Genomic DNA, 121,693 nt, shown 5'->3' with positions numbered 1-121,693 from the left:
TATATATATATATATATATATATATATATATATATATATCTATATATATATATATATATTATATATATATATATATATATATATATATATATATATATATATGTATATATATATATATATATATTTATATATATATATACATATATAATATATTTGTAAATACAATAAATATCTATGATAATTACCATCGAGAAATTCATTAACATTTCATTACTAAATATTTGCTCTGGTTTTTGACCTTTGTGGATAGTTAATAAACAATTATTTGAGCTTGAGGTCATTATTTGAGCTGACTCAGCTCAAATAATTGTTTTATTAACATTTTCATACTGGTAATCATTATCATCATCGTCATCATCATTATTTGAAAATTATTTTTTTTTTGTTGTCTCTTAAAAACCAACGACAATAGTTTCTATTAATATAAACATCATCATGCATCATCACCATCACCACTGTTTCCATTCCCGTGAACAATAATTCCATGGCTGTCGCCGAATCAGTGACAATGTCACAAATTTTTTTAAACATTAATAAGAGTTCCTTAAGAAAAAATTGTGAAATATCCAACTGCCCGCCCACTCATTTTTTTGTTGTCTCAGTTCTGTCATTTTAATAATTTACTTTAAATAACACGCGCTTGCTACTGTGAAGCGTTTTTTTTTTTTTTTTTTGCAACGGCTAATCGTTTTCTGAGCGCCCTATAATCTACTGTAACTATGTAGAGTGTAATTAATGGTAGTGGTTTGGAATAGTATGTAGGAGAAAGTGTTGTGGGTTTCGAACAATTTAAAGATTCGTAATATCAGACGAAATCAAGAGGATATTGGGAAGCTGGAAATGGTAAGGGATCGGGAAGTAAAGTAGAAAAATAAGACTTTGGGAACACTACATTTTGGTATTGGGAATTTAAATAAATATTGGGAGGTCGATGAAACTTAAATTCAAAATCGGAAAAAATATACATGTAAGGATCTAAATTAGAACTGAACCGATTTGAAGACATTTTCAGCGAAGTGGTTCCATATCTACATAGAAAAACAAGAAAGCAGAGGCTATAGTAGTGCGGGCCGACCATGCGATACCCTACAACACTACAATATGTTAGAAGCTTCCTTATGTCCAAATCCATTTTGAAAAGATTTCGCATTTGAATTATGTCACCGAACACTGTCGAGATATTACTCTTAGCATTTGACCAGGGACATTTGCCTAATATTTACGCACACCGTCGCGCTGCGTAGTTGTCCTGGTTCATTTACAGCAAAATATAATCCAATGGTCATCCATAATGCTAGTACTCTTTCCTGTCCTTAACTCTCTTATCAGGCAAACATTTCGTGTCGATTGGTTTCATTGTGTGATCAAGAGAAATTATCTTATACCCGAGCTTTATGTACATACAGACTTTCGCAAAAATTGGCTCGGATTTGTAAAACGAGTAAAAACTCGTTAATTCGTATTAGAACTGTAAAAAAGTACTAAATATGGTACGCTGTGTATTTGAGGAAGCGGTTATAGTGCTAGAAATTCTTAAATTTGGAATGAGGGTCACTGATGGAGGGGATGATAGATGTACCAAGCGTTTTGCGAAATTCGCACTATAGGTTTACGAAAAATATTAAAATGTACTACATTTGGTACATTTGTATCTATGAACGGTTAGAGCTATACACTTGAAATTTATATAAATTGAATTTATGTGTACTATATGGTACTAAATTTGGTACAATTTAATTTAGGAGATTCGATAGAGTTGGAGTCCTGCAATAAGATTATTATTACATTGTAGTATTGAGGAAAGTACGGCATTTTAAAAAATCGTATTTATTGTACTAAATGGTACCAAATTTGGTACAAACTAAATTTGGGGAGAACCAATAGGGTTGGAATCCTGAAAGTAGGAAATGAAATTGGGAAATATAGAAATTTTTAGAAATTCGTACTTATGTGTACTATACGGTACTAAATTTGGTACAACTTAAATTTTGGAAGAACTGGTTGAGCTGTAATCCTGAGACGTGAAAATAAGATTTCTATTGGATTGTAAAATGTGTGAGTAGTTATGGAAATTTGTACTATGTGTACCAAATGGTACCAAATTTGGTACAATTGGTATTGTGTTGAACAAACAGAGGTGGAATTCTGATATTTGGAAATACTATTTTTATTGGGATTATATATGAAGGCATTGATGTAGTTTGGGAAGTGGAGGTCCCTGTTGGTAATGGAAATGAAGTGGCTGTTTTGGAAATGTATTCTATATTTTACGAAAAGTAAAAAATTGTACTCAAATTGGATATTGATATCTCTGGTTGTAACTGGAATTCAGATATGTAGTTGGCTTTTCTAAATGTGTACTATAATTGTACGAAAAGTACTAAATTTGGCACTGGGTGAGGATTAGAGCTACAACCATGTGAATTTTATGATGGAGCGGGTTTGCGATTGAGTACTATAATTATACGAAAAGTATTAAATGGTACTAAATTTGGTACTAGGTGAAGGGAAAAATCTGGAAATCTCGCAGTTTGATATGAGGTATTGTTTATATCTGGAATTGAGAGAATGGTTGGTGTTATGGAAATGTCTATTATAATTGTACGAAAAGGCTAATTCTACGCTAAATAATACTAAATTTGGTACTGGGTGAAGGAATAGAGATAAAATCTCAAATTGATATTGAGTTCTCCGTTGGTATCTGGAATTGAGGTGGTTTCGGAAAAGTACTCAATGGTACTAAATTTGATATTGGATAAGGAATAGATATAAAATTCTGAATTGATATTAGATTATGATGGTATCTCTGTTTGAGATTTGGCGGTGGCTTCGGAAATGCGTCTTATATTTGTACAAAAAAGTACTAAATTGTACTGTTGGTACTGATTGAAGGAATGTAGATAACATCCTCCAATTATAATTGAGTACTCTAGTATCTGGAATGGGGATATAGGGTGGTCGTTATGGAAATGTGTACTACAATGTAGGAAAAGCACTTAATGTGGTACTTGGTAATGAAATATATAGAATCCTCAAATTTATATTAAGGCCTCTGTGAGTACCTGGAATGAGATATGGAGCTGGTTGGAAATTTGTTGTGTAATTGTACGAATTTGTGTTGTTGAGAATTGGTGTTGGTATGAAATCCTGAAATTGTATATTTAGATTAATGTAGGTATATGAGGTTGAGATATGGATATGGTTTTGGAAATGTGTACTATAATTGTTCAAAAAGTACTAAGTGGCACTAAATTTGGCATTGGGTGTGAAGGATAGAGATATAATCTCGAATTTTTATATTGAGGGTGTTTTGATGTCTAGGATTGAGATATGCAGGTAGTACTAAGTAGTACTAATTTACAATAGAGTGAATGGATAGAGCGTGCATCTTGAAATGTTATATTTATGTCACTCTTGGTTTTTAAGATTATATATGGTGGGGACCAATTTTATTATGAAAATATGTCGATGTTATTTTGGACAGAAAAATTGAATGTGGGTCCCCTGTCTATTATTAAATTTCTATTATTAAATTATTTTCCCTATTAGTTACATTATTATTAAAAAATTATGTCAACCCTGAAAAATTGTGCATTTTGAGAATTAAAACGTCACCGGAAAAAATTGAAAGGAACTAATATTTGATTCCGATATTTTTATTTTTAAATATTTATACTACCTCAGGTGGGAGGGTATTAAAAATTTGGATTTTTACTTGTTAAAGATACCACCGAGAATTTCAATATTTTTGTTCAATTCCATTGATATTTTTCATAATTTTATATAGATTTGTTGACTTATTTTTTTCTTAATCTATGGATTTTAGTTTTATTCAATTTCAGCTCAAAAATCAAAGCTGGAGCATATTTTTTGATCTGTTTAATTTTTAATTTAGCAAAATATGTTATTTATTTAATTTTTATTTTATATTTTGAAAACATAAAATTGAAAAGAAAAAGGATTTAAGTAAAAATTAATTAATACCAATTAATACCCACATTTGCGGTTAATATGACTTATAGTAGGGGCATCCAAAAATTAAAAAAAAAATATATATATATATTATTATTGCTCTCATTAAAAAATAGTGTGTACATATATAAATTATTGTGCTTTTGGCTCTTGAGATTCGACCTTTAATTTCAAATTTATGATATGTCTTGAAAATGAAAATATTTAACAAATAATAAGTTGCTAAACTGAAAAGAAAGAAAAAATATTGCTTAAATGTGCCAAAAACTTATAGAGAGACAAATAAAAACAAAGATAATTTAACTGAAAAATAGTCAAAAAAAAAAAAAAAAAAAAACACAGATAAATAAAATAAAAAATTGTATTTATCTACGTTATACAAAAACTTGAGAAAGAAAATCTAGAATTATTGGAAAAAATACACCATTTTTGATTAATATGACTCGATGTAGGGTGCATTCAAAAAAAAAAAAAAAATGTTTCATTTAAAAATGTTGTGTATTTTGCTCAAATGTGCCAAAAATATTATAAAATTAAAAATTATATAATATTGATCTCAAAAATAGTTTAAAATAAAAAATTTTTCTAGTTTTAAAAAATAGGGAAAGGAATCTTGAGGAACTATAACCATAAGTAGAAATAAATAAATAAAATTATTAAAAAATATATAATTGGTAAAAAAATATTTTCAATATAGTGTCATAATTAAATAAAAATAAAAAACTGAAAATGTCTATTTGTTTTTTTTCTAGTTTATAAAAAATATGGAAAGGAATTTGAGATCATTTGGAAAAAATAACCTTAAGATGAAAAAAATATATAAATTATTACAAAAATTATAATGGTAAAAACAAATTTCTTTTTAAAAATTGTGTCTTAATTAAATAAAATAAAAAACTGAAAATGTCTCTTTGTTTTTTACAGTTCTAAAAAGTGTCACGATATTGCCCCCCTTAAAATGGCAAACAAGTTCTTCTTTTTCTCATAAATTTAATCAAATTATTTATTTTTAGTTTCAAATAATATATAATTAATATTGTCATGGGTCTCTTTTATTAATTCTGTGACGTCAAAATATGTGTGTTGTGTGTCTATGGATGAATAAAAAAGATATTTTAAAAATTCATAAAAAATTATACACATACATTCATATACATACATATATGTGTAGTTTCTGCCTCAGAATCATGTGCTAAAATATTTCACCACTTGTGTAGTGAATTGCCAATAAAAATCCCCTTTAAGAAGTCTCTACTCAATGTGTGTGTGTGTGTGTGTGTACATGTGTGTCTGAGATTTTAGCACACATACATATGTATGTTGCTATTAATTAGATCTAGTTATCATATGATTTGTCAACTATTGGCAAAATATTTAGAAAAGAAAAATACAAATGTAGGTTGGGGATGATGACCTTTGAAATATAGGGAAATATTCAATACATTTTTATAGGGAAAAAGTCTAGGATTTCCATGCATGGATTTCCTATGGAAAATCTGGGTTAGGTGTACAAAATTATATTAGGCCTTTTAAAATTGTCCCCCACCTAAAAAAACGGTGCCCAGCATGTGTTCGACATTCCTCAGATGTTGTCTTGTCATTTGCCAAAGATAATTTCGATGACAATATAGAAAGTCCAACCATTCATCCATCTCTACTTCTGAGAAATATCAATGTGTGTATGTATGTTTTGTTTTTTATTTTGCATAATTGAAAATCTGTGTTTCGCATTGACAATTTCATTTCTTTTCAAATCATAAAAAAATATAATTGAAAAAAAAAATCACACTGCGACCAATTCCTATGTCAGAAACAGATAATTTACATTGCATCTGTCAGCGAATATGATTTACAGCGGCAAATGTTTAAATCATAAAAATTAATAAAGGAAAAAATAATATTTCAAATATTAAAAAAAAATATATATGAAGACAGGCGCAGGCAATGAAATCACATTAAGTATGAAAATTCAAAAACAATGTTGCAATTTCGGATTTTTTTAGAACCTTAGGGTAATTGAAATACTCATTAATAACAATAATTATATCGACAGTACTCTGGATTTTATATTGGACTGAAATTAAATTACAAACAGCGAAATAAATAAATTTGTTTTGGGGTTAATTTTGACAAGAGTTGCATAATCGAATTCTGCGACATTTAGAAAATTACATTGAAACAAAATTCATTTTTCAATAATTACAGGGAAAATCCAGCAGATTATGAAAGTAGAGAAGTAGGAATTCCTCCCTCTCTATCATTTTTGAAAATGTCCAAATTAAATTCCTTGGAATTTGCTGATTTTAGGTATATAGTGTATCAGCAATATTGAAGACAAAAACGCGAAGATTATTTGCGTTGAAAATTGAGGGTCATCAAAGTGGCCTTTTTGGTCCTTTTTTTGAAAATATGGTTAAAAACTCCCTTTAAAAGGGATCGTAGAAAGTCAAAATATTGTACACAACTATTTGTCATAAAATTCTACTATAGGTTCTAGAAAGTCAAAAGTTCAATTTTCTAAAGACCAGAAAAATAGCCTTTTTGTAATTTTATGCAAAAATCTCATTTTATAAGAATGACGTCACAGACAAAAATATTCTTCATAAAATTTTACTATAATTTTTTCAATAATCACCGGATAATACAGTACATTCTGAAAGTAGATCTAAAAATAGAAGACACATGTAACGGCTTTTTGAAAGTAACCTAGATATAGAGGGCAAGATTCCGCCCTCTTCCATATTTTTTTTTTTAAATTTTGGATTAAGATTTCTTGGAATCCGTTGATTTTAGGCATATAGTGTCTTCGGAAAAATTGCAGCTTGAGAAACGGGAATTACTTTCATAGATATTTTTACCAAAGGGGTTTTGTAAGAAAAAGTACTTAAATGTACTATTTTCGGTACCATTTCGGATCATGTGAACGGTTAGAGCTAAAACTTGAAATTTGGAATTGGAAATCAAGATAGAGGTGTGGGATCGATGTACGGAGGGGGTAAACAATACTAAATTTGGTACAATTTGAATTTGGACGAACATATGGAGCTCGAATTCTTAATTTTGAAATTAACATTATTGGCGGATTGTGGGATTGGTATATGAGTTTGTTTTCGAAATTTGTACTTATGTGCACGAAAAGTACTAAATGATACTAATTAGGTACAATTTAAATTTGGATGGACCGATAGAGTTGAAATCCTGTAATTTGGAAATAAGATTTCTATTACATTTGACGATTTGGGTACGTAGGTTGTTTGGAAATTCGTACTTATGTGTACTAAATTTGGTACAATTAAAATTTTTAGTAGAACCGATACAATTGGAATTATGAAATTTGGAAAAAAAGGATTACTATTAATTTTTAGGATTGTGGTATGTACAAAATTTTGGAAATTTGTGCTTATGTGTACTAAATGGTACTAAATTTGGTACAATTTAATTTTTGAAAGAATGGGTAGAAAATCTGAAATTTGAAAAAAAGAAATTTCTATTGGTTTGTATGATGTAGGTAATTGTGGAAACTTTTATGGAAATGTTTAACCCTCAAGCGAGTCACAAAAAGGGTTTTTGGCACTTTTTTTGAAATATGGCCAAAAACACCCTTAGAACCGGATCGGAGCAAGTCAAAATATTCTGCAAAATAATTTGTCATCAAATTTTATTTATATTTAAACTATAGGTCCTACAAGTATCACTTTTACCTAAGCGCCAGGAAATCGCATAAATTTAAAATACATATTTTAGGGTTAAAGCCATACTTTTTGTGAGTTTATGCAAAAATCTCCCACAAAGCATTATTTCAGAAGGATAACTTCAGAGATAAAAATATTCTTCTTCAAATTTTACAATAAGTCACCAAAGAAAAGAAAACTATATTTGCACTGCATATCAAAAATATTTGCATCAATGTTTCGAAAAAAAACCTTTATAATTTCTTCTTCTTTGAAAATAGGGTTAAAACTACCTTTAAACTGGATCGGAGCAAGTCAAAATATTCTACAAAATTATTTGTCACATAATTCTACCGGTCCTAGAAGGATTCAAAAGTCTAACTTTTACCTATGCCCAGAAAATCATATATAGTAAAAATACATTTTAGACTTGAAGCCCTAACTTATGGGAGTTTATGAAAGAATCTCCTACAAAACATCAATTTAGGAGGATGTCGTCAAAGAAAAAATTAATCTTTATCAAATTTTACTACAAGTCACCAAAGAAAAGAAATATATATTTACATTGCATGTCAAAAAATATTGGCCTCAATTTTTCGAAAAAAGATACTATTTCTCAATTTTTTCCTCCCTTGAAAATATGGCTAAAAACTCCCTTTAAAATGGATCGTAGCAAATCCTAACATTCTACAAAATTATTTGTCATTAAATTCTACTATAGGTTTTAGAAGGATTAAAAGTCTAAGTCTTATCTAAACGCCAGGAATTCATATCTACTAAAAACACATTTTAGGGTTAAAGTCGTACTTAGTGGAAATTTATACAAAAATCTCCAGCAAACCATCTTTTTTGGAGGATGATGTCAAAGAAAAAATTAATCGTCATCAAATTTTACTATATGACACCAATGAAAAAAATCTCTATTATCATTGCATATGAAAAAAAATATTGAATACATTTTCCAAAACAAAAAAAAATATATTTTTGATGATTTTTTTTGGACTTTTTCGATTTGACGCCTGAGAGTAAGATAAAATTTCGTTTTAGGCAGAAGGTATCAAAAGAAGAAATAATTTACAGAAAATTTCATTACAATTCTCGGAACAAACTATATATCTAACTGGAATAGTTTTCAAGAAAATTACATTCGAAATGTATATATTACAAGTGATAAGTATGTGTTTGCGTTTTTACTGTTAATATAACACGTTTCAAATAAGTTTCAGAATCTCCCTTAAAACTTTATTTTTGGGAAAAGTGTCAGAGGAAGAATTATTTTAGATCAAATTTCATTGTGGGTCTCTGAACAAAAGAATTATATATATTCAATATGTACCGTGAAAAAATATCATTAATTTTGTTTAAAAAAAACCCCTGTTTATTTTTAAACAAAATTGCATTTTTCCCAATTCGCTGCAAATGTTTCATAATTTCACTGTACAATAGAAGCCTGGGTTGTGGAAATTTCCTAGTGGATTTGACAGTAATCATTTTTAGATCAAAATTCCAAAATAATTACGGGTTTTGAGCCAAACGTTGTTAGGGCCATTATAAAGTCTTGACTCTATACAAAGGGGCCTCTATAGTTTGAAATGTATTTGCAACATTAGGATGGTTTTGAGGATGAGCTTTGAAATTTGATAGACATCTATAATCACTGGTATAAAAAAATCAGTCCCATCGGCCAATGTTTTGGAATAGCCCGTATGAAAGGATAACTCTGATTTCAAGAATTTTTACGTTTTCGCCATGATTTTTCATTTAATTCGCCAAATGTTTCGCTAATACGTTCTACACGTCAGTTTTACGTCTGGAGTTTTGTCCGACACATCTGACCGAAATGTGTCCGAATTTTGCCAATTCGGTCAGAATTTGAAACTATATGACTTTAAGTTAGAGTTCCTAAAACATTGTTTTGTATTTTTTTTAATTCGAAATCAATTTTTTTTAAATGAATCTTTACTCTATATTATGATCTCTTCTAAAATTTCGTCTTTTCTGATACATACTATGGCTTTCACGATCCTCCAATATGAAATCATATCCAATTCGAAGAATGTTTTTTTATGAAAAACCATGCGGAAACATTTGGTGTCAAAAGGGGTGTGAATAATCTGTATGGTCATTCTGAACATGGGAAATCATTTAGTATACATATCTACAGACATATGGACCTACCAAGAATCAATTCTTTGTAAAAGAGAACATTCAATTTCTTTCTTCTTCATTGTTCGGCAAAATACGTAATTACATATGTAAGATTTTAAATGTACATATGTATGTGTGTGTCTCAGCTTCTGTGCTTCTTTTGTTAATTTACGAACAATGAGTGCACTTCTACGGGGAAAACAATTGTGCTGACAACTTTATGTTTATATCGTAAAAATATTTATTTGGGTTGCAAATAAATATGCATTTAATTATTTAATAAATAAAAAATAATGCACGCAGATAAAAAACGTATGCACATGGCACATGTTGGAGGCAGTGCAATAAAGGGTATTATTTTGTTAATTCTTTAATGTGATTAATAATTCTGAATATATAGGTTAATAAGTATGACTGCCGAAAATTTCTTATCGTCTGACATACAAATACAACCGCAAGGGAATTTATTTTATAAATTTCGGGGTTATAATTTTGGAATCCATTTTTAAGATTTTATATGTAAATGCGCTACATGAATCCAAAGGAAAAATTATTAATCGGGAAATCGAAAAAAAATTAAAAAAATCTCAATTTATAACCTTTTAAAAAATTACAAATTTTAAGAAATTTTTTTTTCCACAATTAAACTACATTAACTTCCAATTCTTAAGAATCCACATCCATGCGAAATATTTCTACGAAATCCACGTAAAAACCTTTAAAACATCCACGTTGATAACTTCCAAGAAATTTTAAAAATTCACTTCAAATTTATTAAAACTCTAAAAAAAGAAAAGAGTTTAAAAAATCCCCGCCAAAAAATAATGCATACAAATTTAAAAAAAAAATATATAAGAAATTCACTTCAAAAAGAAATTCACGTCAACAAATGTATAGAAGTCCACATAAAAAAATTATAAAATTTCCAAAAAACAAAACTTCTTAAAAAATACAAAAACCAAGAAAAAATGTATAAAAATCCACGGCAAATAATTTATAAAAATCCATGTCAAAAATTTATAAATTCCCTAACAAAAATTCTTTTAGAAATCTTACAAAAATCAAATCGTATCAACAAATTACAAAATTTCCTAATAACAATTCTTAATAAATCAACGCCAAAAAAATTATAAGAATGCAGGACAAACAAATTAATAAAAAATTTACCTTAAAATTTTGTAAAAATCCACATAAAAATTAATAAAAATCTCTTACAAAAATTATTAAAGAATCAACGGCAAAATGTATAAAATCCAGAAACAAATAATTATAAAAAAAATAAAATAAATAACGCCAAAAATGTGTAAAAATCCACATAAAAAAATTATAAAAATTCCTATTAACAATTTTTGTAAACAAGGCCAAAAATAAAAAAGGACGTCATAAATAATTATAAAAATACAGGACAAAAAAATATAAAATTACCACAAAAAAATCAAAGTCAAAAATAATAATAATCCACTCCAAAATGTATATAAATCCAGGACAAAACATTTGTAAAAACTCACATCAAAAAATGTATAGAAGTCCACATAAAAATCCTTATAAAAATTTTTAAATAATCAACACCAAAAAATTCATAAGAATCCAGGACAAAAAAGGTTAACAATCAAAAAAAAAAAAAAAAAATCGATGTAATGTGTAAATATCTAAAAATTTACAACAAACATGTATAAAATTTCCTAACAACAATTTTAAAAAACTAACGGCGCAAAAAACACAAAAATTCGCGTAATTATTAAAATCGGGGGTAAAAAATTTTTAAGAATCTTCACGAAAAATGAATAAAATTTCTTAAAAAACCAAAGCCAAAAACTTATAAAATCCATACCAAAAATGTGTAAAAAATCCAAAAAAATAATAAATAATGACGCCAAGAATCCACATCAAAAATGTATAAAAATCCTTAAAAAAAAATCTTAAAAAATCAACGCCAAAAAATGTATAAAAATCCAGAACAAAAAAAAATTAAAAATCGGTGTCAAAAAACAAAAAAAAAAAAAAAAAATCATATCAAAAAATGTCTAAAAATCCATATCAAAAATATAAAACTTCTTAAAAATAATTTAAAAAAAACGCCGAAAAAATTACAAAATCCACGTCAAAAAAGAATTATAAAAATACTGGACAGAAAGTTAAAAAAATACGTCAAATAATTAAAAAAAAAATCCAAATCAAGAATTTATAAAATTTTCCAATAAAAATTTTTAAGAACACAACGTCAAAAAATAATAAAAATCCAAGTGAAAAATATTATTAAAAATCCACACCGAAATGTATAAAAATCCAGGACAAAACATTTATAAAAAATCGCGACATAAATTTATAAAAATCCAAATAAAAAAAATTTGAATTCTCTTACAAAAATTTATCATAAAAATTAAAAAAATTGAGAACAAAAAATATGTATAAAATTCACCTCACAAATTCGCAAAATGTTATAAAAATATACTTCGGAGAATTTTTAAAAATCCACGTAAATTGTTTAATCTGGATTTCTCAAAATCCAAGTATATTTCTAAAAAAAATCCAAAAAATGTTAAGAATTCACGTCAAATTTTATAAAAAATAATCCATGTCAACAAATTCTAAAAAAACCACTCTAGGAAATATTTAAAAAATTACAAAAAAAAAATATTAAAAAAAATATTTTATATTCCTCCTAAAAATTATTTAATTCAAAATTCTGAATATATGGAAAACATCGCCTAAAGTCATTGAATTAATAAAATGTCGGTTAATGTCTCGGCAAAAATTAAGGAAAATATCGTAAAATTTAATTTTACGATCTAAAAGGCGGTCAGTGTTCTCAGTTTATTGACATTATGTAGGTCAAATATGCATTTTAGCAACAACATCTTCTTATGGCATGTGTTTATTTTTTTGAGAAATTAAAAAATATATATATTCTTAAAAATAGCCAGCATTTAGCAAAAAATACTTTTGGCATTTAAAATATTTTTCTTTTCAATTTCAAAATTAAAAGAAATATACCTTGGCAGAAATTCGTATTTTTGAATTTTCAGATTTATTTTTTTTTTTCGAAATTTCACATATTATAAAAAAATATATATGGAATGAGAATTATTGTTATGCTATGCTCCGCATGACACTGTGTGTCGCCGTGTTAATAATCACGTAGCACTCAAAAATTTGTTTGATTGCAAAAAAAAAAAAAATATATAGAAAAAACGGGACAATTTAAGACGAAAGTCTTTCAGGCCTTTGGGGGTAAGGCATCGCAATTTGTGGTCTGTGTCATAGACACACGCACACACACATGTATACCTCTTCACTACCTCCACATTGTGTGGAGGCGGTTTTTTTAAAGCATTTTATGTTGTGTCTGAGTATTTTAGATTTGGTTCTTTCATATTTTTTAATTAATTTATGGTTTTATTTTTTTCGTAGTTTTTTTTTTGTTATTGTTTTGCCTTTTGTCTGTGTGTGTCACACACCCTACCTTTTCGATTTCAATGTAAACATGCGATCCTTGTCCTCGGTGACGGCCAGCGCCAGCTCACCCTCCAATATGGTGGGTATCATGTTGAAAAAGGAGTGGACGCGGGGCATTGACTGCGATCCTGGTGAATTTTTATTTAGCATCATTTTAATGGATTTGTGTGTGTGTGTTTGGTGGGGCGGGGTGTGTTTGTATTTGTAGATTATTACTAATTGTACTGGGATTTTTGGTTAAAATTTAAAAAAATATTATTTTTTAAATTTATTTATTAAAAAAAAATTCTTTGGATTTTGTTGCTTTATTTGGGGTATATTTTGTTGTTGTTGTTGTTTTGAGTTGTTGCTTTTTAAGCATCACATGTAAAAAATGACTTAGGAAAGTAGATTTGGTTTGCGTTTTGTTGTTGTTGTTTTTGTTAATTTATCACAGTTGGAGATTCTTTCAAAAAAAGAAACAAATTTTCAGTTTTTATTTGTCCGGGAGGGGGGCCAATAAAATTATCTTGGTTTTTATTTTTTATTTATTTTTTTTTTTGTTTATGTATAGAATAAATATTCAAATAAAAAGCCTCCTTATGCTTGTCCGGTGTAGTATTTATTTATTTAAGTTTAAAAAAATATTTTCTTTTTGAACACGTTTTTTTTTTTTTTCAATTTTTTGTTTTTTAAATTCACTGGGTTTTTTGATTTTATATTTTTCACTTAAAAGTCACATTTTGTGTTTTATTTTTCTTTAAATTGGTGGAAGATTGGATTTTTATTTTCAAACTACGTTTGTTTTTTTCAAATCTTTCTTCTTCTCTTGTCTTGGACCTGTTAAATAAAACTAAATTAATTTTTTGTTTTCAAAATTTGAAATTCCAAAAAGAGCTACTATCAATTAATGGCTGTTTTCTTCCATTGAAACAAAAAAAATATTCGAAATCAAGTTTTGTATTTAATTAACACCTCGAACTGGGCCTAGGGTATTTGAAATGACGTATTTTAATTAAATAAAACTAAACAAAGAATGACAAGACATTTTATGAGTTAGTGAGAATTGTTGGGAGTTTGGGAAAATACGCACTGCAAAAATACCCATAGATAAAACTGAGTCAAGATTTGAGTCAGTCGAAATTTGGCAAAAATGACATAATTTCAGATCCATCTCTAAGAAATAAATCATTCATTCTTCAAAAGGCAAATATGTATACTTATGAAGAATTTATTCTCTAAAAAGGTTTGTATTCCCGAAGAAGAAAATAGAAGAATAGAAAATAGCAAGTTTTCAGCCAAATTGATTGGAAAATATGAAATTAACTTAAATTAGGGTGTATCTTTAAATAATGACTATATCAAAACATAGACTCATATTGAGCCAATATTCAAAATTTCCGCCAAATCAGTTGGAAAATATCGCCAAGAAATAAGAAAAATCAGGAAATATTTTATATAATGGCTATACCAAAACCTAGTCCCATATTGCTATGCATGTAGTTTATTTTGAAACCTATGATAGAATTTGGAAATATTTTCTCATTTTTGTTCTGCAAAATTGAAACAAATTTATATCGATTTATTTTCTGTGGGGACATATAGTGCAATTTCATGACCAATATTTTTGTCTTTGAGTTCATCCTTCAAAATGATGTTTTGTGGGAGAATTTCCCATGAACTCACATGAGGTCGGGTTGTAACCCTAATTTTATATATTTTTTTAATTCCGTTCAAGTAAGATTTGAAATATTGCTTTATTGTAAAAAATATAGTAAAATTTTATGAATAATAATTTTGAAAAATATTTCAAACTGCTATGACGACGTTATTTTAAAAAAGCCCCTTTGGTGATTCTCTGTAGGTTTAAAATTTTTGATCAAAATAATTCTCGTATTGGCATCTGTAATTTTGACGAAGACACTAAATACCTCAAATGTAAGGGGTTTCAAGAAATTGTATTCTGAAATTTTCAAAAAAATAAATAAATAAATAAAAAATAAAAAGGGAGAGGAGGAATATGTCCCTCTATTTAGGTTATATTGCCATGTAAGCTCTCAATCTTCCACAAATAATCTAAAAGAGTCCCCGATTAGATTCAAATTTTGAATAGCTATAAATTTTTATTTAACTTAGATTCTATTCAATCCGCTCACTAAGATACCTCTGCTGAAAGGAGTCAACATTTTGGGAATTTTAAAACCCACAAAACACGCGGAGGAGAGAATTTTATTTCTTCCAAATTTTGGCTATATTTTTTTTACAACATTCAGATCGTGCTCGATGATGGGCTGTATAGACCCAAACCCTCTGGTACCACCCACTATGAAAGGTGCACATATTTTGAAAAAAAAAATTGAAACGTATCCGATTTGTTCAAAATTTTGGAGAACTTAATATTACCAGATAACTTACATCCCTTTCGAATATGGGCCATATAGATCGTTTCCTACCCACAAAGGATTTCAATTTTTAAATCTCTCTCGGACTCAACATTAGTATATTAAGGTTTGTCATTCCGTTTATAACACATCGGAATATACATTTTAGACCCAACAAATTATATATATTTTTGATCAGCACAAAATTCTATGTTGATTAAGGCATTTATCTGTGAAAATCAGCTACCGAACAATTTGAAGCAGGTTGATAAAATTTTACTCAGATGTGTGTTAGGCCTGTAGAATTTTTGATATTGAAAATCGGCTATATAGGTCTACGTTTTGGCATAGCCCCCATATAAATGTACAGACAGATATAAGGTTTTTAGTCTCAATTTTAAACTGAATTTTCTGTAAATTGGGAGCATGTAGAAAATATTCTTGCAGAGAACTGTACATATAGGTCCAAGTTTTGGTATAGACCCCATATAACTGTACCTCCAGATATTCGGCATTTAGATGATGTTAGCGACACTATCCATCGGAATTGTTTCAAATTTGGATTTTCATAATGGCTATGGCTACAGGCTATGATAGAAAATTGCTCCGGCATGTCCACGTCTTCGTATAGCCCCCATATAACTGTACCTCCCCTATATTCGGTATTTTTATGATTTTTGCGACATTATTTATCGGAATTGTTTCAAATTTAGAATTTAAGGTTCCTAATGAATACTACGGGTATGACAGAAAAATGCATTGGCAGGTTCTTCGTATAGCCCCCATATAACTGTACCTCGGCATTTTGTATATTGGGCATTTTGATAACTTTTGCGACATTATTTACCGGAATAGTTTCAAATATTGAATTTGAGGTCCCCTAATGGATACTACAGGCTATGGCAGAAAATTGCATATGCAGGTCTACCAATATAACGCCAACTCCCAATATTCGGAATTTTTATGATTTTAGTATTCCTTGAAAATCGTGGAGCGTATTCAAAGTTTGGCCAAATGTACTGGTTTTTCACATGCTTTACCACAAGAGGTCCAATTTTTAAAACACTTTTTCCAAAATAGCGGTCCACTTATTTTTGTACTTCTTCCCCAAGGATTCGAAAATATAAAAATTGAAATCTTAAAAAAATGTTAATCCTATTACTTTTATTTTACTCATATTCTGTTCAAAGCTGGCTGTTGGGTCCACTCCTCGAAGTGCAAGGTTTCATTGTTTCGAAAATTTTCCATTTTTTTAAGGAGGACATGGAAGACTCCAATTATGTTCAGATTTGGCATATTCTATTATTTTTACCATACTAAGGATGTGTTCGAAAATGGACCACATGGGTGAATTTTACAGCACGCAAAGAATATATTTTTATACCCTCCACCATTCTCATGATTTCAGCGACATTATTCACCGGAATTGTAAGAAATTTCGTATTGGGAGATCTTAATGGTTACTACAACCTATGAAAAAAATTTTCGTATGCAGGTCCATGTCTTCGTATAGCCCCTATATAATGGTACCTCCCGATATTCGGCATTTTTATGATTTTAGCGAAATTATTTACCCGAATTGTTTCAAATTTGGAATTGTAAGTTCGTAATAGGTTCTATAGTCTGTGACAGGTTAACTTCTTCGTATGGGTCCCAATATTCGATATTTTAATGATTTCAGCAGTATTTTTCAACGAATTTTATTTAAAAAATTGCACATTTCTTGGAAATGGTGGAGAGTATTTAAAATTCAGATTACATGGAAGACTCCAATTATGTTCAGATTTGGGATATTATATTCTTTTTACCCAAGAAATATATTTTTAAAAATCACAAATTTCATTTATTTTTTTTTATTAAATCAAACTATTCTTTCGATCCCCTTCTTTCTTTCTCCCGCGTTCTTAAAACGGAAATATTCAATTTGAGATTATAATAATTAAATCCGTTTTTTTTTCATATCCAATTAAAAATTGCTACGTCTTTTTGCACCTGAAGAGAAAACTAAAACGGATATGAAGAAAAAATACAACGTGATTTATTTGGACAAAAAAAAAAAAAAAACAGCTGTGAACTGGTTTAAGACAGGTTATAATTAGCTCTTTTTGGAATCACTAAAAATTTTGAAAATATTTTTTCGATTTTTTTTTAATTTTTATTGGTATTTTCACATTATAAACTTTTTAGCAACGCAATAAATTATGCTTTTTTTGGTAGGGTGGGGGTTAATGCGTTATAGATTTTTCTGCAACTATTTTTTTTTTCACTTGGGAATGTTTGAAAAAACATTGTTGACAGCATTTTGGTTGCATAAAATTCTAATTTTGAAATTTAATAATTTTTTTTCTTTTAAGGAGATTTGGAGTTTTACACGATTTTCATACTTTGTTTTCCTTATTTTTTCGGATTTATTTCACTGCATATCCCTTTGATATATTTTTCTCATGGCTTTGTTATTGCAATTTCCACATATTTCCAATTATACAACATTCATGAAAATGTAACGTAACAATTTTTACAAGAATCGACATTTTACATTTGGTTTCATAAATCAAACGCGCAAAAAAATATTTTTTTTTTATTTCACATATTTTTTTTTTTTTAATAATTCGCTTCTGTATTTTTTATTTGTATTTTTTGCTTTAAAGGCAGTTGTGTTTCTTTTCTTTATTTTTATCAAAAAAAAAATGTTTGTGGTCTTGGTTGGCCCCGTTTCTGGGCGTCTTATTTTGTGTTAGATGGTGTTTGCGCGTTTTTTACAAAATATACTAAAAAATGAAAATGATTTTCATTTCGAATCTCCCAGCAGTAGCAGGTACTAAAGAAAAATATTCTTTTTTTGAGTTTTATATTTTCTCCCCCCCCCCCAATCCGACACACACACACACACCCTTGCAAAGACTTCCCACAAGCAGACACAAACACACACACACACACACTTTGAGATATAAAAATCTTCATCATCACCATCATCATCATCCACAAAACTGTGGCTGCCAGCTTTATGATGTCTTTCATATACACAATCGTATATGCATGTACGTATGTCTGAATGTCTGTAGAGGCTGTTGGCTGGCTGGTTGGCTCTCACGTTCCCGCCGCTCAATAACCAAAGAATTTCATATTTTTGCAAAACAAAAAAAAAAAAAAAAAAAAAAAAAAAAACACACAACATGAACAAGAAGCAAAAAAAAAAATAATAATAATAAAAATACTATACACAGAAATCGCCAAGAAGAAGATGATGATGATGACGATGAGGATGATTATTAAAAAAAAAAAACACGACAAACGAGAGAAAACCCAAACATCATCAGAAATACCAACGAGCGCCAGGCCCATCCAATATTTGGAGCAAATCATCGCCAGCGTCGTCATCATCATCGTCGTCGTCGTAGTCGTGGTTGTTTCTGATTTTTATTAAAACATTCCCACATAAACGAGTTAATTTTCATCATGGATCTGATATGAAGAAAAGTTTTATTGTGATTTGTTGATGCTACACCCTACATTGGGTAAATGACCACCGACAAAAATAGGAATGCAATTTTTTTAAAATATTTCTTCAAAGACCAGAACACCAGCAGTGATATGGTAGAATCATATGTTTTAGGACAATCAATGTTTTTTTTTTGTATAAAATATAATAATTTAAGGACTGTCAATAAATGTTTTTTAATGGACTATATCAAATTATATTTCTTAAAAATGTGGATATATTTTAATTTTAATTTTTTTTAATTTTAGTTTTTTTAGGGACTATTAATCTGCATGGGTTTTATTTCCAAAAATCTTTCCACGAAAAAAAAATAAATAATTAAAATAAAAAATCAAGAGTAATCAATTAATGTTTTTATAAATTTTTGAGGGCCTTGATCAGTGAGAGTTTATTTTTTATGAAGTCTTCTTTTCAAAAATATTTTCATGGACTCGGTAAACCATGTGTTTTTAAAAATATTTTTCAAAGACCATCTATTTATGTTAATTTTTAAGAATTTTTTTTTAAGGATTTTCAATTAGTGCGATTTTTCTAAAGGATATTTTTTCACAGGACTATCAATTCACGTGGATTTTTTATATTTTTTAATGATTATGAACAAGCTTTATTTTTTTTTAAATTTTGGAAGACTATTATGAACAATATAATATGGATTTTTTAAAAATATTTAAAAGACCACCATTCAACGTGGGTTTTCAAAAATACAGTTTCAAACACCATTCGTTAATATGTATTTCTAGGACTACCCAAATGTGGACTTTTTAAAAATATTTCGCCAAGACTATCAATTAACGCGGATTTTTTTTTTTAATATTTTTCCAAGGACTATCAACCCACGTGTTTTTTTTTAAATAATTTTCAAATTCTATAGATCAATGTAAATTTGCAAAAAAAAATTTTTCAAGGAAATGTCTATAAACATTTTGTAAAAACTATTCTTTCAAGGACTATCGAAATGTTTTAAATTTATTCGATTTTAAAAATATTCGATTTAAATCTATGTGGGAAAACTGGGCAGGTCCTTCTAAAAGATTTCTTTAAAAATCCACTTTGGGATGAGCTGTTGGTCATTAAAAAATATTACTAAAATATGACCCTTGCATGATATGTTGGTCCTTTTTTTTATTCAAAAATGCTCGAACTATTTTTTAATTATTTAATTCTTAAAATAAACAAGATTAATTTTTTGGTCCTTTATTTCATTGTGACATTGAAAAGTACTTTTTTTTCTCAAAAAAATGTGTTAAAGAAAATGTTTCAAGGACTGTTAAGAATTTTCAAGGACTATCAATTCGAATGGATTTTTTAAGAATATTTTTTCAGGGGCCATAAATCAACGTCGATTTTTAAGAATAGCTTTGCAAGGACTGTTAACAAACAAGGGATTTTAAGGATTTTAGTTAAGGACTATAAACGATGTGAATTTGTTAAGAATATTTTTATAGAATATCAATCTACATAAATTTTCTAAAATTATATTTTTTAAGGTCCAGCAATTAAGTTTTTTTAGGAAAATTTGATAAGGACGTTTGAAGATAAAATTTTCAAAGGATTGATAGATTTTTTATGAATTTTTTCTATATGATTTTTTTAAATATATTTCTAAATTTAAATATTTTCTAAATGAAAGGTCCATTTAGATTTTTATGAACATTTTTTTAAGTATATTTTGTTGGTCCTTGATTAAAAAATTTTATAATTATCATAAATTTAAAAAAATCTACTATCCACGTTTGGAAAAATGCATAACTTTATATAAATTAAAGTTTGGATGACAAAAATTAAAATCCACTTTGGGATGAGTTGGTGGTCATTAAAAGATATTGTTGAAATTGTTGAAATACCAAGATCTTTTATTTCAAAAGAAAAAAAAAATTACGACAGATTTGTTGGTTCATTAATTCTTTAAAACAAAAATCCAAAAAAAAAAAAAAAAAAAATGTTGATCCTTTAATTCTTTAAAAAAATAAACGAATGACTTTTTGGTCCTTTAATTAGAGACAATAAACAAGATAGATTTGTTGGTCCTTTCATTCTTAAAAAAAATCACGATTGAGTTTTTGATCCTTTAATTCTTTAAAAAATATCCACGAATGATTTATTGGTCCTTTATTTCTTTAAAAAATTCACGATAAATATGTTGGTCCTTTATTTCATTAAAAAATCTACGATTAATTTGTTGATCCTTTAATTCTTTAAAAAAATCATGATTCATTTATTGGTCCTTTACATTTAAAAAAAAATTCACGATTAATTTGTTGGTCCTTTAATTCTTTAAAAAATCCACGAATGATTGTCGATCCTTTAATTCTTTAAAAAAATCCACTTTTTTTTTTAATTCTTTATTTGATTAAAAAAATCCACAATTGATTGCTAATCCTTTACTTCATTAAAAAATGACCTTTATTTCAATAAAAAATCCACGATTGATTGTCGATCCTTTATTTTATTAAAAATATAACTATTGATTGTTGATCCTTTATTTCATCATAAAATCCACAAATTATTTGTTTGCCCTTTATTCTAATTTTCAAAAAAAGTCCCCAATTGAATTTTGGCCCTTAAAATCATATGTCTTTAAAATTCATGCTCGGATTGGCTCTTGGTTCTTGAAAAAAAAAAATCTTTTAAAAAATTCACTTTATCTTCCTGAAAAAATTGATAAAAATCCACGTTTCTGGTATACTGATCCTTGAAAGAAAAATATATTTTCCAAAAAAAAAATTAACTTTTGGGCGGTCTACTGGTCCTTGGAAAAATATTCTCAAAATTAGATTAGTCGGTTGGTCCTTATAAATATATTCGTTTAAATATTGACATTTTCTATTGCTCCCTGAAAAAATATATTTTCCAAATCACTTTTGGACGATCTGCAGGTCCTTGGAAATATATTTTCAAAAATTCATGGTTGATTAATCGGTTGGTCCTTAGAAAGATGTTCACATTTGGATGCTCTGTTTGCTGTTCTTTGTTTAAATCCTGCCTGGCTCTTCTATTTCCCCCTCTTCTTTTTTCCTTTTTCGTTTTGCAATGTATAGAAAACTAATAAATTTTTATCAAGGATATTATAAGGATAATCATGTTCATATGTATTCATGTTGTTTGACTGCCTAATGACCATCATCATTATCATCGAAAAACAACAATAATGAAGTTTGTTTTATGCCTCTGTCCCATGGAATCAAAGTAGATTTCCCAAGCCATCAATGCCAGCCCCACATACACTGGATCCAACTGAACAATCCGGCGAACGTGCCATAGCTCAGGGTAGGTATTCAATGCTTTGAATATTTTTATGTGGCTATTAAAGAAGATTTGCTTTTTTGTTTTTGTTTATGATTTGATTTGCTCTTCCTCTCGCCACGTTACGTTCTATTAAATATTCTCAAAGATGTTTGAGTGTATTTCCTAGATTTGGATTTTGACTCACAGTGAGTGGGGAGGGTGAGAGAGTGTGTATGTGTGTGTGCGTGGGGGTCAGAACAGCAATTGAGTAAAAGAGTGGATGCTGCCGCCACTCATTTCTCATTTCCAAAGCAAAATGAAATTGAAATGAAAATGTTCACTTACCTACCATAATATTGAATTTAAAAGGAAAATATTGAAAATCATGTACTTTTTTGTTTACGGGAAATACTCTGTGCCAGTAAGTTAGGGGAGATGGGTCCATTAATCACATCATTTAAAAAAAGGCTTAGTCAAAGGGGTTTATTTTTAAGAAGAAAATTGTGATTTCCTTGAATTCAATGAATATGACATTTTTTCCTGGGAAAATATTATGCTTTCCACTTAAAAGGAAAATTTCCTTTTTTGTTTTTTCTTTCGCTTTCATAACAAGGCCACCATTATTGTGTCAGTTTTGACAAAGATGCGAAAAAGGGGGTGAATGTACGAGTATCGGTTTCAGTCGAAATATGACAGGTGAAACATGTTTGTAATATATATGTTAATTTATCCCCCAAAAACAAAAAAATCCTCTACTACGCATTGGCTATACACCAAAATGTGAGAAAAAAAGCAGACCTTAAAATTTGTTGTTTATTCAACCTAAAAATAAAAATAATATTTTCTTTTTCACAAAGGTAAAACAAATTCCGCATCCCAAAATTTCGCCTTGCCAATATTTTCCCAATTTATTTTTATTTTCTTTTTAATTTGACATTAATTTTGTGTCTATTATTGTTTGAATATTTTAAAATAAATAAATATAAAATTTAAAAAAAAAAAAAGAGAAAGAAACGAAAATGTTTATGTCTAAATATGAACTTGTCGCTGACATGAAAACAAAACAATAATAAACTTTTTCGAAAAAAATGAGCAACTAGAACGTCTGATTATAAAAACAATAATAGCAACAACAAACAAACATTACTTAATCATTTGTTTGTCAACAAATCATTTAAGAAAATGTTAAAACGCAACAGGCATTTTGGACAGTGGGACAAAAATTCGTGACTAAAAATTAAATGGATTTGGGGGACAAATAACCATGTGAAGGTTTTTTAAGGTGGATTAATTTAGTTAAAAAAAATTTTTAAGGGGTATGGTAAGGTATTTCTGTTAATATTTTTAAAAAATATAGACTTGATTTTTTTAAAACATTTAAGGTCATTTTTAAGCGTTATTAAAAATTAAAATTTGGTTGGCCTTAATAACATTTTTTTAAATAAAATTAACATTTTTCGGCCTGGGGGTCATTGAATAATTTAAAAATTTAGTATGGACCCTTGAAATTTGTTTAATAATTAAATTATATAATTAAATTTAATTATTAATTAAATTTTATTTGTAATTGTAATTAAATTGTCCTTAAAACATCACGGTGATTTTTAAATTTAATAAATAAATATTTGTAAGTATTATATAATTTATATATTTATTATTTTTAAATAATAAAATATATTAAAGTAAATATAAAACTTTAATATATTTTATTATTTAAAATTAAAAACGAATTAAAAACGTAAATTTCTTAAATATTTTTTAGGAACAATATGGATTTTATTACCAATGTGGTTTTTATTCTTAAGATATTTTTAAAGATTTTTTCAAAAATATTTTATTTATATCAACTTGGATTTTATAAAAAATATTTTAAATATCAACGTGGATTTAAAAAAAATATATTTTAAACGATTATATCAACGTGGATTAAAAAACATTTTTTTAAACGATTATATAAACGTGGATTAAAAAAAAATATTTTATTTATATCCACATGGATTTTATAAATAATTATTATTATTATTTTTTTTTTTTTAATATTTATAAGGATCATTTTAATGTGGATTTTTAAAAAAAATATGTTTAAAGATTATTTCAAAGTGGATTACTTAAGAAAAATAATTTTAATGGATTAATTCAATGTGGATTTTTAAAAAAATACTTTTTATCAATTATTAAATTATTAAACAATATTTTATATCGACGTGGATTACTAAAAAATATTTTATATCAACGTGGATTTATAAAAAAATATTTTATATCAACGTGGATTTATTAAAAAATATTTTATATAAAAGAGGATTTAAATATTTATATTTTTATATTTTTATATATTTTTAAAATATTTATAAAAACGTGGATTTACTAGAAAAAATTTTATATTAACTTGGATTTATTAAAAAATATTTTTATCAACGTGGATTTATTAAAAAATATTTTTAAGGATTATTTTAAAGTGGACTTATTAAAAAAATATTTTTAAGGATTATTTTAAAGTGGACTTAATAAAAAATATTTTTAAAAATGAGGATTTATTAAAAAAATATTTTATAAAAACGTGGATTAATAAGAAAATATTTTATATCAACGTGGATTTATTAGAAAATATTTTATATCAACTTGGATTTTTTAGAACATATTTTATGTTAAAGTAGATTTATAAAAAAATATTTTTTACCAACGTGGATTTATTAAAAAAAATATTTTTAAGGATTATTTTAAAGTGGACTTTTTAAAAAAAAAAGTTGTAAGCATTATTTTAAAGTGGGCTGTTTAAAAAAAATAGGGATTATTATTTTATAACCACTATTTAGGATTAATTTTTATAAGTATCGTATAAGTATTATATATTTTTAAATATTTTTCTAAGTATAATTAACTTGAATTTTTTACCAAATTTTTTTAGGATGATTTGTTGGTCATTAAAGATTATAATTTTATAAAAATCCACGATAATATGTTTTATTAAAATCCACAAAAACATAATTTCATAAAAATCCACCAAAACATAATTTTATATAAGTCCATGAAAAAATAATGTTATAAAAATCCACGTCTAGAAGAAAAAAATAATGTATAAAAATCCACGATTGGATGAAAAACTAATTTTAAACGCTGTATGAAATAATAGTTTTACAAAAATGCACGTGCGGATGAAAACTAATTTTATAAAAATCCACGAAAACATACTTTTATAAAATCCACGTTTGAAAAAACAAATTATTTTATACAAATCCACGAAAAGAAAATTGTATAAAATTTAATGTTTGAAAAACTAATTTTATAAAAATCTCCAAAAGTATACTTTTATAAAAATCCACGTTTGGATAAAAAATATCCACGTTTGAAAGAATAAATTATTTTATAAAAATCCACGAAAACGTACTTTTATAAAAACACGTTTGAAAGAACAAATTATTTTATAAAAATCCACGAAAACATAATTTTTTTAAAAAATGATGTTTGAAAGAATTATTTTATAAAAATCCACGTTTGGAAGAACAAATTACTTTAAAAAAATCCACGAAAGCATAATTTTATTAAACTTATTGTTTGATTGATAAACAAATTTTATAAAAATCCAAGTTAGGATGACAAATTAATTTTATAAAAATCCACGTTTGGATAAAAAAAATAATTTTATAAAAATTCACATTTGGATAAAAACTAATTTTATAAAAATATATATTTGGATGACAAGTTAATTTTATAAAAATCTAGTCCATGAAACAAATTGTTTAAATCAAAAAAAGTTAACGCAACAGCCAGACTGACGGACGGACAGCGCTAGATCAACTTCAAAAGTCCTAAAACGTATTTCAAACCCCGTCAAACCCCGTTATTTCAATGAGACATGTATTGGTCGTGACGGAGGGTTAAAAAACTCTTTCTTCCCATTTGCCCCACTGTTTAACGATGCAGAGCGAATTATGTCTGTGCATCAATCAGCACGTCCCTATGGCCTAAATTACTGTGGCGAAGATGAAAACTAATTGAACACAGCACAAAAAAAAAAAAAAAAACTACTCAAATGACCTTTAACGTTTTGCAAGCGTAAAATAAATAAAAGAAAAGTAGAACGCAAAATATTATGAGAAACCCCGAGGAGGGGTGGGTGGTCATAAAATATTAACTCGTAATTTAAATACTTATATGGGTTGTTAAAGTGAAATGTTTGTTTACAAATAATATGGAAATGACTGTTAATCTCCTCAGAGAACTTGGAGAGTGGAAGATGATTTCTAACAAAATTTCGAAAATGCGCAGTAAACCCTGAAATCAATAATAGTTATTGCTAATATAGTTAAAACTAAATTCAAATTTTACTTTTTGCTATTGAAATCAAATTTTGTGATTATCTGACAACATATAACAAAACCTATCTACAAATGTATTTTTATACATTTAAATGTCATATTAAAGAAAAAAATGAGATTATTCATAGGAAATACTGTCAGCCAGCCAGTCAGTCTGTTACATTACGTAGCGCAGTCACATTTCCTATATCCGGTTTGAAGAACATGTCGCTGTAACATGTGAGACATACAAACCTACCGCACAACCTTATAACAAATCCCTCCTCTTGTTCTATCCTCCTCCTTAATTTATTCTCTATTATACCCAGTTTTTTTTTCATTTATTCCCCGAGTATGACACACAAAAAAAAAAATTCCTATCACATGCATCAATCTCTTTTTTTTCCCATCGTCACGAGGACATTTCACTGACATTGTTGATGATGCCGATGACATTTGTTGTTAAAGAGAATTATGCAGAGAGAGAGAGAGAAAAAAAAACACAACAAAATACCAATGTAAAAAATGTTTTAATTAAGAAAACGAGACAAGTGAACTATATTTTTAATAAACTACAACATTACTCATCGAGACATTGTAAATTAAATAAATAGGATGACGAGCATGGGAGGAAATCGTTTTGAGAAAATCGAGGGATTTCTTATGATTGCGCAGGATGCTAGAATATTAAAAAATACTAAATATATTAATTGTTTTTTAGCAGGCATTCTTAGAAAAAAAAATCAAAAATAAATTCCCCACGAAGGACGTTACGGATGGCGTATGGGCGTTGACGTTAATCATACGCATCCTAATACCCAATTCTTGGATTTTGAGTTTAGAATATCAATTTTTGAAGACTACATTCCTCGACAATCAACGTTTTAATTTTTTTTTTAAGAATTATCACCAACTCTTGAACCAATTACATTCAAGAATATATCTTCATTGAAAATCAAGCCGATGTTTTTAAATATTTTGCCACTAACTATATGATTATGTTGTGTTATAAAAAAAGTATATATAAAAATCCACATTTCGATAAAAAAAATAATTTTACAAAAATCCAAGTTTGGATTAAAAAAATAATTTTATTAAAATTCACGTTTGGATTAAAAAAAAATAATTTATTAAAATTTACGTTTCATAATATATAGAATAATTTTATAAAATTTCACGTTTGGATCAAAAAATAATTTTATAAAAATTCACTTTTGGTTAAAAAAATAATTTTATTAAAATTCACGTTTGGATTAAAAAATGATTTTATTAAAATTTACGTTTCATATATATAGAATAATTTTATAAAATTTCACGTTTGGATCAAAAAATAATTTTATAAAAATTCACTTTTAGTTAAAAAATAATTTTATAATAATCCACGTTTGGATAAAAGAATTATTTTATAAAAATACAATTTAGGATAAAAAATAATTTTATAAAAATCCATGTTTGGATTAAACAAAAAAAAAAAAAAATAATTTGATAAAAATCCACGTTAGATTCAAAAATTAAAATTAAAAATAATTTTATAAAATTTCACGTTTGGATAAAAATATAATTTGATATAAATCCAAGTTTTGATAAAAGAAATAATTTTATATAACTCCACGTTTGGATAAAAAACAAATTTTATAAAAATCCACATGAAAAATCCATATGAAAAATCCAAAAAAAAAAAAAAATTAAAATTATTTTATAAAAATCCACATTTGGATAATAAATGAATTTATTAAAATATCCACGTGTGTATGGAAAACTAATTTTATAAAAACCCAAGTTTGGATAAGAACTAATTTTATAAAAATGAAAAAATAGTTTTTAAAAAATCTTAATTATGTTTTTTTCTTCAAAATTATTTTTAATTTATTTTTATTTTTAAATTGAAAACCGCGATTTCCTTAAAAATAGCTTTTTTAATATTTTCTCAAGGAACGTCAACATAGATTTTAAGAATATCAGCAAGGACAACTTCAACCTGGATTTTTAAGAATTATTTTAACAAGGACTATTCAACCTGGAATTATTTACATATTTTTCAAGGGTTATAATTAAATACGTTTTTAAGTATCGAGGATTATCGAAGTGCTTTTTTAATATTTTTTATAGAATTAACAATCAACTTTTTATATTTTTAAGGACTATGATATATATATGTTTTGAATGACCTACACTTTCTGTATTTCCTGAAAATAATTTTTTCAAGCAGCGGTTTCTTAAAGTATTACGAAAGTGAACGGACTACGAACGTAGGTTTAATAATATATTTTCGAGGACTACTAATGCGATTTTTTTAGAATTTTTCAAGGACCAGCAAACGACGAGTATTCTCAAGGACTAAGAAATAACGTGGATTTCTTTAAAAATACTTTTCAGCGCCATTAACACGGGTTTTTTCATATTTTTAACAAATATTTTTCAGAAACATCAATGTGATTTTTTTATATTTTTCAAGGACTATCACAAAACGTGGATTAATAAAAAATATTTTTTCAAGGACTATCATAAAACGTGGATTAATAAAATATATTTTTTTAAGGACTATCACTAAATGTGGATTTTTAAAAAATATTTTTTCAAGGACTATCACAAAATGTGGATTAGTAAAAATACTTTTTCAAGGATTATCACAAAACGTGGATTAATAAAAAAATATTTTTTCAAGGACTATAACAAAACGTGGATTAATAAAAAATATTTTTCAAGGACTATCACAAAATGTGGATTAGTAAAAATACTTTTTCAAGGATTATCACAAAACGTGGATTAATAAAAAATATTTTTCTATTTTCTCACAAATATTTTTTTTACAATTTTTAAATATTTTGAAAGGACTTTCTGATGACATTTTAAGGACTTCTAGAGAATTTTTACAAAAAAAAAAAAAAAAAAAAAGAAAAATTCAGGGATTAAAAAAAGTTTTTTCAAGAATATTTTTCCGAGGAACCTCGATAATATTTTAGAGGACGATCAACGATTTGCATTTTTGGAAAAAAAAATCAAAAGGAATGATTGCAAAATTTTGTTGAAGAAACTGTTTCGAGTTTTTTTAAGTATTTCGTTAAAAAAATACATCGAGATTCCCAAAAATTGACCGTATTATGAATTTTTTTGTAGCATATACTTTTACAAGGACCTCCACGTTTTTAAGGACTCGAAATTTTAATGTATGTTTTTGGGGACTCTCGACATGAATTTCTAAGAATTTCTTTCAAGGACTCTTAACGTGGACTTTTAGTATTGTGTTTTTTAATACGGAGAACATATTTTAAAAGGAATTTATAATTATTAGAGAATTTTTAAAATTATTTTTACGAATGTCAATCGATTTTCATAAAACATATTTTTTGAAGAACTATCATAAGTTTTGTGGCACAGTTTTTAGGAGTATCGGATTTTTATAATTAAAAAATTAAAAAGAGGACTATTAAAGCGATCAACTTGGATTATGAATATTTTTTTGAAAGCTTGCAAAAATCACTCAAAAAAAATAAATTATTTAAAAAATATTTTTTCGAAGACTACTAAGCAACATTATAATATAATAAAATTTTTCAAATACTTTAAAATGCACCAATAGATATTTTAGTAGATTTTTATACCCTACACCACAAGGTGATCAGGGTATTATATCTTTGTGCATTTGTTTGTAACAGGCAAAAGGAAACGAGATAGACCCATAGTTCCTTTTGATGATCTCCATAGAATCACATTCTGAGTCGATTTATGCATGTCCGTCCGTCTGTCTGTCCATGTTTTTTTTTGGTAAATAAAGTACAGTTTGCATTTATTGTCCTATCCAGATGAAATTTTGCACAAATCATTTGTTTGGCCCAAGGACGAACCCTATTGAAATTGGAGATAATCGGTCAAAATTTAGATATAGCTCCCATATATATCTTCGTCCGATTTGTCTTTTATTGTGTATCAAACGTGTAATATCAGGCCGAATAGTATGACATTTTGCATATACAACCAAATTAGGCCTGAAAATAATTATGCCAAATTTGATCGAAATCGGTTCAGATATAGCTATAGCTCCCATACATATTGTTCATCCGATTTGTTATTTTTCTCCTACGCAGCTGTAATATGCACTCTGTAACAACAATATTTGGGGAAATATATAAAATACAGCTCAGAAATACATTTGCTAAATTTTATCGAGATCGGTTCAGATTTGGATATAGCTCCCTTATATAACTTCGTCCGATCTACCTTTTATTGTACAGCAAACGTCTAATATTTGTCCAAATGGAATGGAATTTTGGCACTTACGACCGAATTGAGTCTAGAAGCTAGTATGTCAAATTTGATCGAAATCGGTTCAGATATAGCTATAGCTTCCATATATATTGTTCATCCGATTTGTTATATTTGTTACCCACAGCAATATGCACTCCATAACAACGATATTAAGGGAAATATATCAAATATAGCCCAGAAATATCTTTGCCAAATTTTATCGAGATCGGTTCCGATTTGGATATAGCTACCATATATATCTTTATCCGATTTTAAATTAATTGTGCACCAAATGAGCAATATAAGTCCGAATTTAAAATATGCAAATGCTTCGGCATATTTAGTCTTTGAACTTTAAATTATAATTATAATCATAGCGTGTATGATTGATTTTTCCCATAAAACTTTTAATTGTTATGCGGAGCTCTACTAAATTAGCAAAGTGGTCTAGGGTATCATAAAGTCGGTCCCGCCCAACTTCAAGACTTTCTTTACTGTTTTTTTTTTTTTTTTTTTTTGAAGTCGCTACCGAATCCACGTCAATTTTTGAAGAATACTTTTGGAGGATCGTTAAAGTGTTTTTAAAGATATTTTACACGGACTATCAGAATTGTCAACGTGGATTCATTTACAATATTTATGAATATGGATTATATATGACTATTTTTTTAAAGGACTATCAACGTTATCAATACATATTTTTGAACAATTTCGGAACACCGAATCCATCAACGTGATGTTGAATTATTTTCTTGGGAAGACTTCTAGCAATTTGATGAAATACACAAAACTTTCCGATATTATTCATTATTTCTTCGAATAAAAAATGGACGCACGAGCATGGAGGCGTATACGTATCGCCTGTCAATCATACGTTGGATTCCCCGAACAAGATTTGTATTCTAATTATTTATAATACAAATAACTTGTTTGGCAATGACGTAGAATTCCGGGCGGCGTCGTGTTTCCCCTACATAAATTGTCTGGGAATTTTGGTACTACAGGTAATTGCTTTTTTTCAAAAAAAAAAAAAAAAAAAAAAAAAAAGGAAATAAATAAACAATAGTAACAAAAAATAAATTTTATTTCGAAAAATTGTGGAAATTTAATTGTCAGAAATTTTTAATATTGTTCAAATTATTAATTAAATAATACAAATAAAAAGCAACTTTTAAAGAATATTTTCCCTTGGAAGTTTGCAAATTTAATTTTTAGAAAGTATCGTTTTAATTCTGATTAGAATTATTAATTATACAATAAAAATAAATAAATTTTAAACAATAATCATGGAATGTTTCCCCCCTAGAATCTTGGAAATTTAATTTTTGTAAATTTTATTTTTTCCCAATTTTTATTAGAATTATTAATTGTTGTTGATTAAAAATAACTCTCACTGTAGTTGTATGCAAAAAAAAACCTCTATTTAATTAGAAGGTTACCACCTTGAAGAAATATTTATTTTTCTTCTTTCGAAAACATCATTTGATATTATTTTCTTTAGAATGGCGATGACGATGATGCTGATGCCGATGGGAGGGATATCAGAGAGCGAAAATGTTTCATTATTTTTTCCCACAATGTGACCAAGTTGTTGGCGTCCATCATCAATCATTCAGTTGAGACTCACGAGTGTTTTCTTTCGTTTGTACTTTTTTTCTCAGCATATTTTTTTTCTTTTTTAACAGCGACCATTTGTATTGAAAAGTGCACGACGTGTACATAAATATTTAGCCAACAAAACGACCATCATTGAGAAATGTAATGAAAGAACATTTGTCAATGTTTAATTTTTTTGGGGGGTTTCTTTTCTTGTAGAGGGTTTTACGTTTGTTTAATAGAAAATACGCAAAATCGAAATAAAAAATTGTAGGCAAATGTAAATAATGTCAATATAAAATTGTGGGGACGTAAAAGAGCCTAGGTTTTTTTTAGATGCTAATATATGCACATGTTAATGGCAATGACCTTAAAAATGAAATGCATAACATCTTTTGGGGTTCGGATAATCGATAATAACTTGGTTTTAATGTGAAATTTTAGGGTATATAAGAATTCCTTAGTAACGTATAAGTGCTGTCGTCACTCATACGCAGCGAGTACCCATTTGAGAACTTTATTTTAATTTTATAGTAGTAATTATTCTATCTTTCGAGGACTAAGTATGAAAAAGAGACAAACGAACTATATTTAAAACAAGTAAAAAATTATCGGCCGGTTTTGCCGACAGATGTATACCTTCAGCCAATGTTCGATTATTTTAAAATATGGAGTTGGTTTTGAAAGAATGGGTCAATATTGTCCATTTCATATCGGACCTAAAAAATACGATATAATATTATTATGAATAAATTCCATATTCATCTCAGGATTCTGGTTGAGAGACATATATTTAGATATTGCAAGTTGTTAAGAATCGCTGAGTTCTTTCGCAATTTATGACAGATAAGAATATTAAAAATTGTGTCTCTTTGTGGGTGAGGTGCCAGAAGGAGTTCGCAGATATATAGCATCTTTACAACAGATCTTGTGTTAGCAAAAATGTTTGTATGTGTGAAATTTGAAGAGGTTTGGATTCTTATTTCGCTTTCTTTGAGCGTTTTGTTTTTTAAAATCTTGAACCCTATGTGGAGCAGGTAGCAAAAGAAATGGTCCGATCTCTATCATCTTTATAACAGATCTTATGTTGATGGAAATAATTTAGATGTACCATGTATGGAATGGAATCGGATGTTGATTTCGTTTTTTATGAGTTTCATGGATATTCAAAAATTTGGGTGTTTGTGTGTGAGGTACCAGAAGGAGCGCACACATATTGTCAATTTTCGCACCAGACCTAGCACTGGCGCAAATATAAGGATATGCAAAGTTGGAGCAAAATCGGATTATCGTTTTTCGTTTTGTGCAAAAATAAGTATTTTTTGAAAATTTCGACCATTTGTGGGGGAGGTACCAGAAGGAGTGGACCGATATATTCCATCTTAACACCAGAGCTTGGGTTAACATAAATATTAGAATGCGTGAATTTTGAAGACAATCGGACTCTTACAACACATTTTATGAGAGTTGTAATTATTCAAAATTTTGAGTGTTTGTGTGGGAGGTACCAAAAAGAATGGACCGATATTGTCCAATTTCGCACCAGACCTAGTACTGACGCAAATATTAGGATATTCAAAGCTGGAGCAAAATCGGATAATCGTTTTTCGTTTTGTGTAAAAAATATGTATTTTTTGAAAATTTCGACCATTTGTGGGGGATGTACCAGAAGGATTGGACCGATATATTCCATCTTATCACCAGACCTTGGGTTAATATAAATATTGGGATCTGTGAAATTTGAAGACAATCGCACTCTTACATCACATTTTATAGGAGTTGTAATTTTTCAAAATTTTTACCCTTTGTGGGGAAGGTACTTGATAGAGTGGACCGATATTGTCAATTTTCGCACCTGACGTAGCACTGATGGAAATACTGTGATTTTAAAAATTGGAACAAATTCTAATTACCTTTTCTCTTTCTGTCGAGTAAAATATTTTCATTGAAAATTTCGATCTTTTGTGGGGGAGGTACCAGAAGGAGTGGACCGATATTGTCCATCTCCGAACTCAATCTAAGTTTGATAATAATATTACGATGTACCAAGTTTGAACGAAATCGGATACTCTCTCAAAGAGTTATCGTGCACCACAGGCAGCCACACAGGATGACGGACGGACATTGCTAGATCGACTCCAAATGTCCTGAAACGGATTTGTTCCAAAGAGACTTAGGGTTTAAAACCGCTATTTCGATGAGGTATTTTTTGGCCGTATTAAATGATACATACCCTATTTAGCCATATTTCTGAGGGTACACAACCTCTTTCTCTATATATGTGAGCTGAAGGGTCTAGGGTTTAGGTGAAATAAACTTCCTTCGTAAGAGGTGATCTGAATGGGGCCTCTTTCAACTGACAAAACAAACCTCCTTCCAAACCTGAATATGTATATATATTTCCATTAGTAAGAGAGAAACGAGCAGGCGGATTTTTATGCTTTTTCCTGAGAGGATTTTGAATCTCATCAGGTAAAAAGAAATATATTTCATTTATCTCGGGGTTTAAGCGAAATATGTACCCAGTATAGGAAGGAGCTTTAGTTGAAAAGGTTTTTATCCATCCATATATCCATCCTAATCTGATCAGAGTAAGAACTTATTTTTGGCATTTTTGTTGATTGTCTATTTTTCCACACCTAATTAACGGAATGACCTCAGATGTAATTTTGAAATATAGTTTTCAAATACTCTCTGAAATATAATCCTTCCTTAGCTATTCAAAATATAGACCTATTGTTTTTTTTTTTTAATTGAAGAGTGAAGCAGGGAAGACCATGATCTCCTCATAAATTTCCTTAATTTTTGTTTAGGGATATTCACTCCCGATTTTTTTGTAAAAAAGAGTCGAACTTCCTTTAGACCAGACAAAACGAAAAGCTTGTCCGATCCGCTTTGAGTTTGTTTTTTTTTTTTCTATAGGCAATTTTATCATATTTTGAATAATGTCTTTCTATATGAAGTCTGAACTTATATTTACAATTTTTTTTAACAACACGTGAAAAAGCAGCTAAGTTCTGTCGGGCCGAACTTTTAACATCCTCCACCATTTTGAAGAAACTTGATAAATTTCCAAAAAAAACTGTCGAAGAATACCGCTTAAAGAAAACTCCTTATATGGGGGCTATACAAAGACGTGGTTCTGCATTAGTAATTTTTTGTCATCGGCTATTACGAATTTTAAATACGAAATTTGAAACAATTCAAAATTACAAATTTTTTGAGTATATTTTAATAACTAAAACTGCAGGATTCGTGTATTTAAAATATGATCAGATTGTAATGAAACTACATATTCGAAATGGTTTGTAGGTCATCATAACCAATTCAGTCCTTTCCTTTGAATTCTTTTACGTTTTCTCCCCTAACATTTCAAACGAAATAAACATATTTTTCTTGTTCACATTTGTCGATCGCAATAATAGCAATATTTCTTAGATTTCCCACTAATTGACGCAATTTTCATAACGAATAACATTTGTAAGCTATAAATTTTCAAATCAGTCCGACAAAAAAAAATTGTGAATAAAATTGCTTTTCAATATTAAAATTCAAAAATTAATAGATATTTTCTGCCTATAGCGTATAAAACAAAATCACCGTACGTACCACGTGACGTATGATTGTTTATAATAAGTATACGTCACAATGACCGCTATTTATAATAAATTCAATAAAACCAGAGCAATAAACACCCTTTTCTCTAAGGAAATTCACCAATTACAATTCTATTGAACCACAACAATTTCTCAGTATTATTTACACTAAATTAATAATATAAATATTTATAAATAATATAATGTAAATATACGTCTATGTAAATTGGGTAATATGAAAAATTATTACGATTTTTAGAATAACAAGACCAAGAAGCACATCAACTACAACAACAATGCTATCAACAAATAAAATTGACGTAAACATGAACTCATTATTAAGAATTTTCTAAATGGGATTAGCACAAAAATATTGAGAAAGAATACCGTTATGGGAAATTAATTGTTTTTGGGCGAAATAATATTTTGCAGAATGTGTGACAAGAAAAAGAGAAAAATACGTACGTGCATCGATGTAAAAGAAATGTTAATTGAGGTCGGAAGAAAAATTCAATGAAATTTATTAAAGAAAAAGAAGGTAAAAATAGGGGTTTTTCGATTTTTAAAATTTTTATTGAAAAAAATTAAACCTATAATATTTTAGTGACGAACTTTAAAAAAATTAACAATTTTCGAAATTAAAAAAAATATATATTTAAGGAAATACGTTTTTTTTATAAATTTAGAATGAAATACGCAGACAAAGGTAGTTCGAAAAACCCTATATTTAGGAAAAAAATCTTGAAACAGGCTATCATAATTTTGGCAATACAAAAAACCTGTTTAAATTTAGTTGATTGAAAGTGCTTTTTGAGCCATTGTTGAACCGTTGAATTCTTTTTGCTTTCTAATTTGAAGATATTCATGGGGTTTGAGATTAGTCAGGAGGTAATTGCCAAGGTCATATCAATGATGAGAAATTAGTTTTGAAAATTGAAAAAAAGTCAGGGATAACCGCTTTATCGAGTATCAATATCGATTTTGTATAGAAATACGTAAGGTTAGGTCAGAAGTGAATAGCTGAAACCCTTTTACAAGAATATAACAATTGAGCTCAGTTTTTGTATAGAAAGAGGTCCTTTCAAGGTCTGCTAAACTAGTACACAATGTCAGTATTGGGAATAAAAAATAAAGTCAAAGCGACTCGGGTAAAGTTTCCTTTCAATGTGATCTTATAATAATTTCTGGGAAAATATGCCTATTAAAAAATCAGAGGAACTGATGAGGGCTGGTGGAACTTTCCAAGGCCATGTTCTTCCTTCCTTCTAAAAGATAAAAAATAGAAATTGCCAAGGTATATCCATAATTGGAACAGCTAAAAAGGGAGGATGCTATTTTAGAAAGAAACTGTAAACTGCAGTGCCATCTTGGGTCACCCCGTTGATCAGGTGTGATAGGAAAAGACAACGTTTCTATAAAAATGAGACAAATGAGTCCACACTTTAAGGAGATATATATATGTGTGTAAAAATCATTTCTGGTACAACTCTTTACACATTTGGCAAAATAGGCCCAGATGGGAAAAATTCTAAGAGAAAAATCTTATTTCTGGCTCTCCTAAAAAATTACATTATAGATTCATATTTTGTGGCAAAAATTACAAGAGGCTTGTACGTTTTGTTTAGATCTTTAGAAAGGCATATTTTCACAAAAAAAAAAATAAATAAATAAATAAATAAATAAATAAATAAAAAACAAAATAGTTCAGGGGCTGGAAAGGGCTCTCAAATAGAAAAAGGGGCTGCCTTCATACAGAAAGGAGTTCCCTTCAGCTTTCCTACAGAGAATAAGGTTTCCTTTAGTTCGTCTATTACGAAATAAGCTCCCTACAGCACTCCAACAGAGAAGGAGGTCGCCTTCAGTTTGCCTAAAGAGAAAAAGGTCGCTTTCACTTCACCTATAAAGAAGGAGGTCGCCTTCAGCTCGCCTATGTAGATTGGTTTCTTTTAAGTTCGCCTATGGAGATAGGCTCATTCAAGCTGACATATGGAGATTGGTTTCCGTTAAACTCATTTATGGAGATTAGGTTCCTTCAAGATCGCCTGTAGAGAAGGAGGCTCTCTTCAACGTTACCTATGGACATAGGCTCTTTTTAAGCTTAGCTATTGAGATTGGGTCTCTTCAGGATCGCCTATTGAGATAGGCTTCATTCATGCTCGCCTATTGCTATCCCCGCCTATTGAGGTAGGCTCCCCGTCTATTTAGTTTGGGATAGGCTCCTCTTCAGGCTCACCTATACAGATTGGCTCTTTTCATGCTCAGATGTGCTTCCCTTCAAGTTCATCTATGAGAGATAGGCTCTTTTCAAATTCGCCTTTCACCTTTCAGGCTCGCGTATAGAGATAGGCTCCATTTCGGGCTCGCCTATGGCGATATGCTCCCTTCAGGCTCGCCTATGGCGATATGCTCCCTTCAGGCTCGCCTATGAGAGATAGGCGGCCTTCAAGCTCTCCTGTGAGAGAGGCTCCCATTCAAGCTCGTCTATGGAAATAGACTCCCATCAATCTCGCCTATGGTGATAGGCTCCCGTCAAGCTCGGCTATGGAGATAGGCTCTCTTAAAGCTCGCCTATGGAGATAGACACCCTTCAAGCTCGCCTATGGAGATAGGCTCCCTCAAGCTCGTCTATGGACATAGGCTTCACTCAAGCTCGCCTATGGAAACAGGCTTCCCTTCAAGCTAGACTATGGAGATAGGCTCCCTTCAAGCTCGCCTATGAGAGAAAGGCTCCCATTCAAGATAGTTTATGAAGTAAGGCTTCCTCAGGCTCACCTATAGAGATAGGCTTCCCTTCAACCTAGACTATAGAGGTAGACTAGCCTTTAGGCTCGCCATTGGAGAAACAAATCACCCTCAAGATATAGGCTTCCTTCAGGCTCGCTTATGAAGACCATCTCTCTCCCTCCAAGCCCGCCTACTTTGCGATATAAACTTTAAAAACGTCGATACAAGTCTCCTCTATTTTAAGCTTTAGCTTTTTACCGATGATGAACGCTTGGGATTTTTCGTATTGTACAGTGTCATGTATCCTTATCGGCAGGACATTTCATTCCCTTTATTATACCCTCCACCATAGTAAGGAGGGTATATTACGTTGGTCATTCCATTTGTAACACCTCGAAATATACATTTTAGACCCCACAAAGTATATATACATATTCTTGAGCAGCATAGAATTCTATGTCGATTTAGCAATGTCCGTCCATCTATCCTTCTGTGGAAATCACTCTAGCTTCCGAACGAAATGAAGTTGGTTGATAAAATTTTACTCAAATGTATATTATGTCTGCAGGACTTTTGGTATTGAAAATGGGCCATGTAGATGCACGTTTTGGTAAAGTCCCCATATAAAGGTACCTCCCGATGTTCGGTATTTTGATGATTTTTGCGACAATATTCATCGGAATTGTTTCAAATATGGTACTTGAAGTTTGAAATAAGCACTACTGCCTTTGACAGAAAATTGTCTCTGCAGGTCCACGTCCTCGTATAGCCCCCATATAACGGTAGCTCCCGATATTCGGTACTTTGTTGATTTTAGCAACATTATTCACTGGAACTGTTTAAATTTTGGTATTTAAAGTTCGTAATGGATTCTACAGTCTAAGACAGAAAATTGTCTGTGCAGGTCCACGTCTTCGTATAGACCCCATATAACGGTAGCTCCCGATATCAGGTATTTTGATGATTTTAGCTACATTATTCACCGGATATGTTTCAAATTTGGTACTTGAAGTTTGAAATGAATACTACAGCCTAAGACAGAAAATTGTCTGTGCAGCTCCACGTCTTTGTATAGCCCCCATATAACGGTAGTTCTCGATATTCTGTATTTTGATGATTTCAGCAATATTGTTATCCTTTCAAATTTCATTTTGGAAGATCCTAATGGGTACTACAACCTATGGAAAAAAATTGCCTGCATAGGTCCGCGTCTTCATATAGCTGCCATATAACGGTTGCTCCCGATATTCGGTATTTTGATGACTTTAGCGACATTATTTGCAGGAATTGTAACAAATTTCGTATTTAAAGTTCATAATGGGTACTACAGCCTATGACAAAAAATGTCGTAAGCAGGTCCACGTCTTCGTAACGTCTCCATGTATCAGTTTTTATTTAAGTGGTAGTTTCCGGAAGTTTTTTGAAAATTTTCAAGTTCCTACCAAATGGTGAAGGGTTTTAAAGCTTTTGCTGCTTTTTTACTTGTTTGTAGTGCACAGGGTTATTTATCCTTATTGGCAGGACATTTCATGCCCTTTATTTTTATTTATTTATTTAATTTTATTTTTTTTTTTGAAATTTAATTATTTTGGGAGCTCTCTTAAAATTACCACATAAGTGAAAGATTTATAACAAAACAAATTATATGAAAATACAACACATTTAAATATTTTAACACTTGTTAATATAAATAAAATAACTACATATTTATCCAAGAACATATCAAAAAAAAAAAAAAAAAAAGAATGGAAGAGTAAACATTCTGGTCTTTCAACACAAAAATAAAAATAATTGAAATAAAATTTTCTATTTTTTCTCTGATACTGCCATGTTTGAAAACAACCAAAAAATGTATATAGTAAACAATATTTATATATATAAATTTTTTAAATAATTTATTTTTTACGATTATTGTAATTATTTGAATATTTTTTTTTAATTTTTTGGTGAGAAATGGAATAAAGTGCTCGAAAATGAAAATTCACACAATCAAAGCATTCTTTGGCATTCGTTTGTTGGGATACAATTTAAAAATATATGTGCATATGTGTATGTTTTTATTTTCGATTTATTTTGAAGGTGTGCACTTTTGGAATGTCTATGAATACGAATTTTTGTTTTTAAATTTAGCGCACAAAAAAAAAAAAAAAGAAATAAAAATATAACAATTTGGTGTGAAAAGCGCAAAAGAGTATATATTTATAAAGCATAGTAGAGTATTTTCAAGTCCCCCCCTCAAAAGCAGCAGCACACGGGAGGAGAAAGCATTTTGAAACCACCATATGGATGGTTTTTCAATATTTTAATATATATTTTTTTTAATTTTATTTTATCTACATCGAAAAAAAAAAAACATAATCTTATGAAAGTTTATGCATAATGTGAGTAGAACACATATTATGTATGGTTGGTATGTATGGTTGTATGCTAAATAAAAATAGTTAGAGATATAGAAAGAGAGAGATACGTACGATCTGTCAATCAGGATGGAGGCCTCCTGTTCTTTAAACCTGTAAGGGTTACAACAAATAACAACACAATGAACGTTTTGATTGTATCACAAGAGAGAGAGAGAAAGAGAGTTATGTATTTTCATTTTAAGACAAGAGAAGATTTAAAAAAAAAACAGAAACAACAAAACGGGATCCGCTCAAAGATCCCTTAAGAATTTGTTTTGCTATTTTAACAATAAGCCAAAAAAGTAACTAAATATTTCTTTACAGTTGTATTTTTTTTTAATTTTTAAATATTTATTTTTCGCATTTTTATTTAAATTTCATTTATTTGCATTTTCATTTTTTTTTGCTTTAAAGCATGGCGTTTAATTTGTAAATATCTACAGCTGGAAAAGCATAAAATTATTTTTTTGTTTACAACAGAAATAAATGGAAATGGAACAGAAGAGAAAACAAAATGGGGAATAAAAAACCCAAAATATATGTACAAAAACAAGTGAAGAAAAAACGCAATAACACAAAAACAAAAAACATTTGAAATAGATAAAGTACATCCAAATCATGTTTAATGTAACAGGAAACGGAAAGCGGATACTCAGAAAAAGGGCCACACAACAAAAACAAACAACCAAACAAATAACATTTACATCAGAAGCTCTTAAATTATTCACTTATCATTTAGCTTTGGGAAAATTTAATGTTTAAACCGAAAAAAAATAAATAAAATAAATAAATAAAATAAAATAAAAAAAAAGAAAATCACTCATCTTAAAGAAAAAATAAAAACTCAAAGGGTATAAAAATCAATTAAAAATAAATTCTTGATTAATATTTTTTTCAAAAAAAAAAAAAAAACATTTAAAAACTTAATAAAACAATTAAATTGAGACATAAATTAAACAAAATAAAATGTTGATTTAAAATTATTGAAAAATGTTATTTTAACTTTTAAGTTATTGTCGCCACACAGTGATTCAGAGTAAGAATTTTTTGGCCAAAACCCCAACCATTGATGGGTATAAAAAAACTATATAAATAATATAAGAGTGTGGTTCATGCCCATTTTAATTACAAAAAAAAAAAAAATAAATAAATAATAAAAAATCTGTAACCTTGGTCGGGCCGAACTATGAATACCCTCCACCATTTGAAACGAAATTGTCAATTTTCAAAAAAAAAAAAAAAAAAAAAAAAAAATAGTAAAAAAGCTGTAAGTTTGAACTACGAACACCCTCCACCATTTGAAACGAATTTGGCAATTGTCAAAACAATAAAATCCGTTAAAAATTCTGTGAAAATCCTAAAAATACCGATATTTTTCCGATGAATAATGTCGCTAAAATCATCAAAATACCGAATATCGGGAGGTGCACAGAACATTTTCTGTCACAGGCTTACGAACTTCAAATACCAAATTTAAAATAGTTTCGGTAAATAATGTCTCTAAAATCATCAAAATGCCCAATATCGGGAGGTGCCGTTATATGGGGGCTATACGAAGACGTGGACCTGCACAATTAATTTTCTGTCTTAGCCTGTAGTATCCATTACGAACTTAAAATACCAAAGTTGAAACAATTCCGGTAAATAATGTCGCTAAAATCGTCAAAGTACCCAATAACGGGGGGTGCCATTATATGGGGGCTATACGAAGACTTGGACCTGCACAATCAATTTTCTGTCTTAGCCTGTAGTATCCATTACGAACTTCAAATGCCAAATTTTAAAAAAGAATCCGGTTAATAATGTCGCTAAAATCAACAAAGTACCGAATATCGGGAGGTAACGTTGTATGGGGGCTATACGGAGACGTGGACCTACATGGCTCATTTTCTGTCTTAGGATGTAGCATCCATTTCGAACTTTAAATACCAAATTTGAAACAATACCGGTGAATAATGTCGCTAAAATCAACAAAGTACCGAATATCGAGAGGTACCGTTATTTGGGGGCTATATCAAAATGTGGATCTACATGGCATAGGTATTTTTTTAGAGGGAAATATCTGAGCGGTCGTTCTTTTGGCCCTTATACAGTCTGCAGTGATCTGTTCGCTTAACTTTGTTTTTATTGCCGAGTATAAAACTTTGGGTTTCTCTTATTGATTAATGTATATGAACACTAGCGGAAAATTTTGTGGGGCTACAGCAAATAATAGATCTGTAATTTCAATTTTTGGTTAGGGAAAGTAGATCTCCCAGAAGACCATGTAGATTGAGTCTGAATTATTTTCACATTGGCATAAATTCATATTACTCTCTATTAAAGCTTTGCAATGTCAGATTTTATCCTGGCGACTAAGTGATCATTCGTGATCATCAAGCTTTTTGATATGACAACTTTGGACAAAGTTTCGTGGATTTTTTTTTAATTTTTTGCATAAAAATATATTTAAAAAAAAATACTTTACATTTTATTGAACCTGAAAAATAATTCTAAGAGAAATTTTAAAAATTTACCTAGATTTTGAAGAAAATCCCATGATATTATTAGTCCGACAAAGAAAAATTTGTAAATTAAGGACATTTTGGGCAACGAACCAGAATGACATTTTTTAGGCGGGACGGGGTTATATCAAAAGTCCGCACATTTGCATTGACATTTTTCGAGAAAAATTGTCGGTGTGACCAGGACCGAGAGATCTTGTGTGAAAATGGGATATGTGTATACTCCTTCTGGTACCTCCCCCACAAAGGGTCAAAGTTTTGAATAACCAAAACGATTATAAAATCCGAAAGAAGCATTCGGTTCTCATCATATTTCACACATCCCATTCTTTCTACTAACACAAGATCTGCAGTGAAGATGGTAGAGATCGGCCCACTTCTTCTGGCACCTCCCCCACAAAGCGTCAAAGTTGTGAATAACCAAAACGATTATAAAATCCGAAAGAAGCATTCGGTTCTCTTCATATTTCACACATCCAATTATTTCTACTCACACAAGATCTGCAGTGAAGATGGTAGAGATCGGCCCACTTCTTCTGGTACCTCCCCCACAAAAGGTCAAAGTTTTTAATAACCAAAACGATTATAAAATCCGAAAGAAGCATCCGGTTCTCTTCATTCACACATCCAATTATTTCTACTAACACAAGATCTGCTGTAAAGATTGGGATATATCGGCCCACTCCTTCTGGTACCTCTCCCACAAAAGCTCAAAATTTTGAATATCCATGAAACCAGAAAATAAGAAAAAAAGCGAAATTAACATCCGATTTAATTCAGACATTCCGCATCTCAATATTTCCACCAACACGAGATTTGTTGTAAAGATGGTATAGACCGGACCATTTCTTCTGGTACCTTTCCCACGTAGGGTTCAAAAGCTCAAAGAATGCGAAATAAGCATCCAACTCTCTTCAAAAAGACTTAAGAATTCAGGGGAGAATATCCCAGACAAAAAACAAGGGAACTGATGAAGATTGCTGGCTCTTTACGAAAACTAGGTATTCCCTGCCTTACCCCCTGGTAAACATTGCCATCGTTCTCCACTATAAACAAACGTTGTTTTTATAAAAACAACAATAAAGGGATAAAGCCTGACCATTTTGCAACAACAAAATACTACAGTATTCCGAACAAACAAGCCACACTGTTCATTTTTAGAAATATAATCCTTAAAAAAATTATTTCAAAAATGCACATCTTTCACAATTTCCTAAAAAATTATGTGTTTTTGCCCTTAAAAATAAATTTAAAAAAAATATGGATTTTTAAGAATATTTATGAAATTAGGGGGTAAAGTAACCATAGAAACTCCTTGTGTGGATTTTCAGACAATTCCATTGAAAATGTGGCTAGAATCATCCAAATACCAAATATTGGAGGATACCGTTGTATAGGTGATATACGATATCGTGGGCCTATATAGAAAATTCTCTTGAAGGGGTAAAGTACTCACAAGAAACTCCTTGTGTGGATTTTCAGACAATGTCATTGAAAAATGTGACTAAAATCATCAGAATACCGAATATCGGGGGTACCGTTATATGGGGCTATGCGATATCGTGGGCCGATATAGCCCATCTTCGAACTTGGCCTGGCAGCAGACAAATGACAGATTTGTGCAAAATTTTAGCTTCATATCTACATTCGTTTTTGCTCTAACGTGATTACAATAGACATACGCACGGGCAGGGCTAAATCGTGTTAGAATTTTACGCGGATCAAGAATATATATACTTGTTTGGGTCGAAAATTATTACTTCGATGAGTTACGGAATAACGAACTTAATATACCCTCCATTATAAACTCCTTCTCTCATTGAAAATAAAATATATTCTACTAAATTCCTGAATGAACTCGAATGTCTGGGCAAATATTATTTATTTTTTCTTTCTTACAAAAAAAATTACAAATAAACAATAGTTGTATTTGTTGAAGAATATAAAAATGCAACAAATTGTTTTTCTGCCAACTATTTTTGTTGTTGCCGACAACAATTGACCATATGTTGCAGCAAAGTGATGACAATTTCGTAGTTAAAAAAACAAACATACACCCATACATATTTTCCTCGTTTGAAATCAACAACATTCCAGCCGGCCAGATGTTTGGAATTCCTGACATGTTAGCCATGGAATAATAACAATAAAATCACTTTATTTATATTAAATGTTGTGGAGGAATGGTGGAGTCCAAAAAAAAAACCAAAACAAGGAGCATATATGCAGACAAACAAACACCCACTCACACATACCAAGAGAGAGAGAGAGAGAGTGAGGGAGACACACACACACACGCGACGAAAATAGAATTGAATGCGTAAATATTCAATTGCTGCATAATTAAATTGAATTGAAACAATTGGTATGTGACAATGGTGGGCTTAATTAAATTGTAATATTGTACACACACACACACACACATGCATACACATACAATATAGACTTGTGATATACCCATACAGATACATGACCATTATTATTGCGAGAATTTGTGATGATGGTGACAGCAGTGTTGATGTTGATGATGATGACGATGATAATAATAGACCGGAAATGAAGTTTTGTTGCGCATTGTTCGAAAGTGGGGGCACACGTGTGAGGGCTTCCTAGGTCTTTGTTCTAGGAACTCTTTCTTCTTCCTGTCCCTCCACCCTCTTTCCCTAGGAGTTTTATTTTCATAACCCTACAATACCAATATATGTATATGTATTTATGCACATATATTTTCTTGGTGGGATGGGAGGTTGAAAAATATGAATAAATGTTTAAGGTAATTTGAATATGCAACACGCGTACACTTTGTGGTGCTGCTAATTAATGCCGCACATTTAGCTAATTAATTTTGCCACTTAATATGAATTCGGAATTTTTTGTACTGAATATTAATTTTTGATAATTTAACATAAATATTAAAAATATACATATATAAATAAATGTATTTTGGAAAGGATGCCTAACCCAACAGTTAATAAAAATTAAAATTGTATGCGATTTTGAAAATTTAGAATTGGATTTGTACGCAATTAGATTTCAAGGAAATGGTAAAAGGGGGAAGGGGGTAATTTATTTAAAAAAATGTGTGAGCAAAGTTTGGAAGGGATTTGGTATATAGGTATTAATATTAAAGAGACAAAGTGATGTATACCAAAAAGAGAGGAGGTAAAAGAACGCTATCTACATATTGAATGTGACAATAATAAACAAGTAAAAAAGCTGTAAGTTCGGCCGGGCTGAACTCCAAACACCCTCCACCATTTCGAACGAATTTGGTAATTTTCAAAAAAAATAAAATCCTTAAAAATTCTGTTAAAATTTTAAAAATACCGAATATACCCGTTATATTGGGGTAAATACGACGTGGACCTACACAGACATTGTTTGCCATTAGCCATTTCCATATTCAAATTCGAAACTTGAAATAAACGGTGACTAATGTAGCTAAAATCATCAAAATATCGTATATAGGGAGGTACCGTTATATCGGAGCTGTGCGAAGACCTGGACCAGCATAGACAATTTTCTATCACAGGCTATAGCATCCATTACGAACTTCAAATACGACATTTCAAACAATTTCGGTGAGTATTGTACCTAAACTCGTCAAAATACCGAATATCGGGAGGTACCGTTATATGGGGCCTATACGAAGACCCGGACCTGCACAGACAATTTTCTGTCATAGGTTGTAGTATCCACTAGGAACTTCAAATACAAAATTTGAAATAGTGCCGGTAAATAATGTCGCTAATATCATCAAAATACCGAATATTGGGAGGTACCGTTATTTGGGGGCTATACGAAGACGTAGACCTGCGCAGACAATTTTCTGTATTAGGCTGTAGTATCCATTTCGAACTTCAAATACAAAATTTGAAATAGTTCCGGGAAATAATGTCTCTAAAATCATCAGAATACCCAATATCGGTAGGTACCGTTATATGGGGGCTATACGAAGCTGTGGCCCTATATGACTCATTTTCTGTCATAGGCTGTAGTATCCATTGCCAACTTCAAATACCAAATTTGAAACAATTCTGGTGAAAAAATTTCCATAAAATCATTAAAATACCGAATATCGGGAGGTACCGTTGTATGGGGGCTATACGAAGACGTGGACCTACATGGCTCATTTTCTGTCTTTAGCCGTAGTATCTATTGCGAACTTTAAATACCAATTTTGAAACAATTCCGGTTAATAATGTCGCTAAAATCATCAAAATACCGCATATCGGGAGGTACCGTTATATGGGGGCTATATGAAAACGTGAACCTACCATTTACGAACTGCCTACTGGCAAAATAAACTTGTGTGCAAAGTTTTAGCCTTCTATCTCAATTCGTTCGAAAGATAGAGGGATTACGACAGACAGACAGACAGACGGACATGGCTATATCGACTTAGTATTTTACGCTGATCAAGAATATATATACTTTGTTGGGTCTGACATGAGTATTTCGAGGAGTTACATACGGAGTGACAAACTTAATATACCCTCCATAATATGTACCATACACCCTCCAAATTTAGTACCATTTAGTACTTTTCACGCACATAAGTACATATTTCGGAAACTACCTCTATATCCTAATGCTACACTCCGTCAGTAAAGTTAAATTTAAAATTTCGTGATTCCTGCTCCATCCGTTGCTTCAAAATGAAATTGCACGAAATTTAGTACCGATTGGTACTTTTCGCACACATGAGTACACACTTCCAAAACTACCTTATTACATTGACTCTAATCCGCACACTTATAGTGCGAAATTCCAAAAAGCCTTTGGTAGATCTATTATACACTCCATCAGGGACCCTCATTCCAAATTAAATTTCTAGCTCTACTGCTTCCTCAAATACAAAGAACACCATATTGAGTCTAGAAGCTAGTATGTCAAATTTGGTGAAGATCGGTGCAGATATAGTTATAGCTCCCATGATGGAATTCTCCCATAAAAACTTTTAATTGTTATGCGGAGCTCCAGTAAATTAGCAAAGTGGTGTAGGGTATCATAAAGTCGGCCCGCCCGACTTTAAGACTTTTTTTAATGTTTTTTTTTTTTTTTTTCAATTTTTTCAGTGATATTTAAAATATATATTTCTTTATTTTATGCTTCACCAACAAGTCCTGTCATTTCAATGTGACAGCCATGAGATTTGAATGTCATTGTTAAAGCATATTCTCCTGTTTTTTTTTTCTTTTTTACTTTGGACAATTTTTACAATTTCCGCAAAACGCGATAAACATTATTTATTAAAATTGAACAATTTACCATGTCAAAATTTGGTCCCCGGCAAAAAAAGTTTAAAATCTCTTTTGTGTGATGTCCATAAATAAGTAAACTCCTCCCTCCCATTCGAAGAAAAAAAAAAAAAAACAAGAGCTCCAATGGGACCACGATTATTTGAAATGACAATTGTGTTTTTTTTGGTTATTCATTTCCAAATTTTCAAAAAAAAAAGAAGAAGAGCCACAAACTTGGCATACTAATATTTGTCAGTTGTTGTTAGACATTATCTCAGGGAGGGAAGGTGGTAAGGGGAGAGAAAGTTGAAATAACATAAAATAATATTTAAATTTAAAGGACCTTTTAAAGGACGTGTTAGCCTAATTTTCCCCCTCTACTTCAATTGCCTAGATTTTGAAAAGTTTCCTCTCTAAATAGAACAGAGCAGCTATTAGTTTTTGTTGTTGTAGTTGTCGGTATTCTTGTTGGTGGCCATAAGCCACCAGGGTACCATTATGAAATCAGAACATGTAACACCTAATACAAAGCCCAAAAGCTATGACAAGAAAAAAAAACACCAACAGTTTTTCCTTGGCCAACATCCTGGCTAACTTTCAATATTACAGCAAACACAAGAATGGGAAGAAAACAACTCCAGGAGCTATTGTTGTTGTTGCTGCTGCTGTTGTTGTCCTGGCAGTAGTCGTGCATAAAATCCCCAACAAACACCAAAAGACACTTAATCAGTGTTTGTGTAAGTAAATGTATTAAGCAAATGGCCAAAAGGGTATTTGCACTGCAGCAACAGCAGCAACAACACCACTCAGCTACTCACACTTCCAAGTGTCGGAGATAGAAGGAGAAGGAGCCGAAGTTTGTTGGCTTTTGATTGCTCCGCTTGAGACATTATGAGTGTGCTTTAGTGGAACAACAGATAACACACACACCCAGAGAGAGAGAGAGAGAGAGAGAGAGAAAACACAGAGACATGTTGTGACACTTTCTTTTGTAAAAGGATCTGGGCAAACCAAGAGTTAAAGTTAGGATGGTAGAGTCAGGGTTTTTTTTGGGGAAAATTCATTGAAAATTATGACTTTGTCTCGGAAGATAAATTCGTTGGTCTGCTCCGGAAAGTTCATGCCAGTTCAGCCACAAAACGAAGGTCAATGGAATGCTAATATTGGACGATATTTCCAAGCTAATTTCTATAATTAGTCTTATTTGCCAGAAAGAAGTTGAGTGACATTTGCCAAAATGTCCTTTTGGCAAAAAGAGAATCAGAGTAAGTGTTTTAATCGAAAAGCTTTAATAATAAGGTTTTAAATAGAAAAATAAAACTTATTTTTAATTAATTTTTGTTGTACTCAAATGGTATTTAAGGACATTAAAAATCCAGGCCTATTTTAAAAAATTGATAAAGAGAATTTATAAAATTTTCAATTCTGAGCACTAGGTTGAAAATCGCATGGATCAAAAATTTCTAAAAAATTCCAGCCCTATTTATAAAAATATAATTTTAATTTAACCACTTTCCAGAACTCACGAAAAAACTTTTAATACAAAAATATTTGAAACAATTCAGGTTTACACCCCTTTTTTAGAAAAAAAATAATTTTTTGGAATAAAATTTAAACAAATCCACGCCAAATTAAAAAACAATTTTTTTACCTCCACGGCTATATTAAATTTTCTTATAAAACAATTGAAAAAAATTCAAGTATATTTTTAAAAATTAAATAGTAAAAAATATACGCCTAGGCCAATATTTTGATCACAATTTTTGAAAATAAAATTAAAAAACAAATCCATCCCTAGACCCCATGTAAAATACCCATGGCTATATCAAATTTTCTTACAAAATAATTTAAAAAATCCACGCCAAGACCCGAAAAATCCACCCCAAGACCCAGTCATACATCCCTTTCTTGGAAAAAATATATTAATTTTTTAAGTTTTTTTGGGAAAAAATATAAAAAAATCCTTGCCAAGACTCAAATTTTTGGAAATAAAATTTAAACAAATCCACGCCTAGACGCATTTTTTGATCCAATTTTTTTAAACAAAATTTAAAAAAAAAAAAACAAATTTTTTTCTTCCGCGGCTATATTAAATTTTCTTATAAAACAATTAAAAAATGCACGTCCATTTTGAAATAAAATTGTAAAAAATCTACGCCTAGACCCATTTTTTAAAACTTAATTAAAAAAATCCACGCCATTAATTAAACAATTCATGGCTACATTAAATTTTCTTAAAAACTAATTTTACAAAATCTACGCCCAGGCCCAATTTTTTGGGAAAACAATTCAAAAATCCACCCCAAGACCCAGTCATACACCCCTATCTTGGAAAAATTTATATTTATTTTTTAAGTTTTTTTTTGGGAATAAAATTTTAAAAATCCTTGCCAAGACCCAAATTTTTGGAAATAAAATTTAAAGAAATCCACGCCTAGACCCATTTTTTTAACCAATTTTTTTTAATAAAATTAAATGAATAAAAATTTTTCCTCCACGGCTATATTTTCTTATAAAACAATTGAAAAAAATTCAAGTACATTTTTAAAAATTAAATAGTAAAAAATCTACGCCTAGACCAATCTTTTGATCAAAATTTTTGAAAATAAAATTAAAATACAAATCCACGCCTAGACCCCATGTAAAATATCCATGGCTATATCAAATTTTTTTTACAAAATAATTTAACAAAATCCACGCCAAGACCCGATTTTATGGGAAAATAATTTAAAAAATCCACCCCAAGACCCATTCTTACACCCCTTTATTGGAGAAATATATTAATTTTTATACCCTACACCACAAGGTGGTCAGGGTATTATGTCTTTGTGCATTTGTTTGTAACAGGCAGAAGGAAACGAGATAGACCCATAGTTCCTTTTGATGATCTGCATAGAATCATATTCTGAGTCGATTTATGCATGTCCGTCCGTCCGTCTGTCCGTCCGTCCGTCTGTCCATGTGTTTTTGTAAACAAAGTACAGGTCGCATTTATTGCCCGATCCAGATGAAATTTTGCAAAGATCTTTTGTTTGGCCCAAGGACGAACCCTATTGAAATTGGAGATAATCGGTCAAAATTTAGATATAGCTCCCATATATATCTTCGTCCGATTTGCCTTTTATTGTGCACCAAACGTGTAATATCAGCCCGAATTGTATGGAATTTTGCCAAATGTGTGCCAAATTTGATCGAAATCGGTTCAGATATAGCTATAGCTCCCATATATATTTTTCATCCGATTTGTTATTTTTGTCCACCGCCGCCGTAATATGACCTCTGTAACAACAATATTTGGGGAAATATATCAAATGCAGCTCAGAAATACCTTTGCTAAATTGTATCGAGATCGGTTCAGATTTGGATATAGTTCCCATATACACATTCGTCCGATTTACCTTTTATTTTGCACCAAACGTCTAATATTTTTCCAAATGGGATGGAATTTGGCACTTACGACCGAATTGAGTCCAGAAGCTAGTATGTCAAATTTGGTGAAGATCGGTTCAGATATAGCTATAGCTTCCATATATATTGTTCATCCGATTTGTTATATTTGTTACCCACAACCGTAATATGCACTCCGTAACAATGATATTCAGGGAAATATATCAAATACAGCTCAGAAATATCTTTGCCAAATTTTATCGAGATCGGTTCAGATTTGGATATAGCTCCCATATATATCTTTATCCGATTTCAAATTAATTTCGCACCAAATGGGCAATACAATTCCGAATATAAAGATACAAATGCTTCGGCATATTTAGTCCTTTGAACTTTAAATTATAATTATAATCATAGCGTGTATGATTGAATTCTCCCATAAGAACTTTTAATTGTTATGTGGAGCTCTACTTAATTAGCAAAGTGGTGTAGGGTATCATAAAGTCGGCCCCGCCGGACTTGAAGACTTTCTTTACTGGTTTAAGTTTTTTTTTGGGAATAAAATTTAAAAAAATCCTTGCAAAGGTCCAAATTTTTGGAAATAAAATTTTAACAAATCCACGCCTAGACCCATTTCTCGATCCAATTTTTTTAAAACAAAATTAAAAAACATTTTTTTTTCCTCCGCGACTATATTAAATTTTCTTATAAAACAATTAAAAAAAGTCCACGCATACGCACATTTTTTTCAATAAAATTTAAAAAAATCTATGCCTAGACTCATTTTTTGATCCAATTTTTTAAAAACTTAATTAAAAAAACATGTAAAATATCCATGGCTATATTAAATTTTCTTAAAAAATAATTTAAAAAACTCTACGCGTAGACCCAATGTTTTGGTGAAAATAATTTTAAAAATCTACCCGAAGACCCAGTCTTACACCCCTTTATTGGAAAAATATATTAATTTTTTAAGTTTTTTTAATTTTTTTTTTTTAAATTTTAAAAAATCTACGCCTAGACCCATTTTTTTGATCCAACTTTTTTAAATAATTTTGTTAAAATCCGTGACAACATTAAATTTTCTTAAAAAATAATTTAAAAAAATCTAGACCCAATGTTTCGGGGAAAATAATTTAAAAAATCCACCTCAAGACCCAGTTATTTTCGAAAAATAATTAGAAAAAAATCTACGCCTAGACCCACGGATAGACTATTTTTTTTTTGGAAAAAAAACTACGACTAGACACAATTTTTAGGAAAAATAATTTTAAAAAATCCACACCTAGTTCCATTTTTTTGAAAAATAATTAGCAAAAAAAATTTACGCCTAGACCCAATTTTTTGGAAAAATAATTAGAAAAAATCCACTCCTAGACATACAGGGCGAGATAAGAAAAACTGTAACAAAGTCAAACGCCATAATTTTCACATTTGTTTTAAATTTCATTGAATAAAAGCAAAAAATGTCGGAAATAGCATCAAATTTTAGAATAAGTTTTGATTTGTTCGAATTGGTCACCTTTGGCACGAATTACGGCCTTAAAACGGCCGATGAAACCGTCACACGTTGCCCGAATGTTGCTTTGCGGTGTTCTGGCCCTTTCCCGGCGAAGAGCTTGCTTGAGGTGGTCGACACTTTGGTATTTTTTAGTGCCAACCTTGCTTTCCTTAATACTCCAGACACAATAGTCCAAGGGATTGGTATCCGGAGATTTAGGTGGCCATTTGGTGCACTGGAAATGAAGCGAGGAACAAAATTTTGTAACCATTCTTGGGTGGCGCGTGCTGAGTGCGATGGTGCTGAGTCCTGTTGGAATGTCTAAGGTCAGCGGCCAAAATGTTTGCGTGCCCAAGGCTTTAATACACCCTCCAGAATATTTTCGCGATAATATTCGGCATTTATTCTGATGCCACTGTCGATTAATACGAGCGGAGAGCGACCATCGGCTGTTGTGACGGTCCACAACATCACCAAGGCCAGCCTACGATAACGATAGCCACTTGTGGTTTTCCAGCCAAATATAAAGAAATCACACTATCCCGCTTGAATTCCATCACGAATACCTTTTTTTCGGGAAAGTTCTCACCAAAATGCTTTTGTGTGCTTGTAAACAATATAATGATCTGTCACTGGAATATTTTTAACAGCTGTCGGACGAGTGGCTTAGAAATGACAGCAGTCTAAAGTTGTTTGCAGTTTTTTCATCTCACCATGTACAAAAAAGTATAAAATAAGTACTAATTTGGTATTTGGTGAAGGGATAAGGCTGGAATCACAAAATTTGATATGGAGTTTGGTGTCTGCGTTAAAAGTATGGAGGTAGTTGTGGAAATGTGGAACTTATGGCCAAATATAAGAAATATTTAAAAAAATCCAACCTTGATCAAACTTTAAAAAAGTAAAGCCAGCCACCCAGCTCAACATTTTTTGGTACTGTTATTTCAAAAATCAACGTCTTAAAAATATTAACAAAAGTATTCCACTTTTGTCAACAATCTACAAGTAGGTCCAAATTTTGAATATTTTTTTATTATTTATAAAAATATAAATTTATTTGAAAAAACCCACTTCCTCCAAAAATATTTAAAAATTTTTTAAATCTAGGAAACATATTTTTTAAAATGTATTCAAAAGATATAAGTGTATGTCCACCAATTATATTTATTTTAAAATATTTAAAACAAAATGCAACCTTTGTCAAATACTTTTAAAAAAATAATTTAAAAAATCCAAGCGAAATATTTTTCAAAACAATAGTTTTAAAAATCTACACTAAGCCCAAATAATTCGAAATTATGGAAAAAATTGGTGTTCTTCAATTGGAAAAATATCCTTTTTCACTTGTAACTGTTTTAAATTATTTAGGGGTCCTTGACTATATTTACATTTCCAAAAAGTGGATCAAAGCTCAATTAAATCAAAAACCAAAAAACGCTTTGCCAAGTAACCTCTTGATTCCAAAACCACCCTCGTCGTTAAGTACTTGACTGGGTCATAAGATGTAGTGGTGATTATGGACGGCCATGTGTAAGTGAGAGTGCATGTGTGTGTGTGTGCAGTGTGCAGTGTGGTGCTTAAAATGATAACAAGATTTTCTCTCTAAGCGAAAATGGTGTCAAATGGCAACACAAAAGCCTATGAACGCTTGAGTGGCGCCTTGAGAAGCATAATAATGCAATATGAGAAGAAGAACAAGAGTACTTGGACGGATGGATGGATGGATGGATGGATGGATGGATGAATGAAAATGCTTGCTTGGATGGATGGATGGCTGACTGACTGGATAGGGGCTAAGGATATGATGCGACAACAACTAGCAAAAAAAAAAAAAAGTGGGCAACCAACACAAACACAAAAAAGTGTTTTTTTTTCTATTTTTTTGTTAAGAAATTCACACATGTGTTACAACACGTAGTCACACACACACTTACGAACACATTTCACTATGAATGTTTGTTTGTTTACCTTGTAACATACAAACACACACACACGCACACATTTACATACACAACGACCTGCTAAAGTGAAATGTTTTGATGCCAAAGGCTATTTAGTTGTTGTCACAGAGGACATCTTAACAAAGTATAAATACAGTAGTGGTGCCAGCCAACCAACCGGGCCAGTAGTGGTGGTAGTAGTTGGCTGATGTGTGCCAACTATTTCTCGGTAGGAAAAAAAAAAACTATTACACAATAGAATATTCTTCTTATATGCCAAAATCCTGTATGCTTATTTTGTGTTCTTCGTCTCCCTACATTCATGGCTGGCTAGCCATAGTTAGTAGCTTAACCGCCCAGCAGGAGCTGAAGTAGGGTTGCTTAGTCTTCCGAAAAGGTTATAAAACTTGGTTACACAGTGGTTGATTGGAGGTCAATGTGTGTTCGTTACACCGTTTGTATGTAGAGGTGTATGTCTATGATACGACAAATGGATAAAGTGTGTAAACACGGAATTCATAAATAAAAACACACACATACACATTATAAGAAATTTTTTGGAACGATTTTTTTTAAATATTTTTGATAACAATTTAGCCAGGATTTTAATTTTTAAAAATATTTTTAGGCAACTTACAGTGTTTTTTTTTTTCAATATTTTCATCCAACATACATTTTTTTATAATTTCCAGGCGTGGATTTTTTAAAAATAATTCAGACAACATTTATATGGATTTTTAAAGAATACTTTTAAAGGATCAGATTAGTATCCAAAGCTGGATTTTCAAAGAATATATTTGAAGGATCAAAAAACCACCCAAACGTGGATGTTTGCAGAATAGTTTGCAAGGACCGAAAGGGCATCCAAACGCAGATTTTTCTAAAATATTTTTCAACGACCAAAAGAGCATCCAAAAATAAATATTTTTATGAAAATTTTTAAGGACCAAAACAAGGGGTTTGGCGGGGTACTTTCAGGAACCAAAAGACTACCCAACTTGGATTTTAAAAGAATATTTTTTAAGAACCAAAAGAGCATCTAAACTTGGATTTTGAAAAATTGTTCCAAGGATCAGAAGCCCATCGAAACGTAGATTTTTAAAGATTATGTTTCAAGGATTAAAAGACCATCGAAACGTGGATTTTTTTAAAAATGTTTTTAAAGCACCAATCATGGATTCTTAGATAAAATTTTCAAGCACCAAACATGGATTCTTAAAGAAAATTTTTAAGAACCTTCAACCATCGAAACGTGGATTCTTAAAGAAACATTTTCAAGAGACTTCAACCATCGAAAACTTGGATTTTTAAAAATGTTTTCAAAGCACCAAACGTGGATTCTTGAAAAAAATATTCAATCACCAACTGTGGATTATTGAAAAAATATTCGAGCACCAATCGTGGATTCTTAAAGAAACATTTTCAAGGACCTTCAACCATCGAAATGTGGATTCTTAAAGAACACTTTTCAAGGACCTTCAACCATCGAAACGTGGATTATTAAAGAACATTTTTCAAGGACCTTCAACCATCGAAACGTGAATTCTTAAAAAAATTTTTAATGACCTTCAACCATCGAAAACTTGGATTTTTAAAAATGTTTTCAAAGCACCAAAGGTGGATTCTTTAAAAAAGTCAAGCTCTAAACGTGGATTCTTAAACAAAATAAGCACCTAACGTGGATTCTTAAAAAAAATTCAAGGACTTTCAACCATCGAAACGTGGATTCTTGAAGAACGTTTTTCAAGGATCTTCAACCATCGAAATGTGGATTCTTGAAGAACGTTTTTCAAGGATCTTCAACTATCGAAACGTGGATTCTTAAAGAAAAAAATTCAAGGATCTTCAACAATTGAAACATGGATTCTTAAAGAACATTTTTCAAGGACCTTCAATCATTGAAACGTGGATTCTTAAAGAAAAAATTTTAAGGACCTTCAACCATCAAAACGTGGATTCTTAAAGAACATTTTTCAAGGACCTTCAACCATTGAAACGTGGATTCTTAAACAACATTTTTCAAGGACCTTCAACCATCAAAACGTAAATTCTTAAAAAAAAAAACATTTTTTAAGGACCTTCAACCGTGTATTCTTAAATAACGTGGATTCTTAAAGAACATTTTTCAAGGACCTTCAACCATTGAAACGTGGATTCTTAAACAACATTTTTCAAGGACCTTCAACCATCAAAACGTAAATTCTTAAAAAAAAAACATTTTTTAAGGACCTTCAACCGTGTATTCTTAAATAACGTGGATTCAAAAGACCACTCAACACGGGATTTTTAAAAAACATTTTGCAAGAACGAAAAGAACATACGAAAATAAAAATTGTTAAATGTTCTAAGGACAAAAACGTGGATTTTAAAGGAAGAGTTTCAAGGATTAAAATATTTTTACACAACATTTAATTTGTTTTTAATTTCCAGGTGTGGTTTTTTTAAAAATATTTTTAGGCTACATATAATTTCCAGTGATGGATTTTTTTTAAATATTTTTTATATAACAAAAAGCATTTTTAATTTCCAGGCGTGGATTTTTTAAAAATATTTTTAGACTACATATAATTTCCAGGGATGGATTTTTTTGAAAATATTTTTTAGATAACAAATAGCAATTTTAATTTTCAGGCGTGGATTTTTAAAAATATTTTTTATAATTTCCAGGCGTGGATTTTTAAAAATATTTTTTATGATTTCCAGGCGTGGATTTTTAAAATATTTTTATAATTTCCAGGCGTGGATTTTTAAAATATTTTTTATAATTTCCAGGCGTGGATTTTTAAAATATTTTTTATAATTTCCAGGCGTGGATTTTTAAAAATATTTTTTATAATTTCCAGGCGTGGATTTTTAAAAATATTTTTTATAATTTCCAGGCGTGGATTTTTAAAAATATTTTTTATAATTTCCAGGCGTGGATTTTTAAAAATATTTTTTATTAATTTCCAGGCGTGGATTTTTAAAATATTTTTTATAATTTCCAGGCGTGGATTTTTAAAAATATTTTTTATAATTTCCAGGCGTGGATTTTTAAAAATATTTTTTATAATTTCCAGGCATGGATTTTTAAAAATATTTTTTTATAATTTCCAGGCGTGGATTTTTAAAAATATTTTTTATAATTTCCAGGCGTGGATTTTTAAAATATTTTTTATAATTTCCAGGCGTGGATTTTTAAAAATATTTTTTACAATTTCCAGGATTTAAAAAAATTTTTTTTTTATAATTTCCAGGCGTGGATTTTTAAAATATTTTTTATAATTTCCAGGATTTTTAAAATTTTTTTTATTTTCCAGGATTTTAAAAATTTTTTTTTTTTATAATTTCCAGGCGTGGATTTTTAAAAATATTTTTTATTTTTTATAATTTTCAGGCGTGGATTTTTAAAAATATTTTTTATAATTACCAGGCGTGGATTTTTTAAAAATATTTTTTATAATTTCCAGGATTTTTAAAAATATTTTTTATAATTTCCAGGATTTTTAAAATTTTTTTTTTTAATTTCCAGGCGTGGATTTTTAAAAATATTTTTTATTTTTTTATAATTTCCAGACGTGGATTTTTAAAAATATTTTTTATTTTTTTATAATTTCCAGACGTGGATTTTTAAAAATATTTTTTATTTTTTTATAATTTCCAGACGTGGAGTTTTAAAAATATTTTTTATTTTTTTATAATTTCCAGACGTGGATTTTTAAAAATATTTTTTATTTTTTTTATAATTTCCAGGCGTGGATTTTTAAAAATATTTTTTATAATTTCCAGGATTTTTAAAAATATTTTTATAATTTCCAGGATTTTAAAAAAAATTTTTTTTTTATAATTTCCAGGCCTGGATTTTTAAAAATATTTTTTATTTTTTATAATTTCCAGGCGTGGATTTTTAAAAATATTTTTTATAATTTCCAGGCGTGGATTTTTAAAAATATTTTTTATAATTTCCAGGATTTTTAAAAATATTTTTATAATTTCCAGGATTTTAAAAAAAATTTTTTTTTATAATTTCCAGGCCTGGATTTTTAAAAATATTTTTATTTTTTATAATTTCCAGGCGTGGATTTTTAAAAATATTTTTTATAATTTCCAGGATTTTTAAAAAAAAATTTTTATAATTTCCAGGCGTGGATTTTTAAAAATATTTTTTATGTTTTTATAATTTCCAGACGTGGATTTTTAAAAATATTTTTTATTTTTTTATAATTTTCAGGCGCGGATTTTTAAAAATATTTGTTACTTGTTTTATAATTTCCAGACGAGGATTTTTAAAAATATTTTTTATTTGTTTTATAATTTCCAGGCGTGGATTTTTAAAAATATTTTTTTTTATAATGTTCAGGCGCGGATTTTTACAAATATTTTTAGATAACATATATTTTTTATTTCCAGACGTTAAAAAATATATTTTATATTTTTATAATTTCCAGGCGTGGATTTTTTAAAAATATTTTTAGACAACATATAGTTCCTTTTTAATTTCCAGGCGTGGATTTTTTGAAAATAGTTTTAGACAACATATATATATATATATATATATATATATAAAAAACGGAAAGTAAAATTTAAAAAAAAAAGAACATAGAATAAATGAATCCACGACTGGAAATTAAATATATATATATATATATATATATATATATATATATATATATATATATATATATATATATATATATATATATATATATTTAATTTCCTGTCGTGGATTCATTTATTCTATGTTCTTTTAATTTCCAGTCGTGGATTCATTTTTTTTATGTTTTTTTTTTTATTTTACTTTAAGTTTTTTTCTAATAAAAATTTTATGCAGATTTATATCAAAAACTTTTTTTTGTAAATATTAGCCCTTGAATTGAATTTTCTAAAAATTTGTTTTTAAAAAGTTTTGGTTGGTTTTTTTTTTTAATATTTTTAATGAATTTTAAGAATTATCGGGCCTACTATTAAGTTTTAAGAGTCTTCTTAAGACATATTCGACCTAGGCTTACAATTTCAAAATACTTTTTCTTAACAAAGTCGTTGTTTTTAACAAAAATATTGTTATAGAATTTGTGGTGTTTGTTGTGTAGATTATTAAAAAAGAGTTTTTAAATGTTTGTATAAAAAAATTATAAAAAAATTAAATTAAAAATAAAAAATATTTGACATGAATGGGCGAGGATTTAAAAAATAGGCCTAGAGGTGGCTAGGCGCAGGTTTCTTATACACAATTTTTAATATGGTTGTGACAATTCAAAGAAATTATATAAATAAATAAAAATATTCAAAAAAATAAATAAATAAAAATAATTTCAATTTTTATTTTTTAATTTTAATTTCATTAATTTTTTAAATTATATTTTATAGCCCCTGTTCCATTATCCCATTCCCCATTTGTTGTTGCTGTTGGTTATTTACATTTGCAATTGTGGTTAAATTGAATTTATTATTTAAATATTTTCATTTCTCTGCCTTTGTCTGTTTACCATTAAATACTATGGCAATAACAACAAAGTCATCAACAACAATTGTTCTTGTTCTCGATTCTTGTATTTCACCCGAGAATTTTAACAATTTGACGAATGACAAGGCCTAATAATAATATTATTATTGTTTTTGTCTGAAATAAATTTGCAAAAGTAGCCACAGATATTCATTCATCCATTCGCTGTCAATAAAGCACTTCGACGGATGGGGGAAAATTCTATTATTCCAATTTACGGTTTTGGTATTTTCTTTCAATAAATATTTAAATCCATCAAAATAATAACAATGCAGCATGAAATTGTATTGGTAATTGAGACATGGAGAGGAATTTCATTCAATAATTTTCAAGGATTACCAAACCAATCAAATATTTAGAAAATTTTTTCAAGGACCTACAGATCATTCAAGCAGGGATTTTGAAGACCATGTTTTTCAAGGACCAAACGTGGAAGTTTATTAATATTTTAAGAATGTTTATACAAGAACTATACCCGGAATATTAAGAATATTAGTTCAAGGACTAAATATGATTTTTTTCAGGGACCACATGTAGATTTTAAGTATATATTTTCAAGCACAAATTGTGGAGTTTTAAGGAATATAGTTTTAAGGACTAAACCTGGATTTTAAAATAACACCTTTTTAAGGACTAAATGGGAATGTATTGAGAATATTTTTTAAGAATCAAACGTGAGTTTTTTAGAATTGATCAAGAACAAACTGAAAATGTTTAAGAATAATTTTTTGGATATTTAAAGAACACTTTTCAGGGACCAAACGTAGATTTTTTTAATAATGACTTTTTAAGGACCAAACGTGGATTTTTTAAAAAAGACTTTTCAAGAACCAAACGGGAATTTTTTAAAAATTACTTTTTAATGACCAAACGTGGATTTTTTAAAAATGATTTTTCAAGAACCAAACGTAGATTTTTTACATTCATCCTCGGGTTTTTAAAGATTATTTTTTAAGAATCAAATACCATACAAAATTGGAGTTTTTAACAATATTTTTCAAGGAAAAAACGTGAATTTTTAAAGAATATTTTTCAAGGACAAAATGAGTGTCCAAATGTGAATTTTTAAAATATATTTTTCGAGGATCAAATGAGTATTCAAGGCTTGATTTTCAAAGAATATATTAGAAGGGCCAACAGCCCATTCAACTTGCATTTTCAAGAATATTTTTTAAGGACCAAAGGGCATAACAAGACCATCCAAAGGTGGATTTTTAAGCATATTTTTCAAGGACTAAAACGGGGATTTTAAAGATTATTTTTCAAGGATCACAAGACCATCTAAAGGTGGATTTTTGAAGATTATTTTTCAAGGACTAATACGTGGATTTTTTAAGAATACTTTTTAAGGATCAAATAAGTATTCAAATCTGGATTTTTGAACAATAGTTTTCAGAGAACAAGATACCATCCAACCCTGGATTTTTTAAAATTTTTTTTAAGGACTAAAATAACGTCGTTTTTACAGAATATTTTTCAAAGATTAAAATACCATCCAAACGTGGATTTTTAAAAAAAAATTTTTCAAGGACCAAAATACCGTCAAATCGCGAATTTTTAATGAATAATTTTTAAGGACTATAAGGCCAGCCAAATGTAGATTTTTAAAGAATAGTTTTTAAAGAGTATTTTAAGAATAGTTTTTAAAGAGTATTTTTCAAGGACCAAAATACCATCCAGCCCAGCATTACAAAAAAAGATGTTCAAGGATCAAAAGACCATCCAATACAGGATTTTTAAATAATATTTTTCAAGGACCAGAAGATCATCCAAAGAAGGACATTCATATTTTTTAAGAAGGACATTCAACCATCGTGAATTTTTAAGAATATGTATCAAGAACTACATTTTCATAGACGAGGAATTCTAACAAAATTGTTCTAGGACCAAGCTTTGTGGTTAGGAATATTTTTTCGAGGACTATACGAGGCTTTTTAAAAATGTTTTTTTTTTATGAATTTTTAGATTTTTTTAAGGACCAGACGTGATGTTTTAAAACAATATATTCAAGGATGAAATAATTTGTTTTAAGTAATATTTATTGAAGGTTAAGGAGTTTTTTTCTAGGACGAAAATGGATTTATAAGAAGAATAATTTCTAACAAGTCTATTTTCCAGGGGTTATCATATGTTTTTCAAAGAATCAAGGGCCATTCAAATGTGTATTTTGAAGGCATTTTTCAGGGTCCAACAGATCTTCCAAACGTGTTTTTTTAAGGAATATATTTTGAAGGATAAAGGAGTTTTTTTCTAGGACGAAAATGGATTTATAAGAAGAATAATTTCTAACAAGTCTATTTTCCAGGGTTTATGACATACTCTTAAAGGACCAAGGGCCATCCAAATGTGTATTTTTGAAGGCTTTTCTCAGAGTCCAACAGATCTTCGAAATGTGCATTTAAAAATATAGATTTTCAAGGACCATCCAAATATGGATTTTTAAAGGATATTTTTTTTTAAAGACCAAAAGTGTTTTTTCAAATATTGACAAATATATTTTTTTAACAAGCGTGGATATAAAAATACTATTTGTCAATGATCGAAGGATCGACGAATGTATAGAAATAGTATTTTTATTTATGGATCAAAGGATAATATGTTAAAGGACCTACGTGAATTTAAAAAAATTGCTTTCTAGGTCTAATAACTCAACTAAACGTAGATTTTGAACCATATTTTGCAAAACCTACAAAAAATATAAATGAAGATTCTTAAAAAAAAATTTAAAGGTTAATGGACATAAAATCAGAGATTCTTGGGAATATTTTTGGGGGACAAATATACCAAAATAAAATTGCGGTTTTTTAAAATATTTTTCAAGGACAAATAAAACAATAACTTAGCAATTTTATTTTTTAAGGGGAAAATAGAATTATAAATTTCAGATTTATTTAAGGACAAATAGGCAAATAAATCGGGGGTTTTTAAAAATACCTGGCCAAGGAGTACGAAATCAGAATTTTCTGATTTTTTTTTGCGGGCCAACAGGTATCGGTTTTTTTTTATTTACAAGTATTTCTATTTCCAAATTTCCAGTCATGTAGAAATTCCATAAAATCGCTGTCATAATTTATTGTGCCACAATTAAAAATATTTCCCATTTTTGGCCGGCCAAAAACAAATCTCTAAATTTCAACAAACAAAAATATATGTAACTAACTAGTTTACAAAAAAAAAAAAAAAAAAAAAAAAAAAATACAAATTTTTCTGTTGCTTTTCTATTTGTTTTGATTTTTTTTCGCATTACAACAATTTTTATGAGCTTATTTTCTCGTATCAAAAGCACACCCAACTGGCAAAAACGTAAAATATTTAATTTTATTGCTAATGAGTTTTGGCTTGACGCTTGGCTGGTTGGTTGGCCTTTTACAAAAAAAAAAAATATATATACATGTATGTGTGTGTATATATGTTTGAAAAAACTAACAAAAATCTCATAAATTTAAGTGCGAATTCGTTGGCGTGATTGTTCGCTGTTGCTGAGGGTCAGAGTGGGGGTGTTCGAAAATTGTTGCGCTTTGGTTAATAACTTTTAATTTGTGGTTTCTCTTTATGCAGCTGCAAAAATGTTCACAAGTTGCAGCTGCCATTATTTTCGTGTGTGTGAGTGTGTAGATCATTTCAAAAATAACAAAATAGTTTATAGTTTATTTCATTTTGAATTTTTCAAATATTTTTCATTGATTTCGGATTTATTTAATTACATCAAAATTTAATAGCATCAGATTGATTCGTTGCGGGCCTCTTATGCCCGCAATTGAATTATTGTAACGAAGAATGGCAGGATATTTGACATGGCTGACAAAATACTATACAGGGTGAGATGAAAAAACTGCAACCAACTTCAGACTGCTGTCATTTCTAAGTCACTCGTCCGACAGCTGTTAAAATTATTCCAGTGGCAGCTGATTGCATTGTTTACAAGCACACAAAAGCATTTTGGTGAGAATTTTCCAGAAAAAAAGTTATTCGTGATGGAATTCAAGCGCGATAGTGTGATTTCTTTATATTTGGCTGGAGAACCACAAGTGGCTATCGTTAGAGCACTCCAGCAGCATTTAAATGTGAATAAATCTTTGTGTCTCGTACCATCGCTCTTTACTGTGATACTGGTAGCGTTGCCCGACCCAGGTCAAGGAAGTGGACGGACGAAACCAGTAACATCAGCAGAAATGATTCGAAAAGTAAAGAAGCGACTTGATCGAAACCCGAGTCGCAGTGGCCGAAAAATGGCTCGTGAGCTGGACATATCGCAATATTCCATTCGGCAAATATTGGAAAATGAGCTCGGGTAAAGCCATTGATTCTCCAAAAAGTGCAAGAACTTACAAAGCCGCAAAAGAAAGAAAATAGACTCAAAAGAGCTAAAGAGTTGCTTCGCTTGGCCGAAAGTGGTGAACTGCCGAATTTGGTTTTCTCCGTCTCCGATGAGAAAACATTCGTTGTCCAGCAGTTTGTAAACAAACAAAATAATCGTGTTACTCGCCAAAGAGGTCAGCTGAAAATATGCACCTTCGGTTGGCCACCAGAACTCAAGCGCCAGCCATGGTGATGGTGTGTGTGGGCCGTCATAACAGCCGATGGCCGCTATCTGCTCGTATTAATCGACCATGGCATTAGAATAAATGCCGAATATCATTGCGAAAATATTCTGGAGGGTGTATTAAAGCATTGGCCACAGACCTTGGACATTCCAACAGGACTCAGCACCATCGCCCTCAGCAAGCGCCACCCAAGAATGGTCATAAAATGAGGTTCCTCGCTTCATTTCCATTCGGCACAATGGCCACCAAAACCTCCGGATACCTATCCGTTGGACTATTGTGTCTGGAGTATTTGGAAAGTAAGGTTGGCACTAGAAAATACCAAAGTGGCGATCACCTCAAGCAAGCGCTTCGCCGAGAATGGGTCAAAATACCCCAGAGCAACATTCGGGCCGCGTGTGACATTGGTTTCATTGGCCGTTTGAAGGCCATAATTCGTACCAAAGGTGACCAATTCGAACAAATCTAAACTTATTCTAAAATTTGATGCTATTTCCGACATTTTTTTTTGCTTTCATTCAATAAAATTTAAAAAAAAAATGTAAAAATTATGGCGTTTGACTTTGTTGTAGGTTTTTTTATCTCACCCTGTACCTATATTTGTTCTGCTCACAAAAAAAATTATCCTGGGACTTCGTGACCTGAGACTTACTCATTATTTGGCACACGTCGACAGGATATTTTCCATTTTCAAAAAATGGCGCTCGCTATGGTACCAAGTACTCCAAAGAAGATTTAGGGGTTTATGAGCTCGTATAAAAATTCCCCTAAATATACACTCTTCACTTCACATTTTTATAAATATTAATTTAACCTTATAATCACAAGGTCATATATCCGCTTAAGAATTAAACATATCTTTAATAATAAAAATAATTAATTAATAATTCCGAATTTCAATTAAAATTCCAAAAAACTTGGAAAATATTTACCCAAAAAATGTGTCGGATAAAATATCATAAACTGGACATGGGGGGGCGTGGCAGTGAAACTAAGCAAAATGTGTATTTAAAAAAATTGGAACATTTGCTGGGACGAACAGGGGACAATGTGAAAAATTCGTGAATGGGGGAAAATGCAATCATGACCAAAAATCCAACAGAGCAGGCCATTTAAAATGTCAGAACAATGCAACATTTATGTATGACAAAATATAAAAAAAACCAAAAATATATTATATATTTCTAAAAAAAAATATAATTAAAAAATAAATATTTTTTATAAAACTATAACTATTAAAAATAATAAAAAAATAATTAAAAAATAAAATAAATAAATAAATATTCTTTTTACTATACTATAACTATAAAAATAAAATAAATTAACCCAAAATTAAAGCAAATTCATTTTAAAGCAGTAATTTCTATTTAAATCTATTTTAAGCTATTTAAATTTCGTTTTTAGTTAAATATTTATTTTAATAATTTTTAGTTAATTAAATTTGTTTTATTTAATTTTGATCAATTTTTTAACACAAAAAATTTGTAAAGGAAATTTGTCTTGACTTACCTTTCACTAGCAATGCTTGAATTGCGGGACATTGATTTGGGTGACATTTCAAAATCAGAATCGGAACGATATAAGAACGATTCGCGACGCTGTGGAAGATTTTGCAAGACCAGACCGGCGCTGGGTGAACCGCCCTCGAGCGGAGATCGAGCACTTTGGCCATTTTCTACATCGAAACTGGAAAGAGAGGAAGAGAAATATACAATTAGTTAAAGAGAATTACAAGAAAAGAACAAAAATGAAGTTGTCAATAATTCAAAATTTGAGATATAGATGGCGCTAGTGACAAATATTGATCTAATGTTAGGTCATAAAAAACTGATTAAAGTTTATTAAAAATAATAGTGGTAAAATAGGTACACTCTATCAATACGAAATCTTGGTCTGTTTTTCAATGAAATATTTTTTTTAAGAACTTCGAAATTCTAAGTCTTTGCCATTTGAAAATTGATTCTTAAAAAACAGTTTTTGTTCTTTGAGCTTTGATCCTTGAAAAACTGCAAAATGTTCCTTTATAACTTGAAAACATATTCTTACAAGTGCTTTAAAAATATTCCTTAATCCACGTTGGACAAAACATTCTCAGAAATCCTTTAAAACAATTATCAAAAATCCTTGAGAACATATTTTTAAAAAACTTTAAAAAAATATTTATAAAAATCCTTGATTTGTCCCCTAAAAATATTCTCAATAATCTTTGGAAAACTATTATTAAAATTCCTTAAAAAATTATTCGTTTGGTCCTTTAAAAAATATTCTTAGAAATCCTTGAAAATATTTTTTTAAAAAATTCTTGAAAAAGTAATATTAAAAATCTTTTGATCCTTGAAAACATGTTCCTAGAAATCCTTGAAACACTATTCTTTAAAATCTTTGAGAATGTATTTTGCAAACCTTTGAAAAATTATCCTGAAAAAACCCCGATAGGTCCTTTAAAATATTATTAAAAATCTTCATTTAAAAGATATTCTTAAAAATCTTTGAAAAATTATTGATTGATTGATTAAAAATCCTTAAAAAAATATTGTTAAAAAACCACTTTTGGTCCTTGAAAAAATATTCTTAAAAATCCTTGAAAAAGTATTTTATGTTGAAAAGGTATTCTGAAAAATCCTTGAATAATATTTAAAAAATATTCATAAAATCCACGTTTGATCCTTAAAAAATATTCTTAATAATCTTATAAATTATTCTTAAAAATCCAGATTGGTCCTAAAAAAATATTCTTAGAAATCCTTTTTAAAGATCCACATTTGATCCTTGATTTTTTTTAAATCCACCTTTGGTCCTTGAATAATAATATTCCTAAAAATCCACGTTTGGATGGTCAGTTGGTCCTTGGAAATCCATCCTTGGTCCTTGGATCCTTGGTCCTACGTTTAGTCCTTAGAAAAATATCGTAAAAATCCCCGTTTGGTCCTTGGAAAAAAAATTTTAAAAATCCATGTTTGCTTCTTCGAATGAAATATTTAAATTCAACGTTTAGATGGTCAATTGGTCCTTGGAAAATAATTCCTAAGATCCATGTTTGGAGGGTCAGTTGGTCATTTTAAATAAAATCCTTTGGAAATAAAATCTTCAAAATCCATGTTTGGTCCTGGGAAAAAGTCTTAAAAATCCATGTTTAATCCTTGGAAAAATTATTTAAAAATCCACGTTTCATCCTCAGAAAAAAAATCTTAAAAATCCATATTTGGTCCTTGGAAAAAATCTTAAAAATTCACGTTTGGTCCTTGAAAAAATTCTTAAAAATGCACGTTTGAATGGTCAGTTGGAAAACATTTCTTAAAATACACGTTTGGTCCTTAGAAAAAATTTCATAAAAATCCACGTTTGGTTCTTGGAAAAAATAATTTAAAAATCCACGATTGATCCTCAGAAAAAATTTAAAAAAAATTTCGGTTGGTCCTTAGAAAAAATTCTGAAAAATACACGTTTGAATGGTCAGTTGGAAAACAATTCCTAAAAATCTACGTTTGGTCCTGTGAAAAAAATTGGTTAAAAATCCACGTTTGATCCTCAGAAAAAAATCTTAAAAATTGTCGATTGGTTCTTGGAAAAAAATCTTAAAAATGCACGTTTGAATGGTCAGTTGGAAAAAATTCCTAAAAATCCAAACTGAGAAGAAAATTCTTAAAAATCCACGTTTGGTCCCTAGAAAAAATTCTTAAAATCCACAGTTTATTCTTGGAAAAAAATCTTAAAAATCAAAGTTTGGTCCTTGGAAAAAACATTTTTAAAAATCCACGTTTGGGTGGTCAATTCGTCCTTGAAACAATATTCTTAAAAATCCTTGCTTAAATGGTCGTTTGGTCCTTGGAAAAATATTCTTAAAAATCCAAGTTTGGATGGCTTGTTGGTCCTTGGAAAAAATATTCTAAAAAAATCCACCTTTGGTCCTTGAGAAAATATTCTTAAAAATCATAGTTTAGATATTCAGTTGGTCCTTTTAAAAAATTCTTAAAAATCAACGCTTGGTCCTTGAAAAAATATTCTAAAAAATCCACGTATGGATAGTCAGTTGGTCCTTGTAAAAAAATCTTCAAAATCCACGTTTGGTCCTTAAAAGAGTATTCCTAAAAACCCAAGTTTTTTCCTCAAAAAATATTTTTCTAAATTCCACGTTTACTCCTTGGAAAACAAAAATACTCCAGTTTGGTCTTCAAAAAATATTTTCTAAAAATCCACGTTTGGTCCTCGGAAAAAACTATTAAAGATCCACGTTTGGTCCTCGGAAAAAAATCATTCAAAAGCCTGTTGGTCCTTGAAAACAATTCGTAAAAATTGAGATTTGCCTGGTCTGTTGGTCCTTAAAATATTCTTAAGAATCAGCATTTTATCCTTGAAAAATTATGGTTAAAAAAATCTTAAAAATCCACATTTGGTCCTTGAAAAAATATTATCAAAGATCCACATTTCGTCCTCGAAAACAATTCTTAAAAAATTAACGTTTGCATGTCCCGTTAGTTATTGAAAAATATTCGTTTAAAAATCTGCATTTGAATGGTCTGTTGGTCCTTGGAAAAATATTGTTAGATCCTTGAAAAACATACATAATTCTACGTCTGGATATCCTGTTGATCCTTGAAAATTTTTCATTGAAAAATCTACAAAAAAAAAACCTAAAAAATATACTTATATCCTCATTAAAAAAACCCTCGCTTCATTGATGTCCTTGCAAAAACATTCTCAGATCCTTGAAAATGTTTCCTTTCAAAACTCCACATTTCCATGGTCTATTAGTCCTTGAAAACATATATTTCTTCCCTCTCAAACATAGAATTACTTTTGTCATCCCTCCTCGCTTGGAGGAAACGTGCTTTGTTACAACTTCAAAGGAAATTAAAACTTTGTATCAAATTTTCTTTCGTTTGTTTCTTTTTTTTTTGGTGTTTTCAAAATTGACATTATTAAATCACGCTCGCTGAACATAAACAAGAGAGCGAAAGATTTGTTAAAGGAAACGGTAGTCCAGGACATGATGATGGTAATGTACTGAAATTATCAGCATTTACAGCAGAGGGAAGAATATGTAGCATGGAAAAAACTTTTCCATTCCATTCCTTTGCTCTTACCATTCCCATAAATTAAGAATACTAAGAAGAAGAAAAAAGAGAAAAAAAGAAAAAAAAAACAACAACAACGGCAGCTGTAACAATATCAACAATTTCCTTGCTGCCACTCTTGGCATGCTAAACAAACAGCCCGCCGAAAGGGAGCAGGACCTCACAAAAGCCTCCTTCCTCTTGCTCCTGCTGCTGTCTAAGTGTCTTACAAAGGGAAGAAGTAACTTTTTTCACACCTCAACTTAATTTTTCCTCCAGGATACAAAAGTAACAACAACAAAAAGGGAATGGGAAAAAAGAAACTCGTGTTGGGCATGAGTTAAACGGGGAGAGATGAATGACTGCCTTAACACAGAATGTCTGACAAGTATTTGAGAAGCGAAAAAGAAAGGACCAAGAAACCAGCAGGAGAAGCGTCAATAGCATTACCCATAGAATAATAATAACAACAACAACAAAAGCACCTTGCCATTCATAACAAACTAAGACTCCTGTTGTTTTCTTAATGAGAAAACGGTTTTTCTGTTTTCAAGATTTCCTTTCTTCTAATAACAGGTTGGATGGATGGATGGATGGTTGGTTGGATGGCAGACTGAATGGCTGGCTGGTTGGCCGAATGGTTTGGGGGTAATGGTGGGTGTTGAGTGTTGTAACAGTATTCCAGCTAGAAAACTTTTTATTGTTTGGTATTCATTGTAGCCATTCATTCATTCGCTCATTGACATCTACACTCATACACACATTCATCGCACCCATTTTGTGTGTGTGTGTGTGGACAGGATATTGCCAAGGCCTTTTGTTCACCAGGACGAACATCAAATTTCTTGGGAATTTTTTACTTTCTTTGAAGAGGATTTTCAAGTCGTTTGGGAAATATTTCTATTTTTCTTTTTGAAATTGAAATCTCAAAGAATGTGGGGTAGAAAATAGGAAATAGTTTAGAGAAGATTTTTGGGAAAACGAGAATGTAAAAACAAAAAAAAAAAAAAAAAAACTAAAAATAATGGGAATCAAATTCAGAACTCGCAAATTCAAGGAAATTTCAGTCCAGGAAAAATTCTTTAAAATTCCTTGTAAAAGGCTTATGGGCAAAAAAGGAGTTATATTCTCTATATGTGGAAAGCACTAGAAATCTTTTTTACTTTGAAGGACTATTAAAGGTCATAGAAGCCTTTTTTATGTCATCTACGCACACAAGGCCTCAGGAGAAGGTCCTCCATATGTCTTCTTTGCATAGGAGTTACAAGAGGGTTTCAGAAGGCCTTCCCTTCTATGCAGGTTTTTTGTATATAGAAGTCCTTCATGAAGTATTTTATGGATTAAAGTCAATCTACGCATATCCTACAAAAAAAAAAAAAAAAAAAAAAAAAAAAAAACAGTAAAGAAAGTCTTAAAGTCGGGCGGGGCCGACTTTATGATACCCTACATAACTTTGCTAATTTAGTAGAGCTCCGCATAGCAATTAAAAGTTTTTATGGGCTATGGTTATAATTAAAAATTTTAAGTTCAAAGGACTAAATAAGCCGAAGCATTTGTATTTTTTAAATTCGGACTTGTATTGCCCATTTGGTGCACAATTAATTTGAAATCTAATAAAGACATATATGGGAGCTATATCCAAATCTGAACCGATTTCGATAAAATTTGGCAAAGATATTTCTGAGCTGTATTTGATATATTTCCCTGAATATCGTTGTTACGGAGTGCATATTACGGCTGTGGGTAACAAATATAACAAATCGGATGAACAGTATATATGGAAGCTATAGCTATATCTGAACCGATCTTCACTAAATTTGACATACTAGCTTCTAGATGCAATTCGGTCGTAAGTGCCAAATTTCATCGCATTTGGGCAAATATTAGACGTTTGGTGTACAATCAAAGGTAAATCGGACGAAGTTATATATGGGAGCTATATCCAAATCGGAACCGATCTCGATAAAATTTAGCAAATGTATTTCTGAGCTGTATTTGATACATTTTCCCAAATATTGTTGTTACAGAGTGTATATTACGTTTGCGGAGGACAAAAATAACAAATCGGCTGAATAATATATATGGGAGCTATAGGTATATCTGAACCGATTTTCACCAAATTTGACATATTAGCTTCTAGGATCAATTCGTTCGTAAGTGCCAAATGCCATCCCCTTGGGGCAAATATTAGACGTTTGGTGCACAATAAAATGTAAATCGGACGAACTTATATATGGGAGCTATATCCAAATCTGAACCGATCTTGATAAAATTTGGCGAAGATATTTCTGACCTGTATTTGATAAATTTCAACAAATATTGTTGTTACATATTACGGCTGCGGAGGACAAAAATAACAAGTCGGATGAAAAGTATATATGGAAGCTATAGCTATATCTGAATCGATCTTCCAAATTTTACACACCAGCTTCAAGACTCATTTCGATCGTAAGTGCCAAATTCCATTCCATTTGGACAAATATTAGACGTTTGGTGCACAATAAAATGTAAATCGGACGAAGCTATATATGGGAGCTATATCCAAATCCGAACCAATCTCGATAAAATTTAGCAAATGTAGTTCTGAGCTGTAGTTGATATATTTCCCCAAATATTGTTGTTACAGAGTGCATATTACGGTTGCGGAGGACAAAAATAACAAATCGGATGAACAGTATATATGGGAGCTATAGCTACAACTGAACCGATCTTCACCAAATTTGACATACCAGCTTCTATACTCATTTCGGTCGTAAGTGTAAAATTCCATCCCATTTAGACAAATATTAGACGTTTGGTGCACAATAAAAGGTAAATCGGACGAAGCTATATATATGGGAGCTACATCCAAATTTGAACCGATTTCGATAAAATTTAGCAAATGTAGTTCGGAGCTGTAGTTGATATATTTCCCCAAATATTGTTGTTACAGAGTGCATATTACGACTGCGGAGGACAAAAATAACAAATCGGATGAACAATATATATGGGAGCTATAGGTATATCTGAACCAATTTCGATTAAATTTTGCATACTTAGTTTTAGGCCTAATTTGGTTGTGTGTGCAAAATTCCATACAATTCGGGCTGATATTAGACGTTTGGTGCACAATAAAACGCAAATCGGACGAAGATATATATGGGAGCTATATCTAAATTTTTACCGATTATCTCCAATTTCAATAGGGTTGGTCCTTGGGCCAAACAAATGTTGTTTGGAAAATTTAATCTCAATCGGATAATACATGCGACCTGTATATCTTCACAAGAATACACGGACAGACGGACGAACGGACTGACATGCATAAATCAACTCAGAAAGTGATTCTATGCAGATCATCAAAAGGAACTATGGGTCTATCTCGTTTCCTTTTGCCTGTTACAAACAAATGCACAAAGACATAATACACTGACCACCTTGTGGTGTAGGGTATAAAAATCTAAAAATAATGGGAATCAAATTCAAAACTCGCAAATTCAAAGAAATATACAGAGCCGTCCAGGAGGAATTTTTTAAAATTTCTTGTAGAAGGCTTCTGGGCATAAAAGGAGTTGTAGTCTCTACGTGGAAAGCACAACAACTCATTTATGCTTAGAAGGACAACTAAAGGTCATAGAAGGCATTTTCATGTCTTAAACACAGATAAGGCCTGCAGCGAACACATGGTGTTCCATGTGTCCTTTATGCATATCAGTTACGAGACCTTTAGAGGGTCTTCTCTTCTACCAAGATCTTAGGTAAATAGAAGTCCTATTGGATGGATTAAAATCCTTTTACCCATATTCTACAAAAAAAATCCTGTCAGAGGTATTTAATACGAAGGAGCCCAGAGATTTTGTATTCGAATTTTTTCTTCCTAGAGAATTTCTATATAAGAGACCTTCTGAAGTTCTTTTTTTCTTCATATAGAAGACATTTTAGGAAAATTCTATTTAAACAAACCTTGTCCAGACCTTGTCTACAAAATTGTCTTTTTCTTAAAGAACCGTCCTTTGAGATCTAAATATTTTACAGAATTTTTGGTCGTGAATGTCTGAAAATATTTTTTTTTCAGTTGTAGATTTTTTTTAAATATTTTTTTTAATCGTGAAATTGTTATAAGAAAATAAAAAATTAAAAAAAAAACAACAAAAATAAAGAATTCGAGCTTTGGGTACTTTTTATACCCTCAGCAAGAGAGGGTATATATCATCTGATACGGTCAAAACATGCCTCATCGAAATAATGAGTTTCAGGACATTTGGGGTCGATCTAGCGATGTCCGTCCATCCGTCTGTCTAACTGGTGCGCACGGTAACTCTCGAAGGGATTATCCGATTTGGTCCAAACTTGATGCATCGTAATATTATTGTAAAAGTTAGATCGAGTTCGGAGATGGGCAATATCGGTCTACTCCTTCTGGTACCTCCCACACAAAATGTCAACATTTTCAAAGAAAATAATTTTTTGTCCAGAAAGGGGAATGATAATCCGATTTTGCTCCAATTTTGCAAATCCTAATATCTGCATCAGTGCTAGGTCAGGTGTGAAAATGGACAACAACGGTCCACTCGAACAAATGGTCAAAATTTTGAATAATTATAACTCTTTTAAAATGTGATGTATATGTCCGATGGTCTTCAAATAGAACACATCACAATATATTTATTAACCCAAGGTCTGGTGTTAAGATGGAATACTTCGGTTAACTCTTTCTGGTACCTTCCCCACAAAGGGTCAAAATTTTGAATATCCATGAAGCTCATAAAACGCGAAATTAACATTCGATTTCATCCAGATTTGGTACATCTCAATATTTCCATCAACATAAGATTTGTAATAAAAATTGTAGAGATCGGACCATTCCTTCTGGTACCTCACCCACAAATGGTCAAAGTTATGAATAAACAAAACGATTATAAAATTCGAAATCAACATCTGGTTCTCTTCAGATTTAACACATTAATTTTTTTTTACTAACTCAAGGTCTGCTGTGAATATGGGGTATATCGGTCCACTCCTACGTACGTTTCTCACAGAGGATCAAAATTTTGAATATCCATGAAGCTCCTAAAACTGGAAATAAACATCCAATTACATCCAGATTTGGTACATCTCAATATTGTCATCAACACAAGATTTGTTATAAAGATGGTGGAGATCGGACAATTCCTTCTGGTACCTCCCCCACAAAGGGTTAACATTTGAATAACAGAACGATCATAAAATCTGAAATAAGCATCCGGTTCTCTTCATATTACACTTATCACAATGTTTTTATTAACCCTGGTATGGAGATGGAGTACACTCCTTCTGTACCTTCCCTTCAAATTGTCAAAATTTTGGATATCCTCATAAAACTCATAAAACATGATTCCATTCAGCCGTGACACATCTCAATATTTCCATCAACATAAAATCTGTTATAAAAATTTTGAATAACGAAAACTATTATAAAATCCGAAATAAGAATCCGGTTCTCTACAAATTTCTCACACCATTATTTTTACTGACGCAAAATCTGATGTGAAAATGGGATATATCGACGTCACAGGAAAAAAAATCTAAAAATATCCGATTTTCTCTGAATATTTTTAAGAAGGGCAAGCCTTTAAGCACATTTTTTATCGTTCTAGGAAATAACAGGATATAATAAAATATTTGGATTTCATTTAAAAATTAATAAAAAATTGCGTATTTAGTCCTTCAAAAATATTTCGAAAAAAACCTCAGATCCTTTTTAAAATATTTCTAAAAAAAATTGTATTTTTTATCACTTTAAAGAATTATTTCAAATTAAATATTTTTATATTAAGAAATATATTATTAGAAAGATATTTCTATAATTCAAATATTCTACATCAAAGATTAAACAATTAAAAATTAATATTTGGTTTTCATTTAAAAATTAATAAAAAATTGCATATTTTAGTCCTTCAAAAAATATGTCGAAAAAAAAAAAAAACGCAGATCCTTCTTAAAATATTTCTAAAAAATTTGGTATTTTTCGATCCTTGTAAAAATATATAAAACAAAATATTAAATATATTTAGATTAAGAAAGATGTGAAAATTTCTATAATTTAAATATTCAAATCAAAGATTAAACCATAAAAAAATAATATTTGGTTTTCATTTAAAAATTAATAAAAAATTTCATATTTTAGTCCTTTAAAAAATATTTGGAAAAAAGTCGCAGATCCTTTTTAAAATATTTCTAAAAAAATTGGTATTTTTCGATCCTTGCAAAAATATATAAAATAAAATATTGAATATATTTAGATAAAGAAAGATAATAAAATTTCAATAATTCAAATATTCCACATCAAAGATTAAACAATTAAAAATTAATATTTGGTTTGCATTTAAAAATTAATAAAAAATTGTGTATTTTAGTACTTCAAAAATTTCCAAAAAAAAAACGGAGATCCTTTTAAAAATATTTCTAAAAAATTTGTATTTTTCGATCTTTTTAAAAATATTTCAAATTATATATATTTAGATTAAGAAAGATATTTCTATATTTCAAATATTCTAAATCAAAAATCAAAATTTAAAAATGCAAAATTAATATTCATTATCAATTGCCATCAAATTATGCAGCCTACAAAATATTGTATATATTTTTCCAAATTAATAGCATACTTTTAGGAGTGTCCATACTAAAAATAATGATTCTATTAGTTTTCCTAAAAAAATACAATCCAGCATCCTACATACATCCATTTGATTTCCATGGACTCCTTTAATTTGAAAATCTTTGCTCTTGTAATGTCTATGTATTAGTATTTTACGGACCTTATTGTAATAAAATTGCTTCTGTATGCGTGTGTGTATTTTTTGAATTAGTTAATCCCTTGAGCGTATTTAAGAGTAAATAAATAACAAATTATAAAAATAAATAACCAACACAAAGACAAAGTCAAACCCTCCTCTGACAATGGCAACAACTTGCACACACACACACACACTCATACCCATATAACTTGTGTGCTCTCCCAAAGTTTGTCCTCCGTTTATTTTCCCTTTACATGTGGGAGTTACATCTTTGAAAATAGAAAGCAAACACACAAATCAAAGAAGAATGTAACTTCAATTAGTAACTTGGGGGGGGGGGGGGGGGAATGCTTTCGAATTGTTACTTTTGTCATTCGGCCCCCAAAAAAAGGTGGCTACATGAAATGTTTCAATATTTGTTCTAGTCGCAATGACTTCGAAAGAAAAAAATATTTTTTTTGTTTGTTTCTAAGCATCCCTTTGGGATCTTTTGTTTATATATAAATGTGTAATTAGTTAAACAAATGTGTTGAGAGGAAAATGTTCGATTTTATTTCGTTGGAATTATTTGGAGTTGATGCAAGGGCGTGTTGCAGGACTTTTTTAATTTCGATTTTTTTATTAAAAAAAACAAAAAGGGGAAAATATTTATGAGCATAAAATAATAATCAAAAGAATTTTAGAAATAATTTTGGATGGACAAGAAAACTTGAATTTCGATTGGAAATATTTATAGGAGGTTCAAAAGAACATAGATTCTTTTTTAATAATTTAAAAAAGCGGTGGTTTCTAAAGATATATTTGGCAGGACTTTCTATTTTTTTTTTTTAAATAACCAAAAAGCTGTTGTAGGACTTTTTTTAATTTGTCTTTTATTAAAAATCGAAAAAAGGAGAAAACATTTCTGAGCATAAAATAAGGATCAAACGAATTTTGGGATTGTAGAAATAATTCGATTTAGATTTGGAAATATTTTAAGAAGGTCCAAAAGGACATAGATTTTTTCCGAAGATATTTTTGGCAGGAGTTTCTAATTTTTTTTTTAAACAATCCAAAAAGCTGTGTTTTCTTAAAATATATATATATTTGAGGGATCTTCTAAACTTTTACAAAAAAAAAAAATAATAAAATAAAATAAATAAATAAATAAATAAAAATATCAGTGGTTTTTTTTGCCAACAGATGTATACCCATAGCCAATGTTCGATTATTTAAATATATTTTGACTTAAGTTATGATTATTGAAATTGTTGACCCAGTAGGGAGTAGGTTCCAGAGGAATGGGCCAATAAAGTCTATTTGGTATCGGACCCAAATAAATATGAAATAAAAATTGCGATGCGCCAGATTTCGTCTCTATTGGCTACTTCCTTCTGTATATATCTGTGAAATCTGAAGAGATTGTTGTTTTTCGAAATCTTAAACCCTGTGTGCGGGACGTACCAGAAGAAATGGTGCGATCTCCACCATCTTTATAACATATCTTGCATTGCTGAAAATATTGAGATGTACCAAGTCTGAGTAGAAGCGGATGTTAATTTCACGATTTATGAGCTTCATGGATATTCAAAATGTTGACTCTTTGTGGGGCAGGTACCAGAGGAAGTGGACCGATATATCCCATATTTACGCCAGAGCTTGGGTTAATAAAAATATCGAGATGTGTCAAATTTGAAAAGAACGGGATGCTTATTTCGGATTTTATAATCGTTTTGGTTATTCAAATTCTTGACCCTTTGTGGGGGAGCTATCAGAAGGAATGGTCCGAACTCCACCATCTATGTAAGAGATCTTGTGTTGATAGAAATATTGAGATGTCTGAATGGAATCGGATGTTGATTTCGCGGTTTATGAGCTTCAAAATTTTGAACCCTTTGTGGGGGAGGTACCAGAGGAAGTGGACCGATATATCCCATCTTTACGCCAGACCTTGGGTTAATAAAAATATTGGGATGTGTGTAATTTCAAGAAAACCGGATGCATATTTCGGATTTTATATTAGTTTTAGTTATCCAAAATTTTGACCCCTTGTGGGGGAGGTACCAGAAGGAATGGTCCGATCTCTACAATCTTTATAACGGCTTTTGTGTTAATAGACATATTGAGATTTGCCAAGTCTGAATGGAATCGGATATTAATTTCGCGTTTTATGAGCTACATGGTTACTCAAAAATTTGACACTTTGTGGGGGAGGTACTAGAAAGAGTGGACCGATATATTCCATCTTCACAGCAGATCTTGTGTTAGTAGAAATAATGGGATATGTGAAATCCGAAAAGGACCGGATACTTATTTTGGATTTTATAATCGTTTTAGTTATTCAAAACTTTGACCCTTTGTGGGGGAGGTACCAGAAGGAATGGTCCGATCTATCTTCACACCAAACTTTGGGTTACCAAAAATTTTGTGATGTGCGAAATTTGAAGATAATCGGACTCTTACGTTACATTTTATAAAAGTTATAATTATCGAAAATTTTGCCCCTTTGTAGGGGAGGTACTTGATGGAAAAGACCGATATTGTCCATTTCCGCACCTGACCTAGCACTGATGATGATATTAGGATTTGCAAAGTTGGAGCAAAGCCGGATTATCCTTTCTCTTTCTGTGCAGTAAAATCTTTTTCGGAAAATTTCAAAGTTTTGTGGGTGTGCCTCCAGAAGGAGTGGACGGATATTGCCCATCTCCGAACTCGATCTAAGTTTGATAATAATATTACGATGTACCAAGTTTGGACCAAATCGGATACTACCTGCGAGAGTTATGGCGAACATCATCGTTTATCACATTAATGTCACGTGTAGATGGCGCCCAACGTAGAGTAACTGATGTCCAAATAAAAAATGATCAATTTTACTTTATTTTTCAATAGTTCAATAGTTAAAATTGTCATATGAAAACAAGTAAAGAATAAATAAATTAGTGTATAAATTAGAACATATTTTCTTTTTGTGCCCCCTAAAAGTATGCAATAAATTTCAAATTATCTGAACAATACTTTTAAAACACACACTGGTATCAACAGGTATATTTGAATTCATTCAATTACCTCAAATGAATATTTGAATTTCAATAGAAATATTCAATTGAAAAGCTTTTGTTTGTATGTAATCTGGCGATAGAATAGAAAAGATGGAGGGTGAAGAGGGGGACACTCATGCAAGATTTACATTCAAATAAGTATTCAATAATTTATCCACAAATTAAGTCTAATAGTACACATATTTTTACATTCATTATTAAGAGTATTAACTCTCAAAGCACCATCCTCGACCTGTTGTTGATGGGGTAGAGAGGGCATCTTTACAAGAAATACATTATCCACATTGACCTGTGTGTGTGTGTGCTCAAAGGATTTATTCTGTGAAGTACATGGTAGTCCAGGTATTCTTGGTATTGCATTATGACTCACACATGTTTGTGTTTGTGTGTGTGCGTGTGCATGGGTAATAAGGAAATGCTCAATGGTACGATTAATTAGATGGCCAAGAGCGTTCCTGGTTCTCTAGTTAAATGAATGAATGAAGGATTCAGGATAACAAGCTTTTGTTATGTCGGAAGTTGAGTATTATGCATCATTGTGAACCGAATATAATAGGCTACAGCATGGGTCAGAAAAATATGGAATGTAAAAGCTTAGAAGGTCCTCAAAGTACTTAAGATGTAAAATATTTTAGGAGGGTCCTCACGAGTAGGACTTGATTTTATAAAAATACTCAGAACGACCACTTAACCAAAAGAAAGCAAAAATGGAAATGGATTTTTTAAAAATATTTTTTTGGACGTGGATTTAAAAAAAAAGTAGAAAGATTTAAAGAACGTGGATTTAAAAAATAATTTTTAGAAGGATTGAAAGGACGTGGATTTGAAAAAAATATTTTTAGAAGGATTGAAACGACGTGGATTTAAAAAAATATTTTTAGAAGGATTGAAACGACGTGGATTTAAAAAAATATTTTTAGAAGGATTGAAAGTACGTGGATTTAAAAAAAATATTTGTAGAAGGATGTAAAACACGCGGATTTAAAAAAAATTAGAAGGATATAAAGAACGTTGATTTAAAAAAAAAATATTTTAGTATGATTCAAAGGATGTGGATTTAAAAAAATATTTTTAAAAGGATTAAAGGACGCGGATTAAAAAAAATATTTTTAGAAAGATTTAAAGGACATTGTTTTCTAAAAATATTTTTGGAAAGATTTAAGGGACGTTTTTTTTCTGAAAATATTTCCAGAAGGATTTAAAGTTCGTGAATTTTTAAAAGAAATATTTTTAGGAGGATTTAAAGGACGTGGATTTTTAAAAAAATATATATTTTTAGGAGGACTCAATGGACGTGGTTTTAAAAAAATATTTTAGGAAAATTTAAAGGACGTGGATTTTTAAAAATAATTTCGAATAGTTTCAAAGAACGTGAAGTTTTAAAAAAATATTTCGAATAGATTCAAAGAACGTGAAGTTTTAAAAAAATATTTTTAGAAAGATTTAAAGGACGTGGATTTAAAAAAAATTAGAAAGATCTAAAGGACGTGGATTTAAAAAAAAAATATATTTTTTTAGATGGATTTAAAGGACGTGGATTTTTAAAAATATATTTTTAGAAGGATTCAATGGACGTGGATTTAAAAAAATATTTTTAGGAAAATTTAAAGGACGTGGATTTTTAAAAATATTTTCGAATAGATTCAAAGAACGTGAAGTTTAAAAAAATATTTTTAGAAAGATTTAAAGGACGTGGATTTAAAAAAAAAATTCGAAAGATCTAAAGGACGTGGATTTAAAAAAATATTTTAGACGGATTTAAAGGACGTGGATTTTAAAAAATATATATTTTTAGAAGGATTTAAAGGACGTGAATTATAAAAAATATTTTTGGGAAGATTTAAAGGACGCGTATTTTTAAAAATATTTTTAGAAATATTTAAAGGACATGTATTTTTAAAAATATTTTTAGAAATATTTAAAGGACATGTATTTTTAAAAATATTTTTAAAAAGATTTAAAGGACGTGTATTTTAAAAATATTTTTAAAAGGACTTAAAGGACGTGGTTTTTTTAAATATTTTTAGAAGGACGTGTTTATTTTAAAAATATTTTTAGAAGGACGTGGATTTTTTTAATATTTTTAGAGGGACTTGGATTTATTTAATTTTTTTTTAAATGTTTTAGAAGGACGTGTTTTTTTTTGTATTTTTAAAAGGACATGGATTTTTTTGACAATTTTTAGATGGACGTGAATATTTTTAAATATTTTTAGAAGGTCATGAATTTTTTTTAAATATTTTTAGAAGGATCCAAAAAAAGTGAATTTTTTTAAATATTTTTAGAAGTGGACTTTTTAAAAATCATTTTTAAATTGTGAGTTCATCTTTTTATTTATTTATTAATTTTTTATTAAGTTTTGTAAAAATGCGAATTTGATTTCCAATTTTTTTGCTGTATATTTTTCTTAAAAAAAGATTATGTATGGTGTATCACTTTTTGGTAATTTTACATCACTTCCTCTTCACATTTTCATGTCCACATATCCACCACGTATATAAATGAATAAATTCCCGTAAAACACAAAAAAGTAATCCCCCCAAAACTTATGGACTTGAGTTTATTGTTTATTGCCTAGCTCTATATCCTTTTTGTGTTTAACTTTTTTTGTGGCTGCTCATATAAGGATTTATATCCTTCCTCTACCAAAAAAAAAAACATCGCTGGAAACATAAGAGGTGTTATACCCTTCCCTATCTTTTTTTCCATTCACACATATATGCTCATATCCCTTCCCCCTTTCTCCTATTTCCTTTCGTGCCAAAAACATCTTCGAATCTCAGTTGTGGTCTCATTGGCAATTTGATTTATTTCTTGTCTTATATTTCATGGACCATTTGCTTTATGGATAATCGAATAATGTTGCTGTAATAGTTAACAATAAATTTTCTTCCAATTTTTTGTTTTTTTTTTCGGCTGGGATGGGGGTGGGTTTTTGGTAATAAAGAATTATGGCCCCGAGGAAGATAGTTTGAAGGAAAATGCCTATGAAATGAAAAAAAAGAATGGGTTTAGGAAATTATCAATAGAAAATCTATTTGCACGTAATTTTTTTTGTGCTTTCGTTTCGTTTTGGGGAGTGATAGACATGGATTTAGAGTTTTCTTGTTAAGTAGTGTTGATAAATTGCCAGGACGAAATTGAGGAAATTTCTTTTTAACTTTTTAAGGGATATCTGGATAATCGAAGATTTTGGGGATGAAGGGTTTGGGGTGGAGTGGGTTTTTTTTTGAAAATAAGTTATATTTTCTTGCCATATAAATATCCAGATACTTTTAACAATTATATTCTCTACCCTAAAATATTTTAATGCTTAGTCAGCTCTCTCTCTTTCTCTCTCTCTCCAAGGATTTTAAAATTACAAATACATCAAAAATCTTTTTCTGAAATTTTTGTAACAATTCAATTATTAGCATTGATGCATGAACATCTATATATTTTTTCCTAATTATGGTACGGTTCCTCCAATTATGAATTCCGCCGCATTTGCAACATTCAATAGTCCATTAACAATCAGAACCAAAAATCAATGCATCGAACAATTCATCCAATCATAAATTTATTCATGTGTGGAAATTGAGCAACAGCAACAATGGAACGACAACAATTCCCCTGTGTTCGCAGCAAATGCGAGTAAATATTTTACAACAATAATTATGGGATTTTCGACAATGCATTTTAATATGCCATCGACAGCTACAAAACATATAAAAAGGCTTAGAATACACCATTTCCAACAACAACACATTTTAAATGCACTTAGACGAGAATTTCAGGGACTTTTTAAAAAAATATTTCGAATGAAAAATAATCCACTTTTAGTTAGAAAATATTTTTCAAATGTTTGTTTTGCTACTGTTCATTTTAAATATTTTATAAATACTTTTCGGTATTGATTGGATTTTTTTTAAATTCAAAGCAAATAGAGCAATTCTTAGTAAATCAAAAAAAAAAAAAAAATAATATTTTTTAACAAGCTTTGCTTTTTTAGCCATTGGTGCTTAAAAACAATTCTCAAAATGTCAACCTTTGGTCCTCCTCAAAAACTCTGACTTCTTGGACTTTAAAAAATTAATATCCATGATCCATGAAGAAAATTCTTAAAAATCTTAAATATCGTGGTCTGCTGATCCTTGAAAAGCATTATTTTTGATCCATGGATCCTTCTTACAAATCCCTGATTTCTTAGTCCATGAAAAATACTCAAAAAAAAAAAAAAATATTTTTGTCCTTAAAATGTATTCCAAAAAATTAACCTTGTAAAAATACTGTTTTATTAACGCCCTTGTAAAAATACTTTTTTTTAGGAACCCACGCCCTTGTAAAAATACTTTTTTTATGAACCCACGTCCTTGTAAAAATAATTTTTTATGAACCCACGTCGTTGTAAAAATACATTTTTTATGAACCCACGTCCTTGTAAAAATAATTTTTTTATGAACCCACGTCCTTGTAAAAATACTTTTTTTATGAACCCACATACTTGTAAAAATACTTTTTTTATGAACCCACGTCCTTGTAAAAAATTTTTTTTTGTGAACCCATGTCCTTGTAAAAATATTCTTTTAAAAATCCAGGTTCTTGTAAAAATATTTTTTAAAAATCCACGTTCTTGTTTAAATATTTTTTTAAAAAACCAGGTTCTTGTAAACATATTTTTTTAAAAATCCACGTCGTTGTAAAAATACTTTTTAAAAAATCCAGGTCGTTGTAAAAATACTTTTTAAAAAATCCACGTCCTTGTAAAAATACTTTTTAAAAAATCCACGTCCTTGTAAAAATACTTTTTAAAAAATCCACGTCCTTGTAAAAATATTTCTTTAAAAAAAGCCACGTCCTAATAAAAATACTTTTTAAAAAATCCACGTCCTTTTAAAAATACTTTTTAAAAAATCCACGTCCTTTTAAAAATACTTTTTAAAAAATCCACGTCCTTTTAAAAATACATTTTAAAAAAGCCACGTCCTAATAAAAATACTTTTTAAAAAATCCACGTCCTTTTAAAATACTTTTTAAAAAATCCACGTCCTTCTAAAAACATTCTTAGAAATCCAGGTCTGTCAAAAAATATTTCTTTAAAAAAAGCCACGTCCTTCTAAAATAATTTAAAAAAATCCACGTCCTTCTTGTAAAAATATTTAAAGAAAATTAATGTCATTCTAAAAATATTTAAAAAAAATCATGTCCTTATAAAAATATTTCTTTAAAAAAAGCCACGTCCTTCTAAAAATAATTTAAAAAAATCCACGTCCTTCTACAATAATTTAAAAAAATCCACGTCCTTCTTGTAAAAATATTTAAAGAAAATTAACGTCCTTCTAAAAATAATTTAAAAAAATCCACGTCCTTCTAAAATAATTTAAAAAATCCACGTCCTTCTTGTAAAAATATTTAAAGAAAATTAACGTCCTTCTAAAAATATTTAAAAAAAATCATGTCCTTCTAAAAATATTTGTTTAAAAAAATCCACGTCCTTCTTGTAAAAATATTTAAAGAAAATTAATGTCCTTCTAAAAATATTTAAAAAAAATCATGTCCTTCTAAAAATATTTGTTTAAAAAAATCCACGTCCTTCTTGTAAAAATATTTAAAAAAATTCATGTCCTTCTAAAAATATTTAAAAAAAAGCATGTCCTTCTAAAAATATTTGTTTAAAAAAACCCACGTCCGTCTAAAAATATTTTTAAAAAAATCCACGTCTTTTAAATAGATTTAAAAAAATCCACGTCCTTCTAGAAATAATTTTTAAAAAATCCATGTCCCTCTATAAATATTTTTACAAAAAATCTCTGTCCTTTTAAAATAGATTCAAAAAATCCACGACCTTCCAAAAAAATTAGTAAAAAAAATTCAAGTCCTTCTGAAAAAAATTTTAAAGAAATTCACGCACTGTAAATCTTTCCAAAACTATTTTTAAAGAAATCCACCTCGGGATTTTAAGAATATTTTTCAAAGGACCAATAGCCAAAAAATATATTTTTCCGAATTTAAAAAAAAATCCATAATTTATAGGACTTTGAACCCTATAATTTTTTAATTTTTCTTTTTGGAAATGGTTTTTATTTTACATAACCCAATGCATGTGTAAAATTATTACGTACATTGCAACCAGCGTATGTATGTAAGTATGTATCGCAAAACGGACGTAGTTGCCAATAGCCATAAAACCACAAAATTATTGCTCAAATAATTAGCCTCAACAATAAACAGCCAGCAACAACTAAACATTTTGCAGAAAATCCGAAAAATGATGAATGTTAAACAAAAGGCATTACATCCATAGAGCGGGGTATTGATGAATTATTGTTGGGCATAAAAATATTCTATTCGAATTGGACATAAATTAGTGAGAGTGTGTGTGTTGAGTCAAGCATGACTTTTGTAATGTGGTATGTAATTGTATATTTTTAAAATATTTAGCTCTAAAAAAATGTTAAAATAAATATTTTTTAAATCATGTTCTCTAAGAGATTGACGAGGGCGTTTTCGGGGCTTGTGTCCCTTTTTAAAAATATTTTAACCTCCATCCAGACGTCAAGGAAGTGGACGGTAGAAAACAGATGTTGCTGGCAGCAGAAATGGTTTGAAAAGTAAAGAAGCGACTTAATCGAAACCTGCGTCGCAGTGGCCGAAAAATGACTGGTGAGCTGAACATATCGCAATATTCCATTCGGCAAATGTTGAAAAACGAGCTGGGGGTAAAAGCCATTAAAATTCCAAAAAGTGCAAGAACTTACACCGCAAAAAAAAAAAGAGAATAGACTCAAAAGAGCTAAAGAGTTGCTTCGATTGGCAGAAAGTCGTGAACTGCCGATTTTGGTTTTCTCCGATGAGAAAACATTCGTTGTCCCGCAGTTTGTAAACAAACAAAATGATAGTGTTTAATTGCCAAAGAGGTCAGCTGAAAATGTGCACCTTCGGTTGGCCACCAGAACTCAAGCACCGGGCATGGTGATGGTATGGGCTGCCATAACAGCCGATGGTCGCTCTCCGCTCGTATTAATCGACCGTGGCATCAGAATAAATGCCAAATATTATCGCGAAATATTCTGGAAGGTGTATTAAAGCTTTGGGAATGCAAACATTTTGGCCGCAGACCTTGGACATTCCAACAGGACTCAGCACCATAGCACTCAGCACGCGCCACACAAGAGTGGTTACAAAATGAGGTTCCTCGCTTCATTTCCAGCGCACAATGGCCATCTCCGGATACCACTCTGTTGGACTATTGTGTCTTGGGTATTTTGGAAAGCAAGGTTGGCACTAAAAAATAACAAAGTGTCGATCACCTCAAGCAAGCGCTTCGCCGGAATGGGCCAAAATACCGCAGAGCAAGGCAGCGTGTGACTGTGTTTCAATAGCCATAATTCGTGCCAAAGGTGACCAATTCGAACAAATCTAAACTTATTCTAAAGTTTAATGCCATTTCCGACATTATTTGCTTTCATTCAATTAAATTTAAAAAAATGTAAAAATTATGGCGTTTGACTTTGTTGCAGTTTTTGGCACTTGGTGGAGAGGAAGATCTCAAAAAAACTAGGGCTATTTTAAAAATATTTTTTTTCAATTTTTTTTTATAAACCGTAGTCCTTGCTCTTCTTAAAAATCATTGATTATCCCAAAAACATTTTAAAAAATCCATGTTTTTGATTTTTCGAAAAAAAATAAATAAAAATTTTAAATCCATTTTTTTAAATATTTCTAAAAAAACATTCACAATATCCTTAAATTAATCTATGATCCCTTGGTGTAGGGCACACCATGCATACAAGGAGTCATAATAGGGGGGGGAGAGAGGAGGCGAGAGAGTTTTGAAAAGGTAATAAATTTCAAGTAACTATAACAACATCCTTTTGCAACCAAGTTTGTGTGGTTTCTCAGCTGCCATCCTGGCAACTCAACTCAACTGCACGGCCCGGCCAAGTCAAGCCAAGTTAAGTTGCCAAAGAAACCATTTGTGGCTAACAAGAGAAAACACACAACAACAACAACCACACCGACATAATAACGCATGTTTTCCCGTCTGACATGACAACCGGGAGGAAGACATGGAAACAACAACCAACAACAATTTTATTGTTTTTCCCCGGCTCTCTCGCTCAGTGCAATTTTGAGTGACTTGTAGCAGTTGTACGGAAAATTGTGTAAAACGAAGTTGCGAAGTTTTTTTCTTTCAAATTTGTTGTTGTTGTTCGTGTTGTTGTAAAAAGTAAAACTTTCCATTTACAAATGTCAAAAGATGACGAGATACGTAATCTACAAAATAGACGTAGAAATATTTTATTTCTGGTGCAGCGTTATCTCCAAGACAATGGCCTCTTCAATACGGCAACGGCATTGGCCACGGAGGCGACTCGCCAGCTAAGCGAAGATTTTGAGCTGTGTGACAATGTCGATTTGGATGGCATTTATTTGGAATATGCCAGCTATTATCAGCTGAAGTTTGGCAAATATCCAAAGATTGTAAAACGAGCCAGGCCGGGGGTTAAACTGGAAATGACCCAGAAGCTGAGGAAGAAAAATGGCAAATGCAATCAGGCGCCAGACAACAATGGAGCGGGGCAGCAGCAGCTGCAGCTGGCGACAGGAGAGAATGACACTCGTAATCCGGCAAATGGCTTTGATGTGAATGACCTGCAGGTGGTGGTAAAGAAAATGGAAACGAGTCGCATGAAAATGGATGTGGGTTCGGGAAATCAAGCTGAAATTGATACCATGGAGGGAAATAAAGGCTCTGGAGATTCTGCCCTCACCAGGTTGCAAGAAATCCAACACAGTTCTCCAAATCCGGGTGGAGATTTGCTTTTGAGTTGCCAGGAATGGCAAAATCTGGCAGAATTGGTCAAATCCACAATTCTCAGTGAACAGTCCAAGCTAAAATGGTCGGATGTGTGTGGCAACTCCCAGGCCATTGAAATCATTAAGGAAGCTGTGCTGACTCCCCTCAAATATCCCCAGCTATTTAACCAAGGCCTTAGGCCCTGGCGTTCGGTTTTGCTGCATGGCCCTCCAGGCAGTGGAAAGACTCTTCTCGCCAAGGTGTTGTATTCCGAAACCCGGGACCAGGTGACGTTTTTCAACATTACCTCCAGTGTGGTCATATCCAAATGGCGTGGGGAATCTGAAAAGTTGCTAAAGATTCTCTTCTACATGGCCCAAAGACATGCCCCTTCTATAATTTTTTTCGATGAAATTGAGGGCCTAACCTCAAAAAGGGATCGCAGCACAGATCATGAGTCCTCGAAGCGTTTTAAAAATGAACTACTTCAGCTAATGGATGGCATGGAGCACTCCGCCCAAACTGCCAGTGTTTTCATTTTGGCCAGCACCAATTTGCCATGGGAAATTGATGAGGCTTTTTTGAGACGTTTTGAAAAGAAACTTCTGGTCCAGTTGCCAAACCCGTCGGAAAGGGGGAAATTAATTGAAAAATTAATACCACCCAATGTGAGGGTGGCTCCCGCACAAATGGAAACTTTGCTGAAATTATCCCACAATTTTACCGGTGATGAAATACGTTTGGCCTGCAAAGAAATTGCCATGCAAACGGTGCGACGTTTGACAAAAGCCCAGTTGAAGGGCGCCGAGCCGCTGCTGGAGGATGTCCCATTGGAAAATGCTTTTAGACAAATTAAACCTTTGAGTTTGCTGTTGATGGACAAACATGGTAAATGGCAAAAGGAACATGGTTCGTAAAGGCAAAGTCAATATAGGAAGAAGAGAAAGGGTGAAGGGAGAGGGAAAGAGAGAAAATTACAAAGGAAAATGGTACTGAAATTGTAACAATAAATTTTGAAATAAAAAAAAAAAATGTTGGAAGAAAAATTAAATAAATTGTTTTTGAATTTCGAACATTTTTTTTGAAATTCGAAATAATTATTCGAATTTTTTAATTTTTAATTTGAATTGAAAATTGAATTTTAATTATATTTTTCCAATTTCGCTAATGAAACAACCTAACTCGACTGACTTAACGATGTACCAACGTCCAGAGGAAATAGGTGATGCTAGAATCTTGAAATTTTGGGTGAGGGTCACTTTTGGGTCAGATAAGGCTGGGTTTCTGGAAATTCGTACTAGAACGGTACGAAAAGTATTAAATGGTACTAAACATGGTAGCCTTAGAATTTGAGGAAGCAGTAGAAGAGCTAGAACTCTTAAATTTGGAATGAGGGTAACTGACGGAGTATATGATAGGTGTACCAAAGGGTTTTTGGAAATACGCACTATAAATGTACGAAAATCACTAAAATGTTACCATTTCGTACCATTTGTTAGCATTTCGTATCATTTGGTACCATTTCGTAACAGGTAAACGGTTAGAGCTAAAAACTTGAAATTTGGAATGAAAATCAAGGTTGAGGAGGAAAGTCGAGGAAGCAGTTGAGCTAGAACTCTTAAATTTGGAATGAGGGCCACTGGTGGTGTGTATTATAGATGAACTAAAGGGTTTTTGCAAATTCGAACTATAAATGTACGAAAAACACTAAAATATTACCATTTCGTACCATTTGGTAGCATTTCGTATAATTTGGTACCATTTCGTATCATGTGCACGGTTAGAGCTAAATAACATGAAATTTGGAATGGGAATCAAGGTTAAGGAGTAGGGTCGATGTAAGGATGTAGTCTTGGAAATGTGTACTCCTGTATACGAAAAGTGCTAAACCGTACTAAATTTGGTACAACTTGAATTTGGAGGAACGGATGGAGCTAGAATCCTGAAATTTAAAATAAACACTATTGGCGGAGTGTAGGATTGGGATATGAAGGTAGTTTTCGAAATTTTCTACTTATATGTATGAAAGGTACTAAATGGTACTAAATTTGGTACAATTTCGATGTGGTTGCTCCTATAGAGTTGGAATGCTGAAATTTAGAAACATGATTGCTATTGCATTGTGAGACTGAGGCATGAAGGAGGTTTTGAAAGTTCGTACCTATGTGTCCTAAATGGTACTAAATTTGGTACAATTGTAGTTTTGTGAGAACCGATAGATTTTTGAATTCTTCATTTTTGGAAATATGATTTCTTTTGATTCTATGATGTAAGTAGTTATGGACGTTTGTACGTATGTGTACTAAATGGTACTAAATGTGGTACTAATTGGATTTGGGTAAAACGATATAGCTGGAATCTTGAAATTAGGAAACACGATTACTATTGCATTGTAGGATTGAAATATGTATTTTGGAAATTCGTACTTATGTGTACTAAATGGTACTAAATTTGGTACATTTAAAACTTTTAGAGAATCAATAGATTGGGAATTCTAAAGTTTTTGGAATTAAGATTTATATTGGATTGTATGATTTAGGTAGTTACGGAAATTTGTGCTTATGTGTACTAAATGGTACTAAATTTGGTACAATTTAAGTTTTGGGAGAACCGATAGATTTTGAACTCTGCAGTTTTGGAAATAGGATTTCTATTAGATTCTATGATGTGGGTACTTATGGACATTTGTACCTATGTGTACTAAAAAGTACTAAATTTGGTACCATTTAAGCTTTTGGAGAACCTATAGCCTATTCTGAAGTATTGGAATTATAATTTCTAGTGGATTTGATGATATGGGTAGTTATAGAAATTTTGTACTTCTATGTACTAAAATGTACTAAATTTGGCACAATTGCGTTTTGGACAAACCAATAAATCTGGAATGCTGAAATTTGGAATTAGGATTAGAATTGCATTGTAGAATTGAGGATTCAGGTAGGAAGTTATGGAAATTCGAACTTATGTGTACTAAGTGGTACTAAATTTGGTACAATTTAAATTTTGGGAGAACCGATAGGTTTGGAATTCGGAAGTTTTTGGAAATAAGATTGCAATTAGATTGTATGACGTAGGTAGTTATGGAAAATTGTACTTATATGTACTAAAAGGTACTAATTTTGGTACAATTCGGATTTGGATGAAACAATAGAGCTGGTAACCTGAATTAAGATTAGAGTTGGAATGTAGGATTAGAGGATGTGGGAAGTTATGGAAATTCGTACTTATGCGTGTGTACTAAATGGTACTAAATTTGGTACAATTTAAATTTTGGGAGAACTGATAGATTTAGAATTCTGAAAATTTTTGAATTAAGATTTCTATTGGATTTTATGATGTAGGTAGTTATGGAAATTTGTACATAAGTGTACTAAATGGTACTAAATTTGGTACAATTCGGATTTGGATGAAACAATTGAGCTTGTAGCCTGAATTAAGATTAGAGTTGGAATGTAGGATTAGAGGAGGTGGGAAGTTATGGAAATTCGAACTTATGTGTACGAAATGGTACCAAATTTGGTACAATTTAAATTTGGGAGAGAACCGATAGATTTTGAATTCTGCAGTTTTGTAAATAAGATTTCTATCGGATAGTATGATGTAGGAATTTTTGGAATTTCGTACCTATGTGTACGAAATGGTACTATATTTGGTACAATTCGTATTTGGGTTAACCAATAGAGCTGGTATCCTGAAATTTGGAAAAGGAGTGTAGGATTGGAGTATGTAGGAAGCTTTTGGTACAATTTGGTATAGGGTACTAGGGCCGCTGTCCATGTGTAGCCCGCACGTAATGAGCTATGGAGGTGGTTTGGAAATGCGTACCATATTTCTACGAAAAGTACCAAATTGTACTAAATTATCCTCAGTTACCCTCAAATTTGACATTGGGGTTTCTGCTGGTATCTGGAATTGAGATATGGAGTTGGTTTTGAAAATTTGCCTTTTTTTGTACGAAAGGTACTAATTGGTACTAAATTTAGTATTGGGTGAATGGATGGGGCTGCAATCCCGATATTTGATATAGAGGACCATGTTGATGTCTGGAACTGAGATTTGGAGGTGGTTTTGGAAATTTGTCTTTTTTTGTACGAAAAGGACTAAATGGTACTGAATTTGGTACTGGGTGAAGCGATAGGGCTGGAATCCTCAAATTTGATATGTAGGTCTCTGCTTGTATCTAAAATTGATATATGGAGTTGGTTTTGAGAAATGTGTACTAATTTTGTACGAAAAGTACTAAATTCGGTTTTGGGTGAAGGAATTGAGCTGAAAACCTGAAATTTGATTTAGATGCCCTGTTGGTATCTCGAGTTGAGAGGTGGTTTTGGAAATGCGTACCATATTTGTACGAAAAATACCAAATGGTACTAAATTTGTTATTGGATGAAGGGATAGGGGGCTTTTATCCTCAAATTTGATATTCAGGATTCTGTTGGTATCTGTAATTGAAAAATGTGTCGTTTTTGTACGAAAGGTAAAGGAATAGGGATGGAATCCCGAAATTTGATATAGAGGACCCTGTTAGTATCTCGAATTTGGATTTGGCAGTGGTTTTGGAAATTTGTATTTTTTGTACGAAAAGGACAAATGGTACTAAATTTGGAATGGGATGAAGGGATGGGCCTGGAATCCGCAAATTTAATATTTAGGTCTCTACTGGTATCTAAAATTGAGATATGGAGTTGGTTTTGAAAATGTTTACTATAAGTGTACCAAAAGTACTAAATAGTACTAAATTGAAAATGTTTACTATAAGTGTACCAAAAGTACTAAATAGTACTAAATTCGGTTTTGGGTGAAGGAATAGAGCTGGAATCCTGAAATATGATATAGATGTCACTGTTGACGTCTGTTGGAGGTTGTTTTGGATTTTTTTTTTTGTACGAAAAGTACAAATTTGATATAGAGGACCATGTTGGTGTCTGGAATGGAGATTTGGCAGTGGTTATGAAAATTTGTCTTTTTTTTTCTACGAAAAGGACTAAATAGTACTAAATTCAGTATTGAGTAAAGGGATAGGGATGGAATCCTTATATTTGACATAGAGGAGCCTGTTGGTATCTGGAATTGAGATTTGGCGGTGGTTTTGGAAATTTGTCTTTTTTTACGAAATGTTCTAAAAGGTACTAAATATGGTGTTGGATGAAGGGATAGGGCTAGAAACCTGAAATTTGATATAAGGGTCGCTGTTGGTATCTGGAATTGAGATATCGGGTGGTTTTGGAAATTGTACGAAAAGTACTAAATGGTACTAAATTTCGTATTGGGTGAAGGAATAGGGCTTTTATCCTTAAATTTGATACTGAGGCTTCTGTTGGTATCTGGAATTGAGATATGGAGGTGTTTTTTGGAAATTTGTTTTTTTTTTTTGTACGAAAAGTACTAAATGGTACTAAATTTGGTGTTGGGTGAAGGGATATGGCTGGGAATCATTCATTTTGATACAGATTTCCCAGTTGGTATCTTAAAATGAGATATGGAGGTGATTTTCGGAAATGTGTACTAAAATTGTACGGAAAGTACTATATAGTACTATATTTGGTACTAGGTAAATATAACCATTTTTTAATATTGAAAAATGTTGTTTTTTTTATTTTCCAAAATTTCAATATACCTGCCCGTTGTGCGTCTTCTTGCTCCGGCGATTGTCATTCTGGATATATGACGTCGTATGCGGCCACTCGATCTCCTCTGTTGACTCGATACCGAGCGGACACTATATTCCGTGGCCGTTGAGCTACGTCTACGATCGATGGGTATTATATCCGAACACATAGACGTCGAAATAATGGAGGCGGTGGAGCGACGTTTCGCTCCCGTGAAAGTACAACCACTCGAGGAAGTGGTCGTTGCCGACGAATCCGAACGCGAAAACAGCGAAGAACGTTTGCTGCGACTCGACGAGGTGCCTGCAGCGTCCTGAATATTGCTATAGAATTCTTCGGTATCACGATCGTATGAATCGTCCGCCTCGGCTTCGTTGTCAGCCTCAAAATGTGGATCGTTCGATTCTCGATTGGTTGGATGGCTAGCTAGGCGATCCTCTTCGTCGGATCCTACTAGGGTGTCTGAGTGCGTTAAATAGCCGTTGCTGGAACTTCGGTGGATGGCACGCGAGGTGACGTTACGCGACGTGTGCGAGGAACCGTTTAATTCTCGGTCCCGTTCCCGCTCCCGTTCCGTTGCGGGAGATTTTGAACGTCCCGGTGTGTAATAGTCACTGGCCGCCGTTTCGTAATCCGAGGAGGCCCGGGTGGGATGGGAACGTGATGACAGCGTTGAAGAGCGATAGTAATTCAGCGAGCTATTGCTATCGGGCGAATGGCCTCTGGACGGGCTTAATGAACGTGGTTGTCTAACTAGGCGGGCAGGGGTATGCGAAGAGGTGGGTGTACGTTCCGAATCGCTGTCACCACCACCAACACTACCGCTAAAGGTTACTTCATGGTATTTGAGGATTTTCGACGACCTGAGGAATATTTGCGGGACTGTTCTCCTCCTTCTCCGTTGGAGTTGTGTCTTTGGCTTAATATGGATGAGGTGGTGGCGGCGTTGATGGTGGCTTGTGTAGGCCTCCTCTGTTCATACTCTTGGCTATCGCTTGGCACTATAAAATCTTGCGGTTGCCTCGATCTGCCATTCGGGGACGGTGGGTTGGAATTTGTTGAATATGGACGTTGTTGCCTTTCACCGTTAATATTTCTCTCCTGGTCGGCTGCTATTGCACCACCAGCCTCAATGGCCAACAGCTCTGCTCCGCCACGCCTTCTTCGCCAGGGAAACGCCCGTATAAATGCAAATATTATGAAAAGCGTTGCAAACATAGCCGTTGTTACATTGTTTGGGGGAGGAAATTTTTTGATTTGAATTTAATTTTTTGGTTCGATTTTTTGGAGGGTTCGGATATTGTCTTGGCGAGGATGATTTATTTTTTTAACATTACTTTTTTGATTTTTTTTCTTATTTTAAACACTTTTTATGATTAAAAAATATATTTTTCTGTTTACTATTTTTTTGTTTATATGTTACACGGCAAAGGAAAACTTGTTCTGCAAAGAAAAAAAATTGAAAGCAAGAAGGTATTGTGTTAAAGTGGAAATTCTCGTTAAGACTGCGAATAGACCCCAGCTGGCGATTATTTACTTTTTTCAATGAAAGAGGAAGAAGAAGAAGAAGCACTGAAAAATGTCTCAAAACAGTTGTGTTTTTTTCTCTTTTTCCTGGCATTTGGATGTTGTTGTTGTTTTTTTTTTGTTTCATTCAATCGAAATGCCTATTGAATTTATTGCATCCCAGAATGCTAGAATGTCATTTTGATTAAGTCATCAATTCGTTTGTTTTTTTTTTCTATTTTTAATTTATTTTTATTTAAATTTTATATCAAGACCGTTATAATTTGATTTTACGTAGCGGACCTTGTCTGCCCACGTGCCATTTCTCTGGTACCCCCAGACATCTGTTACAGAAGCGAAGATGGCAAAAAAGACAAAACCAAAACCTCACCGCAAAAAATCATTTACAATGACTTTCACTGATTATTCATAAAAGAGAAACAAAGAGCGTGAGAGAGGGAGGTAGTGAGAGAGATTAATTTCTCTCAAACAATTAACCCATTCAGGTGGCGAGGAAAACATGGTACGATTAATAGATGAATGTTTCAGTAAAAAAAAAAACATTTTTCGAGAAAGTATTTTCCCAGGGACAGAAAGTACTTTTAAGTACCATCAGTACTTTTTTTGGTACGAAAAGGTGCTTAGATGAATTACTTATTTTTGTACCAACTAGATATTTAATCAGGTAGAGGGTATACAAGGCGAGATGAAACCTCACCGCAAAAAATCATTTACAATGACTTTCACTGATTATTCATAAAAGAGAAAGGGATAGAGCGCGAGAGGGAGAGAGAGACAGATAGGTAGTGAAAGAGGTAGAAAATAAACAATTAACCCATTGAGGTGGTTACTATTAATAGATGAATGTTTCCGTAGAAAAAGACATTTTTCGAGAAAGTATTTTCTCAGGGACAGGTACTTTAAAGTACTATTTGTACTTATTTTGGTACGAAAAGGTACTCAGATGAATTACTTATTTTTGTATGAACTAGATATTTAATCATGGTATTATTTTATTTTTTTGACTATAGAGGGTATCCCTGTATACCCTGTATGAGTTGAAATAAACTGCAACCAATTTCAGACTGCTGTCAATTTTAAGCCGCTCGTCCGACAGCTGTTAAATTTATTCCAGTGACAGCTGATTATGTTGTTCGCAAGTGTACAAAAGCATTTTGGTGAGAATTTTCCAGAAAAAAAAGAATTCCATTCGGCAAATTTTGGAAAATGAGCTCGCGGTAAAGCCATTAAAAGCGGGAAAGCCAAAAAATGCAAGAACTTACACCGCCGCAACAGAATGAAAATAGACTTAAAAGAACTAAAGAGTTGCTTCGCTTGGCCGAAAGTGGTGAACTGCCGAATTTGGTTTTCTCCGCTCCGATGAGAAAACATACATTGTTCAGCAGTTTGTTAACAAACCAAATGATGGTGTTTACTTGCCAAAGAGGCCGCCTTCGGTTGGCCACCAGAACTCAAGCGCCTTCCATGGTAATGGTGTGGGCCGCCATAACAGCCGATGGTCGCTCTCCGCTCGTATTAATCGACTTTGGCATCAGAATTAATGCCGAATATTATCGCGAAAATATTCTGGAGGGTGTATCAAAGCCTTGGGCACGCAAACATTTTTGCCGCAGACCTTGGACATTCCAACAGGACCCCAAGAAGACAATGGCCACAAAGTCTCTGGATATCAATCCGTTGGACTATTGTGTCTGCAGTATTTTGAAAAGCAAGGTTGGCACTAAAAAATACCCCAAGCAAGTGCTTTGGCGGGAATGGGTCAAAATACCGCAGAATAACATTCGGGCAGCGTGTGACAGTTTCATTGGCCGTTTGAAGGCCATAATTCGTGTCAAAGGCGACCAATTCGAAGAAATCTAACTAAACTAAGATTTGATGCTATTTTCGAAATTTTTTGCCTTCATTCAATAAAATTTAAAAAAAATGTAAAAATTATGGTGTTTGACTTTGCTGCAGGAATGTATCGGTCCACTCCTTCTGGTACCCTCTACGCAAAAAAATCAAAAATTTGAATAGCTATGAATCTCATAAAATACGAAATGAGCATCCGATTCCTCGGCACATCTTAATATTAATATTTCTATCACTCCGATATATGGTGTGAAGATGAAATATAACGGAAAACTTCCTTCGGTATCTACCCCACAACGGGTCAAAACATTGAATAATTATAAGCCTCATAAAATGCGAAATAAACATCCGATTATCTTCAAATTTCGCACATCTTAATCTTTCTAACCACACATGATTTAGTATGAAGACCTGATAGATCGGACCACTCCTACTGGTACCTCCTCCACAAAAGGTCAAAATTTTGAATAATCAAAAAGCTTAGAAAATACGATATGAATATCCGATTCCTTTCAGATTTGGCACATCCCAATATTTTTATCAATACAAGATCTGGTGTGAAGATGGAATATATTACACAATGTCTTCTGGTACCTTCCCCACAGAGGGTCAAAATTATGAATGATTTTTTAACTTTCATAAAATGTGAAATAAGAGTTTTCGCTTCGAAAGCTTGAGCTGACAATACCTGAATAAAGAATAAAAATGTAACCAGAGCCATCTATACCCTAACGGGTTACATATGCATCTGAACAAACTGTAAATGAAAAGCAATATTTCAATTGACATGTAGATGTCGTTAGTCATTAAAAATATTTTACAATTTCAAAACTCTTTTGACCCTCCACTATGATAAAATGAAAAACAAACTATCCTCACATCATTTTTCAAAATTTGGAGAGTATATTAAGTTTTTCATTCCGTTTGTAACACCTTGAAGCATACATTTTAGACCTCACAAGGTATATATATTCTTGATCAGCATAAAATTTTATGTCGATTTAGCGATGTCCTCCGTCTGTCTGTCTGTGGAAATCGCTCAAGCTTCCGAACGAAATGAAGTAGGTTGATAAAATTTTACTCAAATGTATATGATGTCTGCAGGACTACTGGTATTGAAAATGTAGGTCCACGTTTAGGTATAGTCCCCATACCTTTTTTCGGTATTTTTGTGATTTATGTCTGCAGGACTTTTGGTATTAAAAATGGGTAATGTAGATCCACGTTTTGGTATAGTCCCCATATAATGGTACCTTCCTCTTTTCGGTATTTTAGTGATTATTCACCGGAAATGTTTCAAATTTGGTATTTGAAGTTCGTAATGGACAGAAAATTGTCTGTGCAGGTCCACGGCTTCGTATAGCCCCCATATAACGGTACCTTCCGATATTCGTTATTTTGATTATTTTAGTGACGTTATTCTCCGGAATTGTTTTAAATTTGGTATTTGAAGTTCGTAATATGTACTACAGCATAGGAGAGAAAATGGGCCGTGTAGGTCCATGACTTCGTATAGCCCACATAGAACGGTACCCGCCGATATTCGGTTTTTTGATGATTTTAACGACATTATTCACCAGAATTGTTTCAAATTTAGTATTTAAAGTTCGTAATGGATACTACAGCCTATGACAGAAAATTGTCTGTGCAGGTCCAGGTCTTCGTATAGGACCCATATATCAGTATCTCCAAATATTCCGTATTTTGACGATTTTAGGTACAATTCCCACCGAAATTGTTTGAGATGTCGTATTTGAAGTTCGTAATGAATGCTTTAGCCTTTGACAGAAAATTGTCTATGAAGGTACAGATCTTCGCACAGCTCCGATATAACGGTACCTCCCTATAAACGATATTTTGATGATTTTAGCTACATTATTTCCCGTTTATTTCAAGTTTCGAATTTGAAAATGGTAATAGCTTATGACGAACAATGTCTATATAGGTCCACGTCGTATAGACCCCAATGTAACGGTATTTTTAAAATTTTAACAGAATTTTTTAAGGATTTTATTTTTTGAAAATTTCTAAACTCGTTCCAAATGGTGGAGGCTATTTAAAGTTCGGCCCAGCCGAACTTACAGCTGTTTTACTTGTTTTTTTTTTTTTTAATTTTAAATCTCTCTTGACCCCTAGCAACCATTGGAACTGATGAAAAACAAACTATTACCGCATTTTTTTCTAAACCTTTTAATAAAAATAAAATTATATTAAAAACTAATTATATTCAATTTTTTCCCAAGCACTTTTTCGTTTATTCAACTATAACCTTGCCTGGATGGGCCCATTGACCCACAAAACACTCAGAGATAAAATGGGGAGGCTATTAACCCACAATCATAATTAGCTGCTAACAAATATGTTAGTTTATTATTTTCATTTGCTTTTGTTTAGATATTGATAATATCAAAGAGATTAGATGCGACGACATCAGAAGCCAATTAGGTCAATGGACGGGAGAAATGTTTGGCGGCAACAATTTCTCCCCAAAAAAAGAAAAAAACAAAAATTCGCATTGCATTGATGATAATGCCGGGGTGTTAGAAAGATATCGATTCCAATGCCAAAGATAACCAATACCCAGGAACCTACATTTTCGCACATGAATAACGTGACTAATGATGGCCAGCCAATAAAACAAATAAATTTCCTATTTTCCTCTCCGGGTTTTTTTCTTTTTTTTGGCAAGGCCAAACAAAAACCACCTGTGCCTGATGGGGTGATGGGGCACATGGCGTGCGTGTTGTAAGGTCAATGAAATGCCCAAGAAAGAAAGAAACCTTCACCACCACTTTTCCTTTTTCCCCAAATAATAAATCTTGGTACGAAATTTTGGTAAGAGCTTCCAAGTTCAATAAACCGTGTTGACTTATGAACGAGCCCACAATAACATTTTAAGCACTTCGGATTTGCAAGAAAAATCTCTTGAAAATAATTCAATAAATTAGTCTGAGTACCAGCAGCACTGGCACCATTTCCGTTCCATTTCGAAATTATGTTTATCATCAAATTTGTCTAATGTTCTGCTAGAAATCAGATTCTTTCACACCATCCACTTAAATATGCGGCGAAGTCTAAAAATAAATTTTTTTATATCATTTCATTAATTTCAAAATTTTATTGGGGGAAATTTGAATTGCTGCGAATGGGTGGTGGGGGCGGCTGCGTTTGCTTTCTCCACATGTCTAATCTGATAAGAACAAGAACATTTCTTAAACATTTCAATTAAGTATTGAGCGATTTTTTTCTTCTCACAACTTTCATATCTGGGAACATGAAATAATTACAGGTCGTGGGTTTGATTCAAAACGATACACTCGAGCAAAAAATGAAATGAGAACAAGTTAATAACTATCAGTCGCTATTGTCGAAAGTTGTATACCCTCAGCCAATGTTCGGTTATTTAAATATATTTTGACTTCTATTAGGATTACTCAAATTGATGAACCTCCATCGAGTAGGTTCCGAAGGAATGGGCCAATATTGTCAATTTCGTATCGGACCTAAATATACAGGGGTGAGATGAAAAAAATTCTAAAAAGTGCAAGAACTTACACCGCAACAGCAAGAAAAGAGACGAAAAAGAGCTAGAGTTGCTTCGCTTGGCCGAAAGTGGTGAACTGCCGAATTTGAGTTTCTCCGCTCCGATGGGAAAACATTCGTTGTTCAGCAGTATGTAAACAACCAAAATGATCGTGTTTTTACTTGCCAAAGAGGTCAGCTGAAAATGTGCACCTTCGGTTGGCCACCAACACTCAAGCGTCGGCCATGGTGATAACAGCCGATGGCTCGATCGCTTTCCGCTTGTATTAATCGACCGTGGCTTTAGAATAAATGCCGATTATTATGGTGAAAATAAGCTGGAGGGTATTAAAGCCAGCGCACAATGGTCACCAAAATCTCCGGATACCAATCCGTTGGACTATTGTGTCTGGAGTATTTTGGAAAGCAAGGTTGGCACAAAAAAATACCAAAGTGTCGATCACCTCAAGCAAGCGCTTTGCAGGGAATGGGCCAAAATGCCGCAGCGCAACATTCGAACAGCGTGAGGTTAGTCACCTTTTGCACGAATTATGACCTCCAAACGGCCAATGAACCGTCACACGCTGTCGGAATGTTGCGCTGCGGTATTTTGGCCGAAATCTAAACTTATTCTAAAATTTGATGCTATTTCCGACATTTTTGCTTTCCGGTAATGCGTTTGACTTTGTTGCATTTTTTATCTCACCCTGTATTTTGTATTTTATAATCGATTTGGTCCGATCTCCATCGTTTTTATAACAGATCATGTACTGATAGAAATATTGAGATGTTCCATGTTCGAATAGAATCGGATATTGACTCGCGTTGTATGAGCTTCATGGCTATTCAAAATGTTGACCCTTTGTGGTGGAGGTACCAGAAGGAATTGGTCGATCTCCACCATCTTTGCAATAGATCTTGTGTTGATGAAAATATTGAGATGTGCCAAGTTCGAATGAAATCGGATGGGAATTTCGCGTTTTCGAGCTTCATGAATATTCAAAATTGTTGACCCTTTGTGAGGGAGGTACCAGAGGAATTGCTTCGATCTTCATAACATATCTTGTGTATATTCTGTATAGGTCCAAGATATCGCAAATCCCCCATGCAACGGTACCCCAGATATTCGGTATTTTGATTATTTTAGCTATATTATTTTACCAGAATTGTTTCAAATTTGGTAGATAATGTTCACAATGAGTACTACAACCTATGACGGAAAATTGTATGTGTAGGTCCACGTCTTCGTATAGCCCCCATATAACCGTACCTCACTTTATTTGGCATTTTTAAGATTTTAGCGACATTATCCGCTAGAATTTCTTCAAATTTCGTATTTGAAGTTCGTAATGGATACTACAGCCTAAGACAGAAAATTGTCTATGCAGGTCCAAGTCTTCGTATAGCCCCCATATAACGGTACCTCCCTTCATTCGGTATTTTGATGATTGTAGCGGCATTATACACTGGAATTGTTTCAAATTTCGTATTTGGAGGTCCTAATGGGTACTAGAGCCTGTGACATGAAATTGTCTATGCAAATTGTGTATGCAGGTCCACGTCTTCGCATAGCCCTCACATAACGGTACCTCTCCGAATTCGGTATGTTAATGATTTTAGCGGTATTATTTATCGGAATTGTTTCAAATTTAGTATTTGAAGTTCATAACGGATAGTACAGCCTACGACAAAAAATTATGTATGCAGTTCCACGTCTTCGTATAGACCCCATATAACGTTACGTCCCTATATTCCGTATTTTCATGAGTTTAGCGACATTTTTGCCAGAATTGTTTCGAATTTCGTATTTTAAATTCGTAATGGGTACTACAGCGGATGACAATAAATAACTCATGCAGAACCAGGTCTTCATATCACCTTTCACCCTTCAAAAGTTTCCTCTGAGAGGAATTTTTTTGAAATTCCCTCAAAATGTTGGACGTTATTAAAAGTTATAAAAATCATAGATATCTATGAATTCCTCCAATGTTTATAGGCACTGAAATCATTTCTTATAATTTTTTCCAAATACTTTTCATGTAGACCTCCCAAAAATTTGTTCCCGATTATTTGTTTTATTACAAAACTTGCAAAATTAAATTTAATTTATTTTTGCATTTGTTTGTACACAAAGGCGTTAAGCTCCAGGCAAAATTCTTTCCGAAAAAAAAAAACACATACAAACGTAATAACAAAAATTCTGAAAAGAAAACAATTGTGTTTTAATTAACAATTTCTGTTTTTACAGTTTTCCGGCTTAACTGCAGGTTTTGTGGCAGACAGTATTTTTTGATATGCAAGCCACAAGGTAGGAGTTTGCTTTACTTTTTTTTCCCGGATTGAAATTCAAATTGAAACTATTTTTGTTAAAGTTAATTGAAATTGTAAGTGAGTACAGGAAAGTGGGAGGAAGAGGGGGAGAGAGAAACCGAGAATGGTATTGATTTCCAGGAAGGGGTTTTGTTAATATCGTTAGATACCAAAAATATCCTAGAGATGTCAGCACTCTGCAAGGCCTTGCCTTCTAAGTAATAATTAAATTTCCGACATGACACCCATGTGTCGTATGATTGATAATAATAATAGAAATGGACCATGTGACGTATGATGAATTTGATTTCCTTGTAATTTCCATTAAGTTGCCACTTTACATACATTGTTGTCCCACCCCCAAAGAACAACTATACATCCATTCTACCATAAAACACGAGTTGATTAATTTGTATGAGTTATGTGACCTTTCTGCGGAAAAAAAGAAATGTTGTAACAAAATTTCCCAACAAAGTCCAAAAACAGAAAAAAATTTCATTTCTTCCTCGCACATGCACATAAGGAAAATAAAAAAAATGACATTAAAACGAAAGTAAGAAAGAAATATAACTTTGTTTGCTCCGTACTATGCCAGGCAGCATTTGGTGTTCATTTCAAGCAGGGAGAACCGTAAAAACTACAGTGTATGAATTTTGTGGATTTCTTGTGCAACAATGTGTATGAGAGGGAGCGTGCGTGTGTGTGAGTGTGCAGCAGTAAATATTAACTCAGAAGGGCAAATGAAGAAAATTTCCTTTTTTTTCTCTGTTGGCCTTAAGTCTTCTGCTTCTTCTGTTTTTACTTCTCTTCTGACAAAGATAAACTTTGTTGCTGGAGCAAAACGCAGAAGAAGAAGAAAACAGAATACAAATATGTATTTAAGTTTGCATGTAAACCTAGAAGGCAAGATGTACTATTGCGTTAGGCGATATAAAGTTGGTTGTAGGTTTCAAAAAAAAAAAAAAAAAAAAAAAAAACCGAAAGGAAAGGAAACAAAGTTTTGCCATGAAAACACGCACTCTCAAGGTATTAACAATAAAATGTGTATCGGTATTAACAGCAATACATTGCCAGACATTGTTTTGCAAACTTTGGAGATCATGTTTTCTAAATTTCGCAACAGAACGCAACTCAAAGATGAGTACAAAAAAAAAAAAAAAAAAAAAATGTGGATGATACTCCATTTTTTACGATGTTGATAGCAGCGACACCTATATTTAAAAGTGATTGGGAACCATAAATACGAAATTTCTAACAATTCCGGTTAATGTTGTACCTAAAATCATTAAAATACCGAATATTGGGAGGTAGCATTATATGGAAGCTATAGGAAGACCTGGGCCGGAATAGGCAATTTTCTGTCTGAGGCTGAAGTACCTATTAGGAACTTCAAGTACGAAATTTAAAACAATTCTGGTACATAATGTCGCTAAAGTCATCAAAATACCGAATATAGGGAGGTATTGATATATGGGGGCTATACGAAGACCTGGACCGGCTTAGAAAATTTTCTGTCACAGATGGTAGTACCCATTAGGAACTTGAAATATGAAACAATTCCGGTAAATAATGTCGTTAAAATCATCAGAATACCGAATATATAGAGGGGGAACGTTACATGGGGGCCATACGAAGTTGTGGACCCACATAAGCAATTTTCTGTCGCAGGCTGTAGTACCCGTTACGAACTTCAAATACGAAATTTGAAATAATTCCGGTTGATAATGTCGCAAAAATCATCGAAATACTGAATATCGGGAGGTACCGATATACGGGGCCTATACGAAGACCTGGACATTCGAAGGCAATATTCTGTAATAGACTGTAGCACTCATTTCTTACCTCAAATACGAAATTTGATGAAATTCCGGTGACTAATTTCGCTAAAATCTTCAAAATACCGAATATCGGGAGGTACTGTTATACGGTGGCTATACGAAGACGTGGTCCTGCACAGAAAATTTTCTATCTTAGGCTGTAGTATCCATTTCGAGGCTGAAGTATCCATTAGGAACTTCAATTACGAAATTTGAAATAATTCCGGTGAATAAAGTCGCTAAAATCTTAATAATACCGAATATCGGGAGGTATCGTTATACGGGGGCTATACGAAGACGTGGGCCTGCACAGACAATTTTCTGTCTTAGGCTGTAGTATCCATTTCAAACTTCAAATACAAAATTTAAAAGAATTCCGATGAATATCGCCTCTAATATCATGAAAATACCGAACATAGGGAGGTGCCGTTATATGGGGACTATGGGAATACGTGGACCTACATAGTCAATTTTCCGTCATAGACTGTAGTACCCATTAGAAACTTCAATTACGAAATTTGAAACAATTCCGGTTGATAATATCGCTAAAATTATCAGAATTCCGAATGTAGGGAGGTACCATTACATGGGGGGCTATATGAAGACCTGGACCTACAAAGGCAATTTTCTGTCATAGACTGTAGTATCCATTTCGAACTTCAAATACCAAATTTGAACAACAATTCCGGTTAATAATGACGCTAAAATCATCAAAATACTGGAAATGGGGAGGTACCGTTATGTGGAGACCTGGACCTGCATAGGCAATTTTATGTAGCAATTTTCGGTCACAGGTTGTGGTACATATTTTTAAATTCAAATACAAAAATTTGAAACCATTCCGGTGGCTTTTTAAGTATTCTCCCTCTACCGGTACACCCCAAAATTTAAATTGTACCAAATTAAGTACCATTTAGTACACATAAATACGAATTTTCCAAACTTACTACATATTTCAAAATGACAATGAAATAGAATGAAATCTTATTTTGCAAATTCTGGGATTCCACCCCTTTTGGTTCACCCAAAATCGAAATTGTACCAAATTTAGTACCATTTAGTACTTGTTGTGCCAATAAATTCAAATTTCGATAACTTCCTCTATATTCCAATCGTACACACCGCCAGTAATCTTAATTTCAAATTTCTGGATTCCAGCTCCATTCGTTTCTCCAAATTCACTCTGTACTCTAAATTTAGTACCATTTAGTACTTTTCGTATACATAAGTCGACACTTTCAAAACAACCTCCTCACATCGACTCAACCACTCAAGCTTGATTCTCATTCAAAATATGAAGTTTACGTGATACGAAATGGTACCAAATATAGTACTTTTCGTACACTTACAGTAAGACTTTCCAAAACCTTTTGGTTCATGTATCAAACGCTCCATAAGTGACCCTCATTCCAAAAATTCTAGCTGTACTGCTTCCTCAAATACAAAGGTTACCACATTCAGTGCCTTTTAATACTTATCGTACCGTTCTAGTACGAATTTTAAATTTCATGATCTCGGCTCCATCCGTTCCGGTATATTTAAATTTTACTAAATTTAGTACAGTCCAAAACTACCTCCTTACATCGACTCTATTCCTCAACCTTGATTCCCATTCCAAATATAAACTTTTTAGCTCTAACCGTTCACATGATACGAAATGGTACCAAATATAGTACTTTTCGTACACTTACAGTACGAATTTTCAAAAAACCCTTTGGTCCATCTATCATACTTAATAGGTGACCCTAATTCCAAATTTAAGAGTTCTAGCTCTGTTGCTTCCTCAAATGCAAGGGGTCCCATATTTAGTACCTTTTAGTACCGCTCTAGTACGAATTTCCAAGAACCCAGCCTTAACTGACCCCTTTGGACCAAAAGTGCCCCACACCCAAAATTTCAAGATTCTACCTTCAACCGCTTCGTTTGGGCATTGATGAATCGTTAAGTCAGTCAGTCAGTTAATCCTATCACTACTTCATCCTCAAATACAAAGCGGACCATATTTAGTACCTTTTAAAACTTTTCGTACCATTTTAGTATGAAATTCCAAAAACCCAGTCTTATCTGACCCCTTTGGACCAAGAGTGTCATTTAAAGTTTCAAGATTCTAGCTTTAGCTTTTGCGTGAGGGCGTTGATGATGATCGGTTCACCGAATCCTCCACCTTGATTCCCATACTTCCATCAGTGACCCTCATTTCAAATTTAAGAGCTCTAGTTCTATTGCTTCCTCAAAGGGAGCCATATTTAGTACTTTAGTACTTTTTCGTACCGTTCTAGTACTTTTTCGTACCGTTCTAGTACGTAATTTCGTACCGTTCTATAGAAATTTCCAAAAACCCAGCCTTATCTGACCCCTTTGGACCACGAGTGCCCCTAACCCAAAATTTCAAGATTCTAGCTTTAGACGTTTCGTCTGAGACTTGCTGAATCGTCAGTCGGTCAGCCAATCAGTCAGTCAGTTAATCCTATCACTACTTCATCCTCAAATACAAAGGGTACCATATTTAGTAGCTTTTAAACATTTTCGTACCATTTTAGTATGCAATTCCAAAAACCCCTTTGGACCCCTTTGGACCACGAGTGACCCTCACCCAAAATTTCATCAAAATTTCTAGCTTCAGACAATTCGTCTGGATGATGATGAATCGTAAAGTCAGTCTGTCAGTCAATTACTTTACTCTTTTTTTGAAACAGATTAAAAATATTAAAATATTATTCTTTCATTCAGTTTTCCAACCCCTTAAAGGATCCTCTCGTAGTTGTTGTTTTTTATTAAACATATGCGCCTAATAATTATTGCCAGATGTTGACACTTTTTTCCCATCGTTCCCCAGTTTCGCTTTTCTCTCTCTCCGGATTCAATCAAATTTATGAACCCTTTTAAAAGCCTAATATTTATGCCTTTGCATTTTTACGAGCAACTTCGCACGAGGCTAAGCCAATATTCTCAGTTCGTTTTAGTTTCAGTTTTTTATCGGAAATATCTTTTACAGTATTTCTATGTGTGTGTGTGTGTGTGTGTGTGAGCGTCTGTGTGTTTACACGAAAGGATACAAGACAATATCAACACATTTCCGCTACAATGAACCTTATGTTGGAATCATAACACTTTTTCCCATTTGTGTGAGTGAGTGTGTGTGTGTGTGTATGTCTCTTTGTATCGGTGTGTCCCACCAGCCAGTGTATTATTCCTAAATGGAAATCTAGCCAAGAGAAAAAATGAATAAATGCTTGGCAATGTTTTTCTGTTTTTTTTTTTTTTTTGCTCGGAGAAGAAAGATGAAGAAAGAGAACATAAAAGAAAGCCAATCAATTGGAAGTAAATACATGGCAAAGTGCATGTGGAGGGGAAGGGAGGTGATATGTAAAACGGAAAAACATCAACTCGTACATGAACAACAACAACAACAGGAATAACAACAACAAAGGATATTGATATTGTAACACAACAAGTACATCGGTTGAGACAGTATTATTGTTGTAAACGTAAAACGGAGGCTATCATCATAACATCTCTGGGTAAATATGCTATGCGTTGTGGAGAGGTAGGGAATGGCAACAATAGAAATTGTAATTGAAAGGACTAAAGGACAATTGGTTTGATGATATTTTTTTGTTTGGTATTGTAGATAGGGGTAGTTGTGGGTTAGAAGAGAAGGATTGGAAATCTAACAACCATAGAGTCTGAAGCGAGGGCGGTGAACTTTGGAAAGAGGATTAAGTGCAGAGTTTTTACAAAAACGCGAGCGAAGATATTTTTGAAAACATTGTCCCATATACTAAATCGGCATATTTTATAAATATCTTTCACGAAATGTCTTAAGGACCAGGGAAATTTTGCTTTTAAAAATATTTTTAAAGGACCAAAAAAAAAAACGAATCTATAGAGGATTTTCATAATATTTTCTAAGGCGAGGATTTCACAGAACTTTTTATTTCTAAGGAACTAATGGACAAATATTTGTGGACTTTTCTAAATATTATGTAAGGAGCAGTGGTGAAGAAAAACAATTATATTTGATGGGCCAAAAAACGATTTTTAAAGATTTAATACATTTTTATAAGTTTACCTAAAAACGTAAAAACCAAAATAAACAAGGTTTTTTTTTTTAAAGTTCGCGACTTCTTAAAAAAATCGTGGATTTTTTAAAGACAAAATTAAATTGGGTTTTCCAATTTTTTGTTATATAAATATTTTCTTCTCAAGATTCTGTGAAGTGATTTTTTCAAAAAAGTTTTTCTTTTAAATATTTTTTCAATGATCCTAAGACCAATAAAGTTGGATTTTTTAATTTTTTTTTTCAAGAACTCCATAGACGTTTCTATGTAATGTATTTTTCAAGGAACAAATTGACGTTGATCTTTTAATTTTATTTCAAGGACCAAATAGACGTTGATTTTAAAGAATATCATTTTTTTAGTAGAAAAAGAATTTTCAAAGTCATACCAAACTTGGATTTTTTAAAAAAAATATTTTCAAGAACCAACTGCACGTGGATTTTTTTAAAAATATATTTTTAAGGCTAAGCTTGAATTTTTTCAAAAGATATTTTTTCAAGGACCTACTAAAAGTGGATTTAAAAGGAAATCAAGGACCTGCTAAATATGATTTCTTTAAAATATTTTTTAGAGACCTACTAAAGATGGGTTTTTTAAATAAAATATTTAAAAGCGGATTTAAAAGAAAACCAAGGACCTACTAAAAGTGGATTTCTTAAGAATATATTTTTAATGACCTACAAAACGTGAATTTAAAAAAAAAATGTTTTTTAAACGATCGACTAAACGTGGGTTTTTTAATTATTTTTTTTTTTCAAAGACCTAATAAACGTGGAGTTTTTAAAAAAAAATTGTAACGATCTACTAACCGTGGATTTAAAAAAATATTTGTAAGGACCTACTAAATGGGGATTTTTTAAAGATATATTTTCTAGGACCTACTAAACGTAAATTTTCGAAAAGATTTTTTTTAAGATCCTAGTTGACGTGGTTCTTTTAAAGAATATTTTTAAGGACCTACTCTTCTGAAAGATATTTCTTCAAGGACCTACTACATTTTTGAAAGATATTTTTTCAAGGATAAGCTAAACGTGAATGTTTTAAAAATGTATTTTTTCAAGGACCTACTAAACGTGGATTTTTCAAAACAATATTTTTTTAAGGATCTACTTCTAAAAGAACCTACTGAATGTGGATTTTTTACAATATATTTTTTCAAGGACTTACTACATTTATGAAAGATATTTTTTAAAGGACCCACTGAATTTTCGAAATAATTTTTTTCAAGGTTCCACCAAGCGTTAATGTTTTAAAAATATATTTTTTTAAGGACCTACTAAATATGGATATTTTAAAACCTTATTTTTCTAATGATCCACTACATTTTTGAGAGATTTTTTTTCAAGGATGTGGATTTTTTAAAATAATTTTTGAAGGAACGAAAGTACCATAGGTCCAAATGTGAATTTTTCAAGGACAAAATGTGGTTATTTAAACTAAATTTACTTCTTTTGGTCCTTTTCAAGGACCAAATGTGTCTTTTTCAAGGATCCGAAGTGGTATATTTGAGGTTGTTTTAAGGACCAAATATTCATTTTCTCAAGGACTCGAAGTGGTATTTCCAAGGACAAACGTGGCTGTTTTAAGGACCAAATATTTTTTTTTCTAAAAACGTTGTATTTTCAACGACTAAACTTGGTTATTTTAAAGTACAAGTAGTTTGTTTTTTTTTTTTTTAGAGGACTAAAAGTTTTATACACTTATTAAACAATCAAAAGTGGTACTTTCAAGGACTAAATGTTGTTCTTTTGAGGACCAAATATGCATTTTCTTCCAAGGACACATAGTTGTACTTTCAAGGACTAAACTGGATTGCTGAACGTATTTTTTTCAAGGATCAAATGTGAATTTTTAAATAATGTTTTTTGAAGGACCAAACGTGGATTTTTAAAGAATAATTTTCAAGGACCAAACGTGGATAGCCTAAAAATATTTTTTCAATGACCAAACGTGGGTAGCCTAAAAATATTTTTTCAAGGACCAAACGTGGATAGCCTAAAAATATTTTTTCAAGGACCAAACGTGGATAGCCTAAAAATATTTTTTCAAGGACAAAACGTGGATAACCTAAAAATATTTTTTCAAGGACCAAACGTGGATTTTCCAAAAAATTATTTTTTTAAGGAACAAACAAGAATTTTTGAAATTATCTTTTTAAGGACGCAACGTGGATTTTCTATGAATATTTTTTCAAGGGACAAAAGTTGATTTTCTAAGTATATATTTCCAAGGACGTTAACTTTCTAAGATAATTTTTCAAGCACCAAATATGAGGTTTCTAAGAATATCTTTTCAAGAACCAAACGTGGATTTTTTAAGAATAATTTTTCAAGGGCCAAATAGGTTTTTTAGCCTATCTTTTCAAGTACAAAATGTTGATTCTCCAGAAATATTTTTGCAAGTACCAATCTACGTCTAAAAATATTTTTTAAGGACAAAGGGTGGATTTTGTAAAAATATTTTTTCAAGGACTAAATGTGGATTTTCTAAGAATATTTCTTCAAGGACCAAATGTGGATTTTCTGAGAATATTTTTTCAAGGACCAACCGTGGATTTTCAAAGAATATTTTTTCAAGGAGTTTTTTTCAGGGATCTACCGAAAAAACATGAACTTTCTGTTTTGGGATTTGTTAACTAATAATATAATTTTTAAGGGTCTTTTATGGATACTTAGGGATATTTTTAATGATTTTTCATAAAATATATTTTACGGATTAATTTCGGATTTTTAAGATATTTTTGAAAAAATCAATCAAGGGTCTTCTAAGACATTTTTTAAAGTTCACTTTTGTTATTTTAAAAAAATTTTTGGAAGGACCAATCCATGACTTTTTTATGAATATATTTTCAATGACTAATTGAGGATTTTTAAAGGACCAAAAGGACATGAATGTATTAAGTACACTTTGTTAAAAAAGCCAAATAAACGAGGTATTTTTAAAAGAATATATTTATGTCCAAATAGACATGGATTTTTATGACTATTTTACAAGGACGAAATAAACGTTAGTTTTTTAAGAACCAAATATATATATTTTTTAACAATATATATTCAACGAAATTTTGCTAAGGATGCATTGGAATTTTCGGGATTTATATATTTATTATTATTATTATTATTATTATTATTATTATTATTATTATTATTATTATTATTATTATTATTACTATTATTATTATTATTATTATTATTATTATTATTATTATTATTATTATTATTATTTTATTTATTTATTTATTTTTTTTTTTTTTTGAGTACCAATATCTTTTTAATTTTTTTCCTTGCTCTATAAATCCCTTCCCATTATTTGTAAATAATTTTCGAGATACTTAACTATATCCACACGTATGGACCACGCCTTCGTATTATGCTTGTATATGTGGGGGCATGCATGCGTAGATAACTTCTTGTGATTTTTTTTAGTTTTTTTTTATTTATTTATTTTCTTAGAAACAATTTTTTCTTGTGTACACGTTGTAATTCAAACTAAAACTAACATTTTCAATTTCTGAAATCTTGCTTTTGTAGTCATAACAAAATTACTCTTAATAACTGAATAAGCCTTGTGGTTATTATTTTTTCCAATGGTAATTGAAATGCAAAAGCTAAAAATTGTTGGCAATGAGATAATGAAGAATTTATTCGCTGCTAGTCTAAAATTATGGTAATTTTTCAATAATACTTGTGATTAAAATAAAAGGAGGAGGAGCAAAATAAAGAAGAAATGCCAAGAGCTTGAATTTAAGGGAATGGAAAGCAACCAATTTTCCCCACTGCTAGGATGTGCTAAGGCCTCAAAAGCTCCTCCAACTGATTAATAATTGTAAAACCTCAGCTCTTTAATATGTTCCTCCTCTTTACCCCTTCAAAATGGCCATTACAACATTTTGCGAAAAAAAATGAAAAAAATGTTCTTTCATCAAATGCTCGAGGAATTTATTGCCATTAATTTTCCTGATTAAGTTTTGCTGTAAATCTATTTTGGGGAAAATTACAAAAAATGGCCATCAACAGCAAATAACAGCCCCGGCATTATTCAATTAAATGTTTACAGGAAAAAAATCAAATTAATTTAATGTTTGGTAATTTTACACTTAACAGAATTATCATTTCAATGGCTGGCTAAATGAATTGCTCCGATCCATGGAGAATACAGTAGTTGGACGTCACTAAAAACACACACACACATACATCCATACACAATATGACACATCCTCTTCAGCTACTGTTGTAATGACATCCTGTGTTTTTCCTACCGTAATTGGAGGATCTGACCACCCAGGCAGTCAGCCGGCCAGTATCCTTCATTTCCCTTACATGCACTTAAAAAATTCAATACTCATGTAAGGACATTAAATTCGATGAGTATAAATCCTGTTTGTATGGGTGTTGATTTTTTTATTGGTTATGGAGATTGAAGGGTGGAGGTTCCTTTTTGTATTGCATCATGTAATTGAAGAAGATGAGGAGGATATTGCTGAAATGTATTCATCAGGCTCAGGGCTAAGAGAGTATTTTCTATATTTTTTTACAAGGATAAAAGACCAATAAACGTGGATTTTTTAAAGATTTTTTTCCAAGGACCAAAAGCCTATAAACGTGGATTTTTTAAAGATTTTTTTTCCAAGGACCAAAAAGCCTATAAACGTGGATTTTTTAAAGAATTTTTTCCAAGGACCAAAAGGCCTGTAAACCTGGATTTTTTTTAATGATTTTTTCCAAGGGCCAAAAGCCCTATAAACGTGGATTTTTTAAAGAATTTTTTCCAAGGACCAAAGGACCAATAAAAGGGAATTTTTAAGATTTTGTTCCAAGGACCAAAAGGCCTATAAACGTGAATTTTTAAAAGAATTTTTCCAAGGACCAAAAGGCCTATAAACGTGGATTTTTCAAAAGAATTTTTTTCAAGGTCCAAAAGGCCTATAAACGTGGATTTTTTAAAGAATTTTTTTCCAAGGACCAAAAAGCCTATAAACGTGGATTTTTTAAAGAATTTTTTTCCAAGGTCCAAAAGGCCTATAAACGTGGATTTTTTAAAAAATTTTTTTCCAAGGACCAAAAGCCCTATAAACGTGGATTTTTTAAAGAATTTTTTCCAAGGACCAAAAGACGTATAGACTTGGATTTTTTAAAGATTTTTTTTCCAAGGACCAAAAGTGTCATAAACGTGGATTTTTTAAAGAATTTTTTCTAAGGACCAAAAGGCCTATAAACGTGGATTTTTTTAAAGAATTTTTTCCAAGGACCAAAAGGCCTATAAACGTGGATTTTTTAAAGAATTTTTTCCAGGATCAAAAGACCAATAAACATGGATTTTTTAAAGAATTTTTTCCAAGGACTAAAAGCCTATTAAGAATTTTTTCCAAGAACCAAAAGGCCTATAAACGTGGATTTTTTAAAGATTTGTTTCCAAGGACCAAAAGGCCTATAAACGTGAATATTTTAAAGATTTTTTTCCAAGGACAAAAAGGCCTATAAACGTGAATATTTTAAAGATTTTTTTCCAAGGACAAAAAGGCCTATAAACATGGATTTTTTAAAGATTTTTTTCCAAGGACCAAAAGGCCTATAAAAGTGGATTTTTTAAAGAATTTTTTTGCAAGGACCAAAGGACCAAAAAGAGGGAATTTTTAAGAATAATTTTCAAGGATCAAAGGACCAATAAGAGGGAATTTTTAAGAATTTTTTCCAAGGACCAATAAAAGGGAATTTTTAAGAATTTTTTCCAAGGACCAAAGGACCAATAAAAGGGAATTTTTAAGAATTTTTTCCAAGGACCAAAGGACCAATAAAAGGGAATTTTTAAGATTTGTTTCCTAAGACCAAAGGACCAATAAAAGGGAATTTTTCAAAAGCCAATAAACCTGAATATTTAAGGAATATTTTGTCAACGACCAATGGATGTATAAACAGAGGTTATAAGGACATTTTTTCAAGGATCAAGAAATCATCGATTTTTATGGTCAGCCTAACGTTTGTTCTGCAAATCTCTTTATTTCAACGTTTATCCTGATTTGTGTTTATGGTCACCTGCATGTAGTTAGACTCCTGTATGGCGGCGACAGCCCTCCAACATTTATGCCAACAAGACAGACAACATTGTAAAAATGTATTTACTACTTAAAATCTACCACAACTACACAATGCACACAATAAAGAAACCCACACATATATAAACATTTCTGACCACTACTTTTAGAAGTACTTTAACGCAACTAACTAACCAAATCGTCCTGCCTTCAATCCTTGAATGCATTAAACTCTCTCTCACACATACACATACGAAGATACATATATACTGGGTATTAAATGTAATTGGCCAGGGTGAAAAAGCTGCAAGGTAGTTTCAGGGATGGCAATTTGATGATATTTTTCCTTGGAGAAGCTTAGCATTGTTGTTATTGTTGTAAAATCCTGCCACAAAACCAAAATTTCAACATCACCCAGTAAAAGGTAAAAATGCAAATTAAGGTGGCGGACTGGCTGAATGGGTAGATGTACGGAAGGAAGGCAACGTAGAAACCAGGTAGAGATTTTACATTTTGTTAAAATATTCTGGGATATTTTCAGAATAATGATGAACCACCAGACCAAGTAAATACAGTGGCAAGGAATTGAGGTGGGATTCCAGGGGGGTCAGGGAGGGATAAAATAAGATTTTTTCTCTGGGAAGAAGGCAGCATTTTGGAGCCAGGGAAACGATGTTTGTATTCACCTGGAGGAGGTAAATGTTTGCCTTGTTATTTGAGCCTCCCTTCTCCCAGGGAGTCCCTTCTACGCCTCTGCAGGCAAATGGAATTTATTGTATTACAATAATAGAAGATTTTAATTTGAATGGAATTATTTCAAGAATGCCAAAGGTAAGATGAGCATAAAAGGGATTAAAGGCAAATATGAAATCAGAGAGAGAGAGAGTCTCGTGGATTTGGGGAGAGACGGTATCCTTCCCATATGAGCCAAGAAGAAGAGAGCCGAGAGGGACATAGAGGACGTGTAAGGATAAAAAGGATCAAGAGATCCTAAAATTTAGATGTATATATTTTTTTTAAAAAGAATTTATCAAAAATCCATTTTTCAGGACCTACAATCCAAATTTTGAAAAAAAAAATTAGGGACGTAAGTACCAGAAAATGTGGATTTTGAAACAATATTTTTTTAAATAAATTAAATAAGTTTCAATAAATCTTCAATTTTAACACAACATTTATTCAGGAATGTTTGTGCCAAGAAATCGTGAATATTTGATGAATATTTTTTCAACGATTGTAAAATACTATTTTTCAAGGACTAATAAATCGTGGATTTTTAAGGATATTTTTTAAAGAAAAAAAATTATATTTTGAAATATAATTTTTGGAAAAAGAATGGGCTCAGAAATCATACATTTTTGAATTTTTTTTTTCAAAGAGGAAAGGAACGAGAAATTGCGGATTTTGAAATAATTTTTTTTCATAGAATTAGCCCAGAAATCTTCGATTTTTGAGAATATTTTTGAAGGAGAACAGCCCAAGAAATCGAGATTTCTTTTGAGCTTTTACAAGAACGAATAGACCAAGAAATCGTTAATTTCCAAAGATTTTTTTTCAAGACTAATCGACTACAATTTGCGGATTTAAAAAAAAGGTTTTTTTTAAATCCGAGAAATCCTGCATTTAAAAAAAATCTTTTTTTATGAAAAAATTTACAATGAAACATTGGATTAAAAAAATACTTTTTATCGACGTATAAACCAATAATTCCTGGATTTTTATTGGAAGTATATTTTTTAAGGACGAAAGAACTAAGAAAACTTAAATTTTAGAAAATATGTTTTGAAGGTCGTTCTTTCGAGAAGTCGCAGATTTGTGCGAATATTTTTTCCGTTTGACCAAGATTTTTATAGTATAGTAATCAAGAAGTCTCAGATTTTTTAAGAATGTTTTTCAAAAACCCGTTAACTAAGAAGAATATTTCAAAGATCCTGTTGAGGATTGTGAATTTGTTGAAGAACATTAGATGAAGAAATTGGGTACTTTCCAAAGAACCTTCACCAAGGGCCAAATAAATGACAACTGCAATTGATTGATTGATTTTTAGAAAAAAAAAAGGACTAAAGGACCAAGTATGCGTGTATTTTTGTGAAAAAATTGCAATGTCTAGAGGATTACAGAGACCTGAAATATTACGAAAAAAGGTCTAAATGGAAAAAAGGTCGTGGATTTAAAAAAAAATCAAGGACTAAAGAACCAAAAAGATTGTGGATTACTTATATAAGGACTAAAGAATCAAAGAGTCATGCATTTTGAAAAAAATCAAGGATTAAAGGAATTAAAATAGCGGTATTTAAATAAAAAATATTAAGGACTTAAAGACGTGGACTTTGAAGAAAAAAATCAAGGGCGAAGAGACATGGATTTTTAAAGAAAGCAAGGACTAAGAGATGTGGATTTTTTTTCGTAAAAATCAAGAACTAAGAGACGTGGATTTTTAAGGAACCAAATCAAGGACTAAGAGACGTGGATTTTTAAGGAAAAAATCAAGGACTAAGAAATGTGGATTTTTGAGGAAAAAAATCAAGGACTAAGAGACATAGATTTTTAAGGAAAAAATCAAGGACTAGAAGACGTGGATTTTTAAGGAAAAAAAATTAAGGACTAGATGACGTGGATTTTTGAGGAAAAAAATTAAGGATTAGAAGACGTGGATTTTTGAGGAAAAAAAAATAAGGTCTAGAAGACGTGGATTTTTGAGGAAAAAAAATTAAGGACTAGAAGACGTGGATTTTTGAGGAAAAAAATTAAGGACTAGAAGTCGTGGATTTTTGAGGAAAAAAAATTAAGGACTAGAAGACGTGGATTTTTGAGGAAAAAAAATTAAGGACTAGAAGACGTGGATTTTTGAGGAAAAAAAATCACGGACTTAGAGACGTTTAAGAAAAAAACTGTCGAAGACTGAATGTTCAAAGAGTCGCGGATTTTTAGAAGAAAAAATTAGGGACTAAAGTACCGAAGAGACGAAGATTTTCAGTAGAAAATTTGGAGACTGAAAATCGAAAGAGATGTGAATTTTTAAGACAAATATTAAAGACTAAAAGGACTAAGAGGCGTGATTTTTTTCAAGAAAAATTTAAGGGCAAAAGGACCAAAGATACGTGGATTTTTAGAAAAAAATTTTAAGCACAGAAGGCAAACGAGCCGTGATTTTTTTAGAAAAAAAATGTAAGGACCAAATGCCTAAAATATGTGGATTTTTTTAGAAAAAAAAATAAGTATTAAAGGACATAGAGAAGTGGATTTTTAGGAAAAATATCAAGGTGGAGACGTGGATTTTCAGAAGAAAACTTGAAGAATAAAAAGTCAAAGAAACGTGAATTAAAAAAAATCAAGGACTAAAGGATCAAAGAGACGTGGATTTTTTAGAAAAAAAAATTAAGGTCTCAAAGCCAAAAATATGTGGACTTTTTAGAAAAATAGTTTAGGACTACAGGGAAAAGAGAAGTAGATTTTTTTCAGGAACCCCTACTAACCCTCAAATATCAAATTCCAGACAATTCCATTGAAAAAATATGCGCAAAATAATTCTTAAAAGGAGGGATTAACATTATATGGGGGCTCAGAGAGAATTGGCCGATATAGCCCATTTTCGAACTTGATCTAAGTTTAGACCCAAAATGCATGTGTGCCAAATTTCGGCTGCCTACCTCAATTCCTGAAGAAGATAGAGTGATTACATGGCTAATTCGGATTAGAATTTTACGCTGACCATGAATATATATACTTTGTTGTGCCCGAATCCGAATGACAAACTTAATATACCCATGATGGAGGGAATGAAATCTGATCCATATTGGCCGCTTCGACATAAAAATTTAAGAGTTAGAATTTGTAAATCCTTTTTTGAGATTTGTTCTTAAAAATCCTTTTTATTCGTTCTATGGCTTCTTAAAAAAAATCGGAAAAGTCTATTTTTAGGCGGTGAATTAAAGGTGGATTTTTTAACTAAATGTGGGCCTTTAAGAATCCTTTTCATATAAGAGTGACACTAAAAAACTTGCAAGTTGTTCCCCCTCCTCAAATCACCCTTAAACCCCATTTTTCGTCTAAAAATCAATTTTCCATTTTCCTAAACACTTTCCAACTATGTTTAAAGTAATTGCATACCCATACATACATACAAACAATGTCTATACTTATCTTCAACGAATACCTTAACGTGAGCGTGTGGTTATTTTTATTTTTCTCATTGAGCTTTTCCGTTCGCCAAATGCCAACAAGTGAAATGAACTATGACGTTTGCATGTGGAAAATTAGCATGGCGTGCTTACAAATGGAGAAAAAAACAAAGTGTTTTGGGTTGTTTGTTTTTTAGGTGCCAGTAAACGCTGCGCTGTGTCGGCAACCACACAGACGTTGGCAACAAAAACAAAAATAATGCCAAAGACGAATGGAAAGGCACAACAGTAATAATGCGAACAATTACAGTGACCATTAAAGGGAAATTAAACAATAAATGGTTTTGGGGGAAGAGAAAGAGAGAGTGTGTGAGAGAGAGAGAGAAAGACAGACAGATACGGCCAAGGAATACAATGTTACAAATACCAATGGAGTTATTTGTTAAATGGGTATATTGGTTAATATACATATACATGGATACAAATGTACATCCACGGGTAAAAAATGAGGTACAATAAAAATTCCATTTTATATTCCCGAAATCATTTTCATATTGGGCGAAAGAAAAAAATATTGAATTTTAGATATTGCTCAGAAAAGTGTAAGCACAGAGAGTATACGGAAATATTATAGCCCAATAGATTATTACTCCATAAGGATCATTTTTAACCACAAGAATTCCATTACACCCTTATACACCTTCAATGTCCGTAGTTAATTTTTTGTTGCTTGATATTTAAACACTTGTCTCCAGTAAATATTTACAGAACAATGCTTCGAGTTATAAATATATTTACCTATCCTCTAAGTTTGTCAACTAAATAATTAATAAATATATGATATGAGTGTGTGTGTGTCAAAGCAAACAAGGATAAATATTTTTATTTACATATCAAAGTCATTAAAAAACTTAAAAACTATAGTTGAATTATTTTAGAATAAGGAATGGAATTTCAATTTCCAAACAATTATTTTGCCAACTATACAATAATTTAATATTAAAATTCAAGAGAAATGAGCTAAAGCTTTTTGAATAAAAGTTTTTGTATGGAATATAGTTTTTATGGAGAATTTTTAAAATATATTCCTTAAAAGTATGCAACAATTGAATTGTAAAATATTTTTAAAATAATAAAATAAAATGCTGTGCATGTAGTTTTTATTTAAAAAATATTGGGAAACTTCAGCAAATTTCCTGGGTAATAAACACAGTTATGTCTAGAAAATCTATATCAAGTTTTTTGATTTTAGATACATTTTTCAGAAATTCAGTAACTGGGGGTACTTTACATTAGGAATTTTTGAGTTATCAAATATGTATCGTTAATTGTGGTTGAATGGAATCTCTCAACGGAATGTAAATACCTTAAAGTTTACAAAGAAAAAAAAAAAAAAATAAATAAATACATCCTAAAAGTATTGAATAT

The 121,693-nt window shown here is 31.1% G+C and overlaps 2 protein-coding genes across 2 annotated transcripts; one reads left to right on the top strand and one right to left on the bottom strand.

Moving 5' to 3' along the window:
- Positions 1 to 18,920: 18,920 nt before the first annotated feature.
- Positions 18,921 to 96,243, bottom strand: LOC131805906 (cAMP-specific 3',5'-cyclic phosphodiesterase, isoforms N/G-like). The gene is made up of 5 exons (XM_059129669.1): positions 96,057 to 96,243; positions 95,034 to 95,997; positions 67,297 to 67,473; positions 41,259 to 41,297; positions 18,921 to 19,017 (listed from the first exon to the last, which is right to left on the bottom strand). The coding sequence occupies exons 1-5, from the start codon at positions 96,241 to 96,243 to the stop codon at positions 18,921 to 18,923; spliced, it is 1,464 nt and encodes a 487-aa protein (XP_058985652.1).
- Positions 88,431 to 90,364, top strand: LOC101888707 (katanin p60 ATPase-containing subunit A-like 2). Its single transcript, XM_005183541.3, has one exon. It carries the CDS (start codon positions 88,867 to 88,869, stop codon positions 90,331 to 90,333), a length of 1,467 nt encoding a protein of 488 aa, XP_005183598.2. The 5' UTR covers positions 88,431 to 88,866; the 3' UTR covers positions 90,334 to 90,364.
- Positions 96,244 to 121,693: the final 25,450 nt, after the last annotated feature.

This window comes from Musca domestica, unplaced genomic scaffold, assembly GCF_030504385.1.
Source record: "Musca domestica strain aabys unplaced genomic scaffold, Musca_domestica.polishedcontigs.V.1.1 64, whole genome shotgun sequence".
NCBI lineage: Eukaryota > Metazoa > Arthropoda > Insecta > Diptera > Muscidae > Musca > Musca domestica.
This window is presented reverse-complemented; position numbering and strand designations above follow the sequence as displayed.

Coding starts and splice junctions, on each gene's coding strand:
- LOC101888707 (XM_005183541.3), top strand. CDS start 88,867: ATGTCAAAAGATGACGAGATACGTAATCTACAAAATAGACGTAGAAAT.
- LOC131805906 (XM_059129669.1), bottom strand. CDS start 96,243: ATGTTTGCAACGCTTTTCATAATATTTGCATTTATACGGGCGTTTCCC. Junction 41,298..67,296: donor TCAAGCATTGCTAGTGAAAG/GTAAGTCAAGAC, acceptor TAACCCTTACAG/GTTTAAAGAACAGGAGGCCT. Junction 19,018..41,258: donor TCCATCCTGATTGACAGATC/GTACGTATCTCT, acceptor AATAAAAATCAG/AAACAACCACGACTACGACG.